We start from the raw sequence: 144,179 nt of genomic DNA on the forward strand, positions 1-144,179 counted from the left end.
TTTTTTTCTGGGAGCTCCAGAATCTTGTTACAAGGGAGAATGATTTTTAAGAAATGTGTATTTATTAACAACTAACATTAATTGAGTATAGAATATGTGTTTAGTGCTACAAATAGCTCTTTATATTGTATTATTGTATTTAATCCTCAACTCTACAAGCAAGCTGTTGTTATTACCTCTTTTTTTTTTTTTTTTTTGAGGAAAATAATGATTTATTTCACCGAATTTATTTCAAAGAATGGAAAAATGATAGTAATCATTATTTGTAAAAGAGAAGGAATCTGTATAATTACTCTTGAAAAAATACATTTTGCTAAGAATAAAATCCAGAATTATTTGTATTTTTATAGCATATTCTTCATTATACCAAGGATTTCATAATACATATCCCAAGTTACTCTATATCTGAAGACAAAATTTAAATGATTGAGCAAGAATAATGTCTGGAGGTGAATGAGATTAAGTGGTTAGTAAAGTGGAATTTTAACATCCTTGGGGTCAGCCATGTTGTCATTTAGACCACTCTCCACTGCAGTCCTCACTTCTGTGTTTTTCACACTATACTGGGGAGGAATAGAATGCTTATAACATTTCATGCTCTGAGCAAGGCTTTTAAAGTCATAAGCTCCAAGAACTTTGTTAGCTTCTTGACATACTTGTATCCAATGCAAAAAAATTTTGGGGGATTAAAAAATCCCAAGGATTTTTAATTAATCCCAAGGATTAATTAATTTAATCCCAAGGATTAAAAAATCCCAAGGGATATTCTTGCTGGATTATATAACAATACACATCGATGTGACTCATGTTTAGACTTCAGATCCAAACAGAACAAAGTTGGTTTTGCCACAGATAATATCCATCATATAAACTTTGCACAACTTTGTATTGGCAACCTGATTTTAAGTGATCTTTGGAAAGGTGTAGGAGTACTTTGTAAGACCTCTTATGTGTCCAAATTAGAAGGCTGGAGTAACGCAAAAATAGTTTTGATTCATTGAGCCCCCTCTGGAAAGTTATAAAATGCTGTAAGCAACGACAGATATATTATGTGGGGGCATTCTATTACCTCTATTTTATTGATGAAGAAATTGTATCCCAGAAAGGTTAAATAACTTGTCAAAAGTCAACTTGCCAAGTCAGGATTGAAAGCCCCCAGAGTGATCTTCTCCCTAGGTGCCAACAAAAGTTCCAAGAGGCTTGGTATGCAGCCAGTCTCAGATGATTCTAATGTGACTGACTTCCAGAATCATGCTTGCTGTGAAAGAAATTATTGAAGAAAAAAATAGTCAACACTGCTACAGATATGAGTCATGTGCATGAACTGAGGAAAAAGAAGCAAAGTGGTGCAAAAACTTGAAGTTAAACATTTGCTACATCTCTTCCAAATGTAGCCATTTGCTCCAGAGCATGGATGATGTGGCCTGGTTCTGGGGTTGGGCTCAATGCAGAGGAAATGAAAACCTATTTTTTGCTTTTTAAGAAATAATGTCTAAAGGGTTAGATAATAAATTTAATTTTCTATAATGTGAGGACGCATATTTAAGATTCAGAATTTAACCCAGGGACTAACCCCTTGCCTCTGTAGCATGATCTCAGGAATCTTGAAATGCCAACATGAATCTCTCACCCTTCCCAATGCCATGTGCCTGAAAACTTGCTCTCCACACTTTATTCCTTTAGTTTTATGCTCTAGTCCCTGTGACAATGCAACTTCTTCTTCAGAAGCTTCTCATTTAAAACAAGTGATTCTAAACCAGCACATCTGAAAAATATGTCACACTCCCATCAGCAACTGTGGTTCATTATGGCAGCAATTGTCAGATGTTCCCACAACTTCTGAGTGCAGAAGATATCAAATTTCAGGGTGAGGAGTTGGTGGGGAGAAAATAGGAAACCACACTGTCAAGACAGGAGCCAAATATGCATTTAAGTGAGGGAAAGAGGCCAGTAGTGGGCACCTGGAGCAGAAGGGTAAAGAAGAGGGTAGAAACAATAACAACAAACTATTCGGGTTTCACAATTTACCAAATATGAGTCTGTTAAATACAGTGATAGGACAATAGTTTACAGGTTTACTTAGCAGCATCTGGTGTCATCTAATAGATCTCAAGGCCACTTGAACTATGATACCAAGGTTCTCAGCACTGCCCTTATTATGGGAGCAGGCTGATAGGTGAGAAAAAAGATGGACTTTGGAGGAAAACTTAGATTCTAATCTCTGCATCATCATAGCTTGGCTCAGTAATCCTGAGTATATTAATTAAACTCTCTGAGAATGTTTCTACTATAACACGGTACAGATGGGTAACAATATTTACATGAGTGACCTGCTCAATCTATTCTTAGCAGTCTTTCAGCTAGGACTTGAAATGTTTTCATTTATGTAGCTTAAGTTGGACTCAGAAATATTGCTATCCTACTTTTGAATTTCTTTTCATGGTCCATTATGACCTACTCATCCCCCTTTACAATCTAATTATTAAGGCTTGGGGCTTGGAGTCAGACAGGTATGAGGATTAATTCCAGCTTCACCACCGACCAGCTGTTATTTCACCCATGGATGAGGTGTGGGGGTGGTGAGGAACAGCACAGTTGGCATCAATTAGGAGAAAGTGAGTGATCTTCGGCTCAATGGAAAAAATAATTTTCTCTTATACTATGAGTCATTTACCAATGGAAGAGGCCACTTCACTGAAGTAAAATCATGTAATTTTATTGCCAGAGGCTATTCTGAAATCATGTTAGCTCCTTTTCTCAATTGACTTGTGAGATGACTGAAGCCAAGTTGTGCTTAGTGCCTTTCACAGAATCACAGAGGAGGGATATAGAATCAGGAAACCTGGCTTGAGTCTGTACTCACTGTTCTCTAGCTATGAAATCTTATTTCCACTTTTCTGATTTCAGCAGTCTTGAGAGAAGCTGAAGGTGTTAAGAGCCTGCTTCCCTTCGTCAAAAATGTGGCTCGGAAAGCTTGGAGATGCAAGCAGAGCAGGGGAATGATGTTTTTACATCATAATCACATTAGCTTTGTTGGTTCAGCTGTAATTAAAGCAAAGAAATATGTAAGTAGGAATAATATTAATGTTTGTACATACCACTTTTCAAGTAACTAACTCCTCAATTATTGTGAGAATCAAGCTTTGACCTCCTCTGTCAGAAACCAGGTGAATAATAACTTTGATATTTATCAGAGAGGAGAGTAAGAAAATTATCAGATGTGTAAATAGATTTAGGCCTTAAAAATTTCCATGCCATGCTCTAGGAAGGGGAGAAGGAATGCAAGGAGAGGGTAGTGATAGAAGAAAGAGGGTTGCAGAGGGTGGAGACAAAGAGGTGAGGGTTGGGCATGGAGGATCGAACATCGAGGCCAAACTCAGAGGCCTGAGGGGTCATCCGCTGGCCCCTCCAGAGACTTAGGCAGTAAAGTCACTCTCTTTTTTAATGTTACAGACAAATTAAGTAACTAGAGGAGGAACATCATCATTCCATCCCTCACTCTACCTTGTGTGGCTTTGAACCTGACAAATATATGGACATAAAAGTTCTGAAATCTTCCTTGGAGCAAACTTCACTAGTTTCTGTGAAGGAAATAGAGACAGCCCCTCCTGTTTGGTTAACTAGGGCATCAGATTCAGTGTGGACAGTGAGACATGCCAGAGGCAGTAGCCAGAGAGGTTGTAGAGTCAAGATGTTTTATTTCTTATTCCAGCCTTCCAGTCCATAGCCTTGATGGAGAGCAACCATGAGGGGCAAAATGTGGCCATCTCATGAGTAGCAGTTGAGAAAGTCACTAAACTTAGTAGCTTAATTTTCCTATTTATGAAAATAGTACCATGGCTGCAGGTCTGTTTTGGTTGTTGTTTTAGGCTCACATTAGATAATGTTCAGTATTGTGATGATAAATTTGACCCATCTAGTAGAGCTGTTCACACTGGAAGCAGTCAAAAGATGGACTATCTGGCTCTCAGGCATATGAGGATTGTGATTCTTGCATTGGGTGGGACATGGCAATCATATGTGTGAAGATGCTCTGAAAACAAAAAACACCACACATTTAAAGACATCTTTTTTTAAGAATGAGAGAAGAAGGAAAGCAGCTTGCTATAAGAACAAAAACCTAAGATTTGTAATTTGAGGGTCTATCTTTCAATTTCAGTTTTCTCATTGTTATTTGGATAATTTTGGACAAGTCTTCCTAAATCTCAAATGATGGTAACACTTACACCCAATTGAGAAATAAAAAAGCTGGTGGGCTTAAAAATGTTTTGTTAACTATAAAGTGATACACTACTGTTATTTAGAGCAAGGAAGGACACTTATAAAGCATCTAGTAACTTACTATGTTATTACTGTAAAAAGTTTATCCACAGGATGTACAGAGATAGATGAATACAGTGTAGCTCATCATTTATCTCAGTCTAGACAGACTCAGCCAGTACAGGCAAAATATTAGATTCATGTCTTATAATATGAAGACATAATGGGTCAGGGAGAGAGTTTTATTTACTGCTTTCCTTCCTGTAAATGTGGGGCTCAGACCTACCCGAACACTTGCTCTAACAACTGTGACCCCAAAATTTGCTATGCTAAGATCTAGGAGAAGAGATTCAGATATACTTTGGCTTGGGTATGAACAGAGGGAGGAAAGCTGTTATAGTGAGGTGCCATTTCAGATACTTCAGATTTCCAAGACAACCCAGTGATCCTTCGCTCTGTATTCAGTGCACGGCTCTCTGTGGTGTTGGCTGTATCAGCTGCTCTTAGCCATGAATCAGAGCATCTTGGAGAGAATCTACTAAGTGCCTACTGGGTCTGTAGCATGGAAAACATGTCTGCAAAGTTAATAGAGAGCTTCTGTTTCTGTGGGCTGAGAGATTTTAATCACTGCTATTGTCAGTGAATGGTGATGACTGGGGCCATGGTGTATCCTTGTCTGGAAAAAAAGAGCAGGAACTTAAAAAAAGACAACCAAAAAAAAGAAAAGAAAAAAAAAAAACCAACTAACCCAAGTAGGTGCCAGGTCCAGTTGTGAGCTGTGACAGGTGTGTAAGCTGACTGGAGCTGGACAAGTTTCCTCTGAGGGAGGGTGTCCCTCCTGCAGGGCCATGCAGCTCACCACAGCTCCACTGCTTAGAAACAGGAGGTTAATTAGCCCAGCGCTTAATGAGAGCATCTGGAGGAACTGCTGAGAAAATACTAAAAAATAAATGAGATGGAGAGACAATGAAGAAAAGGCAGAGGGCTGCGATGTGTTCTGAAATGGCTAGTGAGAGAAATAACATGGCTGAGACAAACTGAGAATTACTGTGCAGCTGAGGTCTGACCCCAGCACCACAGGAGGGGTGCTCTGTTAATAAACCAGCAGCACAGAGACGGGGGAACTTGTGAAGCTGGGCTGCTCTGGATGGTGAATCGAGAGTGAGAGTGTGTGCGTAGGGGGTAGTGTGGAAGGGGGAGAGCTCTGTTTTCATTTTGAGGACTTGAGAATCTTAAGACTTCTAAGGCAAAGAGACAATTATCTTCTATTCCTCAGATTATTTTTATTGACTTTCTATCAAGCTTGGTACTTAGTCATTGAAACTAAATATTTGTGGAATAAATGAGTGAATAGAAAATGAAATGAGTTTTGTTAAGTCAGTGCCATGATTTCATGGCAGTGATTTTCAAACCACTCTCTGAATAGTCCAAAAGTTCCACGGAAGTATGTCAGAAAACTCCATGAAACTGTTGGCCAAATTGCTTGAATGAGTGTATGGCTCTTTGGAGAAGTGTTTCAAAGACCAGAGACTCAAAAGGGTTTGATTTAGAATTAAGGTCTAACTGAGCCAAACTTCAGCGCAGCCGTCAGAGCCCAGGGCCATTGGGAGAGCAAGTAGCTTAGTTAAGGAGTAAGTCAAGAACTTCTGATTTATGTTCCAGTGCTCTTTCCAATTCATCAGGCTTGAAGCTGCATAAATATTAGAAAAATGAGCCCAAAATACACTAGATATTCATAAAAAATTGTTAGTGCCTTGGAAATATGTCAAGACTCAGGAAGGCAAAGTGAGAATTTAGCCAAACTTTCAGGCAAATGAGTGTCCAGAAATGGGGACTTAGACAAAACCCAAAGGAGTAAGGAGAGAAAATACAGTATAGTGTGAGACAAATGGTTCATGGGCCTGTTTCATTGAACTGATATTTAAAAGGACTCACAATAGGCAAAGAACCACCACAGTCACCACAATCGATGACAAAATTTAAGAGTGAGAAATCAGAAAGAAGGTAAAACATGTAAGCAAGCCCACTTCATGCAGGGAAACCAGGCAAGGGAGTAGGAAGCAGGCTGTTACCACTTTCTCTGAATGTGGAACTTCTTTAGGTTCTACAGAAACAAACTAAAGAGTTCGCTTGTTGTTCTTAAATCCCTTAATGTGCTTTCAAACCAGTGATGTTCTCTGTCCTTTGGTGTCAGTTACATGTTCTCTGATTGCTTTTCAGTTTATAGAAATTTTCAGACATTTCTTTTAAACTGATGATTCTACTCACATTATATTTGTTGTCAGTTTTTACATTTTGTGTTTGTTTTTTATTGCCTTTTTTAAAACAACATTTTAAATTTTTGCGGGGTGTTGAAGAGAGGAGATGAGCAAAAGATGAGCATGAGTATTGATCCACAACCTTCAACTAGAAGACCTTGCTTACAAAAGCAAACATTTTTAATTTTAATGAAGTTCAGTTTATGAATGTTTTATCTTATGGCTCACACTTTTGGTGTTGTCTTAAGGAGCTTTTAATATGATATCACGCTTAAAGCCTTTGCCTGAATATCCGTAAGATATGTTAAGTGGTATATGAGTAATATAAAGTTCTATAAGCATTCAGGGGAGGGAGATATCACTTAGAAGTAGGTAGTTTTGCAATGTTGCTTAACAGTTTTCCAATAAGCTGCTGCTAACTCCTGAATTTTCTAAGTACTGAGATATATTGTTAATCTATTAAGATTTGGTTTGAGTACATTAAATTTAAGAAATGTATCTCTCTGTGGCCAGTGAGCTCTAAACAAAGTTACTTAGTGATAAAAAGAGCCAGGAATGTTCTTAAGCTCTCAGACTCTGTCCAGCACATCCCCCCTTGCCAACCATATATTCTTTTATTCCACAGGAGTTTCTTCAACGTTTCAATGGACACTTTAGGTTTCATACATTCTCTTCTTTGATTTATGAGGAATAAATGATCTGCTTATTTTACTTATTGCTGTGATCTTTTTTGCTACACTGAGATCTTATATTCTGTTTATTTTGAACATACTTTTGAGGGACTGATGGCATGTCTGAATAAAGAAATATATTGTTTATTAGTAAATGCCCTATCATAGCACTATGAGTACTTTGAGGTCTCGGTGTTTGCATTGTCAGAATTTAGCACATAGTAGGTACTCAATAAATCTTTCATGAAAGAACGAATAAGTGATTGAACTTCTGATACAAATCGGAAGAGAGCTGAACAAAACTTTTAATCCTATACCTCTATTTATCTATTCATATCGATATACATATGAGCAGTAAAACCAAGGTTGCTATGGAAAATTCTGACGTTCAAAGAAACGTTTTGTTTTCCTAATGCTGCAGAGAAAAAAATCTAGTTTCTCTAGTTGTAAAATGAGGGGCATTTTTTCTTTTAGCTATTAAAAAAATCAGCTTTATTATGAATGCTACTTTGCTTAGCTATTTCTAAGGCAAAGAAGAAATCTAGGTGTAGTGAAGGAAAAGAAGCCCCAGCATCATTGCCTCAGTGCCCATCATTGATTGCAGTGGTCTGCAATCAAGCCCTGGTCCTTGTCTTGCACTGGTCACTGTTTGTACTCATGCTGGGGGAACACAGAGCCCCAGCCCCTTCTTTTACTTCCAGCTTCCCAACAGTGCTCATAACTAGCATATGCTCTGGCTGAATGACCTGGCTTCATTCACAACTAAATCAGTACTAAAACAGTCTGGATGATAGATAGCAGCTTATCAATAATTGAAAAGAAAGGCTCAGAGATGTCCCATTATCTGAATAATTAATGCTCCACTTGGGCTTTGTCATTCCTTAATAAAACTGACTGACTGATTTGCTTAATTAATTCCTTCTTTGACAGGCTTATTGCTTTCTTTGGAGACAGGGATGGGCAAAAGAAAAAAAAAAAGATAATTTAAGCTAAAAGGAAAGATTTAAAATCTTCATAAACTTTAACCTGCTTAAACATTAGGAAAACAAATTCTCCAGCAAACCTCCCCCAGTCTCTGCTCTGCCATAAAAGACCCCCAGACTCCTGTCAATAGACACCAAGTGTCACTTGGGTGTGTCTGGGGAGGCAGCTGATGAAACATTATGCTACATTGTAAGGGCCTCAACCGCATCTGTAGTAATAAACTAAGCTCAGCCTTAAACACCTTTGAATAAATGGATCTGAATGAATGTTTACAGCGGACTTCCATTTAAAGCAACGAGCTCTGAGCAAGGCAGTGGCAACTACCTCAGTGCTGAATGAGCTGATGGCTTTGCCTGCACGAAGCATCCCTCTGACTTTATGTGCACCTGACAGCTTCTGTCACTGGAATTTGGTCCCATACCAAGTCTGCTGCCATCCTTCCTATGATGACTGGGGTTGATCAAAGAAGAATTGAATCACTACAGAAAATTAAATTAAAAATGGAAATAAACGGGTCATATAGGGTAAGGGTTGGACGGTGGGGATTGAGAAAAAGAAAACTGTGAATTAAGAAAATGAATGTGAAGTAGTACTTGGCAGAGGGAAGAGAATTAATGCTATTTCTCTTAATTCTGGAACCCACATACAATTTGCAGCTAGAAAAATAATACAATCATTCTTAGAAAATATTATAAAATGATAAAAATATTGAAGATAAATTATTCAATTGGAAGAAGAAGAAAACAAGCTTTTACTAGCATTCATTTCAATGATTTTATCAAGTTAAGTATCTGGGATACACAATAGTAGGTATTAGTGTTGGGTGCCATTTCATTCATCTGCAGTACCATGACATTGATCCCTGTGGTTTTCTCAAGAACTTTGTTTTAATAACCCTGGGCTACTATAACAAGATGTCACAGACTGGGTGGTTTAAACAACAGGCATTATTTCTCACAGTTCTGGAAGTCCAAGATCAAGGTGCTGACCTGTTCAGTTCCTGGTGAAGGACCTCTTTTTGGTTTGTAGATGTTTGCCTTCTTATAGATGCTGTATGCTCATATTTCAACTGGGAAGAGAGAGTAGGGGGTGGGGAGAGAAGAGATAGAGACAGAGAAGAGAGAGGGTAAGCTCTTTGGTTTCTTTTTATAAGGGCATTAATCCCATCATAAGGACCTCATGACATCATCTAAACTTAATCACCTCTCAAAGGCCCTCTCCTTCCACTTCCTGATACCATCACATTGGGGGTTAACGCTTCAACATTTGAATTTCAGGGGGATGCAAACATTCAGTCCATAACAAAATTAGCTTAGGAGAATTGTTGGTAAAAGTGAGTTGGGTTTTGTGTATGGAAGCCCATTTCTGCTGGGGGTTTCTGTTCAAGGACTCTGGGTAATGGCAGTGTCTGTGGAGGAGTAAGGACAGGTTTCTTTCCCTCAAATTTTCATGAAAAAAGTAGACACATAATAAAATGAAATATATTTCCTGGTAAGGCAACACACAATTTCACAGTATGGGCAGTTTAGCTAACTGGCTGGAGGAGGTTGAAATGACCAGGACTGATCCTAAGAGGACTTGAAACAGACATCTCATAATCTTGACTTTTGTCCTAGTGAAAGCTAAAAGTGTACCTTGGTTTTCTCATTTTTAATAAACTAACTACATGTCTCATACACAGGAGGTACATACATCATAAAAGAATGAATAAACAAATGGTTGAGAATACTGGAATAAACATTCTGATCACAGTTCCAGGATCTGTCACATGCCATCTCAGTAAATCTTCATAGCAGTCCTGGAAGAGAAAGAGCATGAGTCACATTTTACAGGTCAGAAATCTGAGACCAAAAGGTATCAGTGCAGAGAAGTAAAAGCCAAAACTGGAGCCAGGTTTAATTCATCTTTTTTTACCCCATTTATTTTTTATAGTCACTTCGGTTTGCACCAATTCTTTACACATTTACCCAGATTCTCTCTGTCCTTCTAGGCCTGTCTCTTCCATGAAGACTTCCCTGATGGCATCAGTTTATATCAAGCTCTCCTCTCTGAATTGCTTTTGCCCTTGTCATCTCCAGTTTAGCACTAGTTTTCTTCCTTTTTTATAAGTTTCATTTTTATCTTTTCGTCTAGTCTATAAACATCTTTACCATTATAATTTCTCTACAAATAACACAATATTTAGTACATTCTTGGTTACATAGATACCTCAATATATTTTAGACAATCAATTGATTAAACAATTTTAGATCTTTCTTTTGAAAAAGTTAAAATTAAAATGTATTATACTTATTACAATACGGTTGAGTAGGCTTTTTATTGAATGCTCACTAAATGATTGCTTCTACATGAAATATGCAGTGAATTAATTGTACAGGGAATAATAACACCAGACAAAAATTTAAAATAATCCAAAATTTAGTACAGGATTAAATGTCTAATAAATTAAAATGATGAGTTTCTGAAAAGCTGTTCATAGGTTCAGGTGACTGTAAAAACGTTGATGTGTAGTCTTCTCAGATGCATTTCCACCAAATAAGAATATGAGTCAGTCTCCCAAAGCTTTAAAACTAGGCATACACTTTTTAGTAGTGACATTCTATCATGCATAATTTTCCAGAACACACCAGTCCCATCAATATTGAAAACACAAGAAGGAAGCTCCTTCCTTAGTGACACTGCAGGTTTCATAGGAGACTCATTAGGTCATTAAGTGAAGGAGCCACATTCACATTTTCACTGAACTACTCACCTTGAGTCAAAGAACATTAAGTTAATTAAAATCCAATATTTATTTGTTCATTCACTCAAAAATATTTATTGAACTTCTATTCTACATCAGGCAAGCTTTTAGGAATAAAATATGTTGGATGGAGGAAGTAAAAATTTCAGATTAGCTAGTGGGAGGGAGACACAGAGAGAGAGGGGGATGGAGAGAGAGAATGCCATGAAGATTTTTTCTTTTAATTGAACAAATCAAATCAGTTTTAACTGCATTACAGTAGTTAGTTTCAACAGTTAAATGGGGTTCATGAGACTCTGTGACCTAGATTGGATCCTAATATTCAGTAGTAACATTTAGGGCATGCTTTGGCTTTCTTGGGCAACATTGTCATTAAAACATTATTGTGGAGATGAACTTTCCTGGCAAAGGGAATTTCAGATACCCTGATGTGGAAGAGTGCTTGGCAAGTTCCAGAAAGAATGAGGAGGCCAATGTGGTTAGATTGATGGGGCAAAGGGGAGAGCAGAGGAGATGAAGGGAGAGGGTAACAGAAAGCCAGTTCATACAGGAACTTGTAAGTCATAGTACAAAGAGGAAGTCATAGTACAGTTTCACTCTGAGTGATATGAGTAGCCATTGGAGAGACTGTATGCCTCCTGTATCACATATGGACGCCCCAGCTTCAATAGCCACTCTGGACCATCCCTTGAGCCTATGAGAATACTCACTGGTAGCACTATTTGACCTTGGAAGACTGCACATAGCAAGGAGCCTGTAGAGAGCTTGGAAACAATTTTCAATTACAAGATCCAGGAAAACTCCACCAAGAATTTTCTTCTGAAAACATGCACGGTTTAGAAATTTACAATTTTATAGAAGTTTTTGTTGTAGATGCAAATGGAAAGTATTAGGAGTTAAATTAGGTAAGGTAGTATATAATTTATTCTGGATTCAGTAAATTTTAACTCCAGAAAAAGACTGAGAAAACTACAACTATGTTCAAAGAAAAGCATCATTTGAAGTGCAGTTTTGTTGGAGTTCACAGAGCACAGACTTTACAGAAAACAGACCACACCTCAGTCTACTCACTCACAACACGTTATGACTTTGGTTCAGAGTTGAGGGCTCTGAACATCACTATCCTCAACAGCAATGTTGTTGGGTGCCCAACTTATAAGGCTGCTGGGAGGAAAAATAATTATATATATATATAAAAATAATATTATATTTAAATTTATTTATATTATATTATAATTATATATTCTATATTTATCATATGTAATATATCATATATAATTTATATATAATATATAAATTATATATAGTATGCATTATATATAATGTATATTATAATAATATATAATATGTAATATATATTGTATAATATATATTCACATATTAATAAGGGGTGCATTTTGTATCAAGTGTCATTTGTCTGAGGCATAAATATATATGTATATATTTACATATATATTTACATATTTATAAATATGCAAATTTTACATATTAAAAAATATATTCTTACATATACTTATATAAATTACATATAATATCATATATTATATAATTTATATAATATATAACATATTATAATATATATTATATATTAACATATAATTTATATATTATAATATGTAATATATAAAATATAATTTATTGTATAATATGTATTATATATTTATATTATATATGTATATATATAATGCATATTAATATATTATATATTACATATTAATATATTATATATGTTATATATAATATTAAATATTATAATACATATATCATATACATTATATAATGTGTTATATATATTTTATGTAATGTATATTATATATTATATATAATTATATGTATTATTAATATAATACGAATTATATATGCTGTATATTATATAATAAAATAATAATATACATTTATTACTATAATATATAATAATATATAATATAATAAATTAACATATTAATAATTTATATATATATTATATAATAATATAATTTATTATGAAAATAATATATATATACTATATTACAATAATATATTACAGTAATATGTACATTACATATATAATATATATTGAGACACAAAAAATACATTTATTCTATTATATAATAGAATATATAATATATATTATATATTATATATTACATATATTATATATAATATGTAATATGGTATGTGGTATAATACAATACATATTATATATTAATATAATATACTATAGTATGACAACAATATATATTATATATAATCTATATATTATACATAATATTATTATATAATATACTTTATATTATTATACATCATACATAATATTATATATTATATATTTATATTACATTGTATCATGGATATTTTATTATATTTTTATTATAGTATCTTGTAGTAAGTTATATATACAATATATAATATGTATTGTATAATATAATATATTACATATCATAATAATATGTAATATATAAATATGTAATACCTATGATATAATATGGATATATAATATTATATAATATCATATGTTATATAATAATATTATATATCTTATATTTTAATATATTATGTCTTTTTTTTTTTAATACAGCAGGTTCTTATTAGTCATCCATTTTACACTCATCAGTGTATACATGTCAATCCCAGTCTCCCAATTCATCACACCACCACCCCCACTCCCGGCTGCTTTCTGCCCTTGGTGTCCATATGTTTGTTCTCTACATCTGTATATATATCTCATATTTATATATATAAATATATATATTTATATACATAAATATATATATTTATATATATATATATCTCATGCAAATAACACTTGATACAAAATGCACTTCTTGATGAATGATGGATATTAATATTGTAACAAATACTTAGATGTTAGTGAATTTAAGTTTGGGGAAATAAGAATGTCCACCAAGAATTAAATTGCAAAATCCATACATTGTGGACTAAATCAGAGAGATCAAGTCTTCCTGAAAGAGACAGATTCTTTCTTAAGCTTACATCAGTTGCCTGTGACCTGAAAGATTACAGAAATTGCAAGGAATAAGGATAAGGTTGAAAATTATGAACAATTTGATGTATATTGGCAATGACTTTCAACACATTGTTGGAGGGGAGAGCACTTTATTTTTTATTTTTTAACATCTTTATTGTAGTATAATTGCCTTACAATGGTGTGTTAGTTTCTGCTTTATAACAAAGTGAATCAGCTATACATATACATATATCCTCATATCTCCTCCTTCTTGTGTCTCCCTCCCTACCTCCCTATCCCACCCCTGCAGGTGGTCACAAAGCACTGAGCTGATCTCCCTGTGCTGTGCAGCTGCTTCCCACTAGCTATCTATTTTACATTTGTTAGTGCATATATGTCCATGCCACTCTCTCACTTCATCCCAGCTTACCCTTTCCCCTCCCCTTGTCCTCAAGCCCATTCTCTATGTCTGCATCTTTATTTCTGTCCTGCCCCTAGGTTCTTCAGAACGATTTTTTTTTTTTTTAGATTCCATATATATGTGTTAGCATACAGTATTTGTTTTTCTCTTTCTGACTTACTTCACTCTGTATGACAGACTCTAGGTCCATCCCCCTCACTACTCAATATTGTTTCTTTTTAGGGCTGAGCAATATTCTATTGTATATATGTGCCAAATTTTCTTTATCCATTCATCTGTCGATGGACACTTAGGTTGCTTCCATGTGCTGGCTATTGTAAATAGAGCTGCAATGAGCATTGTGGTACATGACTCTTTTTGAACTTATGGTTTTCTCAGGGTATATGCCCAGTAGTGGGATTGCTGGTTCATATGGTAGTTCTATTTTTAGTTTTTTTAAGGAACCTCCATCTTGTTCTCCATAGTGGCTGCACCAATTTACATTCCCACCAACAGTGCAAGAGGGTTCCCTTTTCTCCATAACCTCTGTGGCATTTATTGTTTGTAGATTTTTTGTTGATGGCCATTCTGACTGGTGTGAGGTGATACCTCATTGTAGTTTTGTTTTGCATTTCTCTAATGATTAATGATGTTGAGCATCCTTTCATGTGTTTGTTGGCAATCTGTATATCTTCTTTGGAAAAATGTCTATTTGGGTCTTCTGCCCATTTTTGGATTGGGTTGTTTGTTTTTGTGATATTGAGCTGCATGAGATGCTTGTAAATTTTGGAGGTTAATCCTTTGTCAGTTGCTTCATTGGCAAATATTTTCTCCATTCTGAGGGCTGTCTTTTAGTCTTATTTATGGTTTCCTTTGCTGTGCAAAACTTTGAAGTTTCATTAGGTCCCTTTTGTTTATTTTTGTTTTCATTTCCATTTCTCTCGGAGGTGGGTCAAAAAGGATCTTGCTGTGATTTATGTCATAGAGTGTTCTGCCTATTTTTTCCTCTAAGAGTTTTATAGTGTCTGGCCTTATATTTAGATAGTAAGCTTTTGTGTGTTCTGGTCTCTTTGGCAAAACCATCCTGTGAAGATGAATGCCGAAGAAGGTACCCAATAGATTTCATGTGTTTTGGTGGTATTGAAAAGACCATTCCAATCTCAGAATATTAATTCCATTAACTATTTTTTTTCTGAATCTAATATTCACGAATTCTGATTATTATTTGGTTTTCCACATATACCTGCCCCTGAGAAGAAAAGAGTTTTTCTTATAAACTTTGCATATTTCATTTCCTATGAGTGGAATTTATTCTCCTAATAGAAAGATATTGTTTCCACTAAATGAATAAACTGACATCCTGTGTTTATTCTTCAGTCTCACAAGTTTGGTTAAAGTGAATATGTTTGAGAAAAATGGATACAGGCACAGTGTTCTAACAAAGGCAGATTTCTGAGGCTATAAGGATAAGAGCCACCTGAATCACTGTAAGAAAATTTATCAAGAAAATGAATGCTACTCTGTGAGGTATTTTGGAGGAGGACACTTCTTTCATTTTCCTAGAGGTCACATACACACTTCCTTGATACAGTCTAGGACCATCTTGCTTGAATTACTGTAAATATTAATTCTATACACCTGTGTTGCATCTTTACCATGTAGCTAGCATTTTGGTAGTCAATGAGAATAGAATACATCCTAGATATGGTGTCTGTCTACAAAGGCTTCAAAGTCTACTAGACTACTTGTCAACAAGGACATTCTGGAGACAGATGGCTATTGTAGAGAACTATACATAGTCAAAACTTAAAAAAAAAAAAAAAAAAACAGTTTTGAGGCACAAAATTTTATGTCGTAGTCTCTGGAAGGCTCAACTTCCCATAAGCTGTTCAAGCTTAAATAGTCCAAATGTAAGCAGTGTGCTTTTTCCTTCTCTTGCTTCCCTCAGGATTTGACCTACTATATGTCTTAAATGTGTGGAATGATCATGATTTCAAATGTCTTAAAATTTCTGGGTCAATACTGATTTCAAGTAATCAGTGTCCTTATTCCAAAAAACTATAGAGTTCCCTAGAAATTACTGCCACACTTCAACAGTCAAATTGTGTCAAACTCCTAGGTAAAATAAAAACAAAATTTAGAGGAAATCTGATTGGGTGTCTAAAATAACAAAGTCACCTTATTCATAGCGTCTACCATAATGTCAGTTACAAAATAGATGTTCAAATAATAACAGTGTCTGGGTTGATTTTCAGTATATCATAATACCTCAAGATAGATTCATTAAACACGTGGAAGAGTATAGGACTTTCATTGTTTTGTCACATGATGGCCAATTTCATTCTGTGTCTCATAGGAGAGGTTACACTGCCATCATTGGGCATGATCACCACCAATGTCTAACATCTCATCTGCATTGATGAGGAAAAGCCAGGAAGTATATTTCCCAGAATCCCCTTTTCTGTTATAGTTCAGATTTAGAAAGTGGAAAGAAAGAGAGAAGTCATGGAAAACAAATGGGGTGGCTTCACAGGCTCATCTATGCACTCTCACTCTGATGCAGTAGACTGGGACAGTTGTTGGCTAGTTCTGTAAACTTAAATTAAATGAGTTTCTCAGCCAACCACCCACTTCAGTATTTCAGGCTGAAGTCATCAATGACTTACGCCAACCTTGTGACTGCAGCCATTCTGACACTCTTGCTCTTCTTACATGTGTGTAAGCCCTAATTCCCATATTACATTTTTATTCCTGTAATTCTTAGAGAGGATTTGATTCCATGGCTAAACCCAGACTAATTTACAGGGAATTACCCATATGAAGGACTCTAAAGCCTTTTCAGTTACTCAAGTAAAAGCAGTGTAAGGATTCAATTCCATCCTGACAGTCAGGTGTGCTCCAACCAAGCAACTTCCTCTGATGAAATCTCCCTTTGGAAATCATAGGAAGGACTAATACTCAAACATCCCTCAAAGAGGCCTTTCACTAAAGAGACTCAGACCTAAGCAAACCTAAAGAAAGCTCAGCGAGATAGCTGCTTCATGAATAACTTATAATGCTCCAAATATCATTTTTTCAGCATTTCCAGAAGAACTAAATTGCATAGGGCAGAACTTTTTCCAGAATTAAAAATTAACTTAGATGTCAAAATAAAACCCTAGAACTTAATTTATCATAAAAGCTATATTCTCAAATAGAATCTAATGGACCAAAACAGATAAAGCAATTAAATGGGAAATGCTATGAATTAATCTTATTTAAAGAGGCAGTCTAGATGGAATTCATAATTTTAAAGATACAATAACCAGGGGGAAAAAAGCCTTCCCAGCTCAGCTAGTGGTATCATTATTTAAAATAATAAAGCATCATAAGTACCTAATTTATTCATTTTCTGCAGGTGCTATTTGTTAATTTTGACATTCCCTTCTCAGTTTTGATTGCTGGTGACTTTCCTCTCTTTGGGGACATTTTCCTTTTTTTTCTGTTACTTGTTAATTTTAGTGGTAATAGTGTGTGTTATGTAAAGTAGAAGAGTATTGAAGCCCTGAAAAAAGTTCAAACTTAAACCCAGTGCTTCTAAGATATTCTATCAAATAATTTCTCTGTGCCTGAGTGATGAGAAACTCCCATCAAGTGATGAGAACTTCCCATCAAATGATAAGAACCTCATGTAATAATACAGTGGTGCAAGCAATCTTTAAAAGATTCTATAACATCCTAATTATCACTGTTACTGTTATTAATAGAGTGACTGTTTTACCATCTTCCTTTTTATAAGAATTGTATATAATTAAGGTGTATACACCTTAAGGTGTATTAAGGTGATGTTTTGATATATGTATACATTGTGAAATGATCATCACACTCAAGCTAATTAACATATTCATCACCTCACATAGTTATTTCTTCTTTTTTTTTTTTTTATGATGAGACACAAAATCAACCCTCAGCAAATTTCAAGTATGCAAAACAGTACTGTTAACTGTATTTCTAGAGATTTAATGTCCAGCCGAGTGACTATGTTTTGAAGCTTGGTGTTAGATTTTCTTTATTATTGCTTTTTGAGCCATGCTGTCTGGTGGTTACCAGCATGGTCTTGGAGGCAGACTGCCCAGGTTCTCATCCTGATTCTATCATTTCCTAGCTCTGAGATCTTGTACAAATTTATTCTGTCTGTGACTTGGTTTCTCCACCTATATATACTGGGGATATTAACAGTATTTGCCTTGTAGAGATTTTTGTGCTGCTTAAAAAGATTTCACAGGGGAAGTGCTTAGACTATTAGCTGGTACATAGTGAACAATCAGTAAAGGTAAGCTATTATGTTATTATTATTATTATTTTGTATAATTTTTCTTTGATTTACTTCTAAATATGTGTGCTATAATTACAAAGAATTATTCATAACTTTTATAATTTCCTTCATACTTACATATATAAAAACAGACTAATAAAATAAACAAGAAAAACTCAAAGCATTGTCTTAGCAGTTCTTAACCTTAAAAATTACATGCAAAATATAGTAAACTCTAAAGTTTATGACATCTAACATATATAGTGTGACTAAAAACAAATCAACAGTGAGACAAAGTGCACTGCCACTCCCTATCCACACAGTGGAAGCCTGACATTCCCTCCTCTCTTACTTTACACCACAGGAAAAGTGCGCTTCATGAGGACACAACTTTTATTCATTGTTAGCTTTTCCTCTCTCTTTTTTTCTATAGTCTCTGTCCCTCCAGAATATTTTGCATGTTGTCACCACTCTTCAAAGTCTCCACAGGCAGCCTGCACCTGCGATTGACTACATCTGCATTACTGCTCCTCTATTCAGCATCAATGCACTTACTCCTATTAGCTGACATTCTTCTGAGCCCCTCTAGTCATATCTGCCACAGGCCCCACTGTGTTGTGGATCTTTCTGTCCTTGGACTTTCTGCCCTTCTCCACACTTATCCAATCCTATTCACCTTTCAAGATGACACTGAAGTACCTAACAAAGCCTCCTCTGTGCCTTGACTCTCTCAGAGGTTTCTGTTGTGAACCCCATAGCAATTATAAAGGGCAAACCTCTGGTTCATATTATTTTAACTCCCCAATATGTTTTAAGAAACTTTGGAATAGATTCTATGAATCATTTACCTAATAACACAACTTGCCAACTGATATTTTAGTATATTGTTGTTTAATTTAGTAGGGATAATTTTTTTTTAATTGAACTTTCCCCCACTCCTGCTTTTCCATGGCTTCTCTCATGTTATGTATCTATGGCTGATGATAATGCAGTCTCCTTCCACAACAACACTTTTTATTTATTGACATTAGCTCTGACATGTTTTTACTATCAACATATATTTTCTTAATAGTTACTCCTAGGAGTCATATTAAGTTAATGGAATTTCAAAATTAATATTATGGATAAATAGCAGTATAGCTAAAGTCAAATTTGTTTATATAACAAGTTTGGCTTTATATCAGTTTTGCTTCTGGTATAAGATTTAGAATAGTATTTAACAATGGAGAATAAAATAAGTACATTGATTATAAGAGAGCATTGACTCCATTTTTTTTCCCCAGAAAATGGATAGACGTCTAGAAGATTTGATAAAGGATAAATAACTATTAAACAGTCATTAAAGAGACATCTCTGAGGTAACAAAGCCCAAAACATAATTACTTTAGCTCCTGGTCATAAGGAAAAAATAGTGGAACTGCCTAGACTGATGAATGTTATCTGAGAATGAATGATGGATGCGTATCTGAGAAACAAAAAAATAGGTAACATAAAATTGTTGGTCAGATTGTCAGGCAGTGTTATCTTGCCTGAGTAGAACTTTTTCATCATCCCAAGCAGAAACTCTAAATCCCCATTCCCTCATCCTTCCAACCCCTAGTAACCTTTATTCTGCTTTCTGTCTATGTTGAGTGCTTATTCTAGTTAGCTCATAGCAGTGAAATCATAAAATATTTGTCCTTTGTGTCTGGTTTATTTCACTTATTATATTCTCAAAATTCAATCATTTTGTAGCATGGATCAGAATTTCATTCATTAGTTAATTTCTTTGCTATTTATCAATAAATGCCTACCATGTATCTCTTTTTTTTTTTTTTTTGTAGGTAATTCAAAAGAAGTACGTTATTTGTGCATTGGTAGAACTCATAGTCTCTGAAAGCAAAGTTGAACAGCATAATATGACAACATATAATTAGGTGTTGGAATCATATGGTACTAACTATAAGTGCTGCAGGAATTATGATGAAGGAAGACAAATAAAGATGTGAGGAATGCTTCAAAACAGAGGTAAGATTTGAGTAGGACTTTGAAAGATGGGAGGACTTTATTTAAGTGAAGGAGGAAAAGATGAGCATTCTAGTAGTGATGAAAACCATGAACAAAGACATAGAAATGGTGATATGTGAAGGGGGTGCTTGCAGAACGTAGACAGTAAGTTTAACAGAACTGAAATAGATATACTAGGACGCTGCAGGAAATATATAACAGGAAGTCAGTTTATGAAGGTCCTTGATTATTTAAAATGATATACGAGCAAATAGGACATTTTGGCTGGTGGGACATTGGGGCAAGACACATTTCCAGTTTGCCTAAAGTAATGCTGTTCAGAAGAACAGACACTTGTCTACTTTGTTCCTTGTAGGTTGGGTCAATAAAACCAATTGCCATATACCTGGAAGTGAAGATTATCTGATGAGAATAATAGATGTGGTATTTATAGCACTATGCTTTTTTTTTTTTTTTGAATAGAGGGAACTGGCCTAAGAGTAAAAGTGGGAGCTCTTCATTCCAAGAAGCTGATAGTCCAAGTTATGAACATAAAACTCTGTTTCTTTCTCATCCATTCACTTAAGAATGAACACTGCCGCTAAGCAGCAAATGAAATCTTATTACAAGATCCAAAAGCAAATGAAAATGTATGTAATAATGCTCTGCTTTTACTCTTCATGAAAGAACAATTACTTTAGACAGAGATTTAGAGAAAAATCACTTTTCTAGAATTTCAGAAATGTATTTTATTCACTAAAGAAGGGAATAGAGAAATCTGGTACTGCAGGGGGTGGGGGGAGTGCTAATCATCATGTAACTCTAAGATATGGGCTGCTTTGTTTTCTCCCTAAAGTCTTTTCTTTTTTTTTTTTTTTGTTTTTGGACAATAATAATGCAATCTGAGAACTGCTAGAATAAAACTCAGTTAGAGAAAAACTTGTTCCTGGGAGAAGAAGGAGCACAATGAAGACTTTCTTACCCATGGCTGTGCCCTCCTTCTCTCATACCTCACATTGGTGGAAGGTAAACTGACAATGAGACCACACATCCATCAACCCTTCACCTTGAACCTGAGAGATGGATTCTGATAGTAGTGAGTACCCAGACATAGGAATAAGAAACCCCTGCTCTTTCCAAACACCAGGCCTCATTTAAGGACTCTTAGAAGTAACACTCGAGATACGGAAGAGAAAACTTAAAAGTATATGTATTGTAGCACATGTTGATACTAGATTCCCAAGCTCCCCTGCCCTCAATTTCATGTCTAAATACACAGCATTGCATATATATTTATGTATAACATGAAAATAAATTATCTTTTAATTAACAATTGATTATACTATGCTGTTATTGTAATTTTTCCCACTTAAAATACATTGTGAAAAACAAATTTAAATAAAGCAAAACAACAACAACAATAACACATGTATTATGGGAAGATTTTCAGTCAGAAATTTGTAGATCTCTCTGATTATTTTAACAAATACCTTATTTTTGTTGTGTGGTTTATACCATGACATATCTGTCTCTCTTTTATGCTCTGAAAGACACTGCAACTGATATTCTTTTGCTTATTTGTGTGAATTTTTCTATCAAATAAATATTAGAAAGTACTGCTGGGTAAAAAGATACATTTTCATATTTTGATGGACACCATTGTTCTCCAGATAGATTTTATCCATCTACCCTCTAGGTAAGAACGTATAACAGAGATTATTTCCCACACGTTCACCAAACTAGGTAGGTATTAAATAAAAATTGCCAATCTGGCTTTAAAAGGATTCCTCTTGTTTTACTTTGATTTTAACTATCTTTCTCTTTACTTTTTCCTAAGCTGCAGTGATATTGGCCTTCACACAGTAGTCAAACCTGCTGTGCCCATTTCTACCCCAGGGCTTTTACATTTGCTAAGCCCTTGGCCTAAAATGAGCTTCCCGAAATTTTACATGACTGATTCCTACATATTTCTCTTTAAAAAGTATTTGGCATCACCTTATTTAAATTCTCCACCATTCCTACCCTGAGGAACACTCTCCACCCTTTTAGTTTTTCTTTATTTTCTTAGAAATCCCTGAAATTATCTTATTTGTCAGTTTGTCTTTTCCCATTAGAATACGTACTCCTGGAACAGGTTCTAGACTTAACTTTATATTTTCCATATATAATTATCTTCCTCAATATCATTTATTGAATAATCCATCATTTCTTCTCTTATTTGAAATGCTAACTTTTTCATCTACTTAATTTTCTGGAATTCCTGAGGCTGTTTCTTAATTTACTCCTCTTTCCCACTGTTCAGATACGTATTCTGCAACAGAACCACATTTTTCAAATTGTTGCACTTTTTAATATCTTTTGATATCTAATGGGGAAAGTCTTCCTTAATAATTTTTCTTTTACAAAATATTTCTGGCAAATCTCATGCATCTATATTTTTAAATAAATTTTAATAATCATTATCAATAAGACAAATTGATAATAGAGGAAAATACAAGTTAGAGTGCATATTTATTTTTCAAAATGTAAAAATAGCTACAAGTAGAATTTTAAATTATATTCATACTTCCCAAGTTATGGCAGGGAGTCAGGAATAGTAGGTAAAATATAGCTCAATAACAAAAGATAGAAAATCAAGAACATCTCAAGGAGGTATAATAAGCAAAAAGCATAACAATAAAAGAATGATGTAAACTAAACATAATCGTTTAGCTAATATTAATAAGAAATTTATCTGATTTATTAGATTATTACGTTTAAATTAAATAAATCTTGGAGAATCATCCTGTGTGGCAAAGAAGATTATCCTTATAAAATAAAGGTAATTTTTTTTTTTTTTTAAAGGGAACGCTATTTATTTATTTATTTATTTTGGCTGTGTTGGGTCTTTGTTTCTGTGCGAGGGCTTTCTTTAGTTGCAGTGAGCGGGGACCACTCTTCATCACGGTGCATGGGCCTCTCACTGTCACGGCTTCTCTTGTTGTGGAGCACAAGCTCCAGATGCGCAGGCTCAGTAGTTGTGGCTCACAGGCCTAGTTGCTCTGCAGCATGTGGGACACCAGGGCTCAAACCCGTGTCCCCTGAATTGGCAGGCAGATTCTCAACCACTGCGCCACCAGGGAAGCCCCAAAGGGTAAAATTTATCATGGGATTATCTTTCTACCATAAAATAAAGTAACTAAGGCAAAAAGTGGGAAATTTTATACAACTCTCTTGGTCTTTTACAGATTAAGGAGATAAAATTATAAACTGATTAACAGGCATTTTTCAAACTCTTTATTTGTGGGTAGGAGATAAAAAGCAAGAATTGTCTGGATCTTATTCCAAGATCCCACCCAAAACACAATTCAAAATAATTGAAGTTCAAACAGAAAACATGAAAATTTAGAAAATATTTCTCTAAATAAACCTTCAATCAAACTATGGACTCAGGGTTGTGAGGAAAAAGAAAATAATGAGACTCAAAATGAAAAGATTAAAACCTAAGAAGGCCAAAAAAGTGGAATTGATGTGTTAGTTTATCTTTGATAAACAAATAACTGAGAAGTAAAACCCTAAAATAAGCAGTAAATAAAATAAGAACATAAATATTAAAATTAGTAAAAGAAATAAGAAATATGCACACATAGGTGAGATGGAAATAATACTAAAATAAAATTACATACAATTATATTTGAACACTGTATATGAAGAAAATTAATAATTTTCAGAAAATATGATTGTAATAAGCTCAGGAAGAAATAGAAAATCTTATAGTCAAAATTTATTTTAAAACATTTTAAACAGTCAAATAATTATTTTTTAAATGCTACTTGACCTGTTTAAATGAGCGAATTATTCTTTCACTGAAAAGATAACTTCCCTGTGATATTGGAAGATGAAAAAAATCCCTTAATTAATTTTAAGATGCTAATATTACACTGATCTTAAGACAGATAAATGAAAGTTACAAAATGAAAACTATAAATAAAGTTCAGTTCTAAGTAGAGACACAAATTATAAATAACCTAATTTTAATATTAGGCAAAAACGCTTAGTAAAATGAAAATAAAATATTTCCTAAGTACAATGCAGAATATTCATTTCAAACTAAGCCCAAAATGTATATATTGGTGGCTGTTCTTACCACCATTTAAAAATATTCTTTGAAATAAGAGTACAATAAAGGTGGAATGACAAAAAATAGAATAAATAATGGAAAATTTGTAAGTTATCAATATTGGCAGGTGATGTGATTGCCCATTTAGAAAACCAACATGAAATCTATTAAAAATAACAACATACAAAAGTATGTAATACCACATTATATTATTAGAAAATATAATGAGAAAATATAATTTGTAAGAATTGCTTAAAATATAAAATACTTGGAAAGAACTGTGAATGAAGATTTTTTTTCTAGGTTCTACATGAGTAACTACCAGACATTACTTAGGGACATGTTAAAAAAAATGGTAAACTGAGACATCTATTCCTGGTGATTGAAAAGTATCAGCTTGATATTATTTATAAGGGGACCTTTCTACACATTAAGTTAAATATTGGGTTAGCCAAAAAGTTCGTTCAGTTTGAAGTAAAAATAAAAGACATATTTTTCATTTTCACCAATAATTTTATTGAACAACGTATTCACTCACCAAATGAACTTTTTCTCCAACCCAATATTTCATGTAATTCCATCCCAAATGTCAGTAGACACTAAGGAGAGTGAACTGTAACAAAATAATTATGTCTCAAGAAAATAAAACAGCTGACAATGCCCAGGATATTTTTGAGAAAGAATAAGAAGAGACTTATCAGGCATGAAGTCATATAAAGGTAGAACAATTAAAACAACATGATGTAGATATGAGGATATAATTGTTATCCAAGCTGTCATCATCTCTCTCCCAGAACACTCTGCTTTCAATATCATCCTTCTGCAGTCTGTCCCCACACACAGCAGCTGGAAGCTTTATTAGAAGGTGAATACAGATCATACAGTCCTTTCATTTCAAGATATTTGATCACTTTTTGTGCACTTAGATTGATCTAAACTCCTCTCCATGCCTCAAGGTCTTAGCCATCCTGCTTGCTCAATGCCCTGTACTCACCTGCCCTTCTGTCAAATGTGGGGCTGCTCCCACCACCATCCTGGGATCCTTGGTGCCCTTCAGTTACCTGGAGTGCTATTCCCCACTCCAATCATCTCTGCTCATTGTTAAAATTTCAGCCTATATATCACCTTCTTGGAGTCTCTCCCTGTCTGTTCTACCTGAAGTAGATGTCCTTGCTATGTTTTTTCATGCTGTCCTATATTTTTTACTTCTTATCACATTTTGTATTTCTTTTCTTTGTTTACTTGTGTACTTGTATGTCTGTCTGTTTCATTAAGAGTTCAACTCCACGAGATCTAGGTATTTAAAGGAACCAACAAGGCAGGCTTTACTCTTGATTGTTTCTGGGGGGGAAGCTTCTGATGTGGGTGAACATCCACAGGAGGAGCATGCCCACAGCACCAGACAGTCTACCAGAGATGACCCAGTATCCCCCTTGTTCCAGGGGGTCATCACTACAGATCCCATGGACCTTCCTCATATCAGGGATGATGAGGGTCAACATCCATTTTCTCTGGGAAACTGTTCTCCAACTTCCTTCTTCCACCATTCTCTGACCATTTTGATTTAAGAAAATAGTTTCTTCTGACAGTGTTGAATTTTGCTTGAACCCTGTGCTCCTGGAAAACAGTGAAGGTTAAGAAATCCCCCATTCTTTTGTATTCTGGAAATAGTTTACTACAAAGAACCACTCTTCCACATATGACACAGATAGTATTACTCCCTGATCCCCACCCCCCATCCCCTGTTCACCTCTGACAAGGACAGACACAGACCCTCCAAATTCCCATTCTTTGCTTCATAAATAATTAGCTGAACTACTTTGTCCACAGTGAGCAATGGGAATAAAATGCTTGTTAACCAAACTTCTGTTGTTTCCCTTCCTCCCAGGCCCCTGAACTTTAGCCCACCCTCAGCCTGAGTCAGAATACAGCCCAGACTTAACTACTCTTCCTGAGAACAGACTGGCCTCAGGGAAAAACAACCTCTCATCTTCTGTCTTATCACACCAAATCCATTATCCCACTTCCCCACACTCTGTTCTTTTTAGCCTTGTTTACTCCGATAAATGAAAAATTCTTTTAGCCTAACTCTAGAGTTGCTTGCAGATCTTAAGGTGAGAGAATTTTCCATGTGTCAATGGTCCCACTCTTCTTATCAGGATAGTCTCTTTCTCTACCTTGTGATAACCCTTTCAAAGAAAGTCTCTCTACCAAGTCTGGATTTGATTTCTGTTTGACAATTCCCTCTTCTCTCAAGGGCAGTTGCTTCCTTTGGCCTTCTCCTTAAAACCTTTTTCTTATTCTTTCACCATAGAATTCACTGTTCCTTAGAACCCAGATACCAAATCATTAGAAATGTATAGCAAAAGAAGGATGGCATCATCTTCTATCCCTGCAATGTGAAAGAAAATGTGTGGAGTCAATCCTTCTGGAATAGCAAGAAAAAAGAAGAAAAAAAAGTAAGTTTTGTTTTTAACTAAAATACAAATCTGTGTTTTTACCTTAGTTTATGTGTATCAAAAGTTTTCAAAATATACATTCCCTTTAATCCAATGAATCTGGTTATGGAATTTGTTCTAAGGAAATAATATGATATAAGCAAAATTTGTTTAAAATATGGATATACTTGTAATGTTACTTACAACAAGAGCAACACTGAGGAAAAGAAACAAAACTAAAATCCAACAACAAAAAATTGGTACATTCTTTAATAATTTATTTGCAAAGAATATTTTATGACATGGAAAATGTCTGTGATAAACTAATAATATACAAATACATTAGAATTATAAACAATAAAATCTTACTTTAAAAACTCATTACATATGTGTAATTTATATTTTTATATTTAGTATTTATCCATATTTTTCATATTTAAAAAAATGAACGTGCATTTTTCTACATTTAAAAACTTTTGTTTGTTTTGCTAAACTTCTGGTAAACATGCCAGAGTTTAGCTATCTGTCCCTGTATCATTCCCCCACAAAGCATATCCATTTATTACCACAGACAGATTTTTGCCTTGTCTCACATATAGGAAAGGTCATTTTCTCCCTCCTTGCCTCCACTCTGTTATCTTCAAGAAGCTTCTAGTATCTGTGAAAGCCCAGTTGAGAAACAACGGTAATGGGTGATAAGGAGCCATTTCAGATTCTTGAAATTATGTGAGCAAGGTTTTAGGTTACTTAACACAAGGATGGAAGAGGTAGAGGCACAAAGGGCCTTACTGGTCACATTTGGTTCTGTACAAATTTAAATCCATTTGATTGATCCTAGAGTTGTTAAATCCTCTTTTCTACAGTACAGAAGGTGAACCATGATACCTCTATTTTTCAGAAAGAGCTACTTAAACAGCTTTACCTTGTTTTCATAGTAGTTCCTGAGTAGGTAAAATCTGTTTTTATCTACCAGAAATATAGCACTAAATTTGATATATTATAATAATGGTATTGTAGTACTAAAAAATAAATAAATAAAACAAGAACCAAAGAAGACTTGCATCCTTCCCTACTGAGGTTTGCAACCTACTGGGGAGGCTGACACATTAATAGAAAGATAATAGTAAGATCATACAATATGAAATGTCAGATACTCCATAGCAATGCTGTCCAATAGAAGTGTAAGGTAAGCCATATGTATAATTTTCTAGCAGTCACATTTAAAAGGTAAAAAGAAACAAGTGAGATTAATTCTAATAATATATTTTATTTAAGCCGATATTTTTAAAGCACTATCCAAAATATTATCATTTTGTTATGTAATATGTATAAATGATTAATGAGATATCTTGCAATTTTAATATTAAGTCTTAAGTGTGCATTCTACACTTGTGGCACATCTTGATTTGGACTAGCCATAATACAAGTGCTCAATAGCCACATGTGACTAATGACTACTGTTCTAGACAGAACAGGTCTATAGGAGGTTTACAACTAAAACGTAATAAAATAAAGGAGGTAGGAGGAGTTATTTTGTAGTTGGGGGTCCAAAAACTTCTCTTGGAGGACATGCCAGTTCAGCCCTGCTTGCAAGGATGAGATCAAATAGTAGGAAAGGCATTGGAGGGAGGAGGCAGAGCAGTAAAGAGACAGAAAAGAGACAGAAATGCAGTCTGTCTACTGTGGTTGAAGTAGGCCATTCATGGGGTCAAGAGAGAAAGGTAGACAAGGAGGAAAAGCTGGACTAGATTGTACAACTTTTCTAGCTTCTTCCAACCCTTTTTCCTTGTTTAAAGAACAAATTTTTTCTCCAAAGCAAGCCAGTCCCTAGCAGACTCACTCCCTTTAGAGTTTTCATCAGCTTCCTCTGACCTACTTAACCACTGATTTCCAAATTGAGGCAAGTTTAGTGCAAGGCCCACAGGCCCTCTCAGGGGGAAGCTCATGGTGGGTTTGTGGTGTCTGAAGAGCTGCGAGCAGGTGCTGGGGTCTGGCGTCTGCCTCAGCATGGCTAATTTGTGAGTCCCCAGCAAGTTAGCTAGAGGAGGAGATAGCTGTGTAGGGGGACACTGCTAACTGGTCCTTTCAGTTCCTGGCAGGCACTACTGGTGAGAAGCTCCCTGGGCTCAGACTTCTTGTGTCCTTTTCAAAAGGAAGAGAGACAGCTTAGGCTTGATAAATTAAAAAAGTAAACAAATGAGAAAAGCCCCCAGCTCATGGGAGGTGTTGTCACTGGCTTCATCCAGCTGTGTGGCCATCTCATCACTTGGAGAAGCCTTGCCCCTTGATAGAGGCTTTTGTTTCCTGCAAGCAGAAAGGGAGCACATTTCTTGCTGTAGGTAAATGAGTAATCAGGCCAATTAATTTAGACCCATGTGTATCTGATTCATGACTTCAGCAGCTATTTGGAGCTCAATTGCAGCCTGGAGCAGCCCAGAGATGGTGGTTGTCAGGCCACAACTCCACTCTGGTCTACAGTTGATGGCTACCATGAGGACCTAGATCCGAGGATGCTCAGGTCACCACAGGGAACTTCACAAGGAGGTGGCAAGAACAGAAAGAGGACTAATAACACATTGTCATTCTACCCCCTGCCCACACCAGCATCTTGGAGTAGAGTAATGGGAACAGCCTTTACCCTAATTGCACTGTTAATTGCTTCTTTCTTCCTATCTTCTACAATACCCCAGTATCTACTTTTGTTGTTTTTTTGACCTACTTTCACCAGTACTAAAATGATGCCAACTGGGGCTGCTGGAGTGTGGGTGAACATGCTATGGAATGATCCATACTGTTTGCTCCTGGAAAAGTCCTCTGGCTCAAGGAACCATTGAAGGAGTGGTTAGTTTTGGTGGAAATCAAAGACTTACTAGACTAATATTCTCTTCCAACATTTGAAATAGACAGTTTAAAGGGAGACACAGTCACGGTTATAACAACAGATGAAAATACTTGAATTTCCTTTAAAGACTTCTGAACCTAGATTGGCTGGTGAGGATAAGGAAAGGTATTGGATATTTGTGTTGTAAATAGATTGGGGTTATGAGACATACACAGATTAAACATTGCATTGCTCCAGAAAGTAAGTCCCTTTACAGAAAAGGTTAGTTATTCCTTTCTAATAGCGTTATGGTCAAACAAGGCTAGATGCAGGGTTGGTGATGAGAGCTATTATATCTGAATATAATACTGAGTATAAAGTCTTAACTTTGCCTGAAATTATTACTATTGTGTATTAGCTTTAAAAATTCTTTTCATATTTCTCATCTAATGTCTTCTCCACAACGAAGCTGAGAGAAAATAATATTACTAACTATAATGCCTAACATTCATTAGGTAACCACAGTGTGCCAAGCACAGTGCAAACAAATTACCTGTAAAAGCCTGAAGACTAATAGATATTAATTCAATTTAATTTTGACAACCTTTTTGAAGGAAAGTTTACAAATGGGTGTGAAGAGACTTGTATTATCTGTTCAAGCCTTCACTATCTTAACCAGCTGTGTGATTCTGGGCTAGCCACTTAATATTTCCCAGCCTCAGTTTCCTCCTCATAGACAACAACTCATATTCCCATGACACATCAGAGTGTATGATAAACTTTCACATATTCTATTCCACTTTTTCATCCCAACTGTGTGAAGAAAACAAGGCCCAGAGAGAATAAAAAAACTTGTTTAAGATCACAGTAAATCTGTATGCCTGGACTTGAGCTCCAGGTTTCTGATGCCAGTTGCTGTGGAATTTCCCCTTCATTATCATCTCAAAGGCCAACGTGTTAGAATTTCACCTATATGGTATTTGGTGACCTGAGGAATAATTTTCAGCTTTGGCAGGACCACAAATAGTGAGACGGTTTGCTTTTGAGAACACAGGCTTTGGAGTGCTCCACTTGGTGGAAAATTCCAGCTCCTGTGTTGGCTGTGTCCACTCTCCTGGACCTTATAAGCTTATGTGTCTTCATGTACATGTGATAGTTGTAGCAGGGCTTCCTGCATAGGACTGTGGGAGGATTCAATCTCAGTGTCTAGCATTATTAGAGCAGTTGGTCAATATTAGTTACTACTTTTATGACACAGAGAAGGACCCTAGCTTCTTAGCCATGTGTAATCTGCCTGTGTTGGAGATGTGACATAACACTCGCTTCTGGTCAGGGAAAAGAGCTAAAGGAGCTGCAAGGACCACAAGCCCATAGGTAGAAAAGTGCATCCTTTTCCTCTGGATTCTATTTGGTTTGTTCCCTTAACTGAATACCCTTGCTTTAGAACACATACTCCATGAACTAGTTGATGGGCTGAAGATTGAGATCTTGGGCATGTTAAATTAAATTATGCCATTGCAGTATCAAAAAGAAGCAAAAAAAAAAAAAATCCCTCCAATCACATCAGTTTCACAAGGCACTCTGGCTGTGGGCTTATGTAGTGTCCACATATTGATAGTTTTCTCCTGAATTATTGACTGGGTGTCTCCAGCACATTGTAAAATGTCTACTGTGACCCTGTAGGGGTCACTCTTTAAATCTTCTTAAGCACTAAGCACATTTCTGTCTTTATGTATCCAGAGCTGTAATTTTAATAACATTAAGAAGGGAGAAAAAAAAAAAAAAACAATCCAAGATCAAGATTCTCTTCTCTTGGGGCTTCCCTGGTGGTGCAGTGGTTGAGAATCTGCCTGCCAATGCAGGGGACACGGGTTCGAGCCCTGGTCTGGGAAGATCCCATATGCCGCGGAGCAACTAGGCCCGTGAGCCACAACTACTGAGCCTGCGCGTCTGGAGCCTGTGCTCCTCAACAAGAGAGGCCGCGATAGTGAGAGGCCCGCGCACCGCAATGAAGAGTGGCCCCCGCTTGCCGCAACTAGAGAAAGCCCTCGCACAGAAACGAGGACCCAACACAGCCAAAAATTAATTAATTAATTAATTAATTAATTAATTAATTAAAAAAAAAAAAAAGGATTCTCTTCTCTTGCAGTCTCCTTTGGAATTTCTCAAAGTCCAAAATGCAATTAATCACTCCTGTAAGGAAATTTGGAATGGATCAAAACATTTCAACATTGCTTTAATTATTCTTGACACTGTTTGAGGATCAAAGTTTCCAGAGTTTGAAAAATAAATGAATAAACAAATTTCTCATTAAGACTCTACTCCCTCTCCCTTTCACCCAAGATAGGGCTATGGACAAAGACACAATATAGATAGGAAATTATTTTTCCTCTTTTTCCATCTCTCCCTCACCCTCTCTTCTTCTTTTTCTCTCCTTTTCTTCTTTCCTCTTTTCTTCTTTCCATTTCTTCCATCTTTCTTTCCTTCAACTCATCCTCTCTCTCTCTCTCTCTTTCTCTCTCTCTCTCTCTCATTCTTTTCCTAATGAGGAAATTGGAAGGTGGTTTTCTTAAGGCACCCTAACTAACAAGTGAAGCAGGTGACAGGGCACTGAGCTTGCAGGCTAATTCTTAATTTCAATGGTTCAATTGATGAGTACAAAGTGAAGGAGAGAGGAAGATAGTGGTGGTGATGAAGCATTTGGATTGAGTCTCAAAATTCACCAAATTTATCATTCAGTACATTCATGGGGGAGTTTCAAGACAAAGGCACCAGGCAGACCACACTGAACAGATGATACAGTAGTGTGCATTGAAATTTTAAAGTGTAGACCAAGCCTTTTGTTTCCTGGTTTTATTGTAAAATAAAACAGATTCAGCAACCCACATACAAACAAAATGCTTGACTTTTACTTACTTACTATAACTCAATATTCCTGACTCACCAATGGGTCAAGAAATTTAACTTTACCATCTAGCATAGAAGCTCCTCCATGGGTTGAGTCCCAATTCAGCCCCTCCCCACCTCCTTCCAAAAGTGACAGATTTCATGACTTTCTTAGTAAATACTTCTATGCATTGCTTTATGGCTTTATTACCTAAATGTGCATCTCCAGATTAGTTTAGTTTAGTTAGTCTTGCTTGCCTTTTTTTTTTTTTTTTAAACAATATATCTCTTTTGTTCTACAAATTCTCCCTTCATCCATTTCTTGTCTTTATAACTTATCTATTGAAAATCTGGCTCATTTGACCTGTAGAATTTTCCATAGTCTTCATGCTGCTTAGTGCATACTCACGGGGCAGTTCAACATGTTCTTCTGTCCTTAGAATTCCCTACAAACTGGTAGCTGGATCCATGAATGGATCAAACTTGTATTTGAGCCCTTTGAGCCAAGCCCCTTTATCTGCATGTACTAACAATTGAGGTAAACACATCTAAACTGCATGAATCTGCTTTACAGTTTTTATTTAAAGTTACCTTGATTTAGAGATAGTGATTTTTTCCATGTTCTCCTCAATTCATGTCCCACTAAAAACAATAAAAAATTAACAACTAAATAACTCACTAACTCAACAGATATTTATTAAGCTCCTATTAGATGTTGTTCATATCCCCCAAAGTAACACAAACTCCATGTTCTCATGGGTTTTATTTTCAGTTGGGAGAAACAGACCACAAAGAAATAAATGAATGAATAAAATGTCAGATGATGATAAATTGATTAAAAAGGAAAAAAAGCAGGGTCAAGGAGATTCTTGAAGGTTTGAGGAAAAACACAGGGGGCCATGGCAACTAGAAATGAATATGGAAGTGACTAGAAAGAGATGAGGTCAGAAAGCTAGTAAATGGACAGATCATGGAATATTTGTCATCTGTTCATCTAACAAAACTTCATTTAGAGTGTCTGTGTCTGGAGCCTAATTCCATGCACAATTAAAGAGAGAGAGTTGGAGAGAAAAAATTGTGATTTGGGCTAAGAAGAACATGTTCAGCAATCAAGGGGGTTTGGAGATAGACACTATTTCATATTCCTAACTTACATGCAAGTAACCACAATTCAAGGAAGCCTGCAATCAATGTCACATCATTAAAGGTCCTTTAGAATTCACCAGAAAGTAGTTTTCTGATTGTGAAAATAAAAAAAATCTTCCAGAAGGAGATAGCAGTTCAGTGAGGCACTGAGAAGAAGTAGGATTTTGAAGCTGAGGAAGTAGAGGAAATGCCATGAGCAAAGATTCAGAAGCAAGAACACAGAATATTTTGAGAATGGCCAGTGGATTCATTTGACGGGACATGCCAAAGGAGTTGTGTCCTAAAAGGCATGTAGAGGTTAGATTGTGCTTAGAGGTTAGATAGTTTTATGCTTTAGAAAGGGGAAACTTAAGGAAAACATTTGAGCTAGCAAATGGTTTGATTGAAATGGAGTAGGAGGGATTGGAGAAAAAAGAGGCAGTGTTTGAAAGAGGAAATCATCAAACAATATACAATCTAATGGATCAATCCAGAGTTGAGGGACTAAGGACCTCACTCACTGAGGGTAGGGGAGTTTAAAGAACAGACAGAAGAGATTAAGTTTCAACTGGGACTTCAGTTAATGAAGAATAAGAGGGGTGAACATGTGCTACAACCTCAGTTCTAAGTTAAACCACTGAACATGGGAGCATAAATCGTAATGTAGACTATATATGCATATATATAATGAAGTATATTAGTTACATATGCAATATACAGTTGGCCCTCCATATCTGCAGATTCTGCATCTGTGGATTCAACCAACCACAAACTGAAAATACTTTAAAAAATTCTAGGAAGTTCCAAAAAGCAAAACTTGAATTTGCCATGAACCAGCAACTATTTAAATAGCATTTACATTGTATTTACATAACATTTATATTGTATTAAATATTATAAGTAATCTAGAGATGATTATTAAAGTGTACAGGAGGATGTGTAGGTTATATGCATATACTATGCCATTTTATATATGGAACTTGAGCATCCTTGGATTTTGGCATCTGTAGGGGTTCCTGGAACAAATCCCCTGTGGATACTGTGGGACAAATGTGCCTATATATATGTGTGTATATATTTGCCAATTCCTTGCTTTTTCTTTTACTTTTCTTGCTTTCTTTCCCTTCTGAATTCCAGTGCCTTCTATTTATCCCAAGACTCCTGAATCTTCTTACCAGTATAATTTCATCTTAATCTGGCCTTCCAGATAAGTCCTTATAGGGTCTGGATTTTTCTAACTATACTACCAAACACACTTCAAAACTTACCTGTCCTGAGTGTTTCCTTTAGAGCTCTGCATTTCAAAGTGACAATTATTTGTAATAAACTGTGTAGTGGTAATAAGATTAAATAGTACTTTTCTTATGTAACACATTTGCACTTTATATATGTAAAGTGTCCATGGTACATTAATTTTGCAGGCAACAAAATGGATTAGTGGTTAAGAAAGCAGCCCCTGGAACCCTATTGCTCAGACTGCAATTCTACTTCTGTCCTTACTAACTGTGATACTGGGCACATATCCTGAATCTCAGTTTTCTCTTTCTGTAAAGTGGAAACATTATATTAATTATATCATTTTTTTGTATGAAAGGTCACATAAGGTTAATATTTAAAAACACTTAGAAGTGAGACTGACAGAGCAAGGATTCCATAAACGTTAGCAGTTTTTGTTTTACAAGTAATCCTTTTATGAAGTTTCACCTATCATTAGAAACTAGCATGTTTCATACCAGTAGCATATCAGGATGTCTGTGAATAGCAACTTCTAGGTATGGTCCTCAGTGTCCTGAAACCCATAATTCACTATAGTAAATGTACAAAATTAACTTCAATAGTGATCTTGATTAAACTACCAATCTACTCCAGCCACTGGAAACCTATCAGTGTTTTGTCTAAGGGCTGTTATGGGAGAAGGATCAATGGATTGCTGCCAAGCTCTGGTTCTGCCATCAACAAACAGTGTAATTGTGGACCAGACATTTCACCCCCTGGTCTTCTGGCTTCTAGTCAGTAAAATGAGACAGCTGGATGGGAGATTCTCTAGGATTCCTTTCAGATCAGCCTCTCTATGTTTTTATTGTCTTTGTCTTTAGACTAAGTTTAGGGAATACAGGAAAAAATTCTAGCAAAATGAGTTGCTTGTCAAATGCCTTCCTTCAATGAACGTATACACACACACACACACACACACACCATGGACCGAGTTCTCTTTGTTTATCACATTTCTTTGTTGCAGGAAGTTGAAGTTGTTTCTTGTTCTTTCTGTTGTCAGTGTCAGGTGGCACTGATTATACAAATTTTGGTACATAGGCTTTATGATCTCTTTGGCTTTTCACTTTAAATAAATGCAGGTTGACATGAGAGCAGATTACATTTGTCATATTTCTTCTTGTATATATTCCTGGTCTGGAGGAAAAACTGTAGGGCAAGAAAAAGGCAGAATATATTTCTATCCCTCAGAAACAATGTTAAGAGAGCCGTGAGCTAGGACATATACACCATTTTATAAATAGTATAAGCATACATGAAACCTAAAACCAATACCAGATACAAGCAAACTGAGAATGTATCCCAGATATCATCTAAATAACAAATGCCACCTCCTCTGCCACTGATATCACAGAGACATATGTGCTTCAGGGAATTGAGTCCTCCTAGCATTTATTTCCACATTCAACATTCATTCAGACCTAGAGTTTGGCAAATGCCATCTTTACCTAACAGTAGGATGAGTTACATCAGTGTAAGTCCTCTTCCTTTGGAGCTATGTCTTTAAGAATCTTGACATTAAACTGAAACTATAGAAGAGTCATTGACTTTCAGATAAAGAGGGAGTGATTGCCCCAGGTAACTTTATGAACCACTCCAGCCTTTACATGTGAGTGTACTATGTCCTTCCTGGTCTTTCAAACTCTACTTCTGACTCCCAGTATCCTAAAGCATCTCAATCCACATAACCCAGAGCTACTCTTTAGAGGGTTCTTCTTCATCCTTGGCTGAAATGTATCACCATGTCACTTTCATGGATCATAATTTCACATACCAGAGCTCCAAAGAAGAAGTCAAATTTCTCTTCCATATGATAAGATCTCATATATTTGACATGGACTGACTTGGGGTTCTTGACTTTTCTTGACTTTAACTTTGAGGAGGCCCAGCAGGTAGGGTTAAAGAGAGCCTCTGCCATGTAGAGGCATGCTAGGAGTTAGAGAGGGGACCGATGCCAAAGTGAGAGGACACAAAGGTGAATGAACCAGATCTTGTAAAGGAGCAACTTAATTCATGAAAATATCTGTCTCTATTTGCTCTTTGTTATTACAGATCCTTGGTACTTGTTACATAGTTAAGCTTTGTCTCAGTTTTGGTACAGAATACTAAAGGAAGGTGATATGTGATTTTGGGGGACAGAGCATTACAGAGAGAGGAACAAACACTAGAAGACAACATTGATTTTGCCATACTTCACTGGTGCCCCTAGAGAAAAGGGAATATCGCTGGCAGATTGCAGGAGGCACAGACAATGCCTCTTGCCACTACAAGGCGCTTCTTCCTGTGCCAACATCTTAGATAACTTTTTTCTCTATACACTTAGACAGTATTGTTTTCAAAAGGTAGTCTGGTGGAGGACTTCAAACTTTGCAGCTAAAATCTCCATATGCCCAATGAATTAGCCAATTTTAACTCAGGGATGAAATTAATGAACAGAAGAAATACTTTACTGAAGAGATTGGAAATCTATAAAAGAGCCCAACAGGAATTCTGGATCTGAAAATCTCAGTAAGCAAGACGAAGAGTGCATTAGAAAGGACTGGAAATACAGCAGACCATATGGAAGAGAGAATTAGCAAGTTCAAAGATAGAAATCTAGAAATGATACAGTTAGAAGATGAGAGAGAATTAAGATCAAAAAAAAAAAAAGAGAGAGAGAGAGAGAGAAAATTCTATGAGAACTATCAAATTCTTTTAGGAAGGGCAACATTAGGATAACTTGTGTCCCAGAAGCAGGAGAGAGATAGAGAGATTCAACACTCATTTATAAAAACTCTCAATAAATAGTATAGAAGGAATGTATCTCAACATAATAAAGGCCATATATGACAAGCCCACAGCTATCCCTGTAGGATCAGGAATAAGACAAGGATTCTTACTCTTGTCACTCTTTTTTTTTTTTTTTTTTTTCTGCCCCTTCTTTTCCCTCCTCTCTCTGGTCCACCAGGCTCCACTCACTCTCCACTCTTATTCAACATAGAATTGGAAGTCCTGGCCAGAGCAATTAGGCAAGAAAAAGAAATGAAAGTCATACACATTGGAAAAGAAAAAAGTAAAACTTTCACTATTTGTGAACAACATGATTTTATATAGAGAAAACCCTAAAGATGCCACCAAAAACACTATTAGAAATAATAAATGAATACAGGAAAGTTACATGGAACAAAATCAACATGCAAAAATCTGTTGTGTTTCTATATGCTAACAATGAGTTAGCAGAAAGAGAATTAAGAAAACAATCCCATTTACAGCCACAACAACAACAAAAATACCCAGGAATAAATTTAACAACAACAAAAAAACCTTCTGAGAACTCACTATGGCAAGATTATCAAGCAGGGATGTTCAAAATGTACCTACACACACACACACACACACACACACAGAGAGAATGGAGAAATGCGAGAATTTTTTACATCATTTAAGGTCCAACCAACAATTAGAACGTTAAATTCACATACATTATCTTTCTCCTTTAAGTGAAACCCTCCCTTACGTTTTCTTGCCTAGTATTATGCAATAATCAGGGATAACCCAAGAAGCTTGAACAGACAATTTTGATGGAGTTTGACAAGATGAATGTTGAATCATATTTATACTTATTGCCTTTGGAAAGGTCAAGAGTCAGTCCTGAGTATTACGAAGAAATTGCTTCCTATGCTTTGTATTAGCAAATGTGTCCCCGTTTTTCTCTCTCATTGCATTATATTCTTCACTTCCTAATTAAAGATTGATTCACAAGAATAAGGTCATATTTTCAAAGATATGTAACTCTGGGAAATGTAAATTGGTATAAATTGTTTATTTTTCTTCTAGCATCTCATTGAAAGAATAAGAATAGATAGAAAATGGGATGTTTCCTGAAAGAAACACTACAGTGCCACAGTGAGGGTGTCAGGGTGGCTGATGGCAGGTCCTAAAAATGTTGGCAAAGGACATCTCAGGTGTGCTCAGGTGAAGGTGCATGCTCTGGCCCACACAAAGCAGCACAGAGTGAAAGGAAAGTGACAGAATGAGATCCCTGCCATATTTCCCTGTGCACTGCTTCTACCAGCCAGAGAGCACAAAGGATCCAGGACTCCTGTAGGTGATTGAAAAGAAGAGCTAATTTTTAAGCATTTTACTTTAAAACATACATTTCTCTCTGTTTACATTTGCATACATCTTCCCCCTGATGTGGCAGCTTAAATGCTTTATTTACTTTTTAAAGCTCTACAATTGGCTTTTAAGTTGTGGTTATAGCTCCTGTCCTTTTCCAGATGTGATCCAATTGTACACAAACACATAAACAATTAAAATGGCAAGATGAGGTGGGGAAAGGGGCAATAAAAATGGTCAGAGTCAGTTAAACCAGTGAAATAAAAAAAAATTAAACCACGGAATGGTGTACACAATATCCCATATTTTATTATTTTCCCCTTACAACATTGTAAAAAATACATAAGCCCTTGATGTATGTATCTTTCCTTGAGAAAGGTGCTGTATGGCTCAGAGGTGGATTGACGGCATGTGATGTGGGCAGCTGTAAGGTAACAACATGTTTTCCCATAAAAACAGAGGAAATAGGCACATAAATTCCATATAAACTGTCAGTGTGTCAGCTATGCTAACACTAGAGGAGCCAGTGCCCTGGAGCTATGCTAACTTATGCACTTCATTTTTCAAACACACACTTCTTTAATTCACAAAGCTAAGCTGCAGTCAGGCTACTTCTTTTCTTCTTTTCCCATCTAGCAGTTGACCCCACCCCCACTCCTTCAGATATCTGTTGCTTTAATAAAGCAAAAGCAGAGGACACTAACAAAAGAGAGAAGAGGGTATCAGGAAGAGATCCTTACATGTGGTTGCCATTTTGGGCAAGCATAGCACTTTCTTGGTCCTTTGTATTAAGAACCAAACCCCACTGAACTGAATCTAAAGAGCATCATAATACTAAATCTGTGGTTATAAAGGTCAGGAGTACAGAGGAGACTGGGAGGAGTTCTTTCTTCTCCCTCTTCTTCCTCTCCTTCCTCCTATTTTCTTCTCCTCCTTTTCCTTCTTTTGTTTTGCCATTTCTTGGTCATTTGGGGATGGCTTTTAGGATAGAAACTAAATTTATTTGAGAATAGCACCCAGGATCTAATAAAAACATTTTTCTATGGCTAGTAACTCTATGTATAATGTTATTGAAAGTTAACATCACAGATATGAATTCAGGATCATTTGTTAAAGTGAAGCAGAGTTGAAGCTAGCTTCTTCCGGCCTCTTCCATGGGATGGTCCAGGTTTGCTGAAGTGTGTGTATGTTGTGGGGGGTGGTGGTTGGGGGAGTACTAAACCTGGGGTCCAAATTTTAATTCCTGTTTTCAAATTTCTCTATTTGAATGTTTTGGTAGGTATTTTGTGAAACTATAACTATACCCAAACTCCAAATTTCCCTTGTATCATGACAACTGACTACATGTCTAATTCAACCATGGAGGGTCTCAGGGTCCAAGGCCCTGAATTTTTATGTGAAACAGTTTCCTGACCAACCTGGGATTAAATTTCTTTGTCAGATCACACAGGCTCAGCATGTTTATGCTACAGAATTATAAGGCTGCTGTGATTACTAAGTGAAATACTAAATATGAATAATATATAAGAAAAAGTTTCTTGTGATCTTCAGGCATGAGGAAGTATTGGGTCTTTGACAAATTGTGAGCTCATGATTTTGAAGGCATACTTAGACTAATTTGAATCTAAATGTACTTGCCGTTTTCTCCTTAAATATGGAGTTCTAGGGTCCCACAATTTAAAATGTGTCTGACAGTCTGTTTCTCATCTAGGATTTTGACAATGTTAAAATGAAGGAGAGCAGGAATTACCGGTTCAAGATGGCAGAGTAGAAGGATGTGCCCTCACTCCCTCTTGCAAGAGTACCAGAATCACAACTAACTGCTGAACAATCATCGACAGGAAGACACTGGAACTCATCAAAAAAGATACCCCAGATCCAAAGACAAAGGAGAAGCCACAGTGGGATGGTAGGAGGGGTGCAATCACAATAAAATAAAATCCCATAACTGCTGGGTGTGTGACTCACAAGCTGGAGAACATTTATACCACAGAATTCCAACCACTGGAGTGAAGGCTCTGAGTCCCATGTCAGGCTTCCCAACCTGGGGGTCCAGCAATGGGAGGAGGAATACCTAGAGAACCAGACTTTGAAGGCAAGTGGGATTTGACTGCAGGACTTCGACAGGACTTGGGAAACAGAGACTCCACTCTTGGAAGGCACACACAAAGTAGTGTGTGCATTGGGACTGTGAGGAAGGACCTGTGACCCCAAAGGAGACCGAACAAGACCTACCTGCTAGTGTTGGAGGGTCTCCTGCAGAGGCAGGGGGTGGCTGTGGCTCACCGTGAGGACAAGGACACTGGCAGCAGAAGTTCTGGGAAGTACTCCTTGGCGTGAGCCCTCCCAGAGTCCACCATTAACCCCACCAAACAGCCAGGTAGGCTCCAGTTTTGGGTTGCCTCAGGCCAAACAACCAACAGGGAGGGAACCCAGCCACACCTATCAGCAGACAAGCAGATTAAAGTTTTACTGAACTCTGCCCACCAGACCAAGACCCAGCTCTACCCATCACCAGTCTCTCCCATTAGTAAACTTGAACAAACCCCTAAGATAGCCTCATCCACCAAAGAGCAGACAGCAGAAGCAAGAAGAACTACAATTCTGCAGCCTGTGGAACAAAAACCACATTCACAGAAAGATAAACAAGATGAAAGGGCAGAGGGCTATGTACCAGATGAAGGGACAAGATAAAACCCCAGAAAAACAACTAAATTAAGTAGAGATAGGAAAACTTCCAGAAAAAGAATTTAGAATAATGATAGTGAAGATGATCCAGGACCTCAGAAAAAGAATGGAGGCATAGATCGAGAAGATGCAAGAAATGTTTAAGAAAGACCTAGAAGAATTAAAGAACAAAAACTTAGAGGAATTAAAGAACAAACAAATAGAGATGAGCAATACAATAACCGAAATGAAAACTACACTAGAAAGAATCAATAGCAGAATAACTGAGGCAGAGGAACGGATAAGTGACCTGGAAGACAGAATGGTGGAATTCACTGCCGCAGAACAGAATAAAGAAAAAAGAATGAAAAGAAATGAAGACAGACTAAGAGACCTCTGGAACACCATTAAATGCAACATTTGCATTATAGGGGTCCCAGAAGGAGAAGAGAGAGAGAAAGGATGCAAGAAAATATTTGAAGAGATTATAGTCGAAAACTTCCCTAACATGGGCAAGGAAATAGATACCCAAGTACAGGAAGTGCAGAGAGTCCCAGTCAGGATAAACCCAAGGAGAAACACACCAAGACACACAGTAATCAAATTGACAACAATTAAAGACAAAAAAAAAAATGATTGAAAGCAACAAGGGAAAAACAACAAATAAGATACAAGGGAACTCCCATAAAGTTAACAGCAGATTTCTCAGCAGAAACTCTACAAGCAAGAAGAGAGTGGCATGATCTATTTAAAGTGATGAAAAGGAAGAAACTACAACCAAGATTACTCTACCCTTCAAGGATCTCATTGAGATTTGATGGAGAAATCAAAAGCTTTAGAGACAAGCAAAAGCTAAGGGAATTCAGAACAACCAAACCAGCTTTACTACAAATGCTAAAGGAACTTCTCTAAGTGGGAAACACAAGAGAAGAAAAAGACCTACAAAAACAAACCCAAAACAATTAAGATAATGGTAATAGGAACATACATATCAATAAGTACCTTAACGTGAATGGATTAAACGCTCCAACCAAAAGACACAAGCTCACTGAATGGATACAAAAATAAGACCCATATATATGCTGCCTAGTGCTACCACTACACACCTAGGGACACATACAGACTGAAAGTGAGGGGATGGAAAAAGATATTCTATGAAAATGGAAATCAAAAGAAAACTGTGGTAGCAATACTCTTAACAGATAAAATACACTATAAAATAAAGAATATTACAAGAGACAAGGAAGGACACTACATAATGATCAAGGGATCAACCCAAGAAGAAGATATAACAATTATAAATACATATTCACCCAAAGTAGGAGCACCTTAATACATAAGGTAACTGCTAACAGCTATAAAAGAGGAAATCAACAGTAACACAATAATAGTGGGGGACTTTAACACCTCACTTACACCAATGGACAGATCATCCAAAAAGAAAATAAATAAGGAAACAGAAGCTTTAAATGACAAAACAGACCAGATAGATTTAATTGATATTTATAGGACATTCCATCCAAAAAAAGCAGATTGCACTTTCTTCTCAAGTGCACATGGAACATTCTCCAAGATAGATCACATCTTCGGTCATAAATGAAGCCCCAGTAAGTATAAGAAAATTGAAATCATATCAGGCATCTTTTCTGACCACAATGCTATGAGATTAGAAATCAATTACAAGGAAAAAAATGTAAAAAACACAAACATACTGAGGTTAAACAACACGTTATTAAATAACAAAGAGATCACTGAAGAAATCAAAAAGGAAATCAAAAAATACCTAGAGACAAATGGCAATGAAAACACGATGATCCAAAACCTAGGGATGCAGCAAAAGCAGTTCTAAGAGGGAATTTTATAGCTATACAAGCCTACCTCAAGAACCAAGAAAAATCTCAAATAAACAATATAACTTTACACCTAAAGCAACTAGAGAAGGAAGAACAAACAAAACCCAAAGTTAGTAGAAGGAAAGAAATCATAAAGATCAGAGAAGAAATAAATGAAATAGAAACAAAGAAAACAGTAGGAAAGATCAATAAAACTAAAATCTGGTTCTATGAGAGGATAAACAAAATTGATAAGCCATTAGCCAGACTCATCAAGAAAAAGAGGAAGAGAACTCAAATCAATAAAATTAGAAATGAAAAAGGAGAAGTTACAACAGACACCACTGAAATACAAAACATCCTAAGACACTACTACAAGCAACTCTGTGCCAATAAAATGGACAACCTGGAAGAAATGGACAAATTCTTACAAAGGTATCACCTTCCAGACTGAACCAGGAAGAAATAGAAAATATGAACAGACCAATCACAAGTAATGAAATTGAAACTGTGATTAAACATCTTCCAACAGACAAAAGTCTAGGACCAGATGGCTTCACAGGTGGATTCTATCAAACAATTAGAGAAGAGCTAACACCCATCCTTCTCAAACTCTTCCAAAAAATTGCAGAGGAAGAAACACTCCCTAACACATTCGATGAAGCCACCATCACCCTGATACCAAAAACAGTCAAAGATACTATAAAAAGAGAAAATTACAGACCAATATCACTGATGAATATAGATGCAAAAATCCTCAACAGAATACTAGTAAACAGAATCCAAGAACACATTAAAAGGATCATACAACATGATCAACAGGGATTTATACCAGGGATGCAAGGATTCTTCAATATATGCAAATAAACCAATGTGATACACCATATTAACAAATTGAAGATTAAAAAACATATGAGCATCTCAATAGATGCATAAAAAGCTTTTGACAAAAATCAACACCAATTTATGATAAAAACTCTCCAGAAAGTGAGCATAGAGGGAACCTACCTCAACATAATAAAGGCCATATACGACAAACAAACGGCAAACATCATTCTCAACGGTGAAAAACTGAAAGCATTTCCTCTAAAATCAGGAACAAGACAAGGATATCCAGTCTCGCCACTATTATTCAACAGAGTTTTGGAAGTCCTAGCCAAGGCAATCAGAGAAGAAAAAGAAATAAAAGGAACAAATTGGAAAAGAAGAAGTAAAACTGTCACTGTTTGCTGATGACATGATACTACACATAGAGAATTCTAAAGATGCCACGAGAAAACAACTAGAGCTTTTCAATGAATTTGGTAAAGTCGCAGGATACAAAATGAATGCACAGAAATTTCTTGAATTCCTATACACTAGTGGTGAAAAATCTGAGAGAGAAATTAAGGAAACACTCCCATTTACCACTGCAACAAAAAGAATAAAATACCTAGGAATAAACCTACCTAGGCAGACAGAAGACCTGTATGCAGAAAACTATAAGACACTGATGAAAGAAATTAAAGATGATACCAACAGATGGAGAGATATACCATGTTCTTGGATTGGAAGAATCAATATTGTGAAAATGACTATACTCCCCAAAGCAATCTACATATTCAGTGCAATCCCTATCAAATTACCAATTGCAGTTTTTACAGAACTAGAACAAAAATCTTAAAATTTCTATGGAGACACAAAAGACCCTGAATAGCCAAAGCAGTCTTGAGGGAAAAAAGCAGAGTTGGAAGAAACAGATTCCCTGACTTCAGACTATACTACAAAGCTACAGTAATCAAGACAGTATGGTACTGGCACAAAAACAGTAATATAGATCAATGGAACAGGACAGAAAGTCCAGAGGTAAACCCACACACTTATGGTCACTTTATCATTGATAAAGAAGACAAGAATATACAATGGAGAAAAGACAGCCTCTTCAATATGTGGTGCTGGGAAAACTGGACAGCTACATGTAAAAGAATGCAATTAGAACACTCCCTAACACCGTACAAAAAAATAAACTCAAAATGCATTAAGGACCTAAATGTCAGGCCAGACACTATAAACCTCTTAGAGGAAAAAATAGACAGAACACTCTATGACATAAATCACAGCATATGTCATAAATCCTTTTTGACCCACCTCCTAGAGAAATGGAAATAAAAATAAACAAATGGGACCTAATGAAACTTAAAATCTTTTGCACAACAAAGGAAACCATAAACAAGATGAAAAGACAACACTCAGAATGGGAGAAAATATTTCCAAATGAATCAATGGACAAAGGATTAATCTCTAAAATATATAAACAGCTCATGCAGCTCAATATTAAAAAAACAAACAACCCAATCCAAAAATGGCAGAAGACCTAAATAGACTTTTCTCCACAGAAGACATACAGATGACCAAGAAGCACATGAAAAGCTGCTCAACATCCTTAATTATTAGAGAAATGCAAATCAAAACTACAATGAGGTATCACCTCACACCAGTTAGAATGGGCATCAACAGAAAATCTACAAACAAAAAATGCTGGAGAGGGTGTGGAGAAAAGGGAACCCTCATGCACTGTTGGTGGGAATGTAAATTGATACAGCCACTATGGAGAACAATACGGAGGTTCCTTAAAAAACTACAAATAGTATTACCGTATGGCCCAGCAATCCCACTACTAGGCATATACCCAGAGAAAACCATAATTCAAAAAGACACACGCACCCCAATTTTCATTGCAGCACTATTTAAAATAGCCAGATCATGGAAGCAACCTAAATTCCCATCGATAGATGAATGGATAAAGGATCTGTGGTACATATATACAATATAATATTACTGAGCCATAAAAAGGAATGAAACTGGGTCATTTGTGGAGACATGGATGGATCTAGAGACTGTCATACAGAGAGAAGTAAGTCAGAAAGAGAAAAACAAAGATTGTATATTAACTCATATATGTGGAACCTAGAAAAATGGTACAGATGAACTGGGTTGCAGGGCAGAAATAGAGACACAGATATAGAGAATAAACGTATGGACACCAAGAGGGGAAAGTGGCATGGGGGATGGTGGTGTGATGAATTGGGAGATTGAGATTGACATATATACACTAATATTTATAAAATGATTAATAAGTACCTGCTATATAAAAAATACATAAACTTAAATTTAAAAAAATGATGGAGAGCAAAAAACAAAATGAAAAACAACAATAATAAAGACTACGAGTAAAAAGTACTTTAAAAGACCAAGTAGAATAAAGTAAATTGGTTGATCCCATGGTCATTATTTTGTACATCAGCAATTCTGTAGCTTTTAACTGTGTCTTTCAACATTGATATGTAAAGAGCCATGATCTTATTTTGTGCATTGTCCAGGTTCCTTCCTGCTATGCTGTGGCCATTAATAAAACCCTATAATTCATATATATATGGATTGTCAGAAGCAATTGCAGACAGCAGTGGACTTCTAAGCAACACATATCCAAGACTGCCAACAAAATCATTTTTTTGTGATAAGACCTAATTGATTATTAATTAATTACTCTGCATCACAAGATCATGATTAACATTTGTTTCACTATTATGCAGACTGAGCAACGGAGACACAAAAATGCTATTGGACTCTTCATGAATGACTGGAAGAAGTAACTGCGTCAGGATTTAAACTTTAACTTCAAACTATGGATAATTCTATCTACACATTATCTTGGTATGAATCTCCAAGGTTTTTTACACCTTCAAGTTGTTTGTTAATAATTTTAAAACAGATTAAGTTAAGAGGGAGATATGATGTCTACCACCATAAATGACTAAAATGATCATAATAACCTTTGAAGTTAAAGAAAAATAAAGCAGGGAAAGGATGATAAGTGAATCCCAATGATTTGCCTTCCTTCTCTGCATTTGCTCAACTCTCCATTTAAACCTACCTGTGTAACTGAGAAGCCAATTTCTTACTCTCAGAGTCAGCTTTGCATATGGGCCTCTCATGTTCCCAGCAGGCATATCTTGCACTGCTGTTGGACCAAAATGGTTTAAGTTTAATTATCTAGATACACTGCTCTCTGCAGTAACCTCACTATTGTTCTCACTGTAATCTACCACATTGTTAATGTCAGATTTTTTCCTATTAGATTTTAAACTGTTCTTTTACACTGAGTAGTTTGCCACTAAATTGTTGCCAATAAAAATCCCTAAATGCCTAAAGGTTATTTCAAACGCAGTTTGAGCAATGCTTGTCTCATTTCACCATTTATTTTGTTGCGTCATTATCAATAGGCATTGGGTGAACTTATTGTAAGCATTTTTTATGCTGCTGGAATGGCAGTATATTTTTAACAAGCCCATTTTAATATGACTGTTCTAAAAGAAAAAAAAATAAATTAAACCCAGGGTTTAACAAGGACTATACAAACTTCACCTATCATCTCTCCTTGTGTCAAATACTGTTGAGTGATAATTTTGGGAACGTAATGTATTTGAAAATCTTTACTTCCATTTCTTTTAGAGCTATAATGCACACTAAAGGATGCTATAAAAGAACATTTTACTTGCAGTAAGTGTTCTCTGCATCATATTCTCCAGGAGCCTGATAACCAAAGAGTTCAGGCATAGAATAACCTTCTTTATAAATGTCAAAAAAAATTAGGTACATGGTACACATTTTAAGAAAACTTTTAAGTAATCGAAAATTTAATTTGAAATCTATCATAAAAGTCAGTCATATTCTTACTAATACTGTTTCATATGGATATACACTTGGGCCTGTGGCCATACCACTTCTACCTAAAACCTCATCAGGTTTTGTAAACTGAACAAAATTGAACTGGGTCCATAGGGATTAGGACTTCTAATGGAAACAAAACAAACCAATTAGAACTGGGATGGGAAAATGTGTGGTTGATTGTTTGTCACCTAGGTAAATCACTGTGTTACACATAAATTCAATTCCTCAGAAGACAAAGATGAGCTACAGAAGGATTTGATACTTCACCTAGGTTGTCTAGAATCATTTATAAATATTTTGTCCAGGTTCATGGTCTTAACTCAAGCTGACTTGCAGGCCAAGTTCCCTGGCCAAACGGTGCCCCTGGATTTCCTCTGTGGATGGTCAGCTCAGCCTGCTGCCCTCTCTGCTTGAGTGTCACTAAGCCATGTGGCTGACAGGATCTTGGTGCTCCAGCCGAGTGTCAGTCCTGAGACTCTGAGGTGGAGGAGATGAGTTCAGCCATTGGCCCAGCAGATACCTCCCAGCCCCACATAGTATCAAATGGTGAAAGATCTCCCCAAGATCTCCGTCTCAATGCTAAGACCCAGCTCAACTCAAGGACCAGCAAGTTACAGTGCTGGACACCCTATGCCAAACAATGAGCAAGAGAGGAACACATCCCCACCCATTAGCAGAGTGGTCACCTAAAATCATAATAAGTTAACAGACACCCCCAAACACACCATCAGACGTGGTCCTGACCACCAGAAAGACAAGATCCAGCATTATCCACCAGAACACAGGTACCAGTCCCCTCCACCAGAAATCCTACAAAACCCACTGAAACAACCTTACCCACTGGGGGCAGACACCAAAAACAAAGGGATCTATGAACCTGCAGCCTGTGAAAAGGAGACCTCAAACACAGTTAGTTAAGCAAAATGAGAAGACAAAGAAATACACAGCAGATGAAGGAGTAAGTGAAAAACCCACTAGACCAAAAAACTGAATAGAAAATAAGCAGTCTACCTGAAAAAGAATTCAGAGCAATGATGGTAAAGATGATCCAAAATCTTGGAAATAGAATGGAGAAAATAAAAGAAACATTTAACAAGGACCTAGAAGAACTAAAGAGCAAACAAACAGTGATGAACAACACAATAAATAAAATTGAAAATTATCTAGAAGAAATCAATAGCAGAATAACTGAGGCAGAAGAACGGAAAAGTGACCTGGAAGATAAAGTAGTGGAAATAACTGCTACAGAGTAGAAAAAACAAAAAAGAATGAAAAGAATTGAGGACAGTCCCAGAGACCACTGGGACAACATTAAATGCACCAACATTCGAATTATAAGGGTCCCAGAAGAAGAAGAGAAAAAGAAAGGGACTGAGAAAATATTTAAAGAGATTGTAGTTGAAAACTTCCCTAATATCGGAAAGGAAATAGTCAATAAAGTCCAGGAAGCGCAGAGAGTCCCATACAGGATAAAGCCAAGGAGAAACAAGCCACCACTCAAAATAATCAAACTATCAAAAATTAAATACAAAGAAAAATATATTAAAAGCAACAAGGGAAAGGCAACAAATAAAATATAAGGGAATCCTCCATAAAGTTAAAAGCTGATATTTCAGAAGAAGCTTTGTAAGCCAGAAGGAAGTGGTAGGTCATATTTAGTGATGAAAGGGAAAAACCTACAACCAAAATTACTCTACCCAGCAAGGATCTCATTCAGACTTGGTGGAGAAATTAAAACCTTTATAGACAAGCAAAAGCTAAGAGAATTCAGCAGCACCAAACCAGCTTTACAACAAATGCTAAAGGAACTTCTCTAGGCAGGAAACACAAGAGAAGAAAACGACTTACAAAAAACAAACACAAAACAATTAAGAAAATGGAAATAGAAACATACGTATCCATAAATACCTTAAATGTAAATGGATTAATGGCTCCCAACAAAAGACATAGACTGGCTGAATGGATACAAAAACAAGACCCATATATATGCTGTCTACAAGAGACCCACTTCAGACTTAGGGACACATATAGACTGAAAGGGAGGGGATGGAAAAAGATATTCCATCCAAATGGAAATCAAAAGAAAGCTGGAGTAGCAATTCTCATATCAGACAAAATGGACTTTAAAATAAAGACTATTACAAGGGACAAAGTAGGACACTACATAATGATCAAGGGACTAATCCAAGAAAAAGATATAATAATTGTAAATATTTATGCACTCAACATAAGAGCACCTCAATACATAAGGCAAATGCTAACAGCCATAAAAGGGGAAATCGACAGTACCACAATCATAGTAGGGGATTTTAACACCCCACTTTCACCAATGGACAGATCATCCAAAATGAAAATAAATACGGAAACACAAGCTTTAAATGATATATTAACAAGACGGAGTTAATGGATATTTATAGGACATTCTATCCAAAAACAACAGAATACACTTTCTTCTCAAGTGCTCATGGAACATTCTCCAGGATAGATCATATCTTCAGTCACATATCTGCCTTGATAAATTTAAGAAAATTAGAATTGTATCAAGTATATTTTCCAACCGCAACGTTATGAGACTAGATATGAATCACAGGAAAAACATTGTAAAAAATAAACACATGGAGGCTAAACAGTACACTACTAAATAACCAAGAGATCACTGAAGAAATCAAAGAGGAAATCAAAAAATACCTAGAAACAAATGACAATGAAAACACGAAAGCCCAAAACCTATGAGATGCAGCAAAAGCAGTTCTAAGAGGGAAGTTTATAGCAATACAATCCTACTTCAAGAAAAAAGAAAAATCTCAAATAAACAACCAAATTTTACACCTAAAGCAATTAGAGAAAGAACAACAACAAAAAAACCCCCAAAGGTAGCAGAAGGACACAAATCATGAAGATCAGATCATAAATAAATGAAAAAGAAATGAAGGAAACAGAAGCAAAGATCAATAAAACTAAAAGATGGTTCTTTGAGAAGGTAAACAAAATTGATAAACCCCTAGCCTGACTCATCAAGAAAAAAAGGGAGAAGACTCAATACAACAGAATTAAAAATGAAAAAGGAGAAGTAAAAACTGACACTGCAGAAATACAAAGGATCTTGAGAGATTACGACAAGCAACTATAGGTCAATAAAATGGACAACCTGGAAGAAATGCACAGATTCTTAGAAAAGGACAACCTCCCGAAACTGAACCTGGGAGAAATAGAAAATATAAACAGGCCAATCACAAGCACTGAAATTGAAACTGTGATTCAAAATCTTCCAACAAACAAAAGCCAAGGACCAGATGGCTTCACAGGTGAGTTCTATCAAACATTTAGAGAAGAGCTAACACCTAACTTTCTAAACTCTTCCAAAATATAGCAGAGGGAGGAACACTCCCAAACTCATTCTATGAGGGCACCATCACCCTGATACCAAAACCACGAAAAGATGTTACAAAAAAAGAAAACTACAGGCCAATATCACTAATGGACATAGATGCAAAAATCCTCAACAAAATACTAGAAAACAGAATCCAACAGCACATTAAAAGGGTCATACACCATGGTCAAGTGGGGTTTATCTCAATAATGCAAGAATTCTTCAGTATATGCAAAGCAATCAATGTGATACACCATATTAAAAATTTGAAGGATAAAAACCATATGATAATCTCAATAGATGCAATAAAAGCTTTTGACAGAATTCAACACTCATTTATGATAAAATTCTTCAGAAAGTAGGCCTAGAGGGAACTTACTTCAACATAATAAAGACCATATATGACAAACCCACAGCCAACATTGTTCTCAATGGTGAAAAACTGAAACCATATCCACTAATATGAGGAACAGTACAAGGTTGCCCACTCTCACCAATATTATTCAACATAATTTTGGAAGTTTTAGCCACAGCAATCAGAGAAGTAAAAGAAATAAAATGAATCCAAATCAGAATAGAAGTAAAACTGTCACAGTTTGCAGATGACATAATACTATACAGAGAGAATCCTGAAGATGCTACCAGAAAAATACTAGAGCTAATCAATGAATTTGGTTAAGTAGCAGGATTCACAATTAATGCACAGAAATCTCTTGCATTCCTATACACTAATGATGAAAAATCTGAAAGTGAAATTAATGAGACACTCCCATTTACCACTGCAAAAAAAAAGAATAAAACACCTTGGAATAAACCTACCTAAGGAGACAAAAGACCTGTATACGGAAAACTATTTGACACTGATGAATGAAATTAAAGATAATACAAAGAGATGGAGAGATATACCATGTGTTTGGATTGAAAGATTCAACATTGTGAAAATGACTCTACTACCCAAAGCAATCTACAGATTCAGGGTAATCCATATCAAACTACCAATGGCATTTTTCACAGAACTAGAACAAAACGTTTCACAATTTGTATGGAAGCACAAAAGACCCTGAATAGCCAAAGCAATCTTAAGAAAGAAAAATGGAGCTAGAGAAATCAGGCTCCTGGACTTCAGACTATACTACAAAGCTACAGTAATCAAGACAGTATGGTACTGGCCCAAAAACAGTAATATAGATCAATGGAACAGGATAGAAAATCCAGAGATAAACCCACACACTTATGGTCACCTTATCTTTGATAAAGGAGGCAAGAATATACAATGGAGAAAAGACAGCCTCTTCAATATTTGGTGCTGGGAAAACTGGACAGTTACATGTGAAAGAATGAAATTAGAACACTCCCTAACACGGTTCAAAAAAAAAAAACAAAACTCAAAACGGATTAAAGACCTAAATGTAAGGCCAGACACTATAAAACTCTTAGAGGAAAACATAGACAGAACACTCTGTGACATAAATCACAACATATGACATAAATCCTTTTTGACCCACCTCCTAGAGAAATGGAAATAAAAACAAAAATAAACAAATGGAACCTAATGAAACTTAAAATCTTTTGCACAGCAAAGAAAACCATAACGAGATGAAAAGACAACATGAAGAATGGGAGAAAATATTTGCAAACAAAGCAACTGACAAAGGATTAACCTCCAAAAAATACAAGCAGCTCATGCAGCTCAATATCAAAAAAACCAACAACCCAATTGAAAAATGGACAGAAGACCAAATAGACATTTCTCCAAAAAGATATACAGATTGCCAACAAACACATGAAACGATGCTCAACATCACTAATCATTAGAGAAATGCAAATCAAAACTACAATGAGGTGTATCACCTCACACCAGTCAGAATGGCCATCATCAAAAAGTCTACAAACAATAAATGCTGGAGAGGGTGTGGAGAACAGGGCACCCTCTTGCACTGTTGGTGGGAATATAAATTGATACAGCCAATATGGAGAACAGTATGGAGGTTCCTTAAAAAACTAAAAATAGAACTACCTTATGACCCAGCAATCTCACTGCTGGGTATATACACTGAGAAAATGATCATTCAAAAAGAGTCATGTACAACAATATTCATTGCAGCTCTGTTTACAATAGCCAGAACATAGAAGCAACCTAAGTGTCTATTGACAGATGAATGGTTAAAGGAGATGTGGCACATATATACAATGGAATATTACTCAGCCATAAAAAGAAACGAAATTGAGTTATTTGTAGTGAGGTGGTTGGACCTACAGACTGTCACACAGCATGAAGTAAGTCAGAAAGAGAAAAACAAACACTGTATGCTAACACATATATATGGAACCAAAAAAAAAACCAAAATGGTTCTGAGGAACCTAGGGGCAGGACACGAGTATAGATGCAGACGTAGTGAATGGACTTGATGACACAGGGAGGTTGAAGGGTAAGCTGGGACGAAGTGAGAGAGTGGCATAGACATATATACACTACCAAATGTAAAATAGATGGTTACTGGGAAGCAGCCGCATAGCATAGGGAGATCAGCTCGGTGTTTTTTGTCCACCTAGAGGAGTGGGATAAGGAGGGTAGGAGCGAGATACAAGAGGGAGGAGATTTTGGGATATATGTATATGTAAAGCTGATTCACTTTCTTATACAGCAGAAACTAACACACCATTGTAAAACAATTATACTCCAAGAAAGATGCTAAAAAAAATAAAAAATAAAACAAATAAATATTTTGTCCAGGGTCCTGTAAAATAGACGAGTTTGATGTGTTGTAACAATGCCTTAATTCTAAGGAGCCATTTAAAGTTATTATCTTGGGGACCAGGTGTATGCAGTGGGGAGAAAAGAACAGGGTAGTCCAGTCAACAGGCATGCCACTCATCCATTCTTTCATCCTTTCAGTCTCCCAACATTGATTCAGATTAATCAAATATTTATTGAGCACTTACTATACATCATGCTCCATAAGTAGCTTTCAAATTATACCGATGAACAAGACTGATGGACTCTAATGACAAGAAAGATGGTTTTGTAAAGTGAATTTTTTCACTTCATGAGTAATGTAATCAGGCATAAACATGTCAAGGTTAGTAGAGTTCTTCCATTCATGACATGATCACACTCCACAGCTAGAGGCATGAGAACTGTAATCTCTTAGTACTTGGTTCTCAAATTTTGAGATGTCATAGGAAAACTGCAACCCAATCCAGGCCTACCAATCAGAATGCGAATGGTTAAGGATGGGCAGCAGAGCAGGAGGAAGCAATTTTCCCTGATGATTCTAATGAACTGTGTGATAAGCCCTGCTCTATTTGGAGGGGCTGGTACTAGCTGGACAGAAATATTTATCCTAGCTTTAAAGGCTAAAGTTCCTGGAGTGTCCTCAACAGGAGAGGAAGAGTGAATTGGGGGAGTGATAAAATGAGATTCAAGGCAGACATACTATGTGTGTTAGTTTAGCTGAGGAATAGAGGAGAAAAGAAGATAGCTGTAAATTCCTCCAAAGAAGCTACACCGATAGGTAGGAAGAAGTTATTAAGCCTCACCTTGTGACTGAGTTTGCTCACCAGTTCCTCTTTCCTGACAATGGATTGGAAACTGAGGTGGTTTGGGTCTACCTAAGGTGCTTCTGTTGGATATAGTTCACGTGAAAAACAAAGATTGGAAGGATGAGGCTTCAGCAGACCACTCAACACTTCTGTATGTTCAGCATTTCAGAGATCACTCTCAAGTCTGTTTAGAGAGTTTGAACTACTGCAGTGGTTAAGAGAGCTATTTAGAGGAGGGTGCTATAGCCCAGTGCCAAGTGCTGGCTTCAGGGTCACAGATCTGGTTTGAATCCCAGTTCTAACACTATGTAACCATGTGGCTTTAGTGAAAGTTACCTAATGTCACTAAGCCCCAGTCTCCTCACCTTAAAAAAATAAAAGAAAAGAACTGGGAACTGGGAAAATAAAATATTTTTTCTAAAGTGCTTGGAACAAAGTAAATGGTAACTATCTTTAAGCCTCTCTCCCTTCCATTAACAATAAAATGTATTCTTTAGGTGACTGTTATGCAAAAGTTAGTCCAATAAATTACTGGTGAATTAAATGATTACACTAACCTCTTTGCATTTACATACTTTTACCAGTGTAAACAAATATGATCACACTTCTTGTTGACTGACAGGTAATAGAGATGTATAATTCAAGCACCTTGAATGTGGCTGTATTTTGATGATAGCTGAGAAGTGTCCTTTGGCAGAGCAGGTACCATCAGTTTGTAAATCATCAAAGAAAGGAGCAGGGTAAAATGTTTGATGAGATTTTCATGGCATTATCATATAGATTACAACATAAAGAAGAGTTTGAATATATCTGAAGAAGTGTTTCAGGATTTACATAATGAATTAAAATAAAAAGGCAGACTTAGGTCTGAATACTTTAACCAACATTCATCCATACCAGAGTCAATGGTCCTCAGTGAATTCCATCTGCATTAAAGGGACCTGATATGTCTTGTTAATGGTGTTAATGGTGGAAGAATATCTAAAATTGAGAAATAACAGAATGTTCTTAACCTTTAGAAGGACAGATAAATGGAAGGGACTCAGTAACTCAACTGTCTCTAAATGCTGTAAAATCTTAGATCTCTTAGGTAAATTGTGTAGGCAGGCCATTGGCTAGATTGTGGAAAATAATAAATTGGGTCATTACAAGTCCTAAACACTTCCTTTTAAAATTGCCTCCCTCCCCAAATACCCATAGAATTGTCTTGTGAACCTCTCTTGATTCCCATTGTAGATCTCTCAAATCAGCTATTTTCATCCCAGCTGAATCTTTTATAATCCTCCAACTTCGTTAAAATTTATCTAATTTATAGGATAAATCTAACCATAGATTTTATGTCAACCAAAAATTGAGGTTGCTGATATACATGGATGTCAACCTACAGGGAGAACATTTGCATTTGAATGTTTGTCTTATGCAGGGCTGACTGATGCAGAAACTTCTAACTGCAGGGAGTTACACTTTTGGAGATCAATTAGGGATGTAGGCATGTTTTAAATGCCCCTGATAATACACAGCCACATTCTCATCCAATATGTAGAGCTAGACCTAGATTTGAGATAAGACATGGGCTGAATAACCTGCTTTTTTTTTTATATGGAGTAGTTGGCCAGGAGTGATCTATTCATTGATAATGTGCTTTCTTTGGTAAAGTGATTGCTCTACCATGAGAAAAGGGATGACCTTCTTGCCTGGATGGAGGACAAGCTGGCTTACATGGGCACACGAAATAGCTACACCTAAGACCCAGGAAGGGGTGCTGTCAATCAAACTGGTTACACTGAACCTGAGGGGAAAACCAGAGGCAGAAATTAGCACTACTTAAAGTCCATTTATGGCTACCTAATAGGCCCAAATATCAGTAAGAGGGTCTCTCAACAAATGAAAAATTATGGGTCTCAAAAAAATGTGGAGATTGGGAGGCATGATAATGGTAAAGAGCCTTCTTAGAAGAGGCCACAGAGTTAGCTTCATTGAGTATGTTTGCTCTTGATAGAGGGTGTGATTACCAAGTCACAGGGTAGAACTAGGTCATCTCTTTCACTTCTGTGAATCATTTTCTTTGTGATCTGAAGGTTACAGTCAATGCCTTAAAAAATAAATAAATAAATAACATGCTCTTTACTTGGAGCTCACCAAGCAGATGTATAATTTTTCAGATTTGTTTTTGTGCAATTGTAATGTGTTGGTAAGAAATACTCTAAGCACTCATTTCACAAATACACCTGCACAGCTTATATGTTTAACATTCTGACATTCCTAACAGGTGTCACTTGTCTTTAAATTTGGTTTGTTATAAGGATTAAATTACTCAATATTATCTGGGTCATTACTTGCTATATACTCATGTATTTCCTTAATTTTTTTTTTACTAGTGAACTGCTATTGCTCTTTTTTTTATTAATAAAGCTTCCAAATGATTAAGTCTAATCCTGTAGGAAGATTTTAAGTATTTTCAAAGGGAGGCATTATTTGTAAACTCCTTGGTATCTAAAGAGCACCAAAATTGGTTCTTTTTATAGCATGTATTCAATATATATTTGCTTTGGATAGCAGATGCCTGATTGATATCTGTTGCAAATAGCCAGTACTTAACCTATCATTGCTCAGTGAGTGTCCAGGAATGACAGGAACTTGGGTTCAAATCCTGCCTCTGGCATTAAAATTAATCAATGAAGTCTTGTATTTTATGATGTCAGTAGCATTCATCCTCTGCCTCTTCTTGAATGGCTCTCTGTAGCTTCCAGAATACAGTATGGTCTTCACCTCTGGTATTTGAGGACCACCCTTAACTGATCCAAAACAATATCTTCAAACTTAACTCATCTACTCCCCAATGCATATGCTTAATCAAGTCATCGTAGAGTCTTTAGCATTCTTTAAACAACCATGTTTACTTCCATTGCCATATCATCAATCACATAGAAGCAGTATGGTGCACTGGAACAGTACTGACTTTAAAGCAAGATAGATCAGTTCCAAGGTGTGTCACATGTTTTATACACTAGGTTGATGAATATTGACTTTCAGGGTTGTGATGAAGATCAAAGATAAGATACAATGTGTCTAGCATAAGATGTAGACAAAACAACCTAATAAATGCAAATCTATTTATGAGAACAGAAGGTAGAAAATAAGGTCATATCGAGATAACTTAGGTATGTGGCTACCTAAGTTAGAGAAAAGCACTGCACACACAGCCTCCCCTTCCTTTTTTACTCACACAAATTTCTTTCCAGCTCAGCTCAAATCTCAAATCTTCTGAACTCAATGGTTTTCATAATGCATTCTTATATTGATTTACATTGCTCTAATTACTAAAGTTAAATAAGAGCTCAAAATGCTGATAGATTCAGTATAAACTTTTTTTTTTTTTTTTGCGTATCGACAAGAAAGATGATCCAAAAGAAACACTTGGCTGTTCCAAGAATCTAATTCACATGCTTTCTATAAAAATGAAAGAATTCATAAAATTATATAAATCAGGAAAACAAAAGGAAAAAAGGGAAAAGAAAAGTCTCATTTTGAGACCTTGATAAACTTATTTCCATTTATCAAGCATCTAGTATTTGTTGGATTTTCCTTCATTTCCTGTTGCTTAGTTTCAGACCTTTGGTTTCTTGAATAAAGTTGGAAGATTGTGGTCTGATCAATTGTAGCAGAGCGAAAAGGAGTCCTAAGGTAATTTTCAGGTAAGTTGAAGCAAGAAATACAAAGCAAAACTCTCTAAAGTATATAACTCTCTAAATAAAGCATTTTTAGGGTCTAAAGTCTCTAGGTGATGCCCCCAATTCCCAACTAGATTGTGTATAGAGAACTGTCCCAAGCACAGGAATTCTAAAGAAGAAAATGAGACTGCATAACTCCTGACCTTCACCTCATCCCCTTCCCTTTTAAAGATGGGGCTGAGGCTCCTCATATAGACTCTGCCCCAGATGAGGAAGAACAATCAATGTCCCAACTACAAGAGGTTTTCCTAGGGTTAATCTTACTAGTTATTGAAAGCCACCCAGGACAATTGCTATTCACTCTTTTCTTAAAGGAGAGAGGACTCCAAATTTTACCATCATCTATTTTCCCAAAACTGTGGTCACTCACATTACAATTTCACTTTCATCTAACTTCAGGGAGGCAGTGGTTACACAGACAAGCAAGCAGGCAAACAAAGAAAAAAATGTAAGGCAATCAAGGTCTCACAGTTGGAACACTTTGCGGCAAAATGATGATAAGTCATGTCACCCAGATGTCTTGCTTGCCTTACTGTCACCTCACTTTTTTTCCTTTTTTATTCATTTTTCAACGTTTTAATAAATAACTGAAAACCTGTACGTTCATCAATTGCTTTAATTTTTCTGGATTCTGCAATCCAGATTTTTATATGAATAAGCTCTAATTAACAGCCACAACAAGACTACAAATGTCGATGTATTGCACACTACAGATTTTATTATTTTTTATTGTAATAGTTTCTTGCATTTGGTGAATGGGACAGATTTTATAAAGGGAAAGAGAGAACCCAGGCAGACATGTCTGTTCAGAGGAATTTAAAATAAGCATAATTCCAGTTCTATCCTTTAAGAGTGGAGAGTATTGTACTACTCATCAGCCAGTACATTTGACTGTGAAGTTGAAGACAGGAATATTTAATTACTATCAGTAAAGAGAAACCCAGTGAAGAGTGTTTGTGTCAGTTAGATGCCAATGAAACTAAGCCTTTCTTAGATGGAGAGGATCGATTTAATTTTTTTCCCCTTCTCCAGATTTTTGCTATGACAGAATGACATACCCTTCATTCAGCCACTCAAGCAAAAGAATGGCTGACAATCCAATGAAGGTCAAATAGTTTTCCAGTCAGTTGACGCTGTTTCAGACCAACTTAACACTCCTCAACAAAATGGCTGGAGAAAAAGTTTGGCTCTGAAGACCTTAAGGGGTACCTTTCTGGAGACAACCTGCCCTCACTTCCTCTGTCCCCAAAATACACACTTAAAGAGAACTTTCCAGTGGGTGGTTTTACTTTCTCACAAGATCCCACCCTTTCCTTTGTGTGAAGTTGAAACATCTTGTGACTTTCATTCTACAATGCTGACACTTTCCTGGTCTCGCACCATTGTTGGGCTCTGGCTTTATTTCTCATCAATGTCAGTGCTCCCAGGGAATTAGTTTTTCTCTTTCCCTGAATGAACGAATGCTTTCCCTAAATGAAATCTGGAAATATATGGCTTTTCTAATAAAGTCATAAGGGAGGACTCTCCAGGAGGTGGGAACATTTACATAAAACAAAATCTCAAAGAGACTAGCGAGTCATTCTGTTCCAAGCTCTATTAACAGGCCAGAAGAGCTTCTTGCCTCTGACCTCTGATTCTTTAGACTGTACATTTTTCAATATAGCTTCACATTCTTGAGAGGTACACTGAAGGGAGAAAGTCAGGGAGGATTTTGCCAAATATCATCTAGTGTGCAAAAATCTGACAAAGGCCAATAGGCAGCTGAGTATAGAAGATCTTCTCATTTTGGGGTATATAATCCTAGACATTATTAGCTGAAGTTAGTGGGTTCTTGAAGTTTTATTTTTGTTGTCTTGAAAAGCCGCCTGCCAGCCAGCCTGAGTCAGCACAAATCCCATTTGGCTGTTTGGCCCCTAGGACCCTCTCCAGACTCTAATTCCTCTACCAGCCTCTGGAAAGATATGTCTTCTATTTTTACCCTCTTCTTTCCAAATTTTTCCACTTTAAAAATGTGAAGAATTAGTGGATTCTTTTAAAATGTCTGTCAAGGTAAAGAACAGCAATGTATAACAGTGTGTTTTGCATTTATCTAAAGCAATTTCACACATATTTACTCATTCATGCCTTTGCTCCTTCTTTTACAGATTAGAACATGTATTATAATTGATATATACTTGATATATAAATTTTTTTAGAAGACCTGAGTGGTTGCATTATTTGCACATTATTTGCATTAACCTTATAAGTCATCAATAAATCAACACATGGGTAGAACTTCCTAACTCCTTTGATGGGATTTGTTCTACTACGTGTTTATAGTGCCTCTCTGTTTTCAAGTCTAGTTAAGTATTATTGATTGAAGAAGTCACTCTTCAAGTGAGCTGTTATTAACTCTAGTTATACCCAACACTAAGATGAGGAATATGGCCCCCACTGAAGGAGAAAGAGATTAAGGAAAATAACAACAGATCTGCTGGATAAAAGCTGCCAATGGTAGAAATTATGTAATTTAGTAAATCGTAACTCTACCACTTTAAAAAAGCAATGTAGTATTTGTAACTGAGCTTACCAAATAACCTCAATTTCTCTACTAAGTTGGAATTGCTTGGATATCAATATTACAATATACCATTGAAGTGAAGAAAATGTTAAGTTTAAAAGATGATTGTGCTGGTTGATTTGGGTTTTGTGAATGTACTACACATGTGAATAAACCTGGAGTGCTCTACTGCTTCTGTGGCTGCAGCCACAGAATCTGGTCAATGACCTTATGTCTTTTCAGGTAGACCTAACATGGAAGGCGCAAACACAGATATGAATTTAGTTCTGTTTGCACCATTTTCTAGCAGTGTAACTGTAAGCATATTACTTAATCACCCTCAGCTTGTTTTCACATTTATAAAATAAGGAAAAGAAAACCTGCCTGCAGTGGGAGAATTAAGTAAAATAATTCACATACAGGCGTTAGTGTTTAATAAATACATGGTAGTATTATACTACTATTTTATTTTCTCTGTGTTTTCTTCCTTTTTCCACAAAGACAAAGAAGGTAAAGCAGCTAAGAAATATTGACACCACTAGTGTGAGTGAACAGCCTTTTTCTAGACTTGCCTTTGGATACAGTGCTCTGATCTTGAATCTTCCCCCAACTGACTCAAATCATGGGCTACTCAGTTTATTAGTTATGTACCCCATTGCACCACGATGCAAAATTACTGAGAATGTGAAGGTCAGTAGTCAGTAAAATTCTAAGTAATGTGTTGAGTCAGGGGGGATATGTACTGTTTTTTAATCCAGGTGAAATCAGTCTAAAATAATTTTGTACTTTTAAAAACACAAAAATCACAAAAAATGAAGCCTTGTTTGTCAGAAATGCTAAAGTACATAGGATGCAAGCAGGGACTAAGAAGAAAAAGATGGCCTGACTTTAGATGCTGAAAATACCTGAGGCTCGTTTATATATGAGAACACTAAATTTTGTCTCTGCCCCAAAGCCCCAAATTCCTGCAGCATATATCTAATTTTATTGTTTTGCTTTGTTTCTGTTCAAATGTTCAAATCTCCCCTTTCTTTTAGAAACTGTCACATCCCACTCAACCAGTCACATCCTACTCCACCAGTCACATGACCACCATTGGAACTGCCATGTGAGTATAAATATGGTACAACTCCAGGTGACATCTCCCACATTGCCTGTGTATAGTTTATAATGTAAATGGTATGCCATATGATTATGCAAGCAGTGGCCCTGGTACAATATGAGCCTGCCGTTGACCACAATTTGTTGATCCAGGAATTTACACATGATTCAAGAATTAAAAGATACCAAAAGTCCTATTATCCCAAACTACTAAAACCCATTAATCCAACATAGTTCTTCCTTTCCTAAGGTTTGGATATTCAAAACCTGCTTGGATACTCTGATAAATCCTAATATCTTTCTGGTAGTTTCTCTCTTGCTGCATGAGGTAGCAAGATTCAACTTTCCTCAACCTGAGTAAAGCAACGAAGAACCTAGACTGATAAACCATTCTAACCTCACATTCACACCCTCACACAAACCAGACATGTGGAGCAGATGTACTGCCTGTCCATTTTTCAAGACCCAGATCATTATGACTGAGGATGTAGGCTCTGGGTTTAAATTTTCTTTACCTACATCCTGATACCACCATTTATCCAAACGGCATTGTGCAAAATACTTAATATCAGCACCTCAGTTTCTTCATCTGTAAAATAAGAATAATAGTAACTGTTGCGGTTGTTGAGAGGGTGAAACATTTGTACATATCCTAATTTGCTCTTTATAGTGTCAGTTGTTATTATTCAGACCCTGTGAAGTCGTCTGAAATATCTCCCGTAAATCCTCCAAATCTCCATTTGGTATAATTACATTTTGTGTGTGTGTGTGTGTGTGCTGTCAATTTCTCCTGAACTCTCTTCCATTAAATGTCTTAATACATTGTTTTACAATTACAATTACTTATGTATCCATCTCCCTTTCCTATTTGTGATGTCCTTGAGGGGCAAGGCCCGTGTCTATTTCACTTTTACCCAGAATGCCCAGCTAGAACAATGTCTGCCAAATAACAGTGCTCAATAAATACATTTGATAAAAGATAATTAACAAAATTAATGAAAGACTACAATACAAAATCACATTCAGCTGTTTATAATTATGTTTTTTTCCTCTCTCATAATTGATCCAAATGTTTCTCCATTCATGCACTTATTTGGAAGATTTGTAGGTAGAAAGCTACAATGTGGTATGTTCTGTGGAAATATAAAATGAATAACAATCTCTATCCTCTAAAGCAGCTGCAATACAAGAGGGGATAAAGCAGGTACCCAAATTGCTGTAATATAAAGTGGAAGGTGATGGGTTTCATAATAGAGGCACTAGGAAATTGCTATAAGATCTAGAAGATGTAGAGATCATTTTAGGCTGCAAACTTGAAAAAGTCTTCAAGGAGGAAGTGCATGTGAGGTAGTTCTTAGAGAAATGAGTATGCTTTCAATAGACTGAGAAAATATTTCCTCATATCGGAAAGGTCTGCAGGTTAATGAATTTCTGCTAAGTATGACTATTACTGACAGTTCCTGTCTGTCAAATGAATGCAACCACAGTCTTTGGCTTGGGTTTGATAAGGGTAGAGGTCAGGCGGAGAGATCTGTGTTTGCTTAGGCTTCTACTTTCCCAATGAGCCACATTAACACTACCTAAATCTCTCTGCAGATTGAAAAACTTGGTCTGTTTTAGTTTCACTCTGAACAGAAATCAATACTGTAAAAATAATTTTGATATCCATTATGAACAATGATTATGCAATTGACATTTTCTTTGAGTTGTTTCCTTAATGTAGTTCTTTGCAGGAAAAAAATCACTATCTGGGATTCTACCTAGGATTATTCCTAAGAAGGAATTATCATTCAACACATATTTACTGAGTGCCTACTATGTAACAGACATGCCCTCCATTGGATTTTTTTGGTCAAGCATATTTGATTGAGATATAATTTATGCTCAATGAAATGCACATTTTTAGAGTGTGGTTTCATCGGTTTTAACAAAAGCATGCATCTGTGTATCCCACGCCTCTGTCAAGATATAGAACATTTTATCACCCCAGAAAGTTTTCCTACCCTGTAAGTCCCCATCCCCTGAAAACAACTATTCATCTGATTTCTCTTACCATAGATTCATTTTGCCTTGGAAACAGAATCATGGAAACAGAATCATGCTGTATTCTTTTGTGTCTTATTGGAAACAGAATCTTGGAAACAGAATCATGCTGTATTCTTTTGTGTCTTATTCTTTCACTCAATATACTTTTTTGAGATTCATCTATGTTGCTTCATATATCAGTAGTTCCTTTTTATTGCTACATATTATTCCTTTGTGTGAATAAAACATAATGTATTTTTAATATGTTTTTCTACTGCTGGGCATTTGAATTGTTTTACATTTTAGCTATTATGACTAAAGTTGCTTTGCACATTATTGACAAATTATGACTTTTAGCTATTATGACTAAAGTTGCTTTGCACGTTCTTTACAAAATTTTTTATGGACATAACATTTCTTTTGGGTAAATACCTAAGAATGAGATTGTTAGATCATAGAATATATGTATGTTTAACTTTATGAGAAATTGCCAGATCTATTTCCAAAGTGTTTGAACAATTTTACAATTCTACTAGCAAAGTTTGAGAGCTCTGGTTGCACAACATTCTTTCCAACTAACATCTGGTATTGTCAATTTTTTTTTTAACTTTTATTTTATATTGGAGCATAGTTGATTAACAATGTTGTGTTAGTTTCAGGTGTACCTAATTAAACTCAAAAGCTTTTGCACAGCAAAGGAGACCATAGACAAAATGAAAAGACAACCCACAGAATGGGTGAAAATATTTGCAAATGATGCAACTGACTATTTATAATTTTTGCCATTTTGGTGGGTGAATAACATTGTCTCATTGAGATTTCATTTTACATTTCACTGATAAGAAGTAATGTTGAGTGTTTTTTCATGCTCTTATTATAGATTTGTATATCTTCATTTATGAACTGCCTGTTAAAATTCTTCACACATTTTTAAAATTGGGTTGTTTTTTTACATTGACTTTTCTAGGTTGTTCATTCTGGACAAATCCTTTATCACACATACGTATTACAATTTTTTTTTTTTTTCTCAATATGTGGTTTACCTTTTCATTTTCTTAACAATGTTTCTTAATGAAAGGACTTTTTAATTTTGATAAAGTAAAATGTATCAGATTTTAATTATGGTTATGTTTGCTATGCTGTAAGAAATCGTTGCCCACCTTATGATCTCCTATGTTTTCTTCTAGAGCTTTATATATTTAACTTTAAGTTTAGCACTATAAGCCATCTAGAATTTAATTTTGTGTGGTGTTAAGTTAGAGGTTGAGTTCTGTCTCTCTCTCTTTTCCCTATATCTGTGCAGTTGTTCCCAAAGAGTTTTTGAATGTTTCTTTTTCTTCATTGCATTGCTTTGACATTCTGAAATCAATAGAATGGATATTAATGGGTCTATTTTTGAAATTACCATTCTCTTCCATGAATCTACTTGCATTTCTTTATGTTATAACACATTGCTTAGATTAATATAGATTGACCTGAATATCAGTAACATATCCTCCAAATTTGTTCTTTCTCAAGATTACTTTGCTCACATTAGGTCCCTTGCATTTCCAAATAAATTTTATTTTTTTATTTTTATTTTTTTACACATCTTTATTGGAGTATAATTGCTCCACAATGCTGTCTTAGTTTCTGTTTTACAGCAAAGTGAATCAGCCATATGCATACATATATCCCCATATCCCCTCCCTCTTGAGCTTCCCTCCCACCCTCCCTATCTCACCCCTCTAAGTCATTGCAAAGCACTGAGCTGATCTCCCTGTGCTATGCTGTTGCTTCCTACTAGCTATCTATTTTACATTTGGTAGTGTATATATGTCGATGCTACTCTCACTTCACCCCAGCTTACCCCTCCCCCCATCCCCCCTTGTCCACAAGTCCGTTCTCTATGTCTGTGTCTTTATTCCTGCCCTGCCACTAGGTTCATCAGTACCTTTTTTTTTTTTTTTTTTAATTCCATATATATGCGTTAGCATATGGTATTTGTTTTTCTCTTTCTGTCTCTGTATGGCAAACTCTAGTTCCATCCACCTCGCTACAAATAACTCAATTTTGTTTCTTTCTATGGCTGAGTAATATTCCATTGTATATATGTGCCACATCTTCTTTATCCATTCATCTGTTGATGGACATTTAGGTTGCTTCCATGTCCTGGCTATTGTAAATAGTGCTGCAATGAACATTGTTGTATATGTTTCTTTTTGAATTATGGTTTTCTCAGGATATATGCCCAGTAGTGGGATTGCTGGGTCATATGGTAGTTCTATTTTTAGTTTTTTCAGGAACCTCCTTACTGTTCTCCATAGTGGTTGTATTAATTTACATCCCCACCCACAGTGCGGGAAGGTTCCCTTTTCTCCACACTCTCTCCAGCATTTATTGTTTCTAGATTTTTTGATAATGGCCATTCTGACCTGTGTGAGGTGAAACCTCACTGTAGTTTTGATCTGCATTTCTCTAATGATTAGTGATGTTGAGCATCTTTTCATGTGCCTTTTGGCCATCTGTATGTCTTCTGTGGTGAAACATCTATTTAGGTTTTCAGCCCATTTTTTAATAGGGTTGTTTGTTTTTTTGATATTGAACTCCCCTTCTAGAGTAATGAAAATAAAAACAAAAATAAACAAATGGGACCTAATTAAACTTAAAGGCTTTTGCACAGCAAAGGAAACCATAAACAAGACAAAAAGATAACCCTCAGAGTGAGAGAAAATACTTGCAAATGAAACAATGGACAAATGAGTAATCTCCAAAATAATCAAACAGCTCATGGAGCTCAATACCACATAAATCTTAGACATAGCTTATCAGTTTCCACAAAATGCCTGCTGTGATTTTTGTTTGAGATTGCATTGAATCCATAGACTAATTTTTGGAGAAGAGGCATCCTAATATTGTCATTTCTACTCCATAAATATTTATTTAGAACGTCTTTAATTCTCTCAGCAAAGCTTTTTAAGTTTTCAGTGTGCAGATATTGCACATATTTTGTTAAAGTTATACATTTCTGTTCTATGGATTTTGTTCTATGATAAATAAAATTCTCTACTTAATTTTTAATTCCAATTTTAAAATACTCATAGAATTGCAACTGAATTTTATACATTAATCTTGTTTCTACAACTTTGCCAAATTCACTTATTAATTCTAGTACTACCTTTTATAGATTGTTTTCTACATAAATTATCAGTTGTCTATGAATAAAACACTTTCATATTCCTTCAAATTTATATGCCTCTTCTTTGTTCCTTTTTTTACCGAATATTCTTAAACCTCTAGTACAATGTTAAATAGAAGGTGTGAGAAGTAAACTCCTTTCTTTGTTCTTGATCTTAAATGTGAAGTTAGCTACAGGTTTTGCAAAGTTGCCCTTTATCAGGTCAAACAAATTTCCTTCTATTATAGTTTGCTGATTGTTTATTTCATTTTTTAATCACAAATGGATATCACAGTTTTTCCAATGTTTTTCTGCATCTATTGAGATGGCATGTGAGTTTTTGCTTATTTTTGTTAATGTGGTGTATAACATTGGTATGTTTTTGAATGCTAATCAAACCATGTATTTCTAGAATCAACTTCACTTGGTCATTGTACATTACTCCTTATAAATATTGCTGGATTTAATTGGTAATATATTGTTAATGATTTTTACAGGTTCATGAGGGATTTTGGTCTGTAATTTTGTTTTCTAGAAATGATCTTGTCCAGATTTAGGGTCAGGGTTATGTTGAGCACATAAAATGAAAATGAGTTGGGAAGTATTCCCTTTTCCCTCTAGGTTCTGAGGTTTGAATAGTTTCTATTACCTTGTCTTCAGGTTCACTGAACTTTCTCTTTTGTAGTTTCCATTAACTTTTAGTTTCTATCTATATATATATATAGATCTAGGTATAGATAGAGGCTTACATATATAATTTCAGATATTATATTTTGCAATTCTAGAATTTCCACCTGGATTTTTATATATGATTTCTATTTCTTTATTGAGATATTTCATTTTCCTCCATCATATTCATTTTTTTTTCATTTACATTCTTGAACATAATTGTAATAGCTCTTTTTAAAGCCTTAGTCTGCCAGTTCCATCATCCCAAAGTCTATTTCTCCTGGTTTTTAGTTTTCTTCACATGTCTAGTAAGTTTTAATTGTGTGTCAGATATTATGATTTCTATGTTGTTGAATATCTTTAAAAAATTTTTTCTTTGTATAGTATCAAGTTTCATTCAAGCAGAAAGTTAGTTTATATATAGATCAGCTTGCTTCTTTAAAGGCTTGTTTTTATTTTATTTTTTTATTGAAATATTGTTGATTTACAATATTGTGTTAGTTTCAGGTGTATAGCATAGTGATTCTGTAGTTTTGCAGATTATATTCCATTTTAGGTTATTACAAGATAATGGGTATAATTCCCTGTGCTATACAGCATATCCTTGTTACTTATCTATTTTATATGTGGTAGTTTGTATCTGTGAATCCCATACTCCTAATTTGTCCCTCCCCTCTTTCTTCTTCTCTTTGGTAACCACAAGTTTGTTTTCTATATCTGTGAGTCTGTTTGAAAATATTATGCTTATGAAATAAGTGAGATAGATAAAGACAAACACTATATGCTATCACTTGTATATGTAATTTACAGGCTTGCTTTAAATTAGAATAGGCTGAGTCTAGATTAGCCTTTACTCTAGGATCAGATAAGCTCTGCTCCAAAGGTTTGGTCTTTCTGGGATCGCTACTGAACGTGTTAGCTATTCAACAATTTCTCTTTACTCTGACTGTCAGAGCTCAAAATCTCCCAGTGCTATTTAGCTCCAGTAATTGTTTTGGTCACAATTCCCCCATAACTATTCTTTCCATGGTAGTGCTTTATAGAATTTCATCCTGCACATGCTCTGATTAACATTGATTTAAAGATTCATAGGGACCTTATGTAGGTTTCTGGAGCTTTTCCTCTCTGAAACCATGCTCTGTGAATTTCAGCCACCTTCATAGCCCCAAATTCTATTCTTTGTCTCTTGTTTCATGATGTATGCTCTATTTTAGCTTCTTACATTCTGTGGTCTGGAAAGTGTTTTCAGGAAGAAATACTGGGTAATTCTGGAGCTTGTCTTCTTCAGCAATTGTTATCTTCTTTTGGGCTTATAGTCATGTACTACCTCTTACCCTTCTCTGAAAACAGTATGTTTCATATGTTTTGTCCAATTTTATAATTGAGAAGGGTAGTCTGGTACCCATTATTCCATCATAACTATAGGCAAAAATCTCCATTGGATCTTATAAAATGCCTTGTGAAGACTAGTGACGTGGTCTAGGGTTAGAGAATTATGGCAAATAAAGTAACCAAACATAAATAACCTGGTAGGCTCAAAAGTGAACTTGTAATGGTTAGTTAGACGGAGAATATGGTCACTGGAATCATTATCACATAAAGAACATAAGGATCATATGCTACTTTTTTTTTTTTTTTTTAAACTCTAGCATGTAAAAGCTGTATTAAGGTCTGGAAAACAACAAAAACTCATGTGTCTCATGTGTACTTTTTAGATGGCTCTTCCCTCTAAAATTTGAAAGGCAGCTAAGTCTATTGTATAGTTTGTCATATAAAAATTTAACATCATGATAATTTTATCATAGCATGTCTGTTTAATTTTGCTTTCCATAAGTAGACCAAAATTAGACCTAACCTAGATGTTGTTTAGAGAAATGAAAGTTGCACACTCTGGTATTGGGAATATTTATTTCTTCTAAAGAAAATCAATGGTCCAGTTTACAGGAGTTTAATTCAGCATGCTCCTTCCAAGCTTTATAACTCAGAAATCCCCCCTTCTCACTGTTGTTCCTCTACATGTATAAAGGGTTAAATAGTGTTATTTCTAATGATATTTTCTTACAAATTGGTTTCTAGGGCAGCAAGCCTATTCCTCAAAATAGGACTATTACATACAAATCTTTGGATTCTGCATGTAATGCAGATTTTCAATGTGTCATGATTTTTAAATATGTTGTGCAAAATAGAGTAAAAATGCAGAGCTTTGGTGTTAAATAGATCTGGATTCTAGTCTTGGCATGTGAATTACAAGTTTTGTTACTGGGGGAAATTTATTTTGCTTGTCTCAGACTTGGTTTCTACATCTATAAAATTGAAGTCATGAGAATACCTATCTTGCAAGATAGTCTTGAGAAATAAATTAGGTCACGTATGTAAAACACTTAGTAGAGTGCCACGTACTTGCTAAACACTAAACAGATGTTTACTGTATTTTCAATGCATTAATATAAGTAAATACAATGAGATAACCAGTGGTAAAACAGAAATTTTATATATTTATAAATATTTGTACACATATATTTAAGAACTATTTTCAGCAGTACCAAGTGTGTTGGTTAATTGTATGTGTCAACTAGACTGAGTCACAGGGTCGAACATCATTCTGGGTGTGTCTGTGAGGGTATTTGTCAATGAGGTTAACATTTGAATCAGCAGACTGAGTAGAGCAGATTGCCTACTCTAATGTGGGTGTGCCTTATCCAACTTGCTGAAGACCTAAATGGAACAAAAAGGATGAAAAATAGGGAACTCCTTTTTCCTGACTGCATAAGCTGGGACATCAATCATTTATTGACTTCAGACTTGAACTAGAAAATCTGTTGTTCTTGGATCTCGAGCCTGCTGGTTTTCAAAAGGGAACTACACCATTGGCTATCCTGGGTTTCCAGCTTGCTGACTGCAGATCTTGGGACTTCTCAGCCTCCTAACTGCATAAGCCAATTCCTTACACTAATTCTTTTCCTCTCTTTCTCTCTCTCTCTATCCTATTGGTTCTGTTTCTGAGAATCCTAACTAATATACCATGTCTGTAACTTTGGTAGATCACGGTGAAAAGAGGGATTTTCTGCATTTCCAGGTATCAAAGACCCACAGCATTCAGGTTTATGTCCTATTGTTTTCTGCAATTCTTACCTTGCTGCTCTTACTCTGAAAATTAGAAGGATAATGTCATATTTATTTACATGTACTGAACACTCATGATGTAAATAGCCTGGGGAGGTGGAATAAAACTGCAGCAAGAAACAATTGTTTTTCTATTCCAGAGACCCACAAGATGAATTTATAATATGAACGGTAGGGAGCCAACCCATCTCTGACTTGAAATGCATTTGCCTTGCATACTTACTCATCTCTTTATGATATCAAACTGTCTTAGTCACCTTTAAAAACAAAGCAGAGCTCATTTTAAGGGCATTAAGGTGAAAGGCCAGGTACAATTATTCCTCAGACACATTTAAACTGCCCCATTGACAGGAAGTTAGCACTTACCAGAGTAGCACAAGTTACAGAGAAACAGTGTTTCACTAAATCTGATGCTGAGAAATAGAACTTGAAAGCAAACATGAAACACCACAATAATAAATGACAACGTCTTTCTTTAAAAGAAAATTTTTGAGGTACACTATTCTGATGAAGGAAAAGGTAAATGTATGTTGTCTGATATATTTCTCATATCAATTAAGTGCCTCGGTTCTGTATCTGAGCCCCGAACATTGAAATTAGGTATGCTCTGTCCTAATTTAGCATTCATCTTTTAGAGTTTAGCTCATGTATTTCCCCCTAATTTTAAAGCAACAAATAGTCATTGAGTTCCACCTATTTACAAAACATTGTTTTTAGCACGTTAAGGATGTAAACGTGACCAAGATATAATTCCCTCTCTCAAAGCAGCTTAGAATTCACTGGAACACTTTAACAAGCATTTATTGATCACCCTTATATGCCAGGTTGTGTTCTAGGTAAAGGGGATACACAGATATATATGACCCATTTCTTGCTCTTGATAAATACCTACTGAGAGACACATCAAAGAAATTTTTTTTATAAAAAAAAGTATATACAAGAAGCCCAGAATGAGGAGTGAGTAATTCAGTTTGGAAGAGGAAATAAACATGGTTACAAGTAAAATATTAAGATGAGAGAGTGGAGAGATGTGTATTCATGAATCTAGCACCTTTCTAGGATTCACATAAAAAAAAAAAAAAAGAAAAGCATAGGGTATGTAGGGGAAAAAACCCGTTTTACTTAAATCCAATCTCAGGAAGGATAATATTGACAATCCTCCATGGGTCTGGCATGTCCCTTCTAATTCCAGATCTGGAAGAGGTTCACCTCCAAGTCCTCAAGTGTGAACATACAATTTACCTCTTACAAACCACTGTTGCTTCATAGGTGTTAGTCTTAAGACACTATAGACTTGCTCAGAATTTGAGGGCAGAGGCTATGACCAACGTTTCTTCTGCAATCACAACGTTTTGTACAAAATGAGCAAGATAGATACCAGTTGACTGATAAAGATGTATTTTCCTCCACAGCACTGACATTCAAAGTCCACCTTCCTCAGAGGTGATGAAAAGACTCCTTGGGGTGATGCAGGGCCTTCCCTCAGCATCCATGCTGTGAAATACCCTCAAGGCATCATCCATCTTCATCCAGGGCTTTGGTTGCCCATTGTGATCAGGTGTGTGACCAACAGAAACATAAGGGCCCTATTTCAGAAATAATTTACCATTCCATAGTTAAGGAAAGAACATTCTCTTAGAAATAAAATAAATATAGAATGACTTCTAGATGGATAATATATAAACAATGATTTTTGGATACACATTATTCTTTAACCAAATTAAAAAAAAAATGAAATGTAGATATGCATAATAGGGAGCAAAAGGTATATATTGGATACATTTGTGGCCTAAGTGATTGTAAGGAGTTACAAGAGTTCTTGGAGCTAAGTTTGCTTCCAGTAAAATAGGGTATATGAAAAACTGTGCACTAAAATAAGACTTTCATTTTATGGTTTCAACTTATGTAAGATTTATAGATATTTAAAATAAATTTTAAAAACATGTAAATATAGCTGGGAGGTGTAAGATAAGAAATAATATAAAAAGCCTACTTATTTTTGCAATAGGGACTGGCTACATATTCAATAGTACATTTAAAAGTGAAAGTGCCAGCTTTGCTGCAAGTCAGACTTATTCAATTACTGGCTCCTTAAACTATCAAGAAAGATGCCAGATATAAGCATTTGGGTGCACAAAACCTGGAACACTCATTTTCCTGTCAATGCAACCAATCAATAATTTTTTAAAATTCAGTACCTCATAGATACAAAGTGTTATTCTAACTGTCACAAGGAGATTCAAATAGGCATAAGATGTGCCTTCAAATAGCTTATAACCCAACTGAGTTGAAAATATGAGACACATACATACACACATACTGAGGTAAAATGGAATCATCCCCTATAAAGTATATACCCTCAATGAAAATTGACACAATCAGCACTACAGATTTATAAGAGGGAGTGAATGCTTCAATGAATGGGTTGGTCAGGAGTGCCATCTACAAGGCAAGTGGACTGCAGGTGGAACTTGAGGGAGCATATCATGGAAAGAAAGCTCAGAGTGGTCTTGGGGATGAGGGATTGAATGCCTATCAAGGTCTGGAAAGGACAGTCCCTAAATGGGATTATTGGGAGAGGTGTTTAGGAGCAGACCTTCAAGGACCTTGGTATTGGGGTTGAGAAATATGACTTTTAATCTCTGAATGATGAGAAGAACTTAAATAATTTTGAGCAGGAAGTTATTTATTGAAGGAGGCACTCCTGGATTTTGGGTCTGGGTGAACTATGCAAGGTGATTTTTAGAGAATAGATAGCAAGTAGTCAAGATCATGAGAACTAACCCAAATTTGAAGCTATGAAGGTCAGAATTAAAGGCTCCAAAGCAGAGTGCATGGACTTGCTTGGATCCTGGAGTTAATCTGAAGCATCAAAATGTCTCTACTTACATTTTTTTTTTCATAACATCATAAATTTGATTATAAAAATCTACATCCTTACAGGGCACAGAATTTGGAGTATACATTTTTCTGATCTTTTCATGCTAAAAGATCCACACCAATTCCCCTAGACAAAGATTTGCTTAGATCTTTAGCTCTGCCACCTGAGCTATGGATTGTCTATTCCCAGGATACGTCTCTAACTGAACCTCACACATCTAAGGATTGGGATTTAGTTGACAGTGGAATTTAAGAAGTTTCTCTGTGTTCATTCCCTCATCCTTAGTTAGCCAAGGTCATGCTTCCTGGGAGCGAGGCTGTATTTGTCTGGAAAGAATCCAAGACTGTTGAGTATTCAGAAAGAAATAGTAAGAACATTACCACACATTGTATTTAATTCTCTTTTAAAAAAGAACGAGCTTAACAGAAACTCAAATCCTCCCCTAGCTTCTCATTTATTAATCTGGTGCTATAGTTTATAAAAAAGCAATAGGAAAACGGCAGGGGTGAGGAAGTCTGAAACAGGGATCCTGGACCCAGGGTCAACCACAGCCTTTCAGATGTTTGCAATCCAGGCAGGAAGCACCTAAGAAAGGACAATTAGGTGAGCTGCTGCATCTTCCTCTGGTCAAAAAGGGAAGCTTTCCCCTTTTCCTTCCTGCTCTCTCTTCCTTTTCTCTTCCCCTCTTTCCTTTCTACCTCTCTCCTACATCCCTTGTTACCCTCCTTTTCTCCCTCCATCCTTCCCTTTTTTCTTTGTGTCCTTCTGATGAGGAAAATAATTTAATTTTTTGGTTTAACTGAACAAAAGGTTGAAGATGCAGTGCATATTTCTAGTTGTTGCCAGTTTTCACATCCTTTAGCAAAAAAAAAAAAAAAACCTTTCCCTTTAGAAGCCCATAAGGTGGAGCTGTTGCAAAAGGAGAAAGCCAAGCAGGCCAGCCAAGCCGGCGGGGCTACCGACACACAATGCAAACATACACATGCGAGGAGCCACAGATCCTGGAGGCTTTGCTTTCAAAACATAAACATTTCCTTTTTTTTCCCCAAAGAGAAATAAAAATCCTGATTACAGCAGATGCATTACTGCCAAATTGTGCAAAATAGAACAAGTATTAAGTGTCTGCTTAACCCCCTTTAATTGTTAATTCCATGCACTTTAGTAGATTCCAGTATTATCAAAATAACTGCAGGGAGAAAGGATGCATATTCATTTGGGTCATTAATACCACCGTTTATCAGCATAATGTTCTATGGATAATGATGGGAGGGTTATTCTATTTTCTCCATTTCGACTCTTCTCCGAATAGTGTGCTGAAATGCTATCAGTTATATCTTCTTCGGTGGGAATGGCCTCGACAAATGCTCATTTTGGCAGCTGAAGAGAGGCTTCCACCTCCGCATTTGTTGACCTCTCACAACATTTTCCACAGAAACAGCATTTAGCGTTCAGGATCATAGCATGATATTTTGTTTTCATCATCCTGAGAAGAAATAGCAAATTTTGAAAACCCATTTTATGGAAAGAAACAGGTACAGAGCTTGCTGAATTGTTTTAGTTCCATCCACAGATGGGATGAGTTATTACTGTCCATTTCCATAGACTTTTAGCTCTCGGCTTTATTGCAGAGTTTTGATTGTTCTCTTCCCATGAATTGTTTACTTCCTTCTTTGTCTCTATCCCTAGAGCAAAGGCCTTCAGATTCATGTCTCGAAAACTATTGAAGCAAACAATTTAGCTAATTTTAAAATGTCCTCATTTACTCTCAAAATATGATTTCACCCTCATCAATTTAATGTTTAGTTTCAACCCTGAGTTACTGGAATAAACAGGGACGAAGTAACCTGATATGTTTTATGCCACAGAGACAAAAACGTATTGATCCTTTTTGCCTCTGGGAAAAAAGGTTTCTAATAATTTCTAGATATATTGTAGATTGCATTGCTATCTTTAATTAAAACATGACACAGGACAAAAAACCAATTATTTACTCTTTTAAACCATAGGGCTACCTTTGTCCTAATGGATTCTAATGTCCCATTTGCAAATTGGCAAGTTTGTTTTCAGTACAACTGTGAGTCTGTGTGTGTCTGTGCGCACGCGCACGTGCGTATGTGTGGGCGTGACTGCTTGTGCTACCTGTGCTTGAATGCAAGCGTGATTGTGAATTTATTCTTGGCTTTGCTACTGGTGACATTTAAATGTGGGTTTATGTTGGGTAGTTAAAAACATATAAAAGGCTGAATTATACCAACATTGCCTATCACGTATGCCCCCAAGATGACTGAGGAGGGAGTTTCCAAAGTGGTTTTATTTGTGACGTTTTGATGCACTATGAAACAGGACTTAGGAAGCAGGGGCTAAAGCAAAGTAGAGTAAAAAGAAATGCCTTGAAAGGGAACTGATCTCAGATACAGAAATAAAGCAACCTTATCCTAGTACAAGAATGCTTGAACTAGCTCAGTCTCTTATTTCTTATTCTCTCCCAGCTGTTTCAAAAAGCGCATCTCCTCATATGTCTCTGGGGATTTTCCTCTGATCCAGACCTGGCCTGTGTTCTGTTCTTTCCTTTCAGACGCTGCTGGTCTCCAAGACATCTCCTCGGCAGCTTTTGCCATCTGGAGCTGTCTGCCTTCAACTCTGCTGTGCAGACTCAGGCTCCTTGAAACTGTCATCTTGAAACATATTTATTACCTCCTCATGCCTGGGCTTTTTGGTGCCATGTTCCTTCCACAATTTGATCATGCAGGGCAGAGTCAGTACTATTTTACCGTCTGAATTAGTGCTAAGAGGTGTTGTTAGCATGAAGAAAGCAGCTTCCAAAGGAGAGGTAGGCATAGCACAAGGCTGCCTCCCAACAGCTCAGGCTGCCCATGCTAAGTGGTACCCTTTGAAGCACAGAGGTTTCAAGCAGGACATCTTTCTCCTCACTTTGTTGCTACTGTCTATGTTGTGAAATACAGTTGATGTGAAATGAATCTAATGTGACTGTTTCTTCCTCTCACTAGCCTGATAATGCACCCAGATAACTCAGGTGACAATGCTTTTTAGGTCATTGCTCTTATTGACTCCATCTTGTGGAAGAGCAAATTCACTCACAAAACAAAGCAGAAGTTGTTTTAGAGACCAGAGAACATGGATATTCTGAAACACCTTTTCCCAACAAAATGACAGACTTGCTAAAATATTACAGACAAGATTGATTTAATCCACCATAAACAGAGAAATCCCATTTGCACATTTGTATTTGTAAAACTATCCTTGAGGTCCATGCCTTGTGACCTAGTTACAGTTAATCCCATGGTACTGAAAGGTTCTCTCTGCACTTCTAGTAATAAAATCACATTTCAGGGACCCATGATAGATACACTGAACCACAAATTAGAGCACATCCTGTAACGGCAAAAGTCACATCTCACAGACATAGGGCAGTGATCAAAATAGATTTTATTTTAATTTTTTAAAAAAAATTAAATTTCATTTGGCTCAGTATGTTCACTTATACCATCACTTCTTTGATTATGGTTGCCCCTTAATTGATAACATTAAATTAATGAGGGGGAAAGACTGCCAAATGTGTCCCACTGCAATTTTTGACAGATGCTCTGATGTGAGCGGCTGTCATAATGAACACGGAGGAGAGAGCTCCGGAAGGACTTCAAAGTTCAGCTTTGGTTGAAGAGCTATCATTAGTCACATGTGAGAAATATTAATATTTTCCATTAATTCCAAAGAACTTCCCACATGTATGCGGATTTCCATGGCTAACATTATGGTGGAAATGCAGTGAGGTCTGAGGAAAGGAAAGAATCTAAAATCTTTGAGGGTCTACTAAATGTGGGAACAATTATACATCTTACATCTATTACACTATTGAATCTCATAACATCCCCTCAGCAACCACACAAGGTGAGTATTGTTATCTTAATTTTACACATGAAGAAACTGAGACTTAGAGGCCTCCTGATGAAAAAATTGTATTCTTAAGGTGTTAGTCTATTAGGAAAGCAGCTCTGCTGATCTATCTTTTCAGAGATTCTGTCAAACAAATCATGACCATAAAATTAAAATCCCACGAGAGCAAAGGATGAAAAATAGGGACAGTGAAGGGCAATGAGGTACAGGTATATATGCTGAATTCCGCTCAGCCCTGGGGGCTGCAGGAATAAACCCCCTGGATGTATCTACTGGCTCACACTTCCCTCCCAGGGACCAGGCTGAGGACCAGGGCAGTCTGGAGAAGAGTTCTCCTAAATCACTCTCAGGGGACATTTCTGAAATGGAATAAAATTGTTTTGGCTGATTCTTGGCTAATCTTCCCTTAGAAAAGAAAGAATCATATTGGATGGGGAAATAAAAGGGCAAGATACTAACACTTTCCTGGACATGAAGGATAGTATCAGGTTTCAAATGCTATTAAATCTTCACCTAAGACTGAGAGGAAGTGAAGGGCCTAATGTTGAATTATTATTATTTTTTAATCTTTGTTCTCATTCTTATGCTCTTAAGAAAGAGGTGGGCCAATGCCCTCAAAAGTAAAGAAAATAGAAAAAAAGTGAAATGAAACACTCAGACAAATAAATAAAACATAGGGGAAATACAAATGGCGCTTTCTGAGTGATGGGAAATCCAAAGGGTGCTTGTTGTCATGAGCTTTATAAGCCCAAGTATCACAGATGCCCTGTTGCTTTATTTATACTGTTAAGGGAGAAAGGCAGCCCCTAACTATCAGCACCCATCATTAAAACATTACAGAAGCATTATTGTTAAAAAGACAGGCTTTAAGAAAGACACACATCACACACACATTGTTGTACAGTTTTATTTTACCAGAACTCAGAGTGTTTAGATACTTTATGTATTACCTAGGCAACACATAGAGCTTTCAAGGCTACTATTTTAGAGAAATAAATACATTCAAATAATTTTTAAAAAAAAAAAACTTTTGTTTTCTTTTTCCAATCTGACCATTGTTTGGAAACCTGGATCAAGGGCAGGTTTAAAATGGGTTGAGGGGAGATAAGTGGAATGGAATGAGATGCATTTATTTTATACCAATGCTACATTTAAGAATGCTAACCTGATCACTATGTATGTGCTTATTGATTAGACCAGTTTTAAGAAGACCACCATATGTGTGCCTATTGACTACACCATAAGAAGAATTCTGGTCAGGAACACTCCCATCTTCCTCGAGTCTTGACACCAGGACTAAGGTTCTTCTCCACTAATTAGATTAACATACTACACATACTACTTGAAAGTTGCCTGGAAGGGCTACTGTGTTTAGCACCAATTTCCACCAAATTTTCTATCTTGTGTCCTAAAGCAAAGCAAAGATAGGTGGTAAAAGTATAATCTGCCTTCAGATTATACTTTTCAGAGAGTTGCTTCACCCTAAAGAAATAGCATCTTCAAGTCTTAGAATTGTAAAGCAAATACTGTGCTCACGTTGGTAAACATTATGGTGACATAATAATACTGGGTCTCTTGACTCCTTTATTAATGAACATTCCCCAGCCATTAAGAATTAAGGTCACCCATCTTTATTTTTATTTATTTATTTTTAACACCTTTATAACAAAGTGAATCAGCTATACATATACTTATATCCCCATATCTCCTCCTTCTTGTGTCTCACTCCACCCATCTTTATAAATGGGTAAGTGTAAATTAGCACAGTTTACAGCAAATTTTACACATTAATCGAAGGGTAACTAAAACTTCACTTCCTAGGGGGAACTTGCTGATTGATCAGGCCCCCATGACTTCTGCAACTCCACCTTGAAATCTTATAGCATCATTATGTCTACTATCTACTATCTGTTTGGACCTTGGCATAAGCTTAGATTTTAATTTAACTGGACATGGTACTGAAACCTCAGATAAATGTCAAACTCCTCAATGATGAAAACTTGGTCTTAAATTTTCCTTCATTTAACTCCTGCTCCAACGAATCCCCAGCACCATGTTTCACAGTCTCATTTAATCATTCTTTCATTTGATTATTTGTTCATCAAATATCATTGAGTAGCTATTCTCACTGCTTATTGAAAGTGGAGTACTACATCCACATAAATGAGATATTTAAAGCAATACAGTCTACATAAAAATTAAAAGAATACATTTAAGGTATCGAATCCAACTCTCCCCAAATAAGCGTAGGGAAAAAAGCTTCGATAAACAACTTTGTCTGTGGCAGATAGCAGAGTCCTCCAAACACTACAGGAATTTCCACATGAGATTTATAACTGGCAAGACAGTCTTGTTTGCAAATGTATTCCATTGGTCTGAGATTTGCAGAAATCCCGGGTCACTTACATTGCTTACTCGATGCATCTTTTTATTCATTGATCATTCCACTATTTTAGAGAATTTCAAAAAAAACAAAAACAGAAAAAAACCCAAAGTCCTTAAGAATTCCTTTTTTTTTTTTTCTGGATGTCCTAGAGGAGAGACAGCTTAGTAAACAATTAGAAGTACAAATTAGGTGGCATTGACTAAAAGAAGGAATGAGTAGAAAAGAGTTACATTATGAATTTTGTATCATTTCACCTAATTTAGAGCTACCTGTGGTGAAGATGGGAGAATGGTAGGAGGTGGAAGGTCAGGCTGGGATGCTAGTGATTTTCTGATGAAAGACAAGACTATTGCTGAGAAGGGACCTTAGGTGCCAGGTGGCAGTGCTGCACAGCCTCGGGGTGCCAATCATATCAGAGTCCACGTGAACGGAGCTGGGCAGCAAGGAACCTGCAGGACCACCTTCTTCATGGCCAGGCTCTGATCTCAGGGTGGATATCTGGGTGTCACCACCAGGCCATTTTGAGGTCCCATGTGTGAAAGTTCTTATCCTGGGCAGTGATGCTATTAATGCCTAAACTTTAGAGGCAGCGTCTGTAGAAAAAAACTGTTCACCTATCATTACTCCAGGAAATTATGTTTCTCCTTTGAAAAATGTTACTGTTCATGGGCATATTCTTTGCTTTTCTATCCCTTGGGTGCCACATACTGGATGTGAGTCTTTGTTTTTTCCTTGACTTTTTGACAATTAGAGTGTAAAGGTGCCCATGAGAACTGAGGGCTTGGCAGAATTTTACTAGTGAACGCAGGGGTGCCTACTGCTGGCAGACAGAACCCCCACTTATTTTGAAAACATTCATTTGGGCTAAAAATGATAAATCTGTATTTATGTTCTTAAAATGCTCCCAAAGAGGAAGAAAAAGGAAAAAAGAGCTTAGATTTGGAAAGCATAGAGACCAGAGAAGAGAAGAAGGCGAAATCTGCTTTTCCCAATAATTTATCTTCTTTGATATTTCCTAGTGGGCATTGGGTACATTTTCAGTCTGTATTTTGAAAGATAAAATGAATATTCCATTTAACCAGCTGTATTCCAGAATCTGCAACTATCCAAAGCCTCATTTTGGAGAGCCAGAAGAGGTGTTTTACCTCATTGTACATAGGTTTCCCCCACTACCTGAAAGTAGAGCATGTCTATGAAACATTTTGTAAACCAAAATAGCATAAAGCAAAGAAGCAGTTACCTTAGGACACATGTTGCTAACAGATGCACAAAATAAATCGAGGTAAAGCACAGATGCTCACAGACACAGCTCAAAGCTCTGAGGACTTGATGATGCTGAGTGTAGTTCCAGGGGAAGAGGCTTTAGCGGTGCCCTTCTCACTGCTTGGGGTGGGCACTGCCTCTATAACAAACTCTGCAAAACAAATACCATTTTCACTTTTCCTCTTTCTTTGTAAAAGCAAAAAACCCCTTTGGATTTTGGTTAGCAAAAACAGGTATTAATGTAGATCTTTCATTAAAGTAAAGTGGCATAAAATGAACTTTTGGAAAGTTGAGGATACCTGTGTAAGCCAGAAGAAAATGTTTTCTAAGTAAGAAATGGTAGACACCTTCCCTGGGCATCATCCTAGCTGGTACTTTGACAGCTTTGCAATGCTTTCCAGCAAGTCTTTCTGGTTAAGTTAGTCATGGTGTTTAAAATGCCATATATGTTACTAGGACCATTTTCCCCCAAAGTTTAAATATTTTGTATGCAAGAAGTAATTAAATGTTTTGAAAGATAAATTGGAATAAATAAAGGAATCTAGGATGTTCATGGTAAAAGAATCAACAGCTCAATTTTCCCCCAAATGGATAATCCAGTGTTAAGAATTAGCTCAATTATAATATGATCATATTATAATGACACGTTAATACGTATACAAATGAATATTTTTTCTATATAATCTAAATAAAATTCTATGGTATTTTGTTCTTAATCTTTTTCTTAGTTAAAGGCTACTGATTGTCTTGTTTTCTCATACAGAGCTTATCTGACTTTAATGTGCATATGAATCAACTAGAGTTCTTGTTAAATATGCACATTCTGATTTGGGTAGGGTCTTAGTTTCTGCATTTCTTTTTTGTTGTTATTTTTTATAATTAATTTTTATTGGAGTATAGTTGCTTTACAATGTTGTGTTAGTTTCTACTGTACAGCAAAGTGAATCAGCTATACTTATACATATATCCCCTCTTTTTTTTGGATTTCCTTCCCATTTAGGTCATCACAGAGCATTGAGTAGGTTCCCTGAGCTATACAGTAGGTTCTCATTAGTTATCTATTTTATACATACTATCAGTAGTGTATATATGTCAATCCCAATCTCCCAATTCATCCCACCCCCTCATTCCCCCCTTGGTGTCCATATGTTTGTGCTATGTGCCTGTGTCTCTGTTTCTGCCTTGCAAACCAGTTCATCTCTACCACTTTTCTAGATTCCACATATATGCATCAATATACAATATTTATTTTTCCCTTTCTGACTCACTTCACTCTGTATGACAGTCTCTAGGTCAATTGACGTCTCTACAAATGACCCAATTTTGTTCCCTTTTACAGCTGAATAATATTCCATTGTATATATGTACCACATCTTCTTTATCCATTCATCTGTCGATGGACATTTAGGTTGCTTCCATGTCCTGGCTATTGTAAATAGTGCTACAATGAACATTGGGGTGCATGCATCTTTTTGAATTATGGTTTTCTCAGGGTATATGCCCAGTAATGGGATTGCTGGGTCATATGGTAGTTCTATTTTTAGGTTTTTAAGGAATGTCCATACTGTTCTCCATAGCGTCTGCATCAATTTACCTTTCCACCAACAGTACAAGAGAGTTCCCTTTTCTCCACACCCTCTCCAGCATTTATTGTTTCTAGATTTTTTGATGATGGCCAATCTTCATCAAATGAGGTGATACCTCATGGTAGTTTTGATTTGCATTTCTCTAATAATTAGTGATGTTGAGCATCTTTTAATGTGCCTCTTGGCCATCTGTATGCCTTCTTTGGAGAAATGCCTATTTAGGTCTTCTGCCCATTTTTGGATTGGGTTTTTACTTTTGATATTGAGCTGCATGAGCTGTTTGTGTATTTTGGAGGTTAATCCTTTGTCAGTTGTTTTGTTTGTTGTTTGAAAATATTTTCTCCCATTTGAGGGCTGTCCTTTCATCTTGTTTATGTTTTCCTTTGTTGTGCAAAGCTTTTAAGTTTCATTAGGTCCCATTTGTTTATTTTGTTTTTATTTTCATTACTCTAGGAGGTGGGTCAAAAAAGATCCTGCTGTGATTTCTGTCAAAGAGTATTCTACCTATGTTTCCCTCTAAGAGTTTTATAGTGTCTGGCCTTATATTCAGATCTTTAACCCATTTTGAGTTTATTATTGTGCATGGTGTTAAGGAGTGTTCTAATTTCACTCTTTTACATGTAGCTGTCCAGTTATGCCAGCACCACTTATTGAAGAGGCTGTGTCTTCTCCACGGCATATTCTTGCCTCCTCTGTCATAGATTAGGTGACCATATATTCATGGGTTTATCTCTGGGCTTTCTATCCTGTTCCATTGGTCTATTTTTCTGTTTTTGTGCCAGTACCATACTGTCTTGATTACTGTAGCTTTGTAGTATAGTCTGAAATCAAGGAGCCTAATTCCTCTGGCTCTGTTTTTCTTTCTCAAGATTGCTTTGGCTATTCGGGGTGTTTTGTGTTTCCATACAAATTGTAAAATTTTCTGTTCTAGTTCTGTGAAAAATGGCATTGGTAATTTGATAGGGATTGCATTGAATCTGTAGATTGCTTTGGGTAGTATAGTCATTTTCACAATATTGATTCTTTCATTCACAGAACATGGTACCTCTCTCCATCTGTTTGTGTCATCTTTGATTTCTTTCATCAGCATCTTATAGTCTTCTGAGTACAGGTCTTTTGCCTCCTAGGGTAGGTTTATTCCTAGGTAATTTTTGTTTTTGTTATTGCAGTGGTAAATGGGATTGTTTCCTTAGTTTTTTGCATTTCTAATATCTTCCCAGGAGGTGCCAATGCTGTTGGTCCACAGCTCACACTTTTTGCAAGTTTCCCCATCTCACTACTTAGAATATTGCTTGGCTCCTGATAGACACTCAGTAAACATTTGCCAATAAGTGAATGAATGAATAAATGAATCTCAATCATATTCATATTTTTAAAATTCCTTTTGATATTGTCTCTTAGTTGGGTTAATTACTGAGTTTAGTTAACACAAATATAATTGGTATTTATCCTAGACTCTCAAGTTCTGAAATGTATAGCTTTCCAAGTGAAAAATAATACTTCCTTTTTACAGGGAAAGTATAATTACAGCCTGTGTTCAGTTATAGAACTTTATTCAATAGATTAGGAAAGGAGAACCAGAGAAGTTTTGTTCAAGAAGCCACATGATGTAACTGAAAATAAAAATTAGGTGAGGAAGGTGGTTATGTTGGACAGACATGGGGTCAAACCTTCCTTACCTTGTCTGCTCTGTGGCCTTGGGAACTCACTTCACAAACCTCAGGATCCTTCTCCAAAAAATGAGGATAATGCTTCCTATGTAAAATTATGAGGAAAGACTGAAATAAATTATGTAAATGTTACGTTTCTATTTCTCTTCCCTCACCCTTGCTCAAAGTGACATCATAAGGAAGTGTCACAGCAAGTTGGTAATTCCAGATCACTGAGTTGCCAATCCTCTGCTCACAGAAGAAAAAGCAGATTTCTGTAGAGATTCACCTCCAGCTTTGGGGATCAGATAGAAGCAAGTGGTAAATACTCTCAGGAGTGTTTATTTATCCAGCATTAACTATCTGTTTACTAGTTTTAGCATAAGAAATGGTCACTAGCTTTATGTAGCCTAAGAGTCTGAGAAAGTTCCTCCATCCTTGCTACTTCAGAAGGATTTCCCAAATTGAAATCAGAATTTTGGCCCTGAAATGCCAGAACTTTTCATATATTTTCTTTTTTTTTTAAGAAATTTTTGTAACTTTCCTCAATAACACATTATTGGTTTGTTGTCTTGATGGCAAGAACTTTTCATGTGCAAATTCAGTGATTTAAATCTATTTCCGTTTCTCTTTTTAGATCGAAATAGATGATACTAAGTAACCCCTTCCTTGAGGAGAAAAGGATGCACTATTTAATATGCTATTCACTTCATATTTCCTCATTTAATTCTCTCAACAATCCTGATCTGAGTGTTCTTAGATTTATCTTATAGATTATGAAACTGAGTTTTAAAAAAGTAAAGTATCTTTCCTAAGGTTGTAGCTAGTAAATGGAAGTGAGGATTTGACTCAAGGTATCACTTGTTTGAAAAATATGTAAAGATAAATCATGGTCAGTTTGGTGATCTACACTGGACATAATGGGGCAGGATCAAGGAGGCACCTTCTCTCATGGATATTATAGAATCAAGAAGTGAATCAGCAAGCAACCATGTTGGCTCAGCAGGGTAAGTGTTCTTGTGAGGAACGTCCTTGCCCTGAGCTCTGCGATAGGAGCTCTTGACCAGGGAGCCATGAGCTGTTTGAACACAAAGGCCTCACTTTTTCCCACAGTGTGTCACTTCTGAATGTTGATAGTAAAATGAATCATTATAATATACTGGAACACATGAATTCAGTCCCATCTACCCCATAGTTCAGGCTTACACAAAAAGTAATACAAATACTTTTAATATTTAGTCAGCCCCTTCATTCCAGAACTTTATTGTTTTCAGCTCTTTCCCTCAAGGAATAAATGGAGTTTTCAATAAATTCAGACTTAGTAACAAAAAAAAAAAAAAAGGAGAAATACCATTACCAGGAGTCAAACATTTTATTTTCTGGTAGCTAATGAGTTGAATATCAGGTCTTGATTATGGAGTGTCCAATAGGACACTCAAAATAGGAGTGTCCTATCAACCCTAGGAGAAAGCACTATTTTTGTTTTTGTTTTTTTATTTTTAGAAAAATGCTTAACTTGGTTCATGGTTTTTACAATCTATAGAACTTTCTCCTAATTTCAAAGACGTTACAATCTGTGTCACATAATTGTTTAGTCTTTGAGTCTATTCTCTGATATTTTTCCCATTGTTTCAAGGCCTGATAGATTTGTCCTCTCAGTAAGTTTACAAATTATGTCAAATCAAGTGTTGTGACTTCTTCCTCCTTCTCTTCCTCCTCTTCTTCTCCTTCTCTTTTTACATCTACCTCTTGTTTTTGTGAAAATAAATGAAGACCATAAATAAGTAAAGCAAAACCTATTTGAGTTTCTGTATCAAGGGAGTCAGCCATCTCACTTGCATTTGGGCACAGACTCAAAGACAGGCAGAGGAGTGGCAAAACTTCAGAGTGGAAAAAAGGGATGACTTCAGGTATGTCTTGATTAGAGCCTGTTGGCATGGGAAGGCTGTGATTAGGCAAGCTAGAAGTGGGGCCTATATGTAATTGGTTAGCAGTGGCTATTTAACTTTCTCTAGTTGGAAGCAGGGATAAAAATTAGGAAAGCTGTAAGTTAATAATCAAGTCCTAGCCATTTTTGGTCAATTATCACAGAAGTTAATATTTAGCTTCCTGGATTGTCAATAGAGATAGAAATTTGGCTTCCTGAAAGTCTCACTTATACCAGCCTGGCTTCCTGGCTTGTTTGTTGTAGATAAGGGAGTTGCTTTCCTGTGCAGATTGCTGCAGATGTTGGTCAAAGTTCTATTTTAAAATATGATCTGATCATTGTCCATTTGTACATTTAAACTCTTACCCTCCCCCTTCCCTCCTCTCCCTCTCCCCCACTTTCTTCTTTTTCCTACTTTGACATTCTCCATACCAGTCAGTACAAATATGATTTATTGAATATTTTCTTTTCTTTTAGAGACTTTAAAATTATTAAATTTGTGCTTACCTATTGAAAAAAAGTCAACCAATATAGAGTGTGTGAAAGACAAGGGAAAGGTTACCCCTTTCTCATCATTGTACAACAGCCATTAATTAGCAGTGTGATACATATTTTAAAGATATTTCAGATACATATCATTATTTATTTAAACACCAAAATTATAGCATATTTTTCAACTTGCCTATTATTACTTATCAAAATATCATAGATGTCCTTCTAAGTCAGTACCCACCAATCTATTTTATTATGCTTTCAATCATTGAATTCACTAGAATATAAACTCCATGAAAGCAGGGATTGTAATTCTATTGTTAACTGCTGCCTTCACAGCCTTGAAAAGCACCTGGAACATTACAGGTAATCAATGATGTCTGATGGATGAATGAATTTAGGTTGCATCCTCTCTTTTTTTTTATTATTATTATTTCAAATAATAAAAGGATATGTAGTCTTGAACTTAAATGTCTGCACACGTATTTCTGTAGGGTAGATTGCTAGAAGTAGAATTGTGGCAAAATGCATAAATATTCTAAATCTTTATATAAGTATCAAACTTTGCTCCAAAATAAAATATTTGTTATTAATTTTTTATTTGGTTATTATTTGCATTAATAACAACAGAGATAAGTTTAGGTATTATTGGCTGCTTACTCAGAATCTATTACCTCCCCTAAGTCTCACCAATCACTCTCTTGAAAATAGACCAAATTTTAATTTGAGGTGTCTACTCCTCCTCCTGAAATCCTGTTCTTTAAAGAACTCTGACCCCAGCTTGGCCCCGGTTCAGGGACCTGGTTAGCATAAACCAATCAGCACATTCTATTCTCCTGAGTATCCTTAAGGAATTTCTTCAGGAAGAAATTATCTTCTAAGTAACTCACCTTCCAAAATACCTCTAAGAGAATCTGGGCAACCTGAAGAGCTTCTCCTTGTGCCTTACATCCTATCTTCCATTATGTTCAGTTTTCTATTAAAATGCTTATCAGTTGCTTAGGTGTGGAGGAAATTGTGCCAAATCACATTTTAGTTTTATTTTCCTTGATCCCCTGTGGATGACAGCCATTTCCTCTCTTGCTGCTGGCCTCTACACACTATGATCTTGGTCACAGTCTGGCTCAAGATCCAATTTTAAGCCTAAGGCATGGGAGAAACTCCCTTGTACCCAGGTGACTCAGATGCTGTTGCTAATAAAATTGTGTCTGAAAATAGAGTTTAGCTTCTGAGGCATCATAGAGCCAGACTATTCTCTTACTAGATTTATCTAATCAGTATTAATAGGTTAATTATTACGATCCAGGCTACAGAGGGACTTAAGATGAAGAGGGAATGGAAAAACCCTGAGAAAATGGTGTCTCAGTTTCTTGACATGAGTGTGGTTCAGGCTGGCTCCTGCTCAAGAACAGCCAATACATGTCACAAGAACTAGTGAGAACACACCATAGGCACAGATGGTGGTGGATGGAACTTGGTCTGGGAAGTAGAAAGTGAAGGCCTGGAGGTGGTTATCTGCTGTGGCCCCACATACAAGTGGTCTGTCACTGGCTGCCCTGCAGGGCTCACCCTGGTATAGGACTGATCTTGGTGTGCCTACCACTGTTCTCTTCCTTGTCCTGCTACCTTTCCCTATCCAAGGTGTGTTCAGACACAATCCAGGGGCAACATTAAACCAAAGAAACTTTTAGTTGGATTTGAGAACATAATATGGTGCAGACTTTGCAATATCAAGCATCTCTACTTGTTTGAAAACCAGGCACAATATTTTTCAGGTCTCTGGTCTCAAATATTTCTTGACTCTATCAATCCATATATATATATATACATATATATGGTAATATCATATATATATAAAATAAGATAATATATATAATAAGGGTTTATATATATACACACACACACACACACACACACACACACACACACACATATATATATATATATATATATATATATATATATATATGTGTGTGTGTGTGTGTGTGTATATATATATTTACCTTTTAGTTGTAGTAGCTAAACTCCAAAATGTCCCTGATAATCCTCATTTCCTAGTATTTGCACATTTGGATAAGCACCCTCCCACATTGTGTGAAGGTGGCTGGGGGTGATGATTGTTGATGGTTGACCTTTGTTTTCTCTAGTTGTGGGAATCCAACACCAAGAGAACAGATTCATAAACAAGAAAGTAAGGTCAGAGCCACTGGAGATGAAATGGTGAAGAGGAGGAGTGATTTTTTTTTTTTTTTTTTTTTTTTTTTTTTACTGAGGCCAAATGGAAAGAACATTTCTAGCCCTGTCTGAGTTTCAGAACATGCAGCAGAGTCCTAGAAAGCTGGGAGATGGACACAAAATTAATTACACCACAAGATTTTACATTTTAGCTCAAGAAAATGAATAAAATATGAGAGAAAAGGAAGAATGGCTCTTGTGATTGAGGTCATTTGGTTTTACTTAGTTTGTATATGCATGGAATCTATTCACATAATGGGTGATAAATATATGGTAGAGCTCTTACATAGATTTAACTTCATCAAATAGCTTTGTGGAAGGAAGGAATGCTTTTTCTCATTATTTTGTGACATTTACAGTAGGGCAAGAAAAGGTGACATATGCCATATAGCAAGATTCCATGGCTCAAATTATCTGTAGAGATTATTAAAATAAAAATGCTCTTTCTTGTACTTTAGAAGGATACATTACCAGATTTGATTGTAGTGCTTATTTCACCACTTGTGGAAAAGTGCTTTTTGGTAAACCTTTAAATCTATTTGAGACTCAGCTTTTACATAAATAAAATGGGACTCCAAAAAAGTGTTTTGAAAGTTCTTAAATAGTTCTAAATTCTGAGTTCTATCTCCATCATGCCACGTATCTTTCAGTTCTAGAACCTCTGTATACAATTACAAGAGAAATAACCCCCTCTATCCTTGTCCATTAGATCCTTAGCACATTGAGTATAATAGGGTGAAAATAGCCTGGTGCAAGAAAAGTTCCAGGGTGATCAAAAGGGGCAGAAAATGGAATATTTTCCCCTTAAGTCAACAGTACAAGTTTGTGTCAAGAGTTCCTGTGTTACTAAGGACAGTCTGAAATTTTAAGTGACTTGCACTTAAAAGCATACATGGTTGTTTCATCGAAGTAAGTGAAATGGATCCAAAGATGAAAGTTTCATTTTTTAATACTGTCACAAATCCAAATTAAGGAGCTGTGTCTGCAAAAGCCTTTGATTATAGATCATAAAATCTCCAGCTTATATCAGACACTGTAAAATTGCTCAGTGACAAATGAAATGCCTACGCACTAAATATATCTTTTAAGCACCTTGCAGTTCGGGTACGTTTATCTCTGAGATACAATAGTACTTCTGCAGGTCACAGGTACAAGGTCAGAAATTCTGGTTCTGCTGGCTTCGAATGTAATACTTAATGGCCCATTATTTGAAGACATGGAGCAGAGGCTTCAAGCAAATACCCAGGCTATATTTCATGTGGAAACTTCAGAAGCCAATAGACCAGCCATATTTAGAAATAATGATAGACCAGACTCAGCATGCGCATGTATGGCTCAAAAACCACAGGGACTCACCGAGATTCAGCTTTGTAACAATAGCTTGCATCTGTGTAGTGTTTTGTAGTGTTTCAAAGAACTTTCACATACAGTATCTCATCTGATCTTCACAGCAATATTGTGAAGTTGGCAAGGCAGGAATTATTATTCTCATTTTACAGAACAGGAAACTAGACGCAGAAAGGTTAAGTGACTTGGCCAAGGTCACCCAGATGGCATGCAACAGAATCACAGGATTTGAATATACACCTTCTGACTTCAAGTTCCATATTTGTTCCATTACAACAAGCAAGCAGAAGCTGATAATATCTATTCAACTACCTTGTTGGCCATTTCTGTTTCTAAAAGTCTACACTATGGAGTCAAGCAGGAAAATATTATAGGCATTTGAAAAAATTGTTTTTCTCTTCCCTTGCCATCTCCAAATGCCTAGAAGTGAAACAGGTATATTTTGACAATGACAGTAGCAAAATATCTCAGGTGGATGGCCAATGTGAGAGGTTTCCCCAAGAGCAGATTTGGATATACAAGGAGAGAAAGCAGAGAACCACTGGATACTGAAATATTAGAATGACAGCAAACAAAGAAAGCAAGTTGATAGTAAATGGGTACAGAAATACTGAAAACGTACGTCTTGATTTAACGTTCTACTCCAATGAACACCTGCCTTACCCTCCTCTAACCCTTTCTCCAGCCATTTCTCATTTAGTGATGCTTTTGTGTAACTTCTTGCTATTTCTTGGCTGTTGTGGAACTTACAGATCTATTTCTCTCTCTTCAAGTAAATGAGTTAAATTTCACCCCACCACCCTCTGCCTTGATGTTACCAGTCTTGAATCTCACTCCCTCAAAGCTCTCTTTTGCCCTCTGCTAAACAAATGAGCCAATTCACTCCATACATGACATACAAAGCATAGTCTTCAGGTCCTGTGCTGGCATCCTAAGAAGAAATACCAAATCTAAACCTACTATGGCTGATTCCCATCCTGGATACTTATCATCCTTATTCTTACTCTTACAGCATGTGTCATCAGTAGATCCCAGAACTTCTTTTCCCTATTGAGTTCAGTCATGGTACCAGACTCCTTCTCTGTCCAGTGTTTTAAAAAGCAGCCAATAATTAATCAGAATAGACATGAGAGATGAGAACTATTTAACATCCTTGTTCATCCAAATATCTTGTGGGTGGGACAGGTAGGGGACTTTTCCATAACTCTTTCCCCACCCAAATCAAACCACATATGCTGCCTAGAAGACAGCAGCTGTTGTTAGCTTCACTCTGCTTTTCTTATCCTCATTCTAGTCCATCTCAGATTAGTATATTCAGAAGCACTAAAATAATACCTTGCAACCCATGAGTGAGAATCCAAAATCTTACATGTAAAAAATTAAGAATCTGTGACTCAAAAGAGCATTTTGTTTTTAATACTTCTTTTGCCCTGTTATTCTAACTCATGCGACCAAAATAAAAATGCTAAGCAGTGGAGAAAGGGATAGCTGTGTCAATCAGTGACTCAAGTCTTAATACCTCCCATTTTCTCTGAATTTTTCAGAGGTTTAAAGAAAAATTCTTCCTTCAAATTCTGTTTGTTGAAAACTAAAGAGAGGTCACAGATGAGTGTTTGGTAATTTCTTGCTTCTCTGTGTAGTGAAAGGCATGCAAACACTCCTGTGACTGCACAGTGAACCTCTAGCTTCCATCTTTCTTTTCACCAAGGAAGCTCAGGGCTCTGATTGTAAGGAAGTTTGGTTGAGATGATCAATAAAGGACTCCTAATTTCACCTTGCATCTAAAATGGCAATCCGTAAAGGCATTCTCAGAGGGTATTGGAAATAGAATTAAGCCTCCTTACAGGAAGGAGAGACACAAGTTTTCCTGCCAGGACTGCTTGCATTACATACATCTGCAAAGGGACTTTGCTAGTGAGAGCTTGCTCCTCTAAGGTACTTTGTATTAAGTCATGAGCAGGCACCCAGGGAGGCAAGGAACAGAAATACAGAAGGAAATACATTGAATAAAAAAGTGAATAAATTCAACTGGAAAAGAACCTTATAAGAACTCGGTGTTCATTTTCGTTGGTGATTTGCAGGGAGCTGTGGGAAGAAGGATTTGTAAGGCTGTGCATTGAAATCAAGGTTTCAACGTACACTGTGAAAAAGCAAGAGAGGGCAGTGTTGGCACATCGAAAGCACATCTTGGAGGCTTACAGGCTGAGCTACGAGAGACATTTTTTGTTCAAAATTTATGAATTCTTATTGTTGTTTGTCTCATCCCCCCAAACTCTACTCCCTCACACACACTCCTCTTGGAAGTTTTGCCTGACCCCCATCGAATAAGAAACCCTAAAGTAACACCTAGCTGGAAACTTAGCCAAGATTTAACTGTGAGAGAATGGAAAACAAACTGAACCTGGGAAGGGAAAGAAAAACATGATAAATTACTTGTAACTAAATGGAATCATTTCAATCAAAAGCATTTTTTTTTTTAATGAATGAACTTTCTCCTTTTCTTGATTCTAGCTTTAGCAAGAAGATCAAAGAGATTTATGACCTGTGTCTCTTCAAGCCTGATGCCAGAAATGAACACGTTCTCACTAATAGTCATTTTCTCATCAAAAGAAGACTGTTATGCAGAAAATGTGCATTGTTTTCATAGCTTGCTTGTTGGCCATATTTTTTATTAGAAGTTGGATGGCTCATCTTAGGGAATAATGCACTGTATGTTGTTTGTGTGTGTTTTGGGGGTACTTAATTTCTTTTATGTTTCAAATGTTCCAAACTTATGTGGCCCATGTATATTTCAACTTTCAGATACCTGCCTATTTTGTTGAGGTGGTAGATTCACTGACATAGTGAGAAGTTCAACAGACAAAGGTAAATCTCTCGTCCTTTGGATGTTTGAAGTCTGATGATATGAGAGGATGGACTTTCTCTGGGAGTTCAAATTTTGCACATTTTTATATAGCCAACTTCACACTGAGATTCCACAGCGTTACTCTTGTGAAGACTTAATTATCTGCTGAATTTGAGCAACAAAAGTCCAAAAAGCTGAATAATGAAAAAATAAAATAAATAAATACAAGTCTTTCTTCTGCTTTTAGGAACAGGATGTTTTGTTCCTCTTCAATGAGTAGTTTCTGTTTGCCTGTTTGCTGAGTATATTGGCCCCAGTCTGTGGCTGAGTATATATTTAGACACACAAAGAAATTATCAAGTAGAAATAACTGAAAAGTTCGATTAAACAGCCAGTGTGAATTTTTGTCACAAAATTAATTAACAGACCAATTATGTGGGACATTATATAACCACACATAAAGTAATGACATATGTTTGGGGGAATTTTTCATTTTGACTTTGAATCTAAGATGCTACGAAGACATAATATCACCTATGGGCCTCAAGTCACCTCGGGCTGGCTTACGCCTCTGCCCCTGCCTATGACCATCAGATTTTTTAACCTTATGTTATTGTACAGATCATTCTCCCAAACTGACTGCTTGCTTTCTCAAAACATTCCATATTTTGCCTTTTCTGTTGCTATATATACCTAATTTTCTTTCCACTTTTCTGTTGCTATATATACCTAATTTTCTTTCCACTTCTCTGGCCATTTTTGCTCAGCCTCTTTCTTGCTTCTTTCCCTTCATCTAAATATTGAATCCCCTCAGTATCAGTCTTGGGCATTTCTGTTCTGCAGTTCCTCTCTAGGTGAGTTCATCCCTTGCCATGCCATTAAATGACATAGATGGAGTTCAAGACATGCTATCCCAAAGTGTGGTACCTTGGAATACTGAATATTTTAACCTAAAGAAATTTGAGAAATGGCAGGTGCAAGAAGGACTCTCTGACAGCCCCCACCTTCCCAGAAGCAGGTCATGAGACCCTCATCTGAGAGGTGCCCTCCCCATACCTGGAGGAAAGGCATCCTTATATCAGAAAATGGAGGGATGCCAAGAGGAATTGGAACAAACAGATCTTGTTAATTTTCCTCCAGGTTAATACTACCCTTAGCTCATAACCTTTATTCCTGTCACATTTTTCCACGACTTCCCACTCTTCACCAAACCTAGTATAAAAACACTCAGGTTCAATCATTACTTTGGGGCTTCATGTACTTATGAAGGTTCCTATATCTCAGAAAATTTGTATTAAATAAATAGGTCTTCTGTTCTCTTGTTAATCCATCTTTGGCATTCAAATTTACAGAGTCCCAGCTGGAGAACCTAGGAAGGTAGAAGGAAAATAATTTTTCCTCCCCTGCAGCATCTATATGCTGATGACTCCCACAGTTTGACTCAACCCTGGCCTCTCTTTTGAGCTCCCGATTTGCATAGCAACTGCCTACCTGATGTCATCACTTGGATGGCTCACAGACATCTCAAAATTAAAAGGACTTAAATGGCATTTTCAATTTTCCTCTTTCCTAATACTGTTTGATCCCAAACCTTATCCGAAAATGCTACCACCATTCAGCCATCTGCTCAATTTGCTTCCTTCTCTCATCACCCAGCTCTATTCATCTGCATGTCCTGGTGTGGATATGCTTATGTGTATTTCGATAAATATATTCCTCCCCATCTCCACTGCTCTCACCCTACTCCAAACCAGCACCATCATCTCTCACTCAGGCTACTGCAATTTTCCTAACTATTCTCCTGTTTACTTTCTTAGCCTCTCCAATCCATTTACTGTATGAGAATCAGAATAATCTTTTTAACTAGTTGCATGATCATTTTGCATCTCCACTTAAAATTATTCAACATTATCTCTTTTGCTTTGAATTATAGTTTACCTACCTACCTTGGCTCACAAGGTCCTTGCCTCCCTTTCCAACCTCATCTCATGCCTCTCTGCCCTGCATTCACTCAGGGGCTACAGCCCCTCAGACTTCCTTTGAACACGCTTGCTAAATTCTTTTTTAATTCAGGGTTTCTGCACATACTCTTCCCCCTGCTCTTCCCAGGAATGGCTCCTTCTCTGCATTCATATATGAGTTCAATGTCACCTCTTCCTAGAGATGGCCCCTGACCACTGAGCATCACTAGTCATCACTGGGCATCCTCCCTGTTCTCTCTGTCACTGTGCCTGTTCTGCTCTGGCAACACCATACAGGAGAACAGAGCACGTTTGTTTATTCACTGAGCACTCTCCCAGTTTCCAACAGTGCCTGCTACATATTAGCACCTCAATAAATAGATACTGAAGCAAGAAAATTAATAAAGAAGAAGGAATGGATAAACCTTCATGACTAGAATAATGGCTACTTTCGAAGGTGGGCTTGAAAAGGGTAAATTTTCTTGATAAACTTAGGGCTCTTTCAGTCACACATATAGCTTATTTATAGAACAACGTAGTTCTTGTGACTTGTAGGTACTTTAACATGTGCTGTTTCCTTGTCAAGCCAGGGGCTATCTGCTTGTGATATGGAGAAAAGAAAGGTCACTTGAAGATACTATCTCTCCCCAAGATCATGGCATTTTTTCTCTAATGAATATGAAAATTTCTGCTTGAAAACATTTAATGTGTCAGTGAAAATATTATATTTAGTTAATACTGAAATAAAGATATTGATTCAAAACCACCTGCCTATGTGACAAGGACAATCTTAAAACAGAACTAATCTGACCAGGCACATATTTTGAGGGTCAGCAATTGCTCCCTTGAGAGAGAGACTGCACTCAGGGTTTGCAATTCAGGGTAGCTGTTCCTAGTGGTATGTGTCTTGTTCATTTATACAGCCAAGAGATTTCTAAGTGCCTCACTGCTCTAAGTGGATAGTGAGAAATTGTAAGAGCCAGATAAACCTAAAATGTAAAGATAAAAAGCAACAAAGAATAAAACTTAGACTTGGTCCAAACAGAGAAGACTATAGAATGAGTCAGAAAATTTCAAAAAGTAAACAAGGCAGGAAGATGTTCTACTTTGTGATCTATACAATACCACTCATTCTGGTCACCAGTGTTTTCCAACATTCTTTGGGTTGCACTGTAGATTTTTTAGCAACCTGTAAAACTTGGTCTTTCTATTTTGTTCTAATGGGAAAGGTGAGCTTACATTCAAATAAAGTACTAAATAAAATTTAACTAGAAAAAGAATGTAAGAGAGTACACAATGAAAGGAATTATGATGCTGAAGTTGCTAATCAAGTCAATTAAAAATTTTGTTCATTATTTCAGCATTATATATACATATTAAATAGTACATTGAACAAACTTTTCCATATTTAAATCACATATTTTCACATCAGAACGATATGGGACACTGAAATAAATCAATACAAGGACAACATCTTTCATTCTGAAAAAATATACCAATCTGTGAATATTAGAATGTGTAATTATCACACATTCAAAGTCAGTGTTAATATATGATTAATGGATGAGTTTTGAGTGGAATCTGGTCCAGAACTTGCTCTCTGGAAGGGTCTTGGTAACGATGTATACTGTCAAAGATGTGGTGGGGGACAGAAAGCAAGGAATCAGTGTGTGCACTGTTCAGACAGAACATTTCAGATCTGCAATAAAAGTGAGTTTAAGAGAAAATGTCTGCCTGTCTTCCATGTTAAATACACAACACAGAGCTACATCCTAGGGCCAGCTGTCCCTAATTGGAACCGTCAGAGGTTTCCAATCCTATTTCCCACCACACGTTTTTACAAATCCTGCTTTTCCACCACTTTCTAAAGGTGGCTCTGGTTTCACTCACTTTTCTTCCTGTCTTGAACAATACCCCTCCTCCAACTGTTTATCTAAAGCAAACCCACCTTCTGTGGCCAAGAAGACAGCTCACATCTTTTTATCAAACTTCCCTGGCCATTTCATTTAGAGGTAAAATCTTTCTCCTTTGAATTCCTATAAAATAATTATATGTACAGTGAAACTGACATTTAATCACACACTGCCTTTTGACATATCTTCTTTTGCTATCTTGAACTCATATTTGCATTTTGAACTATTATTTTCATTTGCTTTTCACAAAATTGGATTCTAAGTCTTGATGCCAATGTCCATGATTGATATTTACTTTGTAATTTTCACAGAATTCAGTACAGTGTTTTGTGAACATTCATTTACAACTGCTAGTTTCCTCTTTTTTTTTCTTTTTTGATCCTCCTGCTAAATTTCCTGCATAAAAGTCCTATAGGGAGGATTTTGCTTCAAACCTTCCAAATTCTTTTGCTACAGGTAGAGACACACCTGAATTTTATTTTTCAATTTTTAATTCTGTTTTTTTTTAATTAAATTATTTATTTATTTATTTTTGGCCGTGTTGGATCTTCATCGCAGCGCACAAGTTTCCTCTAGTTGTGGCGAGCGGGGGCTAATCTTTGTTGCGGTGCGTGGGCTTCTCATTGAGGTGGCTTCTCTTGTTGCAGAGCACAGCCTCTAGATGTGCGGGCTTCAGTAGTTGTGGCACACAGGCTCAGTGGTTGTGGCTCGTGGGCTCTAGAGCACAGGCTCAGTAGTTGTGGTGTGCAGGCTTAGTTGCTCCATGGCATGTGGGATCTTCCCAGACCAGGGCTCCAAGCTGTGTCCCCTGCATTGGCAGGTAGATTCTGAACCACTGCACCACCAGGGAAGCCCCTGAATTATGTTTTTTAAATTAATTTTAGCATCCCTCCGCATCCCCTCAAATTCTAGCACTGTCGATTTTAATCCTCGGTGAAAACCAGTTGGGAGATACAAGGAGAGGAAAGGACACTGGAGATGAGAATGGACTAAGATTCCTTGGCTGGCTGGGGAGATTGTTTAGCAGTTTTCAACTTGCCTTTTTTCTTGTTCGTTTACATTTTTACCTTTCCTGGTTATCTTTATTTGCTTGTGTCACAAAGAGTGGAATCTGATTGTCAGGAGCACATTTTCTTTTTGCTCCTGTCATGCATGGTGGACTCTAGACACAGTAGTGCATCGAATGCTCAGACTCTTCAGACAGGTGTGTCTTTTTGTCTCACTTAATAGATTAGAACTTGGGATTTAGAGAGCGTGTTACCTAGGATGTCAGAACTAAAACTGCAGGATTGGTGTTTTGTTTTAAAAGAATATGAAATTTGTTATATAATGAATGCAAAAATAAACCCCTCCCTCGAAATAGGGATGTAGCGAGCTCCTTTAATTTCACTCCAGGTGCCCCCAAGTCTTCCCACCCAAACTTCAGTGAAAACATCATTTCAACCATCCTGCAGTTTTAGGAATATATGCATAAGAAGAACAAAAGGTGGCAGTTGGTGAGGCTTTATGGTACATAAGAAGCATCCTGTGGGATTAACTGGGGCAATAGTAATTTTGAAGTTAGGTGCCCTGGCCATATTTTCTCTTTTTTGGTTTTCAAGCCCTCCTACCACTGTTAGGCTCCTTTGGTTAGGATTTGTGCGAGCAGGCAAATTTGACAGGTGTTCATCATCTGGGTTACAGAAAGGGAGCACGTGAAAGGGTTTGCTATAATGACAAGAAATTACAGAGCAGCAATATTCAGTGTAATGCAGCACAAAATTCTCTCCGTGAGAGCTGAAACTGTGTCTCAAGCCAAGCAGTGTCAGTCTGTGTGGAGCGGTCACTGGTTACTTTAGTGATAACGTTGCTAGGATATGAAACTCCAAACGTACTGTTAGTGTGAAAATGAGATTTCATATTTGGGTGGGGGGAGAAAAAGAATAAAAAAGAAGAAAGAAAAGAAAAGTCAGGAAGACAGTCAGTCCCTAATGCTTTTCCAGGGCATTGGAGGCACTGAGATGACATCACCAGCAGCCTATCAGAGCTCTCCAGCTTTGTTCAGGTTCCGAAGCCATGTCATCATCACCGATGTAGCCCAGAAATGAAAATAGAACCATCTCTAAATATACAACAATGAGAGTCCAGCACTGCTTTTAAAAGGATGAGAGAACCAAGAAAAACTCCTTAAATCAGCGTCTTCCTTTCATGAAGTACACGTAAATCTAGAATTTGGCTCCTGGAGCCACTAACTTTGGTATTGAATATAGTCTGCTTAAGACTTTACAAACTGGCAGTCAGAGCTAATTAATGCACAACTGAGACCACCGCCCAGTCACTCCAGCTTGCTCCTGGATGTGGGACACAGGCAGACTGGCTCTTCCCTAAAAGGCAAGAGTGGGGTCATGGCTGCATTGTCAAGGGGACAGTCTGCCTGGTTGGGGGCCGACATGGGGATATAGGACTCCCCAGCAAGGTGCGTAAGTGGCTGTCATTGTCAATACGTTTCACTTAGCTAAAAGCACGGTTTACAGTTGTTGAAGTTTGATTGATCTGTTGATAAACACTAATGTTTTCCAGTTGACAATTTCTCCATGTTAATTTCTTTAATGCTGGCAGACCTGCCTGGCAAGGCCCTATAAATAGCATCAGTGTCATCATCCTTTTTATGTTATTAATGAGCCATTGTGTTTCAAGGGGCTGGGATTTGGGGACAGGTTGTGCTTGATTGCAGTTTCTGACATTGATACCTTAGCATTTGCAACTCGCTTGAGATGAGAACATGTTTCTTAAAAAAATTACAGCCCTGGCCAAATGCATCCATAATAAAAGAGAGTTGTTTATAATTAGTGACTAATTAAACTTTGGAGAGAGGAATAAACTGCCAAGGCCCTACACGCAGCATGTCCTTGATTTGGGGGCATTAGTACTGTCCCCACCTCTGCTTTCTTTTCTACTTCTCCCTACACATACCCTGTTATCACCGAGATGAATGAATGCCTGACTCTGGAAATCAGCTTCAGCCCAGACTGTTCTGTCTGCCAACTGGCGACAGGGGGCCAAAGCAGACTTCTCCAATTAGCAGAGTCCCCCATCAGGCAGCTGGACACACTGTGTTTATGTTTGTGGACAGCACACTGTAGCAGCAGAGCCTCTGGCTGAGGTCTCCTGGGCTGAGAAATATGATTCTAAAAGCAAGACAGACAAATAGACAAGGTAGCATGATATCGTTTGAGGACATTGTCTCAATTCAACTCTTCTTACTCCTTTGAGGTGATTCAAATGAACACTAAAGGCATTACACAATAATGATGATAGATCTCTACCATGGTAGATTTGCATCATGGCAGCAGGACCACTGGGTAGTTGGATTGCTTCCTAATGGACATCAATATGAATGGGACATGTGACCAAGCTGGGTTGGTTATTATAACAACTCAAGTATTTCTCTAGTCTTAAGTTCTTGCATTGCACAGAAATGACCCTAAAACCCTTTGCTGGGCTAGGATTTTCTATTTAAATGCTTGTCTCCAAATCTTCCTTGTAATTATTCAATTATTTACTTCACTTTGAAAAACTAATTTATAATTACATTTATCCATTTTATTCAGAGTTCATTTTGGATTACCAACTCATGAGTAAATATATTACTATTCTGGTTTCAAAAGCTTCTCTACGTGTTTTCAAAATATTGGGTTGGCCAAAAAGTTCTTTCTGGTGTTTCTGTAAGATGTTATGGAAAACTCTGAATGAATTTTCTGGCCAACCCAATAATTTAATGAATTTTTTCCCACCCAACATACTACATTCAGAAGATCCTTCTTAGGTATCTTAATATCAAGAAATGCAGGGACTGATGCTCTGGTGTCTCAATTTCAATATATGTGACCTGACAGCCTGAGAGCATGGAAATATAGAGAAGAATGTACCCATTTTGTCCACTAAGGAGATTTAGCTCAACTGAACCAAAATGACAACAATCTTTCAGTTTCTCTGCTGAGTCTACCTACTTCTCATTCCTTAGCAAGAGAACTCAGCAAAAATAACTTAGAAGCAAAGGCAAAGCTGAGAAAGCAATTTTTATAATAATCTAATTATCTGCCATCTAAAGAATATTATGGAAAATTTGGGTTGGTAATTTTCTGTAAACCAACAACTTCCAGTGTAAAATTATTAGCTATAAACTGGCACCAAAGAAACAAATATCTGAGTTCACCAATCTTAATTATATCTAGAAGCATTGTAATATTTTTGAAAATAAAGGTTACTAATCTGTTTGCCGTTATAATAAGAAATGGTTTCATAATACTGAGATTTGCTTTCTTATATATAGGGAGATAATTTGAGATATTTAAGGAATAAATTTAAATTATTAAAAATTAGTAGATCTAAAGATCATATAACAGGAGGCTTAAGTTGAGGTATGATTATAAAACAATAGCAGTTAGAAGGAGGAGAAGAAGTAGAGAAGAAACAATTCTACTCATTTTTTCTTGGGTGGATTCTGAGGTGGCTGTCAAGGTAACTCCACAATAAGAATTTCCAGAAGATCTGAGTGGTGTCAGCCTTACTGGGGCAGCTCTATGTTCCCACCAGAAAACTAATGTGAAGAGGATATACCACCTCCTCAGCTTGTTTAAAGGAAAAATAGAAATATTCTCAGATAGTCGCTGTCCATTCCTTAAGCATCACTACCAGAAAATTGTCCAAAGCAATCATTGGCAGCTGAAAGGCAATGGTGTGGTGGTGACAGAAGAAATTGTAGAAAAATAAAGAGGAGCGAAGTGGTTATACTCACCTGATCCAAAAAAACTCTAACAACATGGTTGCTATATAGGAATTCCATAAAATCACAGAAAAGGTGAGAAAAGAAATGGCATGTTGCCATAATTCAGAATAACAAAGAGCAATGAGGATATTAGACAAAGCATGTGACTGAAAATCCAGGTGACTTGCAAAAGTCAAATTTTCTGGACTTTCTTGTTGCTCATCTTCAAACTATGAAGTGTATGTAGATGATCTCTATTAGGATTGATGGCTTTGATATTGTATTATTATGTGTTTAAGTGTGTGTGTGTCTGTGTATACGTCTGTGTGTATATGTATATTTAATTTTGTATATAACCACCTAAATTATACCATATGTATACATACATACACAAATATGTAATATATGCATATATATTAACATGTGCACATATGTATAAAGAAATGCACAGCCAATCTGGTAGAAAATTCACTCTCCGAAATCAAAGTACAGCTAACCAGTCATAGCAATCATCTTCCTATTTATTTATTTATTTATTTATTTTTTCATCTTCCTCTTTAGAGCAGTAGTTTTAATATGTCTTATGGTAATCTCCAAAGGAAGTCAGTATTTTTACATTACAGAATACATTTCTCCACCCCCAAATTCTTTTGAGATTTGATTAAAATGTCTTTTCTCAGATGTAGAACAATTTAAAACAATTGAAACAAGTAAGGAAAAACCAGTTTAAGGGTGCTTTATTTCATCATCTCAGGTTTTGTGACTCAAAGTAACATTATAGGTGAAACAGGATTTATGTGGGGTTTTGGGGGGAGGGGAGGAGGTGTACTGTCAGTAGTAATCTCTCTTGGCCTTGATCTAAGGCTCCCTTATGCTCAACAGGACCTCAGATAGTGTTGTTGGGAGGTCCAGTGTTTTCCTTTCTCCACACTGAAGCACTCCCCAGCAACTTTAAATCAACAGTAATCATACTCCTGGTACTGTAGAAAGAAACCTCAATTATATTTTTTTCCCTAATAGTTCAATTTTAGGATAAGAAGGGACAAGTTACAAAGAAGGAAATATCATTAGGGATTTAAACTTTGTTTGTTAAACACACTCTTTGGCTGTAGGCTTTGGTCATTACTTGTTCAGACTATTATCTACACCAGATTTTTGGAAAGAAATGTCATACATTCATGTGACATAACAAACGTGTGTTGACTGATGCCCACACTGTCTGCTGTCACAGTGTCCTCCTCTCACCGAGTACGATAGCCACTTGCTACATTTCTGGGAGAGCTGGACAATGGACTCCAACATAGGCTTCCCTGTCCATGAATTCAGGCATGTGTCCTGTCCCCTCCTTGCAGTGGGTGTACCATTCACAGATCCCTCCTCACCTGGTAAAGACAGTGCATTATCATCTCAACCCCCGCTCACCTAAAACTCCTCTCACAGGTAAACATTTCCCTTCAGATATTACCTATTCTCTGTACCATCCACTTATAAGTTGACAATGACTAATTGTAGCTTTGATGCAAAGAATGAACCAATGGTTGCATCATCATCAAAGAATGACGCAGTTATAGTCATCTAACTCCCCTAATTTAAACAGAAATAGGTCTTAGCAGAGGGCTTAGAATAGTTGTTCAACATATATACATACATACATATATATATATTCATATATATGGGACTCATATATATATTCATATATGTATATATATATATATAGAGAGAGAGAGAGAGAGAGAGGAAGAGTTAATTGTAGAGGGTCAATACTTTCCAATGAAAAACTGAAAGGGAGGGAAAGAGAATTTCAGTTTAAACTCTATTGTTCAGAAATTTAGTAAATCTCATTTAATCCAAGTTTTACAATATTTGATATTTAATTTCAATCCAAATTAATTTGTCTGTATTATCATCATTATAAATAAATACTTGTTAAGTATTTATCAGATAAGTGTTTTGGAAGCTACAAATTTTGACAAGATGCTGTGTTTACAGTTCTGGTGGTATTCTATTACGTAGTGAAGAGAAAGTCTCCAGATATGTTACCTAAATCTAGTAAAAGATTCATGGTGAATTTAGAATGATTAGCTAATTCCAATTGCTTGTTTTAGCTATGAAGTCCTCCACACAGACTTTAGAAGTGTTCTAACAAATACCCTGCCAGGATGTCAGTGTAATGAAATTTGTATTAAAACCTTATAAGGAGAAGGATGGGCACTACCACTTGGTCTTATTATGTGTATAGAGGGACAAATAATAGAAGAGAAAGGTCTTCTGATTTCTTATCTAGTAATTTTTTTCTGTGACTGTGGTGCATTACCTCACATGGATGCCAGTTGTGAAACTCCACAAAATCTAACAGTGTGGACTTTGTGTATTGTGTGAAAAGGATGGCTAGTAGACACTGTTGTGTGTTATTGCCTCTTCCATCCTGTGAGTGGCATATATTTAAAGAAATACTGCCAGTGCCACAGGATAAACACCGCCTTAAAACTTTCCACTCCAGGATATAAACTGCATGTTCCCTCAAGCTAAGGCCTTCCTGGAATACTCCATGTTTTGTTGATGTCCCTCTTCTCTGAGCTCACAAAGCTCTTAAAGTCTGTAAGCTCTTAAAGTCTTAAAGTCAATGAGTCTCACCTCATTGAGCATGCTTCATATACCATCTTTTACTATTAACTGTTTCATGTCATTGTCCTTGTTCAATGTGATTGTTAGTACCTCTTGGGTAAGAACTTTTCTTCCTCTTTTTCCTACCCATCACCAAAAAAATCCTAGGAATGTAATTTACACAAATAATCCATTGAATTACTGGTTAATTGATAAAAATACACAAATTTAAACATTATATCTTAAATTTGGGGTATGCTTCTGGTTTGGGTGGGAGTTTGGTAGGAGAATGATATAATGAAGGGTCAGGAGGCAGGAATTAAAATATTACCTCAAATGTTGTCCAGCTGTCAGGTGGTCTATTCCCAAAGAATACAAAATTGTTATTTAAAAAAATGACTTTGTCTTCCCAGAGAAAATTTTGAGAACATGAACATAGTTAGAAAAATAATATGAAGATCAGAAAATTGCTATTGAAGAAAATTAAGGATTTCAACCCAAGATACTAGGTTCAGTGTTTACCTCCAAAAAAACCTATGTGTCCAACTCTTCCATCTTAAGTGGGATAGCATCTTTATCCTTATCCAGACCCATAAATGAGTGTTTGTGGTTCTGCATTAGAAGCATAATGTTATACATGACGTGTTATGCAAGCATGAGGAGCCAATGGGAGGAACCTTAACAAGGAACTCAAGGAAAGAAAGTTGAATTAAGGAGGTGCTTATAGAAGTCCAGCTGGGGTTAAGGGGACCAACAAGGCAGGTTAAAACATGCAGGGGCTAACAATTGTTGGAAGCTGATACCATTTCGAGGCTTGGAGAATCACAGGGGGGAAATAGTGTTACTGGAACCATGGAGAATGAGTCACCCAGAACGGACTGCAGTCATGGAGTGGCAGCCACTGCCAGAGATGTAGTTTCAAGGAAGGAAGAGAGAAGGAATCTGTCCTTCTTCCTGCTTTTTGTTTTCCTATTTGTGTCTCCCATTAACTTAAATGGAAACCAGTTCTGATCACATTTAATTAGCCAAAGTAAGTCACATGACCAAGCTTGATGTAAATAGGGCAGGAAAGCATAATCCTAACCCAGGGCTGGGCAGTTAATATTAGTGAATGATAACACAATCCACCAAGCTCACTGAGTCCAAAGTTGCTGGGATTGGAAGCAAGTTCCTGAGTTATCTGGCTAGTGGGTGTAATGATACAATGTATTGGTTGTTTGTTTAAGGGCAGTATCATGGCCAATAGGAAAGCATCTTGACCTTGCAAAATGCTGTGTCCCAGACGGCTCTCCGACCTTCCTAAGCATATAGGTGGCTAAGAGGTAGGTTGCTTGTTTCCCCTCCTCCTGTAATGCCTTTTCCCTATTTGACCTTCAATATCCATCTTCTGACCTTCTTTCTGTTGTTTTTGTCCCAGAAGGCTGACTTCTATGGCTTGCTTTGTCTTGCTCCCTTCTGTTTGGATTTAACCAATGGGAAGCACTAGGAGAAAATCAGAGGGCAAGATCAGAAAGAGAATTGGGGCTATTTTTTTCCAAGCTTTCTTTCCCCTTTTGACCTCTGGCAGTGGCTGAATTCTTCCCAAAGTGATGGAAAGCCCTTTGTGTAATGTCTGTGCCATATGCACCTTCTACCACTTATAATAACTATCTACATTCTGATGGTAGTGTTTCTGATCAATCCAAATTGGTGAAGTTCATAGATGACTGCTGCAAACTTGCCTATAGAAACTTGTTTGCCTGCAGAGGATGGAAAAGTGATTTTATGTTTTTAGGGAAGTACTTTTCCATATTCACAACATGCATAGGATTTTTTTTTTTATCTTCAACTGTCTATTGATATATTAAACTTTTATTCCGTGAACATTCATATCTATATGTGATGAGACACCCAGGGGTAGAACTTTGGCTCTTCATCCTTTGAAAAACCACATACATGCTTACACCACCCAATAAATAAAATCTCACTCTGCCTTCCACTGATCATAGCAGTATACAATTAGTCTTGTTCTATTAATCAGTCAGGAAAATCATTGCATATGATTCAGGACATCTTGCTTTTAGGTAGATTCATCATATTTCTTTATTTTGGTACATCTAACCTTTTAATTTTGTTTATTACCTAAGTGAAAGACTAAATATTCTCTTTATTTCAATCCTGTAATATCAAATACTTTATTTTTTGCAAAGTATTTGTTATGAGGTATGTTTGCTTTAAAGTCTCCTTAAAAAAGCAGTCATCACCTTAGGGTTTTTGAAGAGAACTTATGAGTCTTTTTATTTTTATTTTTAAATTTAATTTAATTTAATTTTTTAAATACAGCAGGTTCTAATTAGTTACCTATTTTATACATATTAGTGTATATATGTCAATCCCAATCTCCCAATTCATCCCACCACCACCTTCCCTACCCCCACTTTCCCCCCTTGGTGTCCATATGTTTGTCCTCTACAACTGCGTCTCTATTTCTGCCTGGCAAACCAGTTCATCTGTACCATTTTTCTAGATTCCACATATATGCATTAATATACGATATTTGTTTTTCTCTTTCTGACTTATTTCACTCTGTATGACAGTCTCTAAGTCCATCCACGTCTCTAAAAATGGCCCAGTTTCGTTCTTTTTATGGCTGAGTAATATTCATTGTATACATGAACCATATCTTCTTTATCCATTTGTCTGTCAGTGGTCATTTAGGTTGCTTCCATGACCTGGCTACTTTCAATAGTGCTGTAATGAACATTGAGGTTCATGTGACTTTTTGAATTATGGTTTTCTCTGGGTATATGCCCAGTAGTGGGATTGCTGGGTTATATGGTAATTCTATTTCTAGTTTTATAAGGAACCTCCATACTGTTCTCCATAGTGGCTGTATCAATTTACATTCCCACCAACAGTGCAAGAGGGTTCCCTTTTCTCCACACCCTCTCCAGCATTTGTTATTTGTAGATTTTCTGATGATGCCCATTCCAACCGGTGTGAAGTGATACATCATGGTAGTTTTGATTTGCATTTCTCTAATAATTAGTGATGTTGAGCAGCTTTTCATGTGCTTCTTGGCCATCTGTATGTCTTCTTTGGAGAAATGTGTATTTAGGTCTTCTGCCCATTTTTGGATTGTGTTGTTTGTTTTTTTTAATATTGAGCTGCATGAGCTGTTTATATATTTTGACAATTAATCCTTTGTCCATTGATTCGTTTGCAAATATTTTCTCCCATTGTGAGAGTTGTCTTTTCATCTTGTTTATAGTTTTTTGTTTTTTGGGTTTTTTTTTGCTGTGCAAAAGCTTTTAACTTTCATTAGGTCCCATTTGTTTATTTTGTTTTTATTACCATTACTCTAAGAGGTGGGTCAAAAAAGATCTTGCTGTGATTTTTGTCAAAGAGTGTTCTTCCTATGTTTTCCTCTAAGAGCTTTAGAGTGTCTGGGCTTACATTTAGGTCTTTTATCCAATTTGAGTTTATTTTTGTGTATGGTGTTAGGGAGTGTTCTAATTTCTTTCTTTTACATGTAGCTGTCCAGTTTTCCCAGCACCACTTATTGAAGAGACTGTCTTTTCTCCATTGTATATCCTTGCCTCCTTTGTCATAGATTACTTGACCATATGTGCATGCATTTATCTCGGGGGTTGCTATCCTGTTCCATTGATCTATATTTATGTTTTTGGACCAGTACCATATGGTCTTTATTACTGTAGCTTTGTAGTATAGTCTGAAGCCAGGGAGTCTGATTCCTCCCACTCTGTTTTTTTCCCTCAAGATTGCCTTGGCTATGTGGGATCTTTTGTGTCTCCATACAAATTTTAAGATTTTTTGTTCTAGTTCTGTAAAAAAATGCCATTGGTAATTTGATAGGGGTTGCATTGAATCTGTAGATTGCTTTTGGTAGTATAGTCATTTTCACAATATTGATTCTTCCAATCCAAGAAAATGGTATATCTCTCCATCTGTTTGTGTCTTCTTTGATTTCTTTCATCAGTGTCTTATAGTTTTCTGCATACAGGTCTTTTTTCTCCCTAGGTAGGTTTATTCCTAGGTATTTTATTCTTTTTGTTGCAATGGTAAATGGGAGTGCTTCCTTAATTTCTCTTTCAGAATTTTCATCATTAGTGTGTAGGAATGCAAGAGATTTCTGTGCATTAATTTTGTATCCTGCAACTTTACCAAATTCATTGATTAGCTCTAGTAGTTTTCTGGTGGCATCTTTAGGATTTTCTGTGTATAGTATCATGTCATCGGCAAGCAGTGACAGTTTTATTTCTTCTTTTCCAATTTGGATTCATTTTATTTCTTTTTCTTCTCTGATCGCTGTGGTTAGGACTTCCAAAACTATGTTGAATAATACTGGTGAGAGTGGACATTCTTGTCTTGTTCCTGATCTTAGAGGAAATGCTTTCAGTTTTTCACCATTGAGAATGATGTTTGCTGTGACTTTGTCATATATGGCCTTTATTATGTTGAGGTAGGTTCCCTCTATGCCTACTTTCTGGAGAGATTTTATCATAAATGGGTGTTGAATTTTGTCAAGGATTTTTCTGCATCTATTGAGTTGATCATATAGTTTTTATTCTTCAATTTGTTAACATGGTGTATCACATTGATTGATTTGCGTATATTGAAGAATCCTTGCATCCCTGGGATAAATCCCACTTGATCATGGTGTATGATCCTTTTAATGTCTTGTTGATTTGTTTTTGCTAGTATTTTGTTGAGGATTTTTGCAACTATATTCATTAGTGATATTGGTCTGTAATTTTCTTTTTTTGTAGTATATCTGTCTGGTTTTGGTATCAGGGTGATGGTGGCCCCAAAGAATGAGTTTGGGAGTGTTCCTTCCTCTGCAATTTTTTGGAAGAGTTTGAGAAGGATGGGTGTTAGCTCTTCTCTAAATGTTTGATGGAATTCACCTGTTAAGCCATCTGGTCCTGGACTTTTGTTTGTTGGAAGATTTTTAATCACAGTTTCAATTTCATTACTTGTGATTGGTCTGTTCATATTTTCTATTTCTTCGTGGTTCAGTCTTGGAAGGTTATACCTTTCTAAGAATTTGTCCGTTTCTTCCACGTTGTCCATTTTATTGGCATAGATTTGCTTGTAGTGGTCTCTTATAATGCTTTGTATTTCTGCGGTGTCCACTGTAACTTCTTTTTCATTTCTAATTTTATTGATTTGAGTCCTCTCCCTCTTTTCCTTGATGAGTCTGGCTAAAGGCTTATCAATTTTGTTTATCTTCTAAAGAACAAGCTTTTAGTTGTATTGATCTTTGCTATTGTTTTCTTTGTTTCTATTTCATTTATTTCTGCTCTGATCTTTATGATTTCTTTCCTTCAACTAACTTTGGGTTTTCTTTGTTTTTCTTTCTCTAGTTCCTTTACATGTAACGTTAGATTGTTTATTTGAGATTTTTCTTGTTTCTTGAGGTAGGACTGTATTGCTATAAATTTCCCTCTTAGAACTGCTATTCTGCATCCCATAGGTTTTGGATCATCCTGTTTTCGTTGTCATTTGTCTCTATGTATTTTTTTATTTCCTCTTTGATTTCTTCAGTGATCTCTTGGTAATTTAGTAATGTATTGTTTAGCCTCCATGTGTTTGTGTTTTTTACATTTTTTCCCATGTAATTGACTTCTAATCTCATAGCATTTTGGTCGGAAAGCAAGTTTGATATGATTTCAATTTTCTTAAATTTACAGAGGCTTGATTTGTGACCCAAGATGTGATCTATCCTGGGAATGTCCCGTGTTCACTTGAGGGGAAAGTGTAAACTGCTGTTTTTGGATGGAATGTCCTATAAATATCAATTAAATCTATCTGGTCTACTGTGTCATTTAAAGCTTCTGTTTCCTTATTAATTTTCTCTCTGGATGATCTGTCCATTGGTGTAAATGAGGTGTTAAATTCCCCCACTATTACTGTGTTACTGTCTATTTCCTCTTTTATAGCTGTTAGCAGTTGCCTTATGTATTGAAGTGCTCCTATGTTGGGTGCATATATATTTATAATTGTTACATCTTCTTCTTGGATTGATCCCTTGATCATTATGTAGCATCCTTCCTTGTCTCTTGTAATATTCTTTATTTTAAAGTCTATTTTATCTGATATGAGTATTGCTACTCCAGGTTTCTTTTGATTTCCATTTGCAAAGAATATCATTTTCCATCCCCTCACTTCCAGTTGGTATGTGTCCCTAGGTCTGAAGTGTGTCTCTTGTGGACAGTCTATATATGGGTCTTGTTTTTGGATACCATTCAGTGAGCCTGTGTCTTTTGGTTGGAGCATTTAATCCATTCACATTTAAGGTAATTATCGATATGTATGCCCCTATTCCCGTTTTCTTAATTGTTTTGTGTTTGTTTTTTTGGTTCTTTTCTTCTCTTTGTTTCCCACAGAGAAATTCCTTTAGCATTTGTTGTAGAGCTGGTTTGGTAGTGCTGAATTCTCTTAGCTTTTGCTTCTCTGTAAAGGTTTTAATTTCTCTGTCGAATCTGAATGAGATCCTTGCCAGCTAGAGTAATCTTGGTTGTAGGTTCTTCTCTTTCATCACTTTAAATATATCATGCCACTCCCTTCTGGCTTCTAGAGTTTCTGTTTCTGTTTTCTAGAGTTTCTGCTGAGAAATCAGATGTTAACCTTATGGGAGTTCCCTTGCCTGTTATTTGTCATTTTTCCCTTGTTGATGTTAATCATTTTTCTTTGTCTTTGATTTTTGCCAATTTGATTACTCTGTGTCTCGGCATGTTTCTCCTCGGATTTATCCTGTATGGGATTCTCTGCACTTCCTGGACTTGGGTGGCTCTTTCTTTTCCCATGTTAGGGAAGTTTTTGACTATAATCTCTTCAAATATTTTCTCCAGTCCTTTCTCTCTCTCTTCTACTTCTGAGGCCCCTATAATGCAAATGTTGGTGCATTTAATGTTGTCCCAGAGCCCTCTTGACTTGTCTTCATTTCTTTTCATTCTTTTTTCTTTATTCTGTTCTGTGGCAGTGAATTCCACCATTTTGTCTTCCAGGTCACTTATCCGTTCTTTTGCCTCAGTTATTCTGCTATTGATTCCTTCTAGAGTATTTTTCTTTGCAGTTATTGTTTTGTTCATCTCTGTTTGTTTGTTAGTTCTTCTAGGTGTTTGTCCTTTAAATCTTCTAGGTCTTTGTTAACCATTTCTTGCATCTTCTCAATCTTTGCCCTCATTCTTTTTGCAAGGTCCTGGATCATCTTCACTATCATTATTCTGAATCCTTTGTCTGGAATGTTGCCTGTCTCCACTTCATTTAATTGTTTTTCTGGGGTTTTATCTCATTCCTTCATCTGGTACATAGCCCTCTGCCTTTTCATTTTGTCCATCTTTCTGTGAATGTGGTTTATGTTCCACATGCTGCAGGACTATAGTTCTTCTTGCTTCTGCTCTCTGCCTTCTGGTGGGTGAGTCTATCTAAGACGCTTGTGCAAGCTTCCTGATGGGACGGACTGGTGGTGGGTAGAACTGGATGTTGCTCTGGTGGCAGAGCTCAATAAAATTTTAGTCTGCTTGTCTGCTGATGGGTGGGGCTGAGTTCCTTCCCTGTTTTTTTTTTTTTTTTTTGGCCTGAGGCAATCCATCACTGGAAGCTACAGGCTCTTTCTTGGGTCTAATGGCAGACTTCAGGAGGGCTCATGCCAAGGAGTACTTCCCAGAACTTCTGCTGCCAGTGTCCTTGTCCCCACAGTGAACCACAGCCATGCCCCCACCTCTGCAGGAGACCCTCCAACAGTAGCATGTAGGTCTGGTTCAGTCTCCTGTGGGGCACTGCTCTTTCCCCCAGGTGCTGATGCACACACTACTTTGTGTGTGCCCTCCACGAGTGGAGTCTCTATTTCTCCCTGTCCTTTCAAAGCCCTGCAATCAAATCCCACTAGCTTTCAAAGTCTGATTCTCTGGAAATTTCTCCTCTTGTTGCCAGACCCCCAGGTTGGGAAGCCTGACATAGGGCTCAGAACCTTCACTCCAGTGGGTGGACTTTTGTGGTATAATTATTCTCCAGTTTGTGAGTCACCCACCCAACGGTTATGGGATTTGATTTTATTGTGACTGTACCCCTCCTACCATCTCATTGCAGCTTCTCCTTTGTCTTTGGATGTGGGGTATCTTTTTGTGAGTTCCAGTGTCTTCCTGTAGATGATTGTCCAGCAGTTAGTTGTGATTCCAGTGCTCTCGCACGAGGGAGTGAGCACATGTCCTTCTATTCTGCCATCTTGAACAAATCTGATGAATCTTTTTAGAGTTTGGAAAAGTCAAACCTATTTCTCTTATGACTTACCACCAGAATTAAGTTAATTTTATATGAAACAAAGATTATTTAAGGGAATAGGACTAGAATAGTTTCTCAGGAAGGAGGTAGATTGGAGCAGGTATTTGATAAGGAAAAGCAAAATAATATAGGATCTGTGAGAGGAGCTAGGACCTGCTGGTCACCACGTTACTTTGTTGACATGGTCCTAATTAGAAATGTCTGATGTCTAAGTAGTATTATTTACCTACAGAGGAGAACCCTCAAAATTCCTAAAGACACTCATCTTTGTGAAAGAAGAAGACAGATTTGATGCAGCATTTCTAAATCTTTTATAAGCAAGTCTGAAGCCTCTGAACATGTATTGCTTTCTCCCTCAATGTCCTCTGCACTTGTGCACCAGAATGCTTCCCTTCTGCCTCCCCACCTTTAACAATTCTCACCATTTTTCAAGACCTAGTCATGTAGTACCATTTCCAGTTCACCTCTGTCCTGATTAATCTCTCCTCTAAACTGTAAGACTTACTGCTTTAAGGGCTCTCTGGCTAATTAATCATATACTACTTGCATTGCTCATACTGTTTCCTTGTATTATTATTTAACTTTTCATGTCTACATATTATCTTTCCACCGAGAAAGGTGTTCAGAAAGTAATTTTATAAGGCCAATTCAATTTAGTGCACTGAAGTCTGTACAATTCTTGTGTTGATAATACACTATTTGGTTCAGTAAATGTGGCAGCATCACCTGTAAATAGAATTGCTTGTAGCTCTTTGTGATTGGGAGTATCTTTAGCCTTGTAATTTGATTTTTAAATGTGGAAAGTGTTTCTGATTTTCGCTATTTACTGAGATTGATGGAGAAAAAGAGAATGATTTTTATCTAACAAAGAATTTCAAAATTATGAGTGGATATTTAGCAATATTACATAAACGAGGAGATCCAGCCAGGACCCAGTATTTTGAAGAAAGCTGGGGTCAAGAAGGGATGAGGCCTAAGTAATGCGCAGTGCTCAATGTGGATTTCTAGATGTTTATAGATCTACCATGGTCCTTTAAAGGGATTTGTTTGCCAGTCTTTCCGTGCAGAACCATTTAGGGAGCAGAACAAGTTATAGACTTGGAAAGAGCTAAGGTTTCTGATTCAAAGACATTTATCAATTGGCATCTATTTATAAAGGATATAGCATGTAGGAATTGGTATGAGGAGTAAAATACAGAGTGAGAAAATATACTGCAGTGTAGAGAGGTATGAGGCAGTTTGGGACAAGTCCCAGGAATATGATTTCTGATTGACAGGTAAGCCCTAATGGAAGAATTATTACAGACAAAACACGCAGATAAATCAAGGCTCTTGAATTATTTAATCATCATCAAATATTTTTCCTGCATAAGACACATATGAATCAATTGGTAAATAATTTAGAAGAAGTACAATAATGTGCTTTAATATTTATAATGATTATTCACCCTATGATAAGATCTGTTCCTTAAGCACACATTATAAATGTGCTTTGCTTCATCCCTTAATGGTTGCTGTAAGCCTTCATTCTCACATCAGGGCCACACACTGGGCATCACATAAAAGGAGCACTCTCTCTTGCTGTTAACAGCCTTAGTTCTGAACAGTTGGTCTTGACCCATTTTTTTGTGCTGCATTGCAGCCTGCCTTTGATCATCTCAGCCCTCACTGCTCATTCTCTCCTTTCTAGCATCACCTTGCCTCACCCTTTATTCTTGATGTGTTGCACTAGCATTCCCAGTTCTCACCCCAGTGACGCTAACTCCACTGCCATGAGTAAATGCTCCTCCTCTTATGATCAGGTCCTGGAACCCCTGGATCAGTGCTGTTCCCTTCAGTCTCCTCTAGCCTCTCCTGCTCCCTTCAGGTAGCACACCCTCTTGGTTCATCTAAGCTTCAAAATAGGCAATAGAAATATTGTTAAATAGCATGCATCTCTCCATTTACCTGTGATGAAGGACCATGCCCTATTTTTACTTGTATCTACCATAGTACATATCAAAAAGTTGAACACATGTGAAGAGCCTGAGACATGTTTCATAACTTATTCTTAGATGAAACAAACCTCAAGAACACAGGGGCAAATGGAGATGAGCAATGGAAAGTGAGTGAAAATGTAAACTTCTGATTTTGCAGTTTTGCATCACTGTAGGCTGTTTGTTAGTTGTTAGTAAGCTGGCTTTTAGATATGAGAATGCATCAGTGACAGTAGACAATGAAGTGGAGAAGCTGTAGCAAATTACCCTAAGTCCAACATGTTCTAAGGTAGGCTGGGACAGTGGTCCTGCTCTGACCTTGAGTATCTCTCCTCCCCTCACCTACAGTGATGGAGTCACATTCAGACATCACAGCCTGTTTGCTCAGCTCAGCTCTTGCCTCACTGAACCAACCTACTTACTGAGCCAATACAGAAGAGACACTGTTAGTTCCTCAGTACTAGTTGGTTGTTCTAAGCATAGTTTTTTTCAACAGCTAGGTTAGATGAGAAATTATCAGTTACTTTACAATTGTATTATTATTTTTTCTCAAATTGAGATAGGATTGCAACTCATAACATTCTTCATAGTCAACCTCTTCAACATTACTTCATATTTAAGCTGATAAGGGGAAGAGAGAAAGTCACAAAACTTCTTTATGACATGGAAGTTTGGGCAGGGGAAAGTTAAAGACCCAGACAGATTGACATGACTACTAAGCGGTCAAGAGCAGCATTAAAGCTTGACACCTGTAGAGATTTTGGGTATACTCAGGTAACTCGTGTGATCTTAATCCACAAACTCAGCAGTATGAAAATAGTACTTTTTTTTTTTCCCCTGAAATTCAACCTGTGAGAATTCCAAGCCACCATTTTGTCATGCTGGTAGGAATTTAACCTCAGTCGTTCTGGGAGCTTTTTCCCCTATGAACCCATTACATGTTACACATTACACAGATAACTTCTGATCTTTGGCTATCTGTCCACTCAAGTTCTTACCTCAGTCCCAATGTCACATTAAATCAGGAAAGGACATCAAGAAATAAGTAACTTAAGGTGAAGAACGATATGCTGCCAGATGTATTGCAGTCATTTTGGCAACACTGTATTCAAATATATCCTAGACTAGTATATATGACCTTATCATGCCCCTACCATTTCCAAAAGGTATAAAGACTTTAAGAAAATACTTATAGCCAGAAATAGAGCTATTGACACTTTCTAAATTCTGTGATTTTGTTTTCTTTGTTCAACAGGGTAAAATAGTCATTAATCAAGAAGCTCCAGCCATTGAGGGTGTGGTTATAAATCAACATAATATCTGTGTTTATATACAGTTCAAGTATTTGCTAAAATTGAGTTTAGGACACCCATATTGTTGGAAGTAATTTTGACTCTTTTGAGAGGTACACACATTGGCCATTTTTTATATAGTTTCTTTTCTCTAAAGGAAGAGAATAGAGTGATAACTCTTTGAGGAGATAATTCACCATGTCTACAGATTTTGGAATCCCTTAGATATCCCAGAACTGAGCCATAGTAAGGGGTCAATAAATACTTAAGAAATAAATTGAGGTCAAAAACATTGTTTGTATGGAATGTGTTTCAGTCAGTTTGATCATTTTGCCACAACTCATACTCAACTTGCATATATTTACCCTAATTCAAATAAATCCAATGAGAACACATTTGTAACCCAATGGTATTATTTCACCATAGATATTTTACTTTATCTTCTTCCTTAAGTGTAAACTTGCCCATATTTTAAATGACTCCATATCTTCAGATGTAGAAAAATGCATGTTAGGGGGGAAATGGCTGCAAATCCCACAAACCATAAAGTGCCTAGATGGGTCTTAGAGCCTCTGCCAGGGTCTGCTGGGGAGAGGTAAATAGGGCTGGAGGATGCAGATAGGAATAGTGCTTGATTTGAAGTTAGCTGACCTGTAACTCTCATAGATTAAAGCAAGTACTCATCCTCCCACAGACTGTCTTTTCTCTGAAACATATCATTCTTACCCACAGGATTTGATAAAAGTAACTCTGCATCATAGTTTTACATAACAGCAGAGAGTGACTGAAGAACTTAGAATGCTCAGACTGGGGGTCTGGGGAGCCCTCAGCCTGTTGATCCCCTAAGAGAACTGTATATATTTGACCACTGGACCCAGAACAGCACACTCTACTGGAATGTTCTCCTGTGTCCTCGGTGTTCTTAATATTGTTAAAGTCAGTCTTTCATGAGACCTAAAGCTCTCAGACTTAGAAGCAGGTTGAGGTCTTAAGAACTAGAGGTAAAATGAGGACTGGATATGAATAAGGCTGAGTACACCTCTAATCTAAGTTTAACAGGATGCATTTTGCAAACTTTGTTTCTACATCCATGTTTTGTAGTCTAAAGCTGTGTTCCACATTCACTGATCCTCATAGGAGAAGTTCAGGTGTTTAAAAGCCTTGTGGAAGAGCCTTCCTGAGAACTAGGATTTGCCCCTCTAAGAGGAAAGAGATAGAACTATATTAGCATAATGCATCCACTCCCTCCCCCATCCTAGACCCTTGGAAAATCAGTGCTAACCTAGAGGGAAGCCAAGTAAAGGGCGAACATCAGAAGTGTGAGAAAAAGGCAATTCTGTACTGTGTTAGCCCAGGTGGATAGGAGCAGAATGAGAGCTGTAGTCTAGGGGAAAATCAGTAATGAAGTTTTCTTTTCCTAAAACAAGAAGGGAAGACAATTACTGTGGACCTGGTTGTCAGGCTTGCTTTGAGATACTAATTTACAATGGGTCTCACTCCTCACCCTGAAGGGTTGGTGGGGAAACAGGATTGTTGCTAGAGGGGAAATCAGAGCCCTGTTTCCTTAATCCTCCCCAGGGCCACTCCCTGTGGAACTTTTTAATTCTGGATTTGCTTTAGGCATTCCACCTTACCAGTACACAGCCTGGGGCACAGTTCTACTGATAAGCTTTGGGCAGTGGACTGGAGTGGGATGAAGATTCCCCACAGGAAGGAGGGGAGCCAGCAAATATGAACTTCTCTGCCTAGGCCACTGTAGAAACCCATTTTAAGAGACCTGGATGGGCATTCTTTGATACAACAGCTTAAATTCACTAAGAAATAAGGGTAGAGTTTGGAAAAAATTCTTCCCAATCTACTTCTCTCTTTGTTAACTCCCCTACCCACCTATGCAATCAATGGTTGGCTTTAGCAGTACCTTTCCAGATTCAGTTTGGAGGTTCCTAATCTTCTAGGAAGACATAGACTCTTTTGAGAATATGTTTAAAGCTGTGAATTCTTGTGGGTGGGGAGGCAAAAGATAAGAGACAGAATTAAAAGCACAGAAAATTTTGTATTCAGTTTTAATGCATTAATAAGATCTTTGAAACCCATTCTTCAAAATCCTAAAGAATCTTGAATGTGAGGTTATGACCCTGCTCTAGACATACACAAGCCAACTGATAGTGCATAACTGTTTAAAATAGACTCAATCAACATGCAGTGATTATGGAGCAGAATAATCGAATGGTTAAGTGTATAGAGCCAGCCTGCAAAGAAAGTGCTTTACAAAGGTTTGTGGTCACACTTTATTACACACTGATAAGTGTCTAACATCTTTGTGCCTATAATCTGCCCATCTTTGTGAGACCTGTGAAAAAGGAGAAAAGATTATTCTGCTACATGGTTTCTGACCTCAAAGAATTTGCAGGTAAAGTGAAGGAGGCAATGCCAATGGACAAATTAGATATATAGTATAATAAAACAGTAAGTGACTAAGTACTGAAGATAACACAACACCTATGTGCAGAGAAAGGACACCTCAACTAGGCAGGGAAGACTGAGACTTCAACAGTGCCCTAGGGGTAAGCAGGATTTTAAGAGAAGAGACAAGAACATGAAAATCAGGGGGAAAAAATGCGAAAAAATTCTAAGCTGGGAATAAAGCAGCCTGCAGAATAATCCTAACTAAATTAATTAGTAGACATTGTAGGACAGTGTCAAATAACTTGACAAAGGAGATATATTTCTGAGAAATTCTTATTGTTTTGTTGAACAGATTGTATAGAACGCGGAAAGTTAGCCTAAGAATCTTGAACTGTATCTAAAGGATATGGGATAACTATTTCAGGTTTCCTAAAAGGACCAGCCTACAGTTTAATCTACTATAGAACTCATTACCAATGATCACAAATCTAGGTCAAGGGAAATAAAAAAAAAAAAAAAGAAGTCTACCAATCAGGAGTGAAACCACGTATCGTTTAAGTCAAGAGCCATAGATACTTGGAAAGTTCAAACAAGGATATTCAACATATTTCTTGTGCTTAAAATGATTAATTGGTAATGATATTAATAAGTAAGGTTGTCACTCTAAAAGCGTCCATGGAGAACTCCCACTGGTATGGAAGCTACATCCTGTAGCCTCACAATTGGGATGAAAATTGAACTCAGTAATAGCAGAGGGAAGGAGAAATTAAATGTTATAAGCCTGAGAGAAATGAGAGGGCATAGGCAATGAGAGTTGAAGAGCAAAAGGAAATTTAATAAGGGTAATGTAATAAACTCTCTTGTCTGGCAGACACTGAAGGAGATGACTCTCCCACCCAAAGGAGAAAGGATGACAGGAGTGTCTAGAGAGGCTGGTTATTCAAGGGAAGTTCAGAATATATCCTGGATGAGCTAGCTACAGTGACAAAAGTTACTGATGACTCTTACTGATACAACTCGCCCAGCATCCACTCCACCTGCACTGCATCTGTGCCTCTTGTTACATATTTTTAATATCAACTCTGATGAGCAGCCTGGTCCTTACCTTTGTTCCACCAACATCACTGCTCAATAAAAGAATTACCTGAGCTCTTTGCACATGTTTAGCACTACATACTTTGGGGGAAAACATTTTTTTTCAATGCTTTTGCTATTTACAATAACTCTAAGAAGTCGTTAAATGAGGAATTATTATCTACATTATAAAGATGTGGAAATTGAAGTATCAATACAATATAGTAAGTGGGTTTTCCAAGGTGAATTGTGATGCTGGAACTTGAGGCTCCTGGTTCAGAGTTCCGCTTTCACATCTCTCTGTTTTCTCTAAGAGTAGCAACGGAAGCAATAAGTATTCTTTCCCCTCATGTCAGACAGCAGGGCTCTGTGCTGCTGGCGATGTAGAATAAAGTGCTGTCGTCATAAAATCTGATTCTTGCATACAGCTTTACAGAGAGACATTTTGCATAACAAAGTCATTCCTGTATCCCAGGGGGAATGGTCTACATAATAGCATTTTGTTGGTCTGGTCACAACAAATAATGTACAATTAATAACACCATATAATAAATGCTTTCTCTGTTGACTGTTCATAAAACAAGTTGTCTCTAAAAAAAAAAATACTTGTTGGTTTATTGCTCAATTATTGTTTAATTATTGCTTTTTTAAAAAGCAATCAATGGAGGAGTGTATTTTGTTAGAACTGTAGGTGAGAAGGAGAAATCTCCAGCTCTGTACTGGCCCAGCTCTTCCAAATTTAGCTTCTATTCTCAAGCATTGCATTGGTCAACTCTTCTAATCTTTCCCAGATTCCACCTATCACCATTCAACTGTCACTCTACCAGAAAAATAAAATGCTATACAAACCCTAGTTATAACAAACAAATGATCTTGGAGGTGGGAAGGACATATGAGGTTAACTATGTCAAATGACATCTTTTCATTTCTGAAGTCACTTGAGAACATGAGTACTCCATAAATGTTTGATGGATTTTGTTTTGCTTTATTAGCTCTAGCTCATGCCAAATGTGAATATGGTTTACAGATTAAAAAAAAGTCATTATGTGACTAAATAATTTGAATGTTTTGCATTATTTGCTGTATAATGAAGTATAATCGGTATCTCTTTGCATGGTATTCAGATTTGGAAAATATTTACTCAGAATTTGAAAATAGGCAGTTAATCCTATCCTTTTGCATACTTAGGAAATTTTTGAGAACAATGCATATTAATTTTCCTTTTTAATCACCTTTCTCCAAAGTGCTCCACTTCTTTGATTTTTGTCTGTTTTGTGTAACTATATGTAATATGTAAATGTATGTATATATGTGTGTGTACATACACACACACACATATCTGCATATGTACATATTCATACATATATATATATATTTTTTTTTTTTGGGGGGGGGATAATGTATTTGGATTGAAATAATGACCAAAAAAAACTGGATGAGGTAAGGGCAGATTATAAAATGCAGTCACCTTTCATTCAGTGGGAAGGTTCTAAATTGGTCTTGATTGGGCTGCAAAAGCAGCACTGTCATGGCGTCTATGTGGACATGGAAATCCCAAACTCAAAATTAGAACAATCATGATACTGTAGGCTACACTCACCAAGATCACCCAACCTGTGCCAAACCCTGAGCTAAATGACTGGCATGTATTACCTTATTAACTCTTCTTAACATTCTTATGCAGACGGTGCTATTATATCATTGCATAGATTTAAATGAAATACAGGCCGATAGAGGTCAATTGCATTGTATAAGAGTAGATGACTAGAACTTAATTAAACTGGGAGTTAATGCATATTTCTTCTCTAGTCTTTGTTTTTAAACACAGGAAAACTTAAGGGAAAACTTAGTAGAGATGGGTTAAGAACAATCAAACTACTGCATGATGGAGGGGCTTTTCCAAGATACTACACTCTTTTTCTGAATGAAATTTTAGAGTGTTTCTCAATCTTTTTTTCATTATCTCCCTACCCCTCCATGGATCATTTTTAGGAAAAATTTTCCTAATTGTCTTCCCATGAAATGTTCATTCCACAACATACTATATTTCTGAGTATGTTTTGTACTTATTTCTGCATTTTATACAAAAGAAGAGTAAAATTTTTTTCATTCCCAAGAACCAATTTACATCCCTGTTGAGAATGCAAGCTTTAGAGTAAGTAATCTAGGTGGTGATAGAAAATAATCTTATAATTTATATGTATACAGCCCAGAGTAATACAAATATTTAATCTTTACATTTTTCATTCTCCTTTAAACTGTAACTGAATATTTTTCTGGTATTTATAAAAAGTAAACAAAATTTAACCAATATACAGACTTTAGCTTAATTAATTTTAAACATATTTAATTTACAATTTGTTACTTTGCTTCATTATAAGCATGTTAGAAAATAAATAAAATACTCATTAGTACTAAATTGACTTAAGTAGATGTTACTGTTCAACTCTGACAGTTACCTGAAGTGAAGGCATACTCTTTTTATTAGCAGAATTTCAAGTATTAGCAGAAAAGAAAAAAGGAAAAATAAGTCTTAAGCATAAAACAATCACTACTAGCTTAGCAAAGTTTATGTGCAAAAATAAATCGCATGCATTCAACTTTTGCAATATGAAAGCATACACTCTTTAATACTGGCTTACCTGAAATTCATACATTTTCTTTTCATGTGTTTATTGCTATTGCTTTGCTGGTTTTGACCCCTAAAAGTTTACATTATGTCTCTTTTTATCACTTTCTTTAATTTATTCCTCAATTGCATTATCTTCATTTCCCTAATACTCTTAAAATCCTCAGAAATCATTATTATTTTCTATTCTCAGAATTTAAAATATTATATTTTTTACGTCTTTTAGGTATAACTTCATTATTTATTTGATCCCTTACTCTCTTGATCCCATGACAAGCATGTGATCTGAAGTTGCTATTCATTCATCTATGTACATATTTTGTACCCCCTGCCTGGCAAATGCACGAGTCAGGCATGGCCCCTGAATGTAGGGAATGGATAGTAGACTTGGGGAATCCCAATTGCTGACACTCTTTGATGACTTAATATCTATTTAACCTCTCTCCACCTCAGTCTCCTATTATGGTAAATATTTCTACTTCTACTACTGTCATTAATAATAATGGTTAATAATAATAATAGCAGCTAACATTTGTGAGATATTTGTTACCTACTAGGTGCTATATTCATTTAATCAACCAAGGAATTCCTGAGATGAATACTATGATTATCTGCATTTTACAGATGAGACCAAAGCAAAGAAAATATAATCCTCTTGAAAGGGATGGAAGAGCTAGGAAATAACAGGGTGAGATTTGAACACAGTCTTGAGTCAAGAGCCCAGTGAATACATGGAGTGTAAGGGCAATAGGACAGGACCACGGGACCACAGGGAGGTCACACAGTGGTTACTTTTTAAAGTCCTTTTTTATTCCTTCTACTTTCCTAACATTTCTCATGTTATTAACCCAAAATTGATTGGTCATTAACCAACACCAAAAATTGGGAGGGGAAGAAAGAGAGAGAAATAACCACTAAGATAGCAGAAATTCACCGAGAGACAAAAAACCTATTGTAAAGAGAAGAGCCCACTAAAAGGGATACAAAATAAGGAAGCAACTCCTGTATTTCTATGGATAAAAATTTAGAAGGATATTTATTTTGGGCAGATATTAAAAGTCTTGGTGGATTTCATTACTTATAAGCATGTATGTTCCTCATCATATCTAACTCATCACTGAAAAATTAAACTAATCATTTGAATAGCCCCAAAGTCTAAAGTTCTCCCTTACTGGCTTCCAAAATTTTATATAAATAGATCTGTGGCTTTTTTCTGAATGAACTTGATTCCACTACTTGATTTGATATCGGGAAGACTCCATGGTCTCTGCCTTCTCAGTACCCTTGGTCTAAAATATATTACCTTGATATAAGAGTATCATAAACAGGCACAAAGCATCTTCTCTGTGCCTATAAGAGGAGCTCAACATTAGTGAATTAATAAAATAGATTTATTTGGTGGCTACCATATTCCCTGCTTTATGCAGAATGAAATATCAAGACTTTTGGAGGGGATCCTGTAAAGCATTCTTTTCCTTTGGAGGAATCCTGCTCTCCTTTTGGCAAAGTTTACTTTTTGCATATGGCATGTCTCCAAAGGTGTAGGCTGTACCCTTTATACTAACCTGGGACAAAGCCAGAACGCAACACATTTGGGTTGTGTAAACTTCTTTGCTCTTGCTTCTTCACTGAGGAGTGAAAGCCTCACTGGAACGAGCTACTCTAATTCCCAGCCCTTCAAACTAACCACAGACGATAACCACTCACAACAGGTATTGACTTTCCAAGCATAAGGATTCATTTTATGTGCAAAACATTTCATAGCGTTCCAGTCACAGCTCACTGGTTGTTATTCCAGAAAGCATCTGTCTGAACCACTAATCGGGGTTTCTTAAACAAACCGCATTAGGTGTCTCTTCCTGGGTTTTGCAAATTTCTTAGAAAAAAATACAAGATTTGAAGTGCTTGTGTATCATTATCAACAATATCAACAAATATATAAGACAGTAAGGCCTATACTAGGGGCCTATTTTCTTCTGAGATTGATAGAGATTTCATGGAGGGACATAAGTTTCTCAAAAGGTGTTCTTTCGAATACCTAGAAAAGGATCTTTAGTTAAATAAGTTTGGGAAATGATATACACTGCGTATCTCTCTTAGAAATTTACAAACAAGGCAGCATATAAAAGGTTTCAAAGAATACTGTAGTAACAGGACTTCATTATGTTAAAGACAGAATTTTCTCAGCTAATTTTAATTCTTATTCTTCTTCCTTTTTTTTTTTTTTTTTTTCCTTTCTTGTGACATGTAATACCAACTAAGGGAATTAGTGTTTCATAGAACTCTGGGACATGAGGACATCATGGGAACAAGTGGGGTTGGGGGTTATGAGACCAGCTCCTCCTCTAAAATCAGCTGTGGGACCTCAGGCTCAATTTTACCTCTTAGACTTTGTTTACTTATCTGCCAAATTCAGGTAAAAGTATTTACCATGTCAGATAAGATATGGAATTTTCAGAAAGAGCATTTATTAAATAGCTGTGAAAGCACAGCACATTAAAGTTTAAGGGCAATGTATACATGTGAATTACCTTTATAGCTCCTGATCCTGGCTTCAGCACAATTCTAAATATATCACTGAAGTTTCTCCTGTTGTTTGTAACCTTCATCTTCACAACAAAACATTTACAAAAACAACAGTTTACAGCTGGTTAGGTCCTGTAGACTGTATTTAAGTAAGTTAGCCAGGATCTTCTCTGCTTTTGCAAAATTTAGACTGCTCTTTATGTAAATAAATCCAGAAGTATAAATACATTTCAGTTAAACATGATACAAGAGTTACCCCCAGGTGGTGATGATTGAGTACAAAGTCTCTACTTTATGATGCTGATCTTGGTAAAAGGATTTACTCCCTTTAATTATGTAACCATCTTATATATGATTTTTACAGTATACACTTCTGATAGTTAGAGGAAGAGAACATGTTTTTGGCAAATCAAGATTTGTGACATAACAGGCAGCTATATTGAATCAATTGACACATAAAAGAAAAATAGTAACATGTTCCCTTGTTTTCTTAAGATATTTCCCTTAAACGTGTGTAATGATTCATGTTACCTGATAGATTGGGGTTGTAAGGCCTGAATGCCAAATTACTATGCTTGTTATTGGGTAAGTTATCAACTGCTTGACAGAAGTGCCTGATTATAGTCAAATACCTTGGATTCCCACAAGTCAATCAACTCACAGAGTTAATAACAAACAATTTTAGTTAGCTGATCTTTCCTTCAATCAAACAACAACAGTAATAAATCTAGTTTTAGCTACAAAGTGTAAACATTTGCTAGACAATGTGTTAATGCAATAATAAACACCTAAATTATTGTGTGTATGTGTGTGTGTATGTTCTATTTTCTCACTAATCATGAACAATCCTCAAATACTACTTAATCTGACTAACTAAGTTATCTTCCTTAGAATTTGTAAAATTTTTATGGTTCCCCTGTGATTTTATGATACCCAGGCCTCTGGAGAGCTCAATTTAGACACCTAATTTTTTTCAGATAAAGAAACCAATGTCTCTAAAAGTAACCGAGGTAACCTCTTGGAGTCTAGGTCTTTTAAAACAGAGCTGGTTTGAGAACTTTTTGGTCCTGAGCAATCTTTCTTTTGGAGGACCCGCCACTCATCTTACCAAACATCCACATCAAGCACCATATTTATTCCAGTCCAGATATAGCTGATGAGTGGAAGTTATATGCTATGTTTTATAGATGTCGTAAAATATTTATAATTCAAATTTTGTACTTCCTTTTTTTTTTGAATTTTGGATCTATATTTATTGTTTTAGTTCTCAAGTGTCATTTTTATAGGTCCTTAGAAATTTCATGGGTTTTAGACATTGTACCTAGAGAACCTGAAACATAAGATCCATTGTTTCAGCCACATACTCACATTTTCCATGTCACCACAGCCATCCTTCTCTCTGCCCTGCTCTCCTACCCTCAGCCAATATGTCTAGCAAAATCCATCTCTTTGTAGGGCCAAACTCAAACCCCATTCATAAACACATTCTTATTGATCTCTTCCATCTCTGTACTTCACATCTGAGGATGTGCAACTGAATTTTAATCCAGTATCACAACTTTCCATAGTTGTTTTCTAGGTGGTACTCTTATTTCTTCCATTAGCCTATCAATGAAATTTTCATTTTATTTTCTCTGTCTTCCTGCATAGATGGACACATGCTCCAGCGTATGGTGAACAGAAGCTTAGGGTACTGTTTTGGACTGAAACATCTCTTCTGATATCTACTAGAAGAGCAGTCAGTGCAGTGTATATCCCAGGAATGTGTGGGGCCATTCTGGTCACCACTGGCCCTAGAGTGCCCTCCTTCCTGCCACACAACCCAGGAGACAAGTGATCATAGAAATGCTGCATAAGGCTCCATGTCTTGCTTAGTTTTCCATAACTTTCTCTCCCCTAATCTAGTGGGTGTAGCAGCTAGGACACAACAGTTTACTGATTACACTTGTTTCCCATCTGACTGGAATCACAACAGCTCTATTGGTAAAAACTTAGCCTCCTCTCCCCAGCTTCCAGTGGGCCAAGGTTGGCCTGGAGATGTTTTGCTACCATGCAGGCTAGAGAACATGTACCTGCCAATGGCCTCACACTCCCTCTGCAGCATTTTAGGAGGGCTGGTGACAATGCCATGACTGGGCAGCACAGCCCCCATTTTATTCTTCCTAGAGCATTCTGTTTTGATGCCTGCTAAACTATTAGAAAGCAAAAGAGTTAGTTAGGTTTATTCTGAAACTAGCAATCTCTGGGTTTTGCAATGTGCCATCTCTGGGATTCCCCCAGGAGTTGGAATGAAATTGGATGATATTTCCAGATAACGATTCCTGACTTTCAGCCTATGTGTATCTTTCAGCATCATACTTTCTCATACCCCACACCACACACACATGCATACGTGTGTGTATGCACCCATACACATCACATATTTACACCATACACCAAAAACATGCATACATGCCACATGCACCATACAAACACATGCTACGTTGACTACACAAGCCAACACATGAGAAGAACATGCACTCACCACATATATACACATCCACACACACACACTCACACACACACACACACACACACACACACACACACACACAATAACACAGCTTCTGCTTCAGTATCAGATCAGGAATACCAAGGATGCTGCTGTGAGGGCTGTTTATATACAGAGAGTAAGCAACGTGCAGGGGTTTAACCTGAATGTTGGACATATAAAAAACAGCCCCAAATCCCATTTCTTTGCATTGGTATATCACTTTAGAGCTTGTAAAGTCGTGTATACTATATCATGTAAAGCTTGAATCTGTAAGAGATCATCTCCAATTTATAGACAAGAAAAGAAAATTCAGGCATGGTTAGTGACTTGTCCCAGCTCTAGATGAAATGAATTAGATAACCAGATTTCCAAACCACATCTCTTGCACCTATTTCAGTGCTATTCCCAGTACTTGTCATTTTGCCTTTAGTAATAATATGAAGTGATTCTGATAGGATTTAAATCTCATGGCTCTTGCATTCACTTTTGCCCTATGATCCATGCCCAACCATTCATGGTGTCCTATTCAGTTATCAGGCTAGGCTTTTTATGGATATTTTCAAAATTTAGAACTGGAAGATCAGAGGCCTTACCTTGAGGGTAAGGTGGTGAAGTCTGAACTATCTGCTGTCCTGGACCCTATTATTTCTTATAATAAGAGATAATTAACTAGGTAGGCATAAAATGGGTGAGGGAGTGGATCAGAGAGAGTGAAAGAATGATCATGGGAAATGACCTTCAAGATGGCAGAGGAGTAAGACGTGGAGATCACCTTTCTCCCCACAAATACATCAAAAATATGTCTACATGTGGAAAGACTCCTACAGAACACCTACTGAACACGGGCAGAAAACCTCAGACTTCCCAAAAGGCAAGAAACTCCCTGGGTACCTGGGTAGGGTAAAAGAAAAAAGAAAAAAACAGAGACAAAAGAATAGGGACAGGACCTGCACATCAGGGAGGGAGCTGCGAAAGAGGAAAAGTTTCCACACACTAGGAAGTGCCTTCACTGGAGGAGACAGGTTGAGGGGGGAAGCTCCAGAGCCATGGAAGAGAGCACAGTAACAGGGGGGCAGAGGGAAAAGTGGAGAGATTCCTGCACAGAGGATCTATGCCAACCAGCACTCGCCAGCCTGAGAAGCTTGTCTGCTCACCCGCCAGGGTGGGTGGGGGCTGGGAACCAATGCTCGGGTTTCAGAGGTCAGATCCCAAAGAAAGGACTGAAGTTGGCTGTGTGAACAGAGCCTGAAAGTGTCTAGTGCACCACAGCTAAACAGGAGGAAGTCTGGGAAAGAGTCTGGACCTGCCTAAGAGTCAAGGGACCATTGTTTTGGGGTGTGCAAGGAGAAGAGATTCAGAGCACCACCTAAATGAGCTCCAGAGATGGATGCAAGCCATGGCTATCAGCGCAGACACCAGAGATGGGCGTGAAACATTAATGCTGCTGCTGCAGCCACCCAGAAGACTGTATGCAAGCACAGGTCACTATCCACACCTCCCCTCCTGGGAGCCTGTGCAGGCTTCCAATGCCAGGGTCCTGTGATCCAGGGACAACTTCCCTGGGAGAATACACGGCATGCCTCAGGCTGTTGCAAGGTCGTGCCGGCCTCTGCCACCACAGGAACACCCTGCATTCCATACCACTCCCTCCCCACATCCTGAGTGAACAAGAGCCCCCTAATCAGCTGCTCCTTTAACCTCCTCATGTCTGGGTGAAGAACAGATGCCAGAGGGCAACCTACACTCAGAGGCAGGGCCAAATCCATAGCTGAAACACAGGAGCTGTGCAAACAAAGAAGAGAAAGGGAAATTTCTACCAGCAGCCTCAGGAGCAGCAGATTAAATCTCCACAATCAACTTGATGTACCCTATATATGAGGAATAACTGAATAGACAATGAATCATCCCAAAATTGGAGTGGTGGACTTTGGGAGCAACTGTAGACTTGGGGTTTTCTGTATGCGACTGAACAGATCCTGATTTTTATGTTTATCTTAGTTTAGTTTTAAGTGCTTACTATCATTGGTGAATTTGTTTATTGGTTTGGTTGCTCTCTTCTTTTTTTTTAATGTTTTTATTACATTTTAATTTTTGTATTTTAATAAATTTTTAAAATTTTTTATTTTAATAAATTTATTTTATTTATTTTTCTTTCTTTTTTTTTTTTTTCTCCCTTTTCTTCTGAGCTGTGTGGCTGACAGGGTCTTGGTGCTCTGGCTGGGTCACAGGCCTAAGCGTCTGAGGTGGGAGTGCTAAGTTCAAACACTGGCCCACCGGAGACCTCCCAGCCCCACATAATATCAATTGGTGAGAGCTCTGTCAGAGATCTCAGCCTCAATGCTAAGACCCAGCTCTACTCAATGACCAGCGCTCCAGTGCTGGACACCCCATGCTAAACAACAAGCAAGACTGGACTACAACCCCATCCATTAGCAGAGAGGCTGCGTAAAATCATAATAGGCTCACAGACACCCCAAAACACACCAACGAATGCAGTCCTGCCCACCAGAAAAACTATATCCAGTCTCATCCACCACAAAACAGGCACCAGTTCCCTCCACCAGGAAGCCTACACAACCCACTGAACCAACCTTACCACTGGGGGCAGACACCAAAAACAACAGGAACTATGAACCTGCAACCTGTGAAAAGGAGAACCCAAACACAGAAAGTTAAGCAAAATGAGAAGACAAAGAAATATGCAGCAGATGAAGGAGCAAGGTAAAAACCCACCAGACCAAACAAATGAGGAGGAAAAAGGCAGTCTACCTGAAAAAGAATTCAGAGTAATGATAGTAAAGATGATTGAAAATCTTGGAAATAGAATGAAGAAAATACCAGAAATGTTTAACAAGGACCTAGAAGAACTAAAGAGCAAACAAACAATGATGAACAACACAATAAATGAAATTTAAAATTCTCTAGAAGGGATCAATAGCAGAATAATTGAGGCAGAAGAATGGATAAGTGACCTGGAAGATAAAATAGTGGAAATAACTACTGCAGAGAAGAATAAATAAAAAAGAATGAAAAGAATTGAGGACAGTTTCAAAGACCTCTTGGACAACATTAAATGCACCATCATTCGAATTATAAGGGTCCCAGAAGAAGAAGAGAAAAAGAAAGGGACTGAGAAAATATTTCAAGAGATTATAGTTGAAAAATTCCCTAATATAGGAAAGGAAATAGTCAATAAAGTCCAGGAAGTACAGGGAATCCCATACAGGATAAATCCAAGGAGAAACACGCCAAGACACATACTAATCAAACTATCAAAAATTAAATACAAGGAAAAAATTTTAAAAGCAGCAAGGGAAAAGCAACAAAAACATACAAGAGAATCGCCATAAGGTTAACAGCTGATTTTTCAGCAGAAACTCTGCAAGACAGAAAGGAGTGGCAGGACATATTTAAAATGATGAAAGGGAAAATCCTACAACCAAGATTACTCTACCCAGCAAGGATCTCATTCAGATTTGATGGAGAAATTAAAAACTTTACAGACAAGCAAAAGGTAAGAGAATTCAGCACCATCAAAAGAGCTTTACAACAAATGCTAAAGAACTTCTCTAGGCAGGAAACACAAGAAAAAGAAAGAGCTACAATAATAAACCCAAAACAATTAAGAAAATTGTAATAGGAACATACATATTGATAATTACCTTAAATGTAAATAGATTAAATGCTCCAACCAAAAGACACAGACTGGCTGAATGGATACAAAAATGAGACCGGTATATATGCTGTCTAAAAGAGACCTACTTCAGACCTAGGGACACATACAGACTGAAAGTGAGGGAATGGAAAAAGATATTCCATGCAAATGGAAATCAGAAGAAAGCTTGGAGTAACAATACTTATATCAGATAAAATAGACTTTAAAATAAAGACTATTACAAGAGACAAAGAAGGACACTACATAATGATCAAGGGATCAATAAAATAAGAAGATATAGCAATTGTAAATATTTATGCACCCAACATAGGAACAACTCAATACATAGGGAAATGCTAACAGCCATCAAAGGGGAAATCAACAGTAACACAATAATAGTAGGGGACTTTAACACTCCACTTTCACCAATGGACAGATCATCCAAAATGAAAATAAATAAGGAAACACAAGCTTTAAATGATATATTAAGCAAGATGGAGTTAATGGATATTTATAGGACATTCCATCCAAAAGCAACAGAATACACTTTCTTCTCAAGTGCTCATGGAACATTCTTCAGGAAAGATCATATCTTGGGTCACAAATCAAGCCTTGGTAAATCTAAGAAAATTTAAATCATATCAAATATCTTTTCCGACCACAACGCTATGAGACTAGATATCAATTACAGAAAAAAATCTGTAAAAAATACAAACACATGGAGGCTAAACCACACACTACTAAATAACCAAGAGATCACTGAAGAAATCAAAGAGGAAATCAAAAAACACCTAGAAACAAATGACAAGGAAAACACAACAACCCAAAACCTATGGGATGCAGCAAAAGCAGTTCTAAGAGGGAAGTTTATAGCAATACAATCCTACCTCAAGAAACTAGAAAAATCTCAAATAAACAACCTAACCTTACACCTAAAGCAATTAGAGAAAGAAGAACCAAAAAATCCAGGTTAGCAGAAGAAAGAAATCATAAAGATCAGATCAGAAATAAATGAAAAAGAATTGAAGGAAAAGATAGCAAAGATCAATAAAACTAAAAGCTGGTTCTTTGAGCAGGTAAACATAATTGAAAAACCACTAGCCAGACTCATCAAGAAAAAAAGGGAGAAGACTCAAATCAACAGAATTAGAAATGAAAACGGAGAGTAACAACTGACACTGCAGAAATACAAAGGATCATGAGAGATTACTACAAGCAACTCTATGACAGTAAAATGGACAACCTGGAAGAAATGGACAAATTCTTAGAAAAGCACAACCTTCCAAGACTGAACCAGGAAGAAATGGAAAATATAAACAGACTAATCACAAGCACTGAAGTTGAAACTGTGATTAAATATCTTCCAACAGACAAAAGCCCAGGACCAGGTGGAATCACAGTTGAATTCTATCAAACATTTAGTGAAGAGCTAACACCTATCCTTCTCAAACTCTTCCAAAATTTAACAGAGGGAAAAACACTCCCAAACTCATTCTATGAGGCCATCATCACCTTGATACCAAAACCAGGCAAAGATGTCACAAAAACAGAAAACTACAGGCCAATATCACTGATGAACATACATGCAAAAATCCTCAACAAAATACTAGCAAACAGAATCCAACAGCACATTAAAAAGATCATACACCATGATCAAGTGGGGCTTATCCTAAGGATACAAGGATTCATCAATATATGCAAATCAATCAGTGTAATATACCATATTAACAAATTGAAGTATAAAAACCATATTTTCATCTCAATAGATGCAGAAAAAATCTTTTGACAAATTACCGCAACATAATAAAGGCCATATATGACAAACCCACAGCCAACATTGTTATCAATGGTGAAAAACTGAAACCATTTCCACTATGATCAGGAACATGACAACATTGCCCACTCTCAACACTATTATTCAACATTGTTTTAATCACAGCAATTAGAGACAAAAAAGAAATAAAAGGAATCCAAACTGGAAAAGGAGTAAAACTGTCACTGTTTGCAGATGACATGATACTATACATAGAGAATACTAAAATCCTACCAGAAAACTACTTATCAATGAATTTGGTTAAGTAGCAGGATACAAAATGAATGCACAGAAATCTCTTGCATTCTTATACAGTAATGATGAAAAATCTGAAAGAGAAATTAAGGAAACACTCTCATTTACCATTGCAAGAAAAAGAATAAAATACCTAGGAATAAATCTACCTAAGTAGACAAAAGGCTTGTATGCAGAAAACTATAAGACACTGATGAAAGAAATTAAAGGTGATACAAACAGTTGGAGTGATATACCATGTTCTTGGATTGGAAGAATCAACATTGTGAAAGTAACTCTAGTACTAAGGTAATCTACAGATTCAATGCAATCCTTATCAAACTACCAATGGCATTTTTCACAGAACTAGAACAAAAATTTCACACTTTGTATGGAAACACAAAAGACCCCGAAAAACCAAAACATTGTTGGGAAAGAAATACAGAGCTGGAGGTATCAGGCTCCCTGACTTCAGACTATACTACAAAGCTACAGTAATCAAGACAGTATGGTACTGGGACAAAAACAGAAATATAGGTCAATGGAACAGGATAGAAAGCCCAGAGGTAAACCCATGCACATATGGTCACCTTATCTTTGAAAAAGGAGGCAAGAATATACAGTGGAGAAAAGACAGCCTCTTCACTAAGTGGTGCTGGGAAAACTGGACAGCCACATGTAAAATAATGAAATTAGAACAGTTCCTAACACCATACACAAATATGAACTTCAAAATGGATTAAAGACCTAAATGTAAGGCCAGACACTATGAAACTCTTAGAGGAAAACATAGGATGAACGCTCTATGACATAAATCATAACAAGATCCTTTTTGACCCACCACCCAGAGAAATGGAAATAAAAACAAAAATAAACAAATGGGACCTAATGAAACTTAAAAGCTTTTGCACAGAAAAGGAAACCATAAACAAGATGAAAAGACAACCCTCAGAATGGGAGAAAATATTTGCCAAGGAAGCAACTGATAAAGGAATAATCTCCAAAATATACAAACAGCTCATGCAGCTCAATATCAAAAAACAAACAACCTAATAAAAAAATAGGCAGAAGACCTAAACAGACATTTCTCCAAAGAGATATACAGATTGCCAACAAACATATGAAAGGATGCTCAACATTACTAATCATTAAAGAAATGCAAATCAAAACAACAATGAGGTATCACCTCACACTGGTCAGGATGACCATCATAAAAAAATCTACAAACAATAAATGATGGAGAGGGTGTGAAGAAAAGGGAACCCTCCTACACTGTTGGTGGGAATGTAAACTGATACAGCCACTATGGAGAACAGTATAGAGGTTCCTTAAAAAAACTAAAAACAGAACTCTGATATGACCCAGCAATCCCACTACTGGGCATATACCCAGAGAAAACTGTAACTCAAAAAGAGTCATATACCACAATGTTCATTGCAGCACTATTTATAATAACTAGGACATGGAAGCAATCTAAGTGTCCATCAACAGATGAATGGATATAGAAAATGTGGCTCATATGTATAATGGAATATTACTCTGCCTTAAAAGAAACAAAATTGAGTTATTTGTAGTCAGGTGCATGGACCTGGAGTCTGTCATACAGAGTGAAGTAAGTCAGAAAGAGAAAAACAAATACCATATGCTAACACATATATATGGAATCTAAAAAAAAAAAAGGGTTCTGAAGAACCTATGAGCTGGACAGGACGTAGAAATGGACTTAAGGACAGAGGGAGAGGAAGGGTAAGCTGGGACAAAGTGGGAGAGTGGCATAGACATACAGACCAAATGTAAAATAGATAGGTAGTGGGAAGCAGCCGCATAGCACAGGGAGATTAGCTCAGTGCTTTGTGACCACCTAGAGGGGTGGGATAAGAAGGGTGGGAGGGAGACACAAGAGGGAGGGTATATGGAGATATATTTATAAGTATAGCTGATTCACTTTTTTATACAGCAGAAACTAACACAACAATGTAAAGCAATTATACTCCAATAAAGATGTTAGAAAAAAAAAAAAAAAAAAGAATGATCATGAGAGTGACAGGATGTGATGGTACCATCTGAGTTGGTGGACCCAGTGAGCCAGAGACTAATTCAAACTCTCCTTCTAGTTATGGACAGACATAACTAAATGTCCTTTGTTGTTTGTTTGTCTTCATTGAAGCTAGTTTCAGTAGTGTTTCTATTACTTATATCTGAGTAATAAAGCTGTTGAGGTATTTATCAATTGGATAATTAGATGATAGTCCTATAGGCAGGATAAAAGAAGCAAAGACACTGAAGTAAAAAACAAAACAAAACAAACAAAAAACATGGAGTGTGCTCAGGAAATAGAATCAAGATCAAGATCACAGTCCCCAAGGAGTACCAAGGAGTAGTTCCACTTCTCTGATCATCTAATTGTAATTATTATCCTCCAGGTCTGTGTCTTCCACTTGTGTCTCACCAGCACTTGGAACAATGTCTTGAGTGTGTGAGGAACTTACTAAATGACTGCTGAATGGATGGATTCTGGAAATAAGTAATGTAATAATTAGTAAATATTGCTTTATAAGGCAATTTTCACATTCTGGTTTCTGAGAGCTAGGATGGAAAAAGTAACAACAACAAAAATACAAAGGCTTTATAATTAAACAGATATGAATTTATACACTGCCCCCTTAATTCACTGGTTTTATGAACCCGTACAGTTTCATTTCCCTCTTCTATAAAGTGAGCACAAAAATATCTAGACTCAAAGGGTTGAGTCTAGTGTTGGTTTTATGAGATAATCTATATAAAAATGCTTCTAGAAATGTCTAGCTCAAAATAAGTATTCAAGAAAAGTCAGTTGAAGTTCTAGAATTCTTGAGGAGTGACCTTCCCAATCCATTTGGAAAAATAGGAATCCTCCTTATCAGATCTCTGTTAGATGGTTACCATGCCTCTGCTTAAATATATTCAGTACTGGGTAGACCCCTGCTTCCTGTTTCATGCTTGGACCACCAGAGGTGCCTTGTCCTATCTTCATTAAAATGACTTTTGTTTCTTTTAACTTTTACTCATTGCTTCCACTTCAACTGTAAAGGTACATGGCTATCAGTCAGGATAACTGGAATGAACATTTCTGAGGATAGTTTTAGGGTTCAATTTTTCCTAAAGTCAAAAGATTAAAAATATGTTAAATATTTTATTTCAATTTGGATGCAGAGTATAAGTTTTTGAAATGTTTTTGTCATACATCAGAAGGAAAAAATACCATATATATTTTCATTTAGTTCCGTCAATCCTCTGCAAATTAGTATGGTTTTTTTTGAAGTTTTATTCATAATTTGGATTTATAGACTGAGATTAAGCAAATTTTCTGAAAAAAATTCAAAATTCCTACAATGACCTATGAAAGAGCTGCAGGATCTGAACCCTCTGTTCCCTCTCTCTCCCCACACTCTCCCTTGCTCCAGCCCCACTGGCCTCTTTCTGCTTCTCTTCTTAAATCTCAGCTTTCCAGTTAAGGTTCTCTTGACAATCCTTTAATATGTAAACTGTAGCCTTTTCTCTTTCTTCCTGTTCATTATTTCCATTTGTTTACCATTGAATGGTTCAACTCCCCATGCTATATAGATCCTTTAGTAAGTTTATTGTTAACAATCTGTTTCCCTTTACTAGAATATCAACTCTTTAGGGGTGGAACTCTTGATCTTTTTTGTTCACCAATGTATCCCAAGAATCTAAGATAGTGCCTGCTTATAGGAGGTTCTTAATAAGTGCTCATTGAGTGAATGAATGAATGCACACATGAAAGGAGAAAGAAGAAGGAGATAATCAATGCTCTACCCCAGGAGCAGTTCATGCCCCTCTGTTAAGGGATGATCTCTGTCCATGCAGGAAGGCCACAGAACCACCAAAAGTGAGAACAGAATGGAATAGTTCAGAAAACGTTCTGGAGACTCGAGCAGTAGGAGAATCAGGCTTGGACTTGTTAGGCAGGAGGAGAGGAATGGTCAGCAGGAAGGAATGCTTTTTTTCAAGGTTTTCCCCATGAAAGTGTCAACAATGCCTCCACTCCCAAAACTGGTCACTCCAGGTTAAAACCACCAACCACAGGAATCAACGTGGGTACCTCCTTTGCTGCTTTGGAACTGACACATTTAGATAAGATCTTTGTCTAGATTGGTATCTTTAGAGATGTCCAAGGAAAATAACTAGATGATATTTGTTGAAAAGACAAATGATTCCAGACTTTGCAGTCTGACTACTCCACTTACTTGTCCAAAATTCTTCACTGCTATATAGCATTTGCTTTGGTCTCATGTGTGCTACTCAGGTTGCTCTAATAAGAGTTTACTCTGGAAGTTGCTGAGGACTGTTTTATTCTTCTCTTTTCTCCACTAAAGATCCTAAACATTTTATTGAGGATATAGAAGCAGCTTCGAGGATAGAGCTGGCCAGTTAACAATAATTGATATTTTGTAAAAGCAAGATTGATTTATCATATTTATTACATAGTGTGTCACAGAGAGTTTATTTGGAAAGTCACCTAATATAGGAACACTTTACAGAAATAAATATTGCTAGGGCACAATTGGGCAAAATAACCCAATGAGCATTCCACAAAGGGAGCAAGATTATGCATCTTACCCTCCTCTGTATAAAGGAGGCACATGGCGCAGAGTGGGGATACCCAGCCTGTAAACCAAACCTGCCCTCCTGTTCTCTGACAGCAGCCAATCTCTGCTGGGCAGCGAGGACAATCCCTCACAGCTGCTCTTTCTGTGTTCTTTATTGTTCTGTTCTTTAAATTAAAAGAAAGGAATAACCTAACCATTTAAGAGTTCTGTACCTTGCATTTGGTACTGAGTGAAACTTAGAAGGGCGATGGCAGCAGTCAGGTAAATTGACCTGTGTTGACCAAAAAGTATTTTAAAAGAATATCTGCCACTCTTTTCAGTTTTATCCTCAACCAATGTCGAAGCTTCAAACCATCCACTTAAAAAAACTGCTGGATACCTTAAAAAAAACCATAAATGCAGGAGGTGAATATATCACTTACCATTTCCCATGCCTAATTATCCAGAAATCTCTAGTAATGTCATTCGTATTTGTTTAAGAGCCATGTGCCGTTTCAGGCTTCCCAGTTCAGAGGCTGACTGAGCGGGAAAGTGCCCTTGTTCTCGGCTGCTTCTTTTCTCAGGTTGTCTTTCCTCTTCTTTTTAAATTTCATTTCCTCTTTTATGTATTATGCCTTTTCACCACTTGGTCCTCATTTTTTTCCCTAAAATACTTGTGTGTGTGTGTGTGTGTGTGTGTGTGTGTGTGTGTGTGTGTGTATGTGTGTATGCATGTCTGGATCCTGCAATAACTGAGCAGTTTAAGTTTAATAGAATTTCAAACTTGCCTTTGGAGATAGGAGCAGTTTTCCTGAGCAAAGAGGAAGAAATATGCTTTAATAGCCTTAAGCCTTAATAGCCTTAAATAGCCTTAATGAAGCAGTGAGATAGTGCCAGTGAGGAATAAGATGGCTCAATTTACAAATTTTCTTATATATATATCTCCAAAATTTGTCCCCAAAATTGTTTTCATAAATGCTACCTAACCTCATCATTGACAAAACAAAAACAAAACAGAGAAAAATTTCCCAAAATAACAAACAAAGAGATTGGAATATTTCTCAGGTTGGAGTTTCATTTTATTCATATGAAGCATTAATATGGATTTTCAACAAAGAGAAATGGGCTGATGTTAATCCATTTTTACAACCCTCTTTATAAGGGTTTCAGTTTAACAGCTGTTTAAAGAAACCAGTGGTTTGATGCAAGAACAAAGGTGAGATTGTGAGGAAGAGAAAAAGCGGAAATGCAAAGATCCATGAGAAATTATAAAGGCCCTCATAAAAAATAAGCTGCAGTGTTTAGAAATATTATAATGTATGTTTGGCCCCAACACATAGCAGACATTTAGTGAATATTTGTTGATTAAATTGAAGGAAGGGAAGAGGAAAGAAAGGAATAAAGGAAGGAAGGGAGGAGGGAGGGAGGGAGGGAGGAAGGGAGGGAGGAAGGAAGGGAGGAGGAAGGAGGGAGGGAGGGATGAAAGAAGGAAGGAAGAAAAGGAAAAGGAAGAAGGAAGGGAGAGGAAGGGAGGGAAAAACCCTGTTTTCAGTTCCTGTGAGCTGTTTCCTATGTGAAGTAAAGTACTGTGTTGCTTCTGGGAAAAAACCTTCAAGAATAGTTTTTCAGTAAGAGAATCCTGAAACTCCAGACTGCTGTAATCTTCCAGAGTCATTTATGATGTCTCAAACGCCTCATCATTTGACCCACTAGTTGTAAAATTAGGCCCCCAAGCTGGAGACTAAGCAAAGGGTCAAAGGTGAGGTTCATTATGTTACAGAAGGATCTGGAATAAGATCTGTACACATTTCTTTCCCATTGGAGTACCCCCATGGTCCTGTGGGCAAGGAAGAGTACATTGGAAGAACACTGACCTTGGAGTTCACTGAGTTTGAATTCAAAATCTGTTAGTGACATACTTCCACATCCTTGGCCTCATTTCCCTGTTCTCTGAGAGTAACTTTGTTGTCCTCTCCCCTACATATCACTCTGTGTTCTCCAAGGAATGTGTGTGTCACTTATCAGTCTGGTGGACACAAGTCTTGTCTGGGTGCACTCACCTCAGGGAGTTCTTTGTTATTCTCAGGTCCACATGCCCTCGGAGGGTGTGCCCTGTTCTGCTCTCAAGCATAAGCTTGGAAGGGAGGGCTTTGGGCATCCACCTGTGCCAGCCACTGGGTGGGGCAAGACAACATCCCATTAGTAGAGTCCATTTTGACTGCAAATCCAAAAGATACTCTCTAATCTCACTTTTATGGTCTTCACTGTAATTTATTGCTAAGGCCTTGGGTAAATTACTCATTTCTTCTAAAAAAAAAAGTATTTTAAACGATAAAAAGTTATGAAGAAAAAATGACACTGGTTATAAAATGCCTAATTCAATGTCTAATACATTATATATCCTTTATAAGTGGCAGCTGAACCTTCTTTGTAGTTCCAACCATGACTCTTTTGTAGTAAGTATCTGATAAATATGCATGAATTCACTACTGTCAAATATGGAGCCCAAGAATAAATCAGGTAGAAAAGCAAGATTTTTAAAACTGTCCTTCTAATCTTAAATACTTTTCCATATAACTTACTCCCCACTAACCCCACAAACCTGAAGCAATACAGGAAAAGCAAAGTCTTAATTAGGCAGTTTTTGGTGAAGTTGATTAATGCAGAAAGATATTACTCATTAATTACAGACAGAAACCCCTCATTTGAACTCAATAACAGTTTTAATTAAAATTCTTAGTCTCCCAAAGTATGGCTCCCTTAACCTGGTTTAATTATTTTGTAGGTCTTGCCTATGACCTTGCATTAATTTGCATGGTGCAAAACATGTTTCTCTATTTGTCTGGCTATGCGTTATTATAGGAGAATTTCACATTTTAGCTAAAATCAATATTAACCAAAGATGCCAGCTGATTAATTGGGTTTAGAGATGTATCACACATGCACTTAAAATGCAAATAAATGGTGGGGTTTAATGGAGAATATTTTATAATAATGTGGAAGATTTCAGCTTGTTCATAATTTTCATTAAATGTGGATTTGTTAACTATATACCACTTAATTATTCATTATCAGAAGGTAGTCTTCTTTTAAGAATTTTGCAGCCTGTGTTATTTCAATATGGTATACAAATCAAATATCATCTCTACATCAAAATTTAAATTGAGCACACCTCAATTTAAAATTTAAAATGAATTACAAACATATAAGCAACTCTAGGAATTTACTCTACAGATACATAAATATATGTACAAGAAGGTTTCACACAGAATTATTTGTAATAAGGAAACCTGAAAATTACCTGAATGTCTATCAGTAGTATGCATCTCTACAACAAGGCAAACATATACGTACATTCATGAAACCATGTTCATGGTACACTGTGCAGCATTGCAAATGTGTTGCAGAGCTGAGAAAAGAGATGATGCTTGCTATAAGGATGTAATCTATTTACCCATGGATGCAAGACTTAAGGAACATGATGCAGTAGCACAGGGAAGGAGTGGGCACAGCCTGACTTGGTGCAGTTTGCCCCTTGCTCTGGGTTCCCTACAAGGAAAGCCATTCTGATGATGATGGAGAAGCTGAATTCTTGCTTTGCCACTGATTTTGTATACCCTAGTTTCTGTTCTTATTCCAGAAGAACTTAGATTCATAATCTATACCTATAGGGTAATGTTTACAACATTGGGCCTGACCAATGTTTACATCATTGGTCTAAGGTCAGCACTATCAAGACCACCTCCTCATCAAAGAAACAAAAATAGGACTGGGGCCCAGATGCTCTCATTCAATATTTCTGCTTCTAACTCTCTGGGGTCCCAGAAGACCTGTCTCTCTTAAAATTATTTTAAAAATAAAAATAAGAATAAAGAGAGAAAGACATAAGCAAATGATAAAACAGTATTGATAGTATAAACTCGTTAGTCTTATGTTCATTGCAAAAAGAGTAGAACAACATACATAAAAGCACTAGCAAAGTTAGACTTTGGAATGTGATTTCATACTAAATTATGTTTTCTTTCTTTATTTTTCTGTATATTCCAAATGTTTTTTAAATTATAGTAAGTCCCGTACAGAAAAATGAGTTCCTTTCTGAGAGCACGTTTCTAAGTCCAACTTGTTCGTAAGTCCAACAAAGTTAGCCTAGGTACCCAACTGACACAATCAGCTGTATAGTACTGTACTGTAATAGGTTTATAATACTCTTCACACAAATAATACATAAAAAACAAACACAAAAACTAAAGAAAACATTTTTAATCTTTCAGTACAGTACTTTGAAAAGTACAGTAGTACAGTAAAACAGCTGGCATACAGGGGCTGGTATTGAATGAACAAGTAAGAAGAGTTACTGACTGGAAGAGGGGGAGGAGGTGGGAGATAGTAGAGCTTAAGGATCGTCAGCAATAGGAGATGGAGGGCAAGCTGCAATTTCACTCATGCCAGACGTTGATGGAACGCATGTTCAAATCTTTGAAAGTTCGCAACTTGAAGGTTATGCAGGGGACTTACCGTACACATATATATCTTATTAATGGTATCATGTATTAGTTAAAGCCAACACACTTGGCCAGAGTCAATCTAGTCCTTAACAAATTATCATGCAATAGAGCCAAAAATATTGAAACCACTGCTTTCTGTGAAAAAAGTAAAAAAAAAAAAAAAAAAAAAGAACAAAGCAATTAATGTCATTCACCTAATTAATATAATAGTTACCTAATGGTGTTAAAGATAAGCCAGCTGAAATTGAGCAAAGAAGCTGAATATTACCAGTATGTCTCTTTCCATCTCACTTACTCTTGTACGCATATCTACTCATACAATCTATGTACACCCACAGTAGAGAGAAAAAAATATATGTAGTAAATGAATATCAAAATAAAAATTAGTTAATTTAAAATTAGACTTTTTCTACCTGTGAAATGGCATATGTACATTTCAGACTTTTTTAATATTTTTAAGACAAAATCCTGTCACAATGAAGACATGATTTAATTCCCTATAATCTATCTGAACACATATTAAAGGAAACATTCTCAAAAACAATGCAATGAATGCTTTCAGATATCATCTGCCCTCTGAACCAGCATAACGCATTTTAAGTAAAAGTAAATGAGAAGTGGTTTAAAATATCCTAAAGAAGACAAAACAGTGGGCAATTTCATAGCACATTTGCCCCACTCACTGCCCATGCTTTACAATTATTCTAAAATATAGAGTTTGAATGTGAGATATATTAGAAGAAAACAAAAACTTCCATTAGCATTGCTTAAAAATTTGTAGTTAAACTAAACTATTTAGAACTATTACATTATACATTAATAAAATTATGAATTAAAGATAAGTTTAGCTTTATTACTTTATGTACAGACAAAACAGGTGACGCTTTTTTAAAAAAAAATTAAAATTCCTTGGAATATGAACATTTGGTTCTTGGTCATCTTAAAAAAGAAAATAAAAAAGCTATGAATCTGTTTCGCTCTGTCATATTCTTCCATGCTTTACCTGTAGCTCAGTCTTCTCCAAGTATGTCATAGGTCCTATCAAAAATACCTTGTTAAAGAATGCAATGTCTTCAGAGAGAACCCAAGTGGTTTCTTATAATCACTACTTGTTTTTCTAAGTCTTTTTATACTATCTTTCAATAATCTCCCTTAGACATT

Source organism: Balaenoptera borealis, assembly GCF_965194805.1.
Source record: "Balaenoptera borealis genome assembly, chromosome: 14".
Classification (NCBI taxonomy): Eukaryota; Metazoa; Chordata; class Mammalia; order Artiodactyla; family Balaenopteridae; genus Balaenoptera; species Balaenoptera borealis.